Below are 144,179 nucleotides of genomic sequence, written 5' to 3'. Positions count from 1 at the left end.
GCGTACTAAGCGGAATTTCACTGCGATGCGATGAAATTTACCGAGCAAACAACTCGGAATGAGGGCCATGGATACAAATGGGAATAAGTCAATAGGGTGATTCTCTGTGTGAAGCATGAGACATTTACATACATCGAAGTAAGTGAACTGTTTCCATACCACAAATATTTTTTGTGTTACTGGTGTCCAAGTCTTACTTTGTTGGTAGAAAACATACACCAGAAAAAAAAGCACTACAGCCATTGTAATGAACAGATCGGATTACCTTAAATCTGAACCAGCCTGAAATTCTAGTAAATGAGTCAATCCAAGCCCTGGCCAAGGTTTTCCCACCAGACTAAGATTCCAAATTGAGGCAAAACATCAGCCTCCCTATGTCGGATTCTGGTGGGTTTTGGATTCTATATAAGGACCCTGCTGTGGTGACTCGGCGTCATTTCACTCTGTTCTCAGGCATGCTGGTTAAATTGGCTGTGCTGTGTCCATACTCATAACAAACAAGTGACTGTGCTGTGTATAGTGTATAGACAGCACACTGCTGTGTTTTGCGCTGTACTCTGCTGGTTAAAATGGCTGAGCTGTGTCCAGAACAAGTTGTTGTGCTGTCTATAGTATATACAAGACACACTGATGAGTGTTGCGCTGTACTCCACTGGTTAAATTGGCTGTGCTAGGTCCATACTCATAACAAACAAGTGACTGTGCTGTGTATAGTGTATACAAGGCACGCTGCTGTGTGCTGTGCTGTGTCCCTCTAAAGTGGCTGTGCATTCACAAGCAGCATTACAGTACATTTATTATTCACATACATAATATAATAAAAGCCATTTGAAATGCTGTAGTGTGAGTTGAGCTGCAAATTTAAAAATAATATACTATATTGTTCTATTGTTTGTACTGTTATGGTGCACTGTACCCATGTGTTTATTATTCATGTACATAATGTAATAACAGCCCTTTGAAATGCTGCAGTATGAGTTGAGCTACGAATTTAAAAATAATATAATATATTGTTCTATTGTTTGTACTGTTCTGGCGCACTGTACCCTAGTGCATTTATTATTCACATACATAATAAAATAATAAAATCCCTTTGAACTGATGCAGTGTAAGCTGAGTTGCGAAGTTAAAAATAAATATATTGTACTATTGTTTGTACTGTTCTGGCGCACTGTACTGTGTGCATTTATTATTCACGTACATATGAAAGCCCTTTGATTTGCTGCAGTGTGAGATGAGCTGCAAAGTGAAAAAAAATATATATTGGTCCTTATTCAGCTTTGAACGCTGCTGAAATGCGATCGCATTTTGCTAATTACCAGGCTAGTGTGCACGTGCAGGGCGAATTCTGTGCATGCATGGCCCTGGAGATGCGATTGCATTGCAGTGATGTGTATAAGGCAGCGGTGTTCACGGGGTGGTCAGGGGCGGCAATGCAGTGTTGCTGGGGTGTGGTGATGAAAATGCGGGTGGGTCCAGGCTGTTTTCAGGGTGGCCGCATGACATCACATGCGATGGGTAAGATGTTGCTGGTGCGCCTGCATATACAGCCTGGCTGGGTATGCAGGAAGCTACCAGTAATTCCCGATGCCTGCATTGCATTTGCATTTATAAAAGCAAACGCCATGTGGGGCGGCCCCCAGCATGCTGGGTGGCCTTCAGCATATGAGTGCTACCAGTTGCAGTTTTGCTATTTTAGCAAAACTGCAACTGAAGCTCAATAATGTTCATTGTTCTATTGTTTGTACTGTTCTGGTGTACTGTAATCCATCTAATATTGTCACCAACCAAAGAATATTGGAAAGTTATTTTAATGACAGTATACAAACAGGTATGTCACTGAGTCCATTTGACTACTGAAAGGGAAAAAAAGGACAATTTGGAGGCCCTTGTACAAACAGACTGTGCATTACTTAACCTGCCTATCTTCCAGTGTGTTGAAAGAGTTTTCAGCATAGCAGGGAACCTTGTCAGTGATTGGCGTAGGAGGTTACTTCCTCAAAATGTGGAAAAGATGATGTTCATCAAAATAAACTAAAAATTCCATGAGGAAGACCTATACTGGCAATTACATCAAAGTACAGAGACTTCCATAATGGTGGATTTCAGTGAGGATGAATTGATATTGTGTGAGGATGATGTACACACTGATAAGTGTGAGGATGAAGATGGTAAAGATTACGACATTTTGAAACTGCAAAGCTGTTAGCTTAGCTACCTTAAGCCTATTGGTAGCTTGTTTTGTGGGGACCCAAACAAACCAAGCACTTCAGTCACAAAAGTGCCAGTCCCTATTGCTGAAGTGCAAGGTTTGTTAAACTCTGCATGTCCTTTTTAATATCCAACATATTTCCACACAAAGTCCTTTCCATATTGCTCCACTATTCATTTCTGCCACTGTTGTGTGGCAGTGTTTCATAGATGTGTTATAAATTGCTGTGTGTTTGTACCACTGCTCATAGTTAGTAATCAGCCAGCCCACCGCAGCCAGCTCACTGCAGGCTTTGGCCTAAACTGGTGGAAAACAATATTGTGAGCTGTGAGGTGGTCAGAATTGACTGAAAATACCTGGAAATTAATGTTATTGAGGTTTATACTGTATGAACAAAACAGGACAAGGCTCAAATTATTTGACTTTAGCTTATTTTGACGACTTTTGAAAAAAAATATAAAACTAAAACCAGTCACAGCATTTTTTCAAAACCAGACAACGAATAGAAGGTAAAATTCAATTCTCTGAGTCCTGTGCATCACGCAGAGTTTTTATTAATTCCAGAAGGAATGGTATATTGTTGTGATTTTATTAGAGTATTTTTTCTACCAAGGAAGTATTTATGATTTGGACATCAGAAGACAAAAAAATATTTGCGGCATATAAACAGTTCATGTACTTAAATGTATGTAAATGTCCCGTGCGTCACACAGAGAATCGCCCAATATGTGAATAACAATAATGTGCAAGGTAATTAAATTCAGTTGAACTCTGATGCAAATCTATTTACATCAGATTGCAAAATCTACCAAATTGCAAATCTACTAAGCCATTTTGTGGTTGACTTTCTAACAGTGCAGAATGTTGAAAACTCTGACCATGGAGCTCCAGAAATGGGACATCAAACATAATGAGGCTTTCCTTTAAATTTCCAAGTCAATCACGATGGGAGGCTGGTGTGTTTCTGGAATCCATAAAACTGGGTATATTTGCCTTGAATCTTGATTAGCTTGAGTTCCCTAACAGGCATGGTCCCAACTGATCCCACATCCAGCCTTCAGAGGAGAGAATGGTAGCAAATGGTCAATCTCTCCAAGTGATCACCAGAAACTTCTGTGACTGCTCCAAGTATTGACATTACCTGAACTTGACCAATCTCCAGTGTTCTTTGTCTATTTTTGTTTTCCTTTCAATTGACTTTATTCTTTTTACACGTTCATTGTCTACCTTCCCTATATCAAGATAGTAGACTTTTTGGCCTCTTCCCCTTAATCCTGGACTTGGCTGAACTTGACACCACATTGAGGAATTCCCTAAACTGTGGTGACTGCCCATCTATATGTGCCTTATGTTTATGGCCATGTCTACCGCCCTCTGCACTGCTTCTGTTTTCCCCTAAGTAGATTTTTTAAATGATACTACTATTTTCTCTGTGTAGGTTTTCATGTCATTGTACTATATTCTGTTTGTTCTATTTACTTGTTTATAATACAGTAACTTCCCCACAAATGGTTTATTTATTCCCATTACCATATGTGACTCCATTTGTTTGCCCCTCACCACATTTATTATCACCCGGGTTGGAGGTGTCTCCCCTTTTTTTTCTCCACTTTCATGGTATGCCTTATTTTTCTTGTTATTTTGTATTATGTTGTACCTTATTAAAGTTGTACTCCCTCCTCCCACCCCCTACCATGCCTTCTACCCTTTGGTACTTCAGCGCCTATCCTATGTCTCTGCAGTCCTGTTCCACTGCAGCCTCTTACTATGACCTCAGAGTCTCCTCCCTGACCTCTTGATTATCTACTTTGCCTTGAGCTCTTTGTGCTTTGTCTCTATAAATGGTAGATGACTGAACTATGGGCCTTTTGTTAAGACTCACTATGTCATGAGTCATTACGGATTACCTTTGCAAGTGTGTACTGTATTTCAAAAGAGGTAATGCACAAGTAGAATAAAACAGTAGCTGGCTTATACACTCTTGTGGCTGAGACAGATACCAGGGTTTACCCAGGATATACTTGACTTGCAGTGCAGGATAACAGGATCTCAAACTTGGCTTGCATTACAATATAACAAGATGTCTGTTTTGGCTTAAAGTGCAGTAGTACAATGGACTGTAGCAGGCTTAGCTGGCAGTGCAGTATAACAGGATAGCAGGTTTGGCTTGCATGGCAGCAGAACAGGGTAGCAAACTTAGCCTGCAGTACAATACGCCAAGATAACAGGCAGTGGAACAAGGTAGCAGGACTGGCTGACAGTGCACTATGACAGGATAGCTGACTTGCAAACTTACTCCACTTTCCTTATGAGCAAAGATCAGTCTCAGATATACCTGACTTGCAGTGCAGGATAAGAGGATATCAAACTTGGCTTGCAGTAAAATATGAAAAGATGACATACTTGGCTTACAGTGCAGTAGAGCAAGGTACTGTAGCAGTATGACAGGAAAGTAAGCTTGGCTCGAAGGGCAGAATAGCAGGATTGCATACTTACTCCACTTATGCTTGAGCTAAGATCAGTCTCAGGCAGCATGAACTGATGATCTGGCACTAAGTGCTCAGGGAAGCTGGGTAAATACACAGGAGTCACAGGTGCAGCTCATTAGCAATTGCCTCCAGCTGCAGAGAAATAAACATGGAGTGCATGGAGTACCAGCAGAAGTGATACTTCAGGAGTCAAGACTGAGATAGCACCACCACTGGAGGAACTGCCACAGATCATAACACCTTTGTTATCTAAAGGCAACTAAAGCAGACATAGCGTTAATCCAGGAAACCCATTTTCAACAGTCTGACACCCCCCCCCCCATGTTTTAAGAACTTTTATTTCCCCACAGTGTATATCTGTAATAATCCTTGCAGTTAATTCAAAGGGGTGGCAATTTTATTTGCTAACAACTAACTCTTTCAAAGGTCAGTGTGTGTAGATTGGAAGATGGGAGGTGTCTGCTTAAGAAATGTACCATTTTTAATGAACTATTTACTACTGTCAATGTCTATGCTCCAAACCATGGTCAGTCTAGTTTATGTGCATTCCCCTCTTGGTATCCATTGTGAGTGGGTTGTCCTAGCCCGATCTTTTAAAGCCTTCACAATAATAAGCTTAATTAGGCAAAGGAAATTATTTAACTGAGAAAATAAATACCACCAGGACACACATCACCACCTTCCTCAACCTACCAGAGTCATTAAGACTCCATATCAAAGAAACCATCAGCCAATGCACACTCTTTCTTTTACTGTGCGTCAATGACTGTGAGAGAACTCCTTCCACTTTTTCCCAGTTATACTATAACCAAAATGTGCCAGGAGCCTACAAGCTTCCAGCTAAGCCCTCCATGTTGGCTAGATCACCTACCACACATAAGATGGGCAAAGCTCAACTAACTCATTAGCTTCTGGATACCTAAATCTAGACCACTGGAAGTTAGATAAGGCAACAGCCACTACATTCTACACTCCTGTCATGTCTGGCCCTAAACGTCTCATTGCATTGCAGACATTGAAGCACCAGCTGTGCAAGCAATTAAACTATTGGCAAAGATGAAGCCCTCTGCTGCTTAATGGCATGTACATTGCTGAGGTTACCACACCACACCACAACACTATACTACAATTGCACAGCTGTATGCTCCAAAACTCCAATTCTACAAAAATGGGGAAGAGCACAAGAAGAAGGCGGTCTCTGTTCGGTCTCCTGAAGACCAGACATCCAGGCAAGGCGCCACACACCAGGAGCTTCTGTAGTAACAGCCGAAACCTGTGGAAGCAGTACATTAATATATTCAATTGGGAGTTACCCACTGTAAGGACAATCCACAGTAGAACACCATTAAAATCCTCAAGAATGCTATCAAAATTTTTAGATCACATATGAACTCAAATGACATCATAATTACCGTACTGTTTTAGACCAACAATTATCTTTTTTATCCTGACCAAATAGCATTTGGAAAGCAAAAGCATGAGGGAGAGATATCCACATTCTGATATGGGCTTTTCACATCTTGTGCAGCTATTTTGCACAGCTATAGATAGAACTGAACATATTAGCCATAAAGTTATTCCTGCAAGGGATATTATGTTTTTAAAGAGTGCTTGTTGAGCACTGTTCTCAGCTACTGACTATGTGACTGCCAATTATGTTCCCCCTACATATCTCAATCTTTGCTAATATTTATTGATGTTGAAAGCATAAAGTAGGGCAATATGCATCTCCTTTAAACAAATATAATAAAAATGTACTATTAAGCAAGTGCTTACTTTAAAATAATACAAGGAAATACAATTAGCATCATTTGTCCTCACTGATTTCAAAACAGATTTCTAGCAGGTGTGAGAGCTTTGAAAGTACGGTATTTGAAATCAGCATGCACTTCAAAAGGAAATGTACAGTGAAGGTTCATTAAGATGAGTAGTATGTATCAGCTACAAAAAATTTCAGTGAGATTGCATCAAAGTGCTTTAGATTATTTATTTCCCAGAAATGTTGTATTTAGATGAAAAAGCTGCAAATCCACCTTAAATCCCAAGTGTAAAGAATGTTTTTAAAAAGTGTAGGAAGCAGAAAGTAGAGGTAAACTGTGCTTAAAATTATGGTTATTAGCTTCATATTGTTAAAAAAAAATACCACCACAATTGTTCTCTATTTTGCAATCACAAAACAAGTTTTAAACTTAAAGTGGTAGGATATATATATATATATATATATATATATATGCCAAGAAAGTAGAAATGAAGGGGGCGCCAATAGTGCATTAAAAGTGTTTAACAGTTTTATTCAAAACTTCCACATCGATACTTCCACATCGATATCAGTGGGCCCACTGACGAAGTCTGATGACGAAACGCGTATGGGCGTGGTCTGATGCAAGGACTCCGAACTAAGCGCTGATTTCACTGTGGGGTAATTCTCGTGTCTATTATACAAGCGGTGGTTTAACTGCCCTTTACGGTATGGTTTTTCACTGGCTGTATCGATGTGGAAGTTTTGAATAAAATTGTTAAACACTTTTAATGCCCTATTGGTGCCCCCTGCATTTCTACTTTCTTGGCAGGATCATTACCCGTTTTGAATCGGGTGTCATTGGGGAAGCGACAGCTGGAAGACCCAGATGTGCACATTGACAAATTTCATCTGCCAGTAATACTCGGTGTCAGTGACTGTGAGGAACAATTTTCCGTCTAATCTTGGACTTGTAGTTCCACAGGATTTTACTATATCTTGTTCATGTGCTCATACTTTCTCTGTTAATATATATATATATATATATAAATAAAATGCAGGCTGAAATTATCTCAATTTTTATACTTTTAATTTTAAAATGACACTGAATAATAAAAAACAAAAACATTTTAACAATAAAGAAATGATTTTGTTGCAAAAGATATATATTGAAACTGTAATTTTATTTTATTTTTTTTAATACTTTTTAGTAATCCAATATTCTGTAGTAGATGAGAAAAGAAAGAGAGAAAATTATTATGAGAGGAAGGAGTAGAGGACATTGCTTCCATAAACTCTGGATTCAAACAAAAAATAGACAAGCGAACAAATAAGCAAATAAACTCAGTCTAAATAATAATCCGCCATATTCTGTCCTGTCTCCACCATACATGCAGAGTGAGAGCTGGGGCACACGTTCCAACAGCTCCAACTGCTAGGGAGATAGGACAGATACTATCCTATCAGGAGAGAAGAAGTGCAAGGATATTAGCTGCTGGAAACACAGTAAGTATGGAGGCAGGTATGAAATGGAACGGAAGTTAGGAGTGAGCGGGACAGAGGAGCAGGTAGATAGGGGGGTGGGTTGGGACAAAGTGGGGCAGTGCTGCAGAGATCAGCAGGCACAGAGGGGAGCGTGGTGGGGCATAACAGGGAGCGATGGAACAGAAAATAAAGAGGGGGCATGGTGGAGCAACTTTACTCCTTTTACTACTGTAGATTTAACTAATATTACCAACTGTTTACCTATGGCAGTCATTTGTCTAGATGAAAGAAAGCAAATAATGCCTGCCAGATAAGATTCCTTTTATATCCACACCCTCCAGTTGATAAGTGATTTTCTTTAGTTAAAGGTACTGCAAACTAATAAAAAAACCTTCTGAAGAAGCTGTAGGTGAGTCTTTCCAATGCTTTGTCAGCACAGATTTAGAATAATCAAAATGTGAAAGTCCAGTTTATAGAAATGTATATACAATTTTTAATACGCACATGAGTGCTGAGCAGACTGAATTTAAAAATTCTTCTACATCTTTGCTACACTTTTAGGGGCTGTTTATGTGGACTATCTGTTACCTCTACTTTTATAGAACTACAATTCAGACAGATGTTTCCAATTTGTGTTCTCGGTATGTAGAGTTATACGCTTATTTGCAGCTGGACCACTCCCCTCCCCTTTAAAATCCATCATTATCATAAGGGTGCACGTGGACAATCTTATACTGTGTATGGTGCTAAAGATGTGCCTGGAAACATGCATATTTGCTGTTACGTCCAACTCTGCATAGCTCGCACGTACTCTTTGTACTTTGTGTATGTTAATTTACAGCCCAGTTCCATCTACGCAGTAACAAACAAAATTACCAATGGAATGCATGTGACTGTATATTGCTCGTACCTTTGTATGCTTGATTGCAGAGCATGCACAATACAAAAACATGCAGCCTACTAAAGAGTGGAGAAGTGAACAAAGAATTTTCCCATAGCAACTATGGGTTGTTGATCCCTCACTTGTCTTATGTTCAATTCTGCATCAGATGTCTGGGCATAGAGGGTTATTCAGAAATGAGCACAGATGGCTGCATACGCAGCCAGATCTGCGCTAATTTCTGCAAATGCTGGGGCCACCCAGGACAGAGCAAGACCGCCCAGCATGTGTGAGTTCACCCCCCGATATGTCCGCAGTTAGATTGCGGAGGCATCGATCCATAGTTAACCCCTGGCAGCGCAGCTTGGCTGCCCTGTCAGGCAGTCAGCAGCCATTTTTTTCTCGGAGCGGCTATGTGTGATGTCACGCAGCCGCCCTGAAAATGGTCATGGCCTGCTCCAGTTTACCTAGTGCCTCCCCTGCAATGCCGTAACTCCGCCCCCGTAATGCCTGCATCTGTCAATCACATTGCCGGTGCACGTACGCAGACCACCTGAATGCGGCCATTGTGAGCGACCACATGGCTGTGTCCAGGTCTGAATTGGGCCAATATTCCTGTATCTAGTTGGTGGCTGCAGTGGTTTTTTCCCTTAGACAAAATTGCTTTATTTTGAGCATTTTTGGTTTGGCAGAGATTAGGAACTAAAGTTGATTATGTAACTATATCCTATGTTTTGACAGAATTATAGCTCCAAAGATATTGCTCTTTACAAAACATGTTATATGCATGTTACCTCACCCTATTTATTACTAGAGATGTGCACGGGACACTTTTTGTGCTTTGTGCTTTGGTTTTGGATCTGGATCTCCGCTCATGTTTTGGATCTTGATTGGTTTTGCTAAAACCTCCCTTTTGTGTTTTGGTTTTGGATCTGGATGATTTAAAAGACAACAACATAAAAACAGCTAAAATCACAGCATTTGGGGCTATTTTTGCTCCTACAGTATTATTAACCTCAATAACATTAATTTCCACTCATTTCAAGTCAATTTTGACCATCTCACAATATTGTTCACCAACATAGGCCAAAGCCTGGCTCGCTAAACTAAGCAACAGAGCAGCGGCACAAACACACGGCAGTTATTTCTGTTTAAAAATGTTTTACAAATTAGTACGGTATTAGCAATAACCAATTAAAACAACTCACAAGTACTATCAATATAAAACAATCCAAAACAGAAATTTCCTGAGAATCGTGTGTACAATATCATTGCTCTGAAGTAGTTACCAAACAGCAAAGAAAAAAACCCGAAACCATGTGTAAAATAGCAACAGTAGACATTGATGCCCTCTACACAAGTGCACATGCCCCCAGCCCATGTCTATTCTCAGTGCCCAGTCTGTACCTCTCTCTTGGGGCCCCTGGGTCACTGATGACTGGCACTCTGTTCCCATGTAATGCCCCGATCAATAAGCCATTTTGTCGAGCAGCTCCCAAAATTCTCCCCAATCACAAAAACAGCATTCGTGCCTGCGTAGTACAGTGCAGGATACTTTGGGACACATAGTTAAATATTGACCATGTTACAGTGCTGGTCGGAAGCAGTGCGGGTCAGACACAGTGCAGGTTACAGTGCAGGTTGGATACAAAGTGGGTCGGATACAATGCAGGTTACAGTGTGGGTCAGATACAGTGCATGTGGATACAAGGCAGGTTGGACACAGTGTAGATGGAATTCACTGCATGTTGTATATAGTGCAGATTGCACACAATGCGGGTCGGATACAGTGCAGGTTGGAGTGCGGGTTAGATATAGTGTGCGTTAGTTACAGAGCAATGTCGGATACAGTGCAGGTTGGATACAGTGTGGGATACAGTTCGGGTCAGCTACAGTGCAGGTCAGAGAGTGGGTTGGATACAGTGTAGGCTACAGTGCAGGTTGGACACAGTGTGTGTCGCATACAGTGAGGGTTGGCTACAGTGCAAGGTCAGATACAGTGCGCGTCGGATACGGTGCGAGATAAAGTGCAGGTCAGATACAGTATGAGTTGCATACACTGTGAGTTGTATATATTGTGGGTCAGATACAGCATGGGCCGGATAAAGTGAAGGTTACAGTGCGGATCAAATACAGTGTGGGTTGGATACAGCACAGGTCGGACACAGTGTGAGTTGGATACAGCGCAGATCGCATACAATGTGGGTTGGATACAGTGTGGGTTGGATAGAGCGCAGGTCAAATACAGTGTGGGGTGCATACAGTGCGGGTCAAATACAATGCGGGTCGGGTGCAGTGTAGGTCAGATACAGCATGGGTTTCAGTGCAGGTCAAATATAATGTGGGTCGGATACAGTGTGGGTCAGATACAGCATGGGTTACAATGCAGGTCGGATACAATGCAGGTTAGATACACCAATAGTGCACTTACTGTGACAGAGGGTCCTCAGTGCGGGGTTGTCAGCGGTGTCTTCAGTGTGGTGGTGCCAGCAGTGTCGGCAGTGCAGTGGTGCCAGCAGTGTCCTTAGAGCTTCAGTGTTGGCAGTGAGGGGGTGTCGGCAATGTCCTCTGTGCGGTGATGCCAGCAGTGTAGGCAGTGCAGGGGTGCCCGCAGTGCAGCAATTACGGGAGTGTCGGAGGTGTCCTCAGTGCAGGAGCGCCGGGGTGCAGGGGTGCCAGCAGGGTTGGCAATGTGGGAGTGCCGGAGGTGTCCTCAGTGCAGGGGTGTCGGCAGTGTCGGCAATTGCGGGAGTGCTGGAGGTGTCCTCAGTGCAGGAGTGCCGTAGGTGTCCTCAATGCAGGAGTGCCAGCTGTGTCGTCAAAGTGGGAGTGCCGGAAGTGTCCTCTGGGCAGGGGTGCCGGCAGTGTTGGCAATTTGGGAGTGTCGGAGGTGTCCTCAGTGCAGGAGTGCTGGCAGTGTCCTTAGTGCAGGAGTGCCGGCAGTGTCGGCAATGCAGGAGTGTCATAGGTGTCCTCAGTGCAGGAGTGCCGGCAGTGTCCTCAGTAAAGGGTGCTGTCGGTGTCGGCAATGCAGGAGTGCCGTAGGTGTCCTCAGTGCAGGAGTGCTGGCAGAGTCCTCAGTGCAGGGGTGCCGCCAGCAGGGCCATAACTACATGTGCGCGGAGTATGCATTGCACACAGGCACTTTAGGTGAGAGCGCAATGTGCGCTATGACCCCGATTGGCCGTCCTGTCTGTGTTACAGTGCTGTCTGCTGTAGGCAGCGGCGCAGCACTGAAGAGGTTCCTTATCTCCTCTGCACTCATAGATGGATTCTGGGAGAGAGAGAAAATGTGCCCTGTCGTTTAGGATAGTCAGCAAGACATCCGCCTAGCGCCCGCTGACAGGCATGGATTTACCGATAGGCTGGTCCTATAGTCCCCTCGGCTGGCCGTTCACACAGCCAGCCGGGCCGGCTCTCACACTGCCGGCTGCTGGGAACCAGTGCAGCAGTTGCTAGGCTCCGGCACAGGCTGCAGTGGACTCAGCAGGGGGCGGGGCTACACGGGACTCAGGCTTAGCATTGCTGCTGCTGCTGTGCTGTCAGGGAGGGAATGCCGGAGAGGAGAAACTTGCTGATCCAGGGCCAGCCCGGCCAGTGAGAGTGCACTCTGCTATTTTTAAGGTACTGTAAGATGGCGTGGAGGGAAATGTGTGTTTCTATGTCTGTGTGTGTGATTTGCATGTGTACTTCTGTGTGTGTGACTTTCAAGTGTGGTGTGTGTGTGTGACTTCCATGTGAGCTTGTGTGTGTGTGTGTGTCTGTGTGTGTGTGTGTGAGTTGCATGTGAACTTCGGTGTGTGTGTGTGTGTCTTACTTGTGAACTGTGTGTGTCTTACATGTGAACGTGTGTGTGTGTGTGTGTGTGTGTGTGTGTGTGTGTGTGTGTGTGTGTGTGTGTGTGTGAGACTTTCATGTGTGGTGTGGGGTGTGTGTGACGTCCATATGAGCTTCTGTGTGTGTGACTTGCATGTGAACTTGTGTGTGTGTGTGTGTGTGTGTGTGTGTATGTGGGTGTGTGTGTGTCTTACATGTGAGCTTCTGTGTATGTGAGACTTGCATGAGTGTGTGGTGTTTTTGTGTGTGTGTGTGTGTATGTGTGTGTGTGTTTGTGAGACTTGCATGTGGGATTCTGTGTGTGTGAGACTTGCATGAGTGTGAGTGTGCGTGTGAGACTTGCATGTGGACTTCTGTGTGTGTGATACTTGTATATGTGTGTTTGAGACTTGCATGTGGGTTTCTGTGTGTGTGTGTGTGTGTGTGTGTGTGTGTGTGTGTGTGTGTGTGTGTCATCCCCACTACACTGCAAATTAGACTACAGCTCCTGGATTCCCACTGCTCCCTCCGGCCCCCATGACAGACAGTTTCATTGCTGATGGTGCTGCCGGAAGTGCTGGTGTAGTCCCCAAGTATGGAGGAGCATTATCAGTGCTGCTGCTTGAACTGCTGGTGATGATCTGTTCTGGACATGGAGCAGCTCAGCCTCCCAGAACTAGACATAGGGGGTCATTCCGACCTGATCACACGTTAGGATTTTTCGCTGTGCTGCGATCAGGTCAGAACTGCGCATGTGTATGCACTGCAATGTGCAGGCATATCGTACGGGTACAAAGAGGTTCGTTGCTGAGCAATGGATTTTATAAAGACTCCATTCGCACAGCCGATCGCAAGGAGATTGACAGGAAGAGGGCATTTGTGGTAGAGATGAGCGCCTGAAATTTTTCGGGTTTTGTGTTTTGGTTTTGGGTTCGGTTCCGCGGCCGTGTTTTGGGTTCGACCGCGTTTTGGCAAAACCTCACCGAATTTTTTTTGTCGGATTCGGGTGTGTTTTGGATTCGGGTGTTTTTTTTCAAAAAACCCTAAAAAACAGCTTAAATCATAGAATTTGGGGGTCATTTTGATCCCAAAGTATTATTAACCTCAAAAACCATAATTTCCACTCATTTTCAGTCTATTCTGAATACCTCACACCTCACAATATTATTTTTAGTCCTAAAATTTGCACCTAGGTCGCTGGATGACTAAGCTAAGCGACCCTAGTGGCCGACACAAACACCGTGCCCATCTAGGAGTGGCACTGCAGTGTCACGCAGGACGGCCCTTCCAAAAAACCCTCCCCAAACAGCACATGACGCAAAGAAAAAAAGAGGCGCAATGAGGTAGCTGTGTGAGTAAGATAAGCGACCCTAGTGGCCGACACAAACACCGTGCCCATCTAGGAGTGGCACTGCAGTGTCACGCAGGATGGCCCTTCCAAAAAACCCTCCCCAAACAGCACATGACGCAAAGAAAAAAAGAGGCTCAATGAGGTAGCTGTGTGAGTAAGATAAGCGACCCTAGTGGCCGACACAAACACCGGGCCCATCTAGGAGTGGCACTGCAGTGTCACGCAGGATGTCCCTTCCAAAAAACCCTCCCCAAACAGCACATGACGCAAAGAAAAAAAGAGGCGCAATGAGGTAGCTGACTGTGTGAGTAAGATAAGCGACCCTAGTGGCCGACACAAACACCGGGCCCATCTAGGAGTGGCACTGCAGTGTCACGCAGGATGTCCCTTCCAAAAAACCCTCCCCAAACAGCACATGACGCAAAGAAAAAAAGAGGCGCAATGAGGTAGCTGACTGTGTGAGTAAGATAAGCGACCCTAGTGGCCGACACAAACACCGGGCCCATCTAGGAGTGGCACTGCAGTGTCACGCAGGATGGCCCTTCCAAAAAACCCTCCCCAAACAGCACATGACGCAAAGAAATAAAGAGGCGCAATGAGGTAGCTGACTGTGTGAGTAAGATAAGCGACCCTAGTGGCCGACACAAACACCGGGCCCATCTAGGAGTGGCACTGCAGTGTCACGCAGGATGTCCCTTCCAAAAAACCCTCCCCAAACAGCACATGACGCAAAGAAAAAAAGAGGCGCAATGAGGTAGCTGACTGTGTGAGTAAGATAAGCGACCCTAGTGGCCGACACAAACACCGGGCCCATCTAGGAGTGGCACTGCAGTGTCACGCAGGATGTCCCTTCCAAAAAACCCTCCCCAAACAGCACATGACGCAAAGAAAAAAAGAGGCGCAATGAGGTAGCTGACTGTGTGAGTAAGATAAGCGACCCTAGTGGCCGACACAAACACCGGGCCCATCTAGGAGTGGCACTGCAGTGTCACGCAGGATGTCCCTTCCAAAAAACCCTCCCCAAACAGCACATGACGCAAAGAAAAAAAGAGGCGCAATGAGGTAGCTGACTGTGTGAGTAAGATAAGCGACCCTAGTGGCCGACACAAACACCGGGCCCATCTAGGAGTGGCACTGCAGTGTCACGCAGGATGGCCCTTCCAAAAAACCCTCCCCAAACAGCACATGACGCAAAGAAAAAGAAAAGAAAAAAGAGGTGCAAGATGGAATTGTCCTTGGGCCCTCCCACCCACCCTTATGTTGTATAAACAGGACATGCACACTTTAACCAACCCATCATTTCAGTGACAGGGTCTGCCACACGACTGTGACTGATATGACGGGTTGGTTTGGACCCCCCCCCCAAAAAAGAAGCAATTAATCTCTCCTTGCACAAACTGGCTCTACAGAGGCAAGATGTCCACCTCATCATCATCCTCCGATATATCACCGTGTACATCCCCCTCCTCACAGATTATCAATTCGTCCCCACTGGAATCCACCATCTCAGCACCCTGTGTACTTTGTGGAGGCAATTGCTGCTGGTGAATGTCTCCACGGAGGAATTGATTATAATTCATTTTAATGAACATCATCTTCTCCACATTTTCTGGATGTAACCTCGTACGCCGATTGCTGACAAGGTGAGCGGCGGCACTAAACACTCTTTCGGAGTACACACTTGTGGGAGGGCAACTTAGGTAGAATAAAGCCAGTTTGTGCAAGGGCCTCCAAATTTCCTCTTTTTCCTGCCAGTATAAGTACGGACTGTGTGACGTGCCTACTTGGATGCGGTCACTCATATAATCCTCCACCATTCTTTCAATGGTGAGAGAATCATATGCAGTGACAGTAGACGACATGTCCGTAATCGTTGTCAGGTCCTTCAGTCCGGACCAGATGTCAGCATCAGCAGTTGCTCCAGACTGCCCTGCATCACCGCCAGCGGGTGGGCTCGGAATTCTGAGCCTTTTCCTCGCACCCCCAGTTGCGGGAGAATGTGAAGGAGGAGATGTTGTTGACAGGTCGCGTTCCGCTTGACTTGACAATTTTCTCACCAGCAGGTCTTTCAACCCCAGCAGACTTGTGTCTGCCGGAAAGAGAGATCCAAGGTAGGCTTTAAATCTAGGATCGAGCACGGTGGCCAAAATGTAGTGCTCTGATTTCAACAGATTGACCACCCGTGAATCCTTGTTAAGCGAATTAAGGGCTCCATCCACAAGTCCCACATGCCTAGCGGAATCGCTCCGTGTTAGCTCCTCCTTCAATGTCTCCAGCTTCTTCTGCAAAAGCCTGATGAGGGGAATGACCTGACTCAGGCTGGCAGTGTCTGAACTGACTTCACGTGTGGCAAGTTCAAAGGGCATCAGAACCTTGCACAACGTTGAAATCATTCTCCACTGCGCTTGAGACAGGTGCATTCCACCTCCTATATCGTGCTCAATTGTATAGGCTTGAATGGCCTTTTGCTGCTCCTCCAACCTCTGAAGCATATAGAGGGTTGAATTCCACCTCGTTACCACTTCTTGCTTCAGATGATGGCAGGGCAGGTTCAGTAGTTTTTGGTGGTGCTCCAGTTTTCTGTACGTGGTGCCTGTACGCCGAAAGTGTCCCGCAATTCTTCTGGCCACCGACAGCATCTCTTGCACGCCCCTGTCGTTTTTTAAAAAATTCTGCACCACCAAATTCAAGGTATGTGCAAAACATGGGACGTGCTGGAATTTGCCCAGATTTAATGCACACACAATATTGCTGGCGTTGTCCGATGCCACAAATCCACAGGAGAGTCCAATTGGGGTAAGCCATTCCGCGATGATCTTCCTCAGTTGCCGTAAGAGGTTTTCAGCTGTGTGCGTATTCTGGAAACCGGTGATACAAAGCGTAGCCTGCCTAGGAAAGAGTTGGCGTTTGCGAGATGCTGCTACTGGTGCCGCCGCTGCTGTTCTTGCGGCGGGAGTCCATACATCTATCCAGTGGGCTGTCACAGTCATATAGTCCTGACCCTGCCCTGCTCCACTTGTCCACATGTCCGTGGTTAAGTGGACATTGGGTACAGCTGCATTTTTTAGGACACTGGTGACTCTTTTTCTGAGGTCTGTGTACATTTTCGGTATCGCCTGCCTAGAGAAATGGAACCTAGATGGTATTTGGTACCGGGGACACAGTACCTCCAACAAGTCTCTAGTTGGCTCTGCAGTAATGATGGATACCGGAACCACGTTTCTCACCACCCAGGATGTCAAGGCCTCAGTTATCCGCTTTGCAGTAGGATGACTGCTGTGATATTTCATCTTCCTCGCAAAGGACTGTTGGACAGTCAATTGCTTGGTGGAAGTAGTACAAGTGGTCTTACGACTTCCCCTCTGGGATGACCATCGACTCCCAGCAGCAACAACAGCAGCGCCAGCAGCAGTAGGCGTTACACGCAAGGATGCATCGGAGGAATCCCAGGCAGGAGAGGAATCATCAGAATTGCCAGTGACATGGCCTGCAGGACTATTGGCATTCCTGGGGAAGGAGGAAATTGACACTGAGGGAGTTGGTGGGGTGGTTTGCGTGAGCTTGGTTACAAGAGGAAGGGATTTACTGGTCAGTGGACTGCTTCCGCTGTCGGCCCAAGTTTTTGAACTTGTCACTGACTTATTATGAATGCGCTGCAGGTGACGTATAAGGGAGGATGTTCCGAGGTGGTTAACGTCCTTACCCCTACTTATTACAGCTTGACAAAGGGAACACACGGCTTGACACCTGTTGTCCGCATTTCTGGTGAAATACTTCCACACCGAAGAGCTGATTTTTTTGGTATTTTCACCAGGCAAGTCAACGGCCATATTCCTCCCACGGACAACAGGTGTCTCCCCGGGTGCCTGACTTAAACAAACCACCTCACCATCAGAATCCTCCTGGTCAATTTCCTCCCCAGCGCCAGCAACACCCATATCCTCCTCATCCTGGTGTACTTCAACACTGACATCTTCAATCTGACTATCAGGAACTGGACTGCGGGTGCTCCTTCCATCACTTGCAGGGGGCGTGCAAATGGTGGAAGGCGCATGCTCTTCACGTCCAGTGTTGGGAAGGTCAGGCATCGCAACCGACACAATTGGAGTCGGACTCTCCTTGTGGATTTGGGATTTCGAAGAACGCACAGTTCTTTGCGGTGCTACTGCTTTTGCCAGCTTGAGTCTTTTCATTTTTCTAGCGAGAGGCTGAGTGCTTCCATCCTCATGTGAAGCTGAACCACTAGCCATGAACATAGGCCAGGGCCTCAGCCGTTCCTTGCCACTCCGTGTGGTAAATGGCATATTGGCAAGTTTACGCTTCTCCTCCGACAATTTTATTTTAGGTTTTGGAGTCCTTTTTTTACTGATATTTGGTGTTTTGGATTTGACATGCTCTGTACTATGACATTGGGCATCGGCCTTGGCAGACGACGTTGCTGGCATTTCATCGTCTCGGCCATGACTAGTGGCAGCAGCTTCAGCACGAGGTGGAAGTGGATCTTGATCTTTCCCTAATTTTGGAACCTCAACATTTTTGTTCTCCATATTTTAATAGGCACAACTAAAAGGCACCTCAGGTAAACAATGGAGATGGATGGATACTAGTATACAATTATGGATGGACTGCCGAGTGCCGACACAGAGGTAGCTACAGCCGTGGACTATTGTACTGTGTCTGCTGCTAATATAGACTGGTTGATAAAGAGATGTAGTATGTATGTATAAAGAAGAAAGAAAAAAAAAACACGGGTAGGTGGTATACAATTATGGACGGACTGCCGAGTGCCGACACAGAGGTAGCTACAGCCGTGGACTACTGTACTGTGTCTGCTGCTAATATAGACTGGTTGATAAAGAGATGTAGTATGTATGTATAAAGAAGAAAGATAAAAAAACCACGGGTAGGTGGTATACAATTATGGATGGACTGCCGAGTGCCGACGCAGAGGTAGCTACAGCCGTGGACTACTGTACTGTGTCTGCTGCTAATATAGACTGGTTGATAAAGAGATGTAGTATGCACGTATAAAGAAGAAAGAAAAAAAAAACACGGGTAGGTGGTATACAATTATGGACGGACTGCCGAGTGCCGACACAGAGGTAGCTACAGCCGTGGACTACCGTACTGTACTGTGTCTGCTGCTAATATAGACTGGTTGATAATGAGATGTAGTATGTATGTATAAAGAAGAAAGAAAAAAAAACCACGGGTAGGTGGTATACAATTATGGATGGACTGCCGAGTGCCGACACAGAGGTAGCTACAGCCGTGGACTACTGTACTGTGTCTGCTGCTAATATAGACTGGTTGATAAAGAGATGTAGTATGTATGTATAAAGAAGAAAGAAAAAAAAACCACGGGTAGGTGGTATACAATTATGGACGGACTGCCGAGTGCCGACACAGAGGTAGCTACAGCCGTGGACTACTGTACTGTGTCTGCTGCTAATATAGACTGGTTGATAATGAGATGTAGTATGTATGTATAAAGAAGAAAGAAAAAAAACCACGGGTAGGTGGTATACAATTATGGATGGACTGCCGAGTGCCGACACAGAGGTAGCTACAGCCGTGAACTACCGTACTGTGTCTGCTGCGACTGGATGATAAATAATGATATAAAAAATATATATATATCACTACTGCAGCCGGACAGGTATATATTATATAATGACGGACCTGCTGGACACTGTCTGTCAGCAGAATGAGTTTTTTATAGAATAATAAAAAATACACCACACAAGTCACACGACGAGTGTTTAACTTTTTCAGGCAATCACAATATAGTATACTACTAACTATACTGGTGGTCAGTGTGGTCAGGTTACTGGTCAGTCACACTGGCAGTGGCACTCCTGCAGCAAAAGTGTGCACTGTTTAATTTTAATAATATGTACTCCTGGCTCCTGCTATAACCTATAACTGGCACTGCTCCCCAGTCTCCCCCACAATTATAAGCTGTGTGAGCACAGTCAGATATATACATAGATGATGCAGCACACTGGGCTGAGCAGTGCACACAGATATGGTATGTGACTGAGTCACTGTGTATCGTTTTTTTCAGGCAGAGAACGGATTATATTAAATAAAACTGCACTGTCTGGTGGTCACTGTGGTCAGTCACTACTAAACTCTGCACTCTCTACAGTACTCCTAAGCTCCAGTAAATCAAGTGTCTCTGTTTAAAATCAATCTCACTCTCTCTCTTCTAATCTAAATGGAGAGGACGCCAACCACGTCCTCTCCCTATGAATCTCAATGCACGTGTGAAAATGGCGGCGACGCGCGGCTCCTTATATAGAATCCGAGTCTCGCGATAGAATCAGAGCCTCGCGAGAATCCGACAGCGTCATGATGACGTTCGGGCGCGCTCGGGTTAACCGAGCAAGGCGGGAAGATCCGAGTCGCTCGGACCCGTGAAAAAAAACATGAAGTTCGGGCGGGTTCGGATTCCGAGGAACCGAACCCGCTCATCTCTAATTTGTGGGTGTCAACTGACCGTTTTCTGGGTGTGGTTGGAAAAACACAGGCGTGTCCAAGTGCTTGCAGGGCAGGTGTCTGACGTCAATTCCGGGCAAGAACAGGCTGAAGTGATCGCAGCGGCTGAGTAAGTTCTGAGCTACTCAGAAACTGCACAAAACTTTTTTGTACTGCTTGGCTGCACATGCGATGGCACACTTGCAAAGCAAACATACACTCCCCTATAGGCGGTGACTATCTTTTCGCAGCGCTGCAAAAAATAGCTAGCGAGCGATCAACTCGGAATGACCACCATGATTTGGCGATACGGCAGAAACTTGCCAAGCAGGTAGGGGAGACCCAGGCGGCACCTACCTATCCCCTCTGAGGGATGGCACAGGCATCAGGGTTATCCCTGTAGCATAACTGGCTGTCGGCACTGGGCCCGGAGAGAGGAGACCCCAGGCTCCAAGTAATTACTCCGCGATACATGCTCTGCTTTTTACCTTTCATTAATTGCTCATCTCCTCCTCTCTTGCCCACTGTCCACAGTGACTCGAACACTTATCCGCACAGTGAGTGCATACAAATAGTAATAGAGCCAGAGGCTGAACTACTAGCGGTGCAGCCAGTGCATTGCACCTGGGCCCACTGCCATAAAGGGGCCCACAGCCGACGGCATTACAATGAGTCAGTCTGACTCATTAAATGCTGCCACTGCACTGCAGGCTGCCAGTCCCCCAGTACCTTTAGCTGCTACTGAGTTCAGCTGTCTACCACGTGCCGGCACTGCGGTCCGGACCTGTCCGGAAGGGGAGGATGGGCTTCCTCTGTCTGTTCCCGAGCTTGTCCTCTGGTAATTGGAGGAGCAGTAGTGTGTAGATGGAGTGGGAGCTGCAGAAACTATTGGCTGCCGGGCATGATTGAGTAGATGCTTCTGGCCTTCCACTGTGCCTGAGAGGTAGACAGGCACCGGTGCCGTGACTCACCTGAGCCGCACAGTGGGGTAAGGGTGATGCAACAGGCTGCTGTACCCTTGCCGCTCACTGACTAGTGGCAGGAGACCCTTGCGCTAGATGACCTAGCCAACACATCACAGACTAAAGGGACACTGAAGAGGCCACAGCTGTTGCTGGGCTGTTACAGGTAAACATAAAATGTGGGAATTTAAGCCTAAGTTCAGGGGTGACGGCAGTGTGGGAGTGCCGGAAGTGTCCTCAGTGCAGGGGTGCCAGCAGTGTCGGCAGTGTGAGAGGTGTCCTCAGTGCAGGAGTGCTGACAGTATCCCCAGTGCTGGGTGCTAGCAGTGTCGGCAGTGCGGGGGTGCCGGCAGTGAGGGAGTGTCGGCAGTGCAGGCGGCGATGTCGGAAGTGTGGGCGGCGGTGTCGACAGTGTGGGAGTGGCAGTGCTATGAGTGCTGTGGGGGCATCCATCTTGCGGCCATTGTAGCTTACGGGGACACGCTGATTGGCTGAGAGCTGTGACAGACAGCTCTCTCAGCCAATCAGCAGTCTTCCATAGGATACTACGGAGGATGGCGTCCGAGGCAAAACCTCAGGATCCGACAGCGAGATCCTGAGGTTTTGCCTCAATTGGGAATCCGGGGTAGGCAGGGAGAGCCGAGCTGTGGCTTGGATCACACCGGATCCCCTAGGTTCGGGGGGGGGGGGGGTTTGGTTCTCTGAGAACTGAGCCCGCTCATCTCTATTTATTACCAACTGAAATACATATTATTGTTATTATCCTTTATTTATATGTCAACACAAAGTTCAAGACTATATAGGACAAGTTCAGGGTATATAAACATATCTGCATCAGCAGGCAACACTGAAATAAGTATTAGGGTGGCAAAATTCTGAGGGATTTGGTGTCGTCGAAGGGAGTGTGGAGTAGAAGATGTTTTAACTAAGAGAAGGAAGGTACATGAGGGAAAAGGGCCCCGCTTGTGAGAGCTTACATTGTAAAGGGGAGGGGCAGACAGACAGGCAGGGGTGACATAAATGGGTTAGTCAATGAGCATGGAACAGAGGGATAGGATGAGTGTTGGCTGGGTTTGGCGAATAAGAGAGCTGGAAAGTCTGATAGGGAGAGGTAGAGAATTCCAGAGATAGGAGCAGTATGTGAAAATATTAGTGGTAGGAGTTTTGAGGAAGTTATCAGTGGGCAGGAGAGGCAGCGTGCATTAGTGGAGCAAAGAGGATGGCTAGGAGTGTAAAGGGAGATAAGGTCAGATATGTACTGTAAATGGGAGAGAAGTGGGTGAGGGTTTGGATTGGATTCTGAAAGAGAAGGGGAGCCAGTAAAGGGCTTGTAAGAGAGTGGAGGTGGATGTAGTACATTTGGTGAGAAAGATGAGCCAGGCTGCAGCATTGAGGATAGATTGGAGTGGAGAGAGGCATTTGCCAGGGATGCCACATACAGTAGGAGGTAATTGCAGTAGTCCAGTCTGTAGATGACCAGTGAGTGTATAAGGGTCTTATTAGCATCTTAGGTGACAAAGGGTCTGATCCTGGAAATATTATTGATATGAAAATGACAGGTTTGTGAGAGGTGCTGAATGTGTGGTTTGAAGGAGAGGGAATAGTCAAGCATTACTCCAAGACAGTACACTTGGGGGCTAGAGTAGATAGATAATTCAATTGTGGCGTGATCAGCTCAGTCTTAGACATGTTAAGTTTAAGAAAGCACTGGGATGTCCAAGAAGAGATAGCAGACAGACAGTTGGAGATACAAGTAAGGAGAGCGGGGAAGAAGTCAGGGCAGGAAAGGTAGATTTGAGTGTCATCAGCATAGAGAAGATATTGTAAGTCAAAAGAGCGAATGAGCTCACTTACAGAGGATGTATTGAGAGAAAAAAGGAGAGGTCCAAGAACAGAACCTTAAAGGACACCTACTGTTAGTGGAAGTGGGGGGGAGGTGGAGTCATGAAAGGAGACAGAGAAGGAATGGTCAGAGAGGTAGGAGGACAGCCAGGGGAGGGCAGTATCACACAGACCAAGGGAGTGAAGGATTTGCAGAAGGAGAGGGTGGATGCATTATATAGAAAAGTAGCTTGTTCAGGGCATGAAAGAGAGAGAGAGATAAAAGGAGAAAGATGTGAGTCAAACCGGGAGGATAGGAAAGTGGTCTCAATAGCCTCAATGTTACGCTTAGTGTTGGTAACCTTAGGAGATAGAGATGGAGAATCAGAGAGAGATAGGTTAAAAGAGAGCAGGTGGTGGTTGAAAGGGGAAATGGGGAGAAATAAAAAAAAAAACAGATCAAGTAAGTTCCCATACACATGGGAGAGTGAGGAGGTCCACTGGGAGAGACAAAGTAAAGATGTGAGGTTAAGGAGTTTAGAGGCATGGGATTATGGCCCTCATTCAATAAGCAATGTAAAGCCACTTGTGCATCATTTGCATTGCACGTGTGTAGGCATCTCAGTGTGATCACATCCCATCATGATGTGATCACTCTATGATTGATAGGGACAGGCATCAGGAGTCAGCAATGTGGCACTAAGGGGTGTGTGTCTGGACCATTTTAGGGGTGGCCATGTGACATCACACATGGCTGCTGCAGGGGAAAACATGGCACCAATTTGCCTGCATATGCTACCGGTTAGCACAAGGGTCATGATGCCTGCATTGCATTTGCATTTTTAAATGTGATTGCAGCTCTGGGCAGCACTTCTCATACTGGGCCACCTTGTCCTGTGCTGGGTGAACCCCAGCATGAGATTTTTTCAGTTGCAGATTTTGGGATTTAGCAGAATCTGCTACTGAAGCTGAATGAAGGTCATTGTGGCGATATCAATTTGGATGTTGAAAATGCCTAAGATAATGGAGGGCATGTCAGAAGAGAGGAAGTAAGGAAGCCAGGAAGCAAAGTTGTCAAGGAATTTGGTGGGAATGCCAGGGGGACAGTAAATGACAGCTACTCAAAGATGAACAGGTTTCAAGAGGTGTATAGCATGGGCCTAAAATTTAGATAACGTACGGGGTGGTTCTGGGATTGAGTTGGTAAGAGAGAGTAGCTAGATGGTAAAAATGCCCCAACACCACCACCATGGTTACACCTGGGTGAAAATGTGAGGCCTCCAGCAGAAAGACCAGCAAGAGAAGTGGTGTCAGAGGGGGTAATCCAGGTTTCAGTAATGGCTAGAAGATACAGGGAGTTAGAGATGAAAAGGTCATGGGTGGGGACCAGTTTGTTACAATCAGATCTGGCATTCCTGGGGGCTCAGGATAAGGGGTATGAGTTTGTGGGAGAGATTTGAATGAGATTATCAAGGCTGCTGTACCATTGAGGAGAGATAAATTTGGAAGGCAAGGATACAGAGGGTGTAGTGATGGTGCTGCCTCTTCAGCTAGGAAGGGAAACTGCAGGAGCTGGGCATGGAGGGAGAACAGTGTGATACTTATGAAGGTGAGGTGACAGGTACAGGTGGGAGGGAGCAGGCCTGAGTGGTGGGGTAAAGGGCCTATGGTGGGGAATAAGTAAATGACAGTGGGGTAACAGGAGAGGAGGGGAAGGGAAGCAGAGAGGAGGATGGGAGACAGAGGAGAGGAGAGAGGAGCAGATGTAGGAGACTAGGAGAGAAGGATAGATGTGGTACTAGGGGGCAAAATAAAGGATTAGGTAGACAAAGAGTGTGGATTAGGTAGACATTGTGTGGATGAGGTAAATAGGCGTGGGAAATTGAAAATAGGAATGGTGGCTGAATGAGAGACAGAGCAGTAGAATTGCAGAAATTAAAGTGGTAGTACAGTGGGGGTCATTCCGAGTTGATCGTTTGCTAGCTACTTTTAGCAGCCATGCAAACAAATAGTCGCCGCCCACGGGGGAGTGTATTTTCGCTTTGCAAGTGTGCGATCGAATGTGCAGCCGAGCGGTACAAAAAGCATTTTGGGCAAAACAAGACCAGCCCTGTAGTTACTTCTCCTGTGTGATGATTCCAGCAACAGAATTCCTCTGTGGAGAGAGGAAAACCTTCCAGAAAAACAACTATCTCTGCAGCAATACACCAATCAGGCCTGTATGGTAGAGTGAGAAAAAAAGGCATTTGTTTCCCCCAGCACCCTGAATGATAACCGTAACCAGATATAAATTCCACATAATAATAGAATTCAGAGATCTTCGTTACACATATTTGCGCAAATGTGTGAATAAGCCCCAAAGCCACATCAAGGCGTCTCTGTATCTTTGGGGTCCCTAGCGCTATATCTAGGTGCAGGGTGTGGCACCCCAAAACACCAGCATAAGCCAGAAAGCCCAGCGTAGCATACCAGTGAAAAAACTACAGTGTTAATAAATTAGTATTTAGGAAGCCGAAGCTATAGAGAAAGTGATACAAAAATGAAATGCAATTAAAATAGAGAAATAGTGTTAAAAAATTAATAAGTGAAAAGTGTTAGTAGAATGTAAAGGTATGCCACACTAAGGCCATCCAGCTCAGCCAGTCCAGAGGCACCACACCTCACACCTCCATTACCCCAATCTGGGTCTAAGATTAACCAGCAATGTCTTTTTTTCTTGCTTAGAAATACCCCTCCCTTTCGAGCACCTGAATGATATCACTAAGCTAATTGAGTATCTACCAATATATATGTCTGTATGGTAGAGTGGCCAGACGGAAGCCACTGCTTAGTAAAAAGCACATGGCAGCCCGCCTGGAGTTTTCCAAAATGCACCTGAAAGACCTCAGACCATGAGATACAAAATTCTCTGGTCTGATGAGACAAAGATTGAACTCTATTGCGTGAATGCCAGGCATCATGTTTGGAGGAAACCAGGCACTGCTCATCACCAGGCCAATACCATAACTACAGTGAAGCATGGTGGTGGCAGTATCATGCTGTGGGGATGTTTTTCAGCGACAGGAACTGGGAGACTAGTCAGGTTAGAGGGAAAGATAAATGCAGCAATGTACAGAGGCATTCTGGATGAAAACCTGCTCCAGAGCGCTCTTGACCTCAGACTGGGGCGACGGTTCATTTTTTAGCAGGACAACGACCCTAAGCACACAGCCAAGATATCAAAGCAGTGGCTTCAGGACAACTCTGTGAATGTCCTTGAGTGGCCTATCCAGAGCCCAGACTTGAATCCGATTGAACATCTCCGGAGAGATAAAAAAATGGCTGTTCACCAACCTGATGGAGCTTGAGAGGTGCTGCAAAGAGAAATGGCGTAACTGCCGAAAGATACAGATGGAGCCACGCTCATCTGATGCGGCTCCATCGCATACCAGCGTTCCCGGCGTGACTAAGCTATCCGTCTGCCTAGTCACGCCGGGAGCACACAGAGATGCTCCATTCAAGTTAATGGGGTGCGTACGTGCGTGCCCCAGACTTGGCGGTACACCGAGGCACAGATGGTGCCACAATTAGCGTGTCTCCATCTGTAGGTGTGCCAAGCTTGTGGCATCATATTCACAAAGACTTGAGGCTGTAATTGCTGCCAATGGTGCATCAACAGAGTATTGAGCAAAGGATGTGAATACTTATGTACATGTGATTTCTTAGTTTTTTTATTTTTAATAAATTTGCAAAAATCGAAAAAACTTTTTTCACATTGTCATTATGGGGTATTGTGTGCAGAATTTGAAGGGAATAAATGAATTTATTCCAATTTGGAATAAGACTAACATAACAAAATGTGGAAAAAGTGAAACGCTGTGAATACTTTCCGGATGCACTGTAAACAAGCAAATTACTCAATGGTATAAAGTAAGTTCTCTTAAAATGTTACTTGAGATTGATTTTGAGTAGAGATGAGCGGGTTCGGTTCGTCAAGATCTGAAACCCCCCGAACTTCACCTATTTTTCACGGGTCCGAGGCAGCCTCGGATCTTCCCGCCTTGCTCGGTTAACTCGAACGAGGATGAACGTCATCATCCCGCTGTCGGATTCTCGCGAGATTCGTATTCCATATAAAGAGCCGCGCATCGCCGCCATTTTCACTCGTGCATTGGAGATTGAATGGAGAGGACGTGGCTACGTTCTCTGCCTGAAAAGCTCCATATCTGTGCTCAGTGTGCTGCAAATATCTGTGCTCAGTGTGCTGCAAATATCTGTACTCAGTGTGCTGCAAATATCTACGTTCTCTGCCTGAAAAGCTCCATATCTGTGCTCAGTGTGCTGCAAATATCTACGTTCTCTGCCTGAAAAGCTCCATATCTGTGCTCAGTGTGCTGCAAATATCTACGTTCTCTGCCTGAAAAGCTCCATATCTGTGCTCAGTGTGCTGGAAATATCTGTGCTCAGTGCGCTGCATTATGGGAACCACCAGTATATAATTATAGTAGTACAGTACAGTAGGCCATTGCTGTATCTTGCAGATCCGTGTCAGACTCAGTTCTAGACAGTATCCTGATCATCAGTGCTCAATATCTGCTGCATTGTTGTGTGACCAGTATATACTATATATATTATATATAGTAGTACAGTGCAGCATTTTGGTGACCACCAGTATACTAGTACAGTACAGTAGTCCATTGCTGTATCTTGTAGCTCGGTGTCACTTCAAGTATCCATATCTGTGCTGCATTGTTTGTGAGCAGTATAGTAGTACAGTGCAGCATTTTGGGGACCACCAGTATATATATAGTAGTACAGTACAGTAGGCCATTTCTGTATCTTGTAGCTCTGTGTCACTGCAAGTATCCATATCTGTGCTGCATTGTTTGTGAGCAGTATAGTAGTACAGTGCAGCATTTTGGGGACCAACAGTATATAGTTGTACAGTACAGTAGTCCATTGCTGTATCTTGCAGCTCCGTGTCACTTTAAGTATCCATATCTGTGCTGCATTGTTTGTGAGCAGTATAGTAGTACAGTGCGGCATTTTGGGGACCAACAGTATTTATATAGTAGTACAGTACAGTAGGCCTGTTAGGTGCTCGGAACAAGGGAGATGTTGCGTAGTGAGTCCTGAGCACCAGAACGTGATGCTGAAACGAGGTGTGGTGTGGAAATAGCCGCTAGCACCCTACCTCCGTTGTTTCACCCATGTGGTCCATTCACGCCTGAGTGACTATGGTTTCTTGGGCCCACGGCAGCCGCGTTTGAAGGGCGGATTAGGTCTGCCCAACTCCGATGCCCCCAGGTCTTAGATTGAGACAAGGCGTGAACCGAGACAGGATAATAACAAGGGGACCTCTAGCTAAAACAAACAGAAGGCTAGGGGCTACTAACAACCCTAAACCTAAATATATGTGCAACACGCCGCCAAAGGAAAAGAACAACAAAGGAAATGCTGTCCACTCGCCGACACAATACCGTTGTGTACCGGCGGTGACAGCACAAACAGAACCTTCTGCAAAACACCAGAAACAAATTATAACCAAAGAATACTGCGGCCTAAGCCGACGGACGCGGCAAAGCCGCTACTCACGGAACCGGTACAAATACTGGCAAACGGACAGGAACCCCCAATGTAGCCGACACAGACTCTCAGAACTGAAGGACAGGCAGAACCCCAAACGACAGCCCGGTGGACACCAAGAAGCCAGATATTCGACCAGGCACAGACAAAGCCACAGGACTCCTGGACAGGAACGCTTCACGGCAGGACACAGGATCAGACACTGGAATCGACACTGGAATCGACACAGGAACCGACACTCAAAGCAGCTAGACAGACACTGCTAGACAGGAGCTCAGGAACTGTCAGGGACTAGCTCAGAACTCAAGAACTCTGGAACCCAGGAAACCTGGAAATCTGGAAATATCACCAGCGTCTGTGAATTGCACTGAGCCAGCATATAACAGAGAGTCTTAATTAATTATGTCGTGCAGCTGCCCTGTTGCACAACTGAGAGGTGCAATCAACAGACAGGTGAGGCTGAACACATGGGAACAAGATGCAATCACACAGACTCACCACTGGCAGCAAACAAGAATCTTCTTAAACCAGAGCAACGGGAAATCCTGGCCTGCAAGACTACTTATAAACATAAAATAGGAATGAACCACTACCTGTGGCTCATAACAGTACCCTCTCTTTAAGGGTGGGCTTCGAACACCCCATGACACCCACGGGGAACAGAAACAGAAGTATAACATAAAATACATAACCAAAAATGCAAAACAGGAATGAGCCACAGCCGTGGCTCATAACATTACCCCCCCCCCTTGAGGAGGGGTCAAAGGACCCCAAAATTTAGGTTATCCAAAACAAGGTATACGTTAATAAACCTGACACTGGAATAAACAGACAAAGACAAATAACAGAAACAAGCTGTGGCAACAGCTTGTAACAGTGCCCCCCCCCCCCCTTGACAGTGGCCACTGGACACAAGACAAGGAAAAGAAACTTTTTTTTTTATATCAAGGCAAGAGTCAATAATATGTCTTTTTCTTCTTTTTACCCTGTGCTTGCTTGGCGACACCAGGAAAGGAAGAAACCTCTGGCTCAAAAAATTATTCAAAACATATAGGTCGAGCAATCAGATGCTTCTTCTGTCTCCTACCAGAGTGCCCCGGCATATAAGAAACCTCATCAGTTTCGGAATCTGAGAACAGACCATAGATTGGTTCCATTCCCCTAGGTACCGAAACTTTAGAAGATTTCCTGTAGGGAGAAGACAGGAAAGCACATCCAGTAGCAATGGTAATAGGCTGTGATCTTTGTGCCGAGTTTACAGCATACGGTGGACTCTCAGCATATAAGACGGTTGACCTAGAGGAACCTGAACCAATTTCTTTGGAACCATATCTCTTAATAACTGCATCACTGAATGCCGGGGGATCCTGAAGAATGGGATCTTCAGCTTTCATTAGGCTGGTCGCCCACTCAAAAGGCTCTCCTCTAAAGGAATATATCAGATAGAGCACAAGGTTCTCTGAAGTGATGCCCAGAAATGGTCTAGACAACAAAATGGTGTAATAGTGTTTGTAAAGCGCCAGAAATTGGACTAAGTCCCCATCAAAGATTATAGATGTTGAGATATCAACAGAGTCAGGATCTGCTTCCTTCCCATCTGACTGACTAGAGTGCTTTGCTAGGACCTGGTCACTATTGACCTTACTCGAGGCTGAGACTTTCTGAACCCCACCTTGGGCAGTGACTTTCTGAACCCCACCTGGGGCAGTGGCCCTCGGAACCCCACCTGGGGCAGTGGCCCTCGGAACCCCACCCGGGGCAGTGACTTTCTGAACCCCACCCGGGGCAATGACTTTCTGAACCCCACCCGGGGCAGAGACTTTCTGAACCCCACCCGGGGCAGTGACTTTCTGAACCCCACCCGGGGCAGTGACTTTCTGAACCCCACCCGGGGCAGTGGCCTTCGGGAACCCCGCTGGGGCAGTGGCCCTCGGGAACCCCGCTGGGGCAGTGGCCCTCGGGAACCCTGCAGGGGTCAGCACCTCGGATTCTTTTACTGGGACCGGGCCGTTGGCCTCCCTTTCTGGGGCCGGGCCGTCGGCCTCCCTCTCCGAGTCGATAATTATCAAAACTTCTCCCGGGACTATGACTTCCGGAACTTTTGCTGAAGCTTTAACCTTCAGAACCTCCACTAACGCTATGCCTCTTAAGTTCTTTCCTGGGGAAGCGACCTCTAGACCCTTCTTTGGGGCTGCGTCTCTCGAGACCCCACTTGGGGATATTACTTCAAAGATCCCTTCTGGGGTTTTGCTTCTCGAGTTCCTTCTAGAACTATGGTTTTAGACACCTTCTCTGGAGTTGCGCTTTTCAAGTCTTTACCTGGGGTAACAGCTTCTGAGACCCCTTCTGGTATTGACACCTGAGCTATAATATTCGATGTCCCTCTATAACCTAGAGCATCGGGTACCGCTCCAGGACTCTGGGCATCGGGTACCGCTCCAGCACAATGGGCATCGGGTACCGCTCCAGCACTCTGGGCATCGGGTACCGCTCCAGGACTCTGGGCATCGGGTACCGCTCCAGGACTCTGGGCATCGGGTACCGCTCCAGGACTCTGGGCATCGGGTACCGCTCCAGGACTCTGGGCATCGGGTAACGCTCCAGGACTCTGGGCATCGGGCACTGCTCCAAAACCCTGGGCATCGGGCACCGCTCCAGGACCCTGGGCATCGGGCACCACTCCAGGACCCTGGGCATCGGGCACCACTCCAGGACCCCGGGCATCGGGCACCGCTCCAGGGGTTTGCAACGCTGCTTCAACAGGAAAATCAAGAGAGGAGAGAAACATTCTCCTTTGGTTCCTGAATCTATAATGGGGCTCCCTAGCCCAAGGACCCCAATTATAGGACAGAGTGCTTTTTAGTGTGGGTTGTGTGACAAGTACCTCTGCCACAGTAGAGACAGGAGTAGGTCTTGTATCCTGACTCAACTTGGCCAGAGGGCAGGACTTGTCGCCACACTTTGGCTTGCGCAACTCACAGGTCTGCAGATAGTTGCCTAAACCCCCACAATATAGGCATAAATCTAAGTTTCTGCGACGCAGACGCTCCTCTTCTGAGAGCCTGGGCCGCAGAAAACTTTCAAACTTTTTCTCTCTAATTAAACCTGAGGATTCACTTGTCACCATACTGTGAACAAGAGTCTCTTTAGAGAATGAACTCTCAAGAACTTCTGGCAAAATAAGCAAAATTTTGGTCAGAAGGTTTTGCAGTTGCTTTAAGGATTGCTGCAAAACTTCCAGCCGCTCAGGTTTCAAAGCACTGAAAGCAGAGTTCAGGGCTGAGAGAGATGCTTGCAGGGCTTGCATAGTAGGCATAGGAGGATTTCAAACTAGACAAGACTAGACTAGACACGATTCTAGACACGATTCTAAGACAAGATTCTAGACAAGATTCTAGACAAGATTCTTAGACAAGATTCTTAGACAAGATTCTTAGACAAGATTCTAGACATGATTCTAAGACAAGATTCTAAGACAAGATTCTAAGACAATATTCTAGACAAGATTCTAAGACAAGATTCTAAGACAAGATTCTAGACAAGATTCTTAGACAAGATTCTAGACAAGACAAGACTGGACTGGATTTTTAAACTAGACAAGACAAGACTGGACTGGATTTTTAAACACCGGACTGGATTCTGCACACTGAGTTCTAAACAGGACTGGATTCTAAACACCGGACTGGATTCTGCACACTGAGTTCTAGACAGGACTGGATTCTTAACAGGACTGGATTCTGCACACTGAATTCTAGACAGGACTGGGCCAAAAAAGAAAAAGCTTTATTTCTTTTTTGTTGTAGGTCTGGGGATAATGTTAGGTTCCTGGTGCTCAGAACAAGGGAGATGTTGCGTAGTGAGTCCTGAGCACCAGAACGTGACGCTGAAACGAGGTGTGGTGTGGAAATAGCCCCTAGCACCCTACCTCCGTTGTTTCACCCGTGTGGTCTGTTCACGCCTGAGTGACTATGGTTTCTTGGGCCCACGGCAGCCGCATTTGAAGGGCGGATTAGGTCTGCCCAACTCCGATGCCCCCAGGTCTTAGATTGAGACAAGACGTGAACCGAGACAGGATAATAACAAGGGGACCTCTAGCTAAATCAAACAGAAGGCTAGGGGCTACTAACAACCCTAAACCTAAATATATGTGCGGCACGCCGCCAAAGGAAAAGAACAACAAAGGAAATGCTGTCCACTCGCCGACACAATACCGTTGTGTACCGGCGGTGACAGCACAAGCAGAACCCTCTGCAAAACACCAGAAACAAATTATAACCAAAGAATACTGCGGCCTGAGCCGACGGACGCGGCAAAGCCGCTACTCACGGAACCGGTACAAATACTGGCAAACGGACAGGAACCCCCAATGTAGCCGACACAGACTCTCAGAACTGGAGGACAGGCAGAATCCCAAACGACAGACCGGTGGACACCAAGAAGCCAGATATTCGACCAGGCACAGACAAAGCCACAGGACTCCTGGACAGGAACGCTTCACGGCAGGACACAGGATCAGACACTGGAAACGACACTGGAATCGACACAGGAACCGACACTCAAAGCAGCTAGACAGACACTGCTAGACAGGAGCTCAGGAACTGGCAGGGACTAGCTCAGAACTCAAGAACTCTGGAACCCAGGAAACCTGGAAATCTGGAAATATCACCAGCGTCTGTGAATTGCACTGAGCCAGCATATAACAGAGAGTCTTAATTAATTATGTCGTGCAGCTGCCCTGTTGCACAACTGAGAGGTGCAATCAACAGTCAGGTGAGGCTGAACACATGGGAACAAGCTGCAATCACACAAAACTCACCACTGGCAGCAAACAAGAATCTTCTTAAACCAGAGCAACAGGAAATCCTGGCCTGCAAGACTACTTATAAACATAAAATAGGAATGAACCACTACCTGTGGTTCATAACAAGGCCATTGCATTATCTTGCAGATCCGTGTCACTTCAAGTATCCATATCTGTGCTGCATTGTTTGTGAGCAGTATAGTGGTACAGTGCAGCATTTTGGGGACCAACAGTATATAGTTGTACAGTACAGTAGTCCATTGCTGTATCTTGCATCTCCGTGTCACTTCAAGTATCCATATCTTTGCTGCATTGTTTGTGAGCAGTATAGTAGTACAGTGCAGCATTTTGGGGACCACCAGTATATATATATATATATATATAGTAGTACAGTACAGTAGGCCATTGCTGTATCTTTCTGCTCTGTGTCACTTCTAGTATTCTGATCAGTGCTTAATATCTGTGCTCAGTGTCAGTGCTGCATTGTGGTGACCAGTATACTACAGTACAATAGTCCAGTGCTGTTCTCGGTGCTCAGTGTCAGTTCTCCGTAGTATCATCAGTGCTCAGTAAAATCAGTGCTCAGTAAAATCAGTGCTCAGTATAATCAGTGCTCAGTATAATCAGTGCGCTGTTAGACGTGCGCCCGTTTTCTGCCATCAGTGCATTGGGATTTAGACAATTGATTAAGTTATTGTGTCGCCGGTACAAAATCCCATCTAGATTCCACTTCACTAGGCAGGCGATAGCGAGATTTTACTAATTAATATCAGTGATTTATAAGTAATTACAGTGATCTTGCCAAATGATTCCAGTGATTTTGTCATTTTCTTCCAGTGATTTGGACCAATAATACCATTGATTAGAACGAATAATTCCAGTGATTTTGTCATTTTCTTCCAGTGATTTGGACCAATAATACCATTGATTAGATCAAATAATTCCTGTGATTTTGTCATTTTCTTCCAGTGATTTAGACCAATAATACCATTGATTAGAACAAATAATTCCAGTGATTTTGTCATTTTCTTCCAGTGATTTGGACCAATAATACCATTGATTAGAACGAATAATTCCAGTGATTTTGTCATTTTCTTCCAGTGATTTGGACCAATAATACCATTGATTAGAACAAATAATTCCTGTAATATTGAGGTGTTTGTGTCGCTTAGCTTAGCAATCCAGCGACCACAGTGCACCTCTTTTTCTCTTTTCTTTGCATCATTTGCTGTTTGGGGACTATTTTTTTAAGTGCCATCCTGTCTGACACTTCCGTATATGTCCATTGGTACTGCCATTTGATATAACTCCCGACATTACTGCCATTTCATTCCAGTGATTTTGTCATTTTCTTCCAGTGATTTGGACCAATAATACCATTGATTAGAACGAATAATTCCTGTGATATTGAGGTGTTTGTGTCGCTTAGCTTACCCATCCAGTGACCACAGTGCACCTCTTTTTCTCTTTTCTTTGCATCATGTGCTGTTTGGGGCCAATTTTTTTTAAGTACCATCCTGTCTGCCACTGCAGTGCCACTCCTAGATGGGCCAGGTGTTTGTGCCGCCCTCTTGGGTCGCTTAGCTTAGTCATACAGCGACCTTGGTGCAAATTTTAGGACTAAAAATAATATTGTGAGGTGTGAGGTGTTCAGAATAGACTGGAAATGAGTGGAAATTATGGTTATTGAGGTTAATAATACTATGGGATCAAAATGACCCCCAAATTCTATGATTTAAGCTGTTTTTGAGGGGTTTTTGAAAAAAAAACACCCGAATCCAAAACACACCCGAATCCGAAAAAAAAAATTCTGGGAGGTTTTGACAAAACGCGTCCGAATTAAAAGACGGCAGCGCAGCGGAACCGAATCCAAAACCAAAACACAAAACCCGAAAAATGTCCGGTACACATCTCTAATTTTGAGACAAACATGGCACTTCCTTGTCACCTGCAACACTTGTTCTGCATACCATTATGCCCCTAGTTTGACACCATTTACTCATAAATCTCTCTAAAAATCAGTGGACTTTTTACTTTTGCAAGCAATCTGATATGAGACATTAATCCTGCAAATGGTTATCTAATGTGCACACATGCACTTCCAAAAATCTGATAGTAAGTCTGCACCTACTATATATTTCATCAGACTACCAAAGAGGTTTGTTGACTGAAAATGAATGCACATCCAAACAGTTTTCAGCTAATCCCTTTATGTTTCATAAAGGGAAGGAAGAAACCATTTAACTCTTTTATCAGTTACACACTGTTTGAAAACCTTCGCTGTGTGCTCCCTCAATGATATGCTAAAATAGGCTGCCATTAGGGATCAAGATATCAAGTGTTCCCTTATCACTTGATGTATTAAATAGAATATATTGTGGTATCTCCCTGGTGCTTTTTGTGAGTTAATTTACTGCAGATACTTAGGTGATTCAAATATAAACACACAATGCTCATATACCTCAGCACTAATGTACATTCAGCTGCGTTTCTAGAGAGGAGAGGACCCGTGTGCAGACTCCGTGTGTGGGCCCCCTCCTCTCCTGTAGCCGCCACCGCCGCTGCTAGCGCTCTCAGCGCTGAGACTCTGGCACAGTGCCAAAGTCTACAGCGCATGCGCAGGACTCTGAAAAATTGCCGCCGCGCCATTTTTCCGGAGTCCTGCGCATGCGCTGTAGACTCTGGCACTGTGCTAGAGTCTCTAACACATGCGCTGTAGACTCTGGCACTGTGCTAGAGTCTCTAACACTGAAAAATGGCCGCCGTGCCATTTTTCCGGAGTCCTGCGCATGCGCTGTAGACTCTGGCACTGTGCTAGAGTCTCTAGCGCTCAGTGCGCTAGCAGTGGCGGTGACGACTACGGGAGAGAAGGGGGCCCACACACAGTCACCGATGGACGCCGGAAAGAAAAGTATAGAAGAAATGGGTGCAGTGTGTGCAGTGTGGGCCCCCTCTGGACCCAGGGGCCCCTGTGCACCGCACACATTGCACCCATTATAGATACGCCAGTGTGTACATCTTCATCTTAAAGATTTATCAGTGGCTCTTTTTAACACATGCTAAAAGCAATATTAAATGGGGTGATATCCAGTTATCCGTGGTAATTTACTATTGCTAATTATCCTACCTGGGTCTATCCTATTAGCCTCGACCGCCAGCACTTATCAGGGGCTTGGTTCACCTGCCTAAGGCAGGCAAGACCAAATACCCGATAAGTGTTCTTCAAAGCCGTGATCACTGCCACTTAAATACATGTACCTGTAGGTCTGCAGCTTTTTGCAGAACCTATGTGTTTCCATGCGGTATAGGGTAATTTACTGCATGGTAAAGAAGGGCTATAATTGGATAGCCCAATAATGATCATAGGACAAGTATCATGTTAAATGCCTATTTTTGCCATGCAGTAAATTGCCACAGGTAATAGGGGGTGTGGATCATTAGATCGACAGTGTCTAGGTCGACAATATTTAGCTCGACCAACATAGGTCGACAGTCACTAGGTCGACAGGGTCAGAAGGTTGACAGGGTCAGAAGGTCGACATGTTCTAGGTCAAAAGGTCGACATGAGTTTTTATGTTTTTTTGGTGTCGTTTTCTTCGCAGAGTGACCGGGAACCCAAATTAGTGCACCGTGTCCCCTTGCATGGCTCACTTCGCTCGCCATGCTTCGGGCAAGATTACCGTTCCAATCGTAGTCCGCGTGGATCGTTAAGTATGAAAAAGTAAAAAATAAAAATAAAATTTTAAACCCATGTTGACCTTTTGACTTGTCGACCTAGAACATGTCGACCTTCTGACCCTGTCGACCTAGTGACTGTCGACCTTTAGTGGTTGCCCTAAACATTGTCAACCTAGACACTGTCGATCTTCAGACCGGATCCGGGTAATAGGATACCCCCCCAAAGACTTTTCTGGCTGTTCATACCAGGTCATTTTTAAACATACAGTAGGACTGGATTATTAGATGTATTTTAAAGGTATCCGGACTCTGGATCGACACCCATTAGGTCGACAATCATTGGTCGACAGTAACTAGGTCAACACTAGAAATAGGTCGATACGACCATTAGGTTGACCTGAACAAGGTTGACATGCAAAAAGGTTGACATGAGTTTTTCAATTTTTTTTTTCTTTTTTTAAACTTTTTCATACTTTATGATCCACGTGGACTATGATTGGGAATGGTAACCTGCCCGAAGCATGGCGAGTAAAGCGAGCCATGCGATGGGACATGGTGCACTAATTGGGGTTCCTGGTCTTTTTATGAAGAAAATTACACCAAAAAACATGAAAAACTCATGTCGACCTTTTTTCATGTCGACCTTGTTCATGTCGGCATAATGGCCATGTTGACCTATTTCTAGTGTCAACCTAGCCACTGTCGACCAATAGGTGTCAACCTAATCGGTGTCGATCTAGACACTGTCGGCCCTGAGTCCCATACAGAGCAAGATATTTCTCTTCTGATATACAGTACATTTGAAAGACAAATCGTTTAATATGCTGCATTGGCATACTGTATATGTACATTTGGTGGACAAATTATTCTTCCAACAACCCCATGAGGTGGCTGCCCAGTGTTATTTTTGTTTTTGGGGTGTCGCCAGTAGCTCTGATCCCCAGCTTTTCTTTCAGTTTTATAATCACTTTTTCATTGCAAGATGGGTTTAAAGTTTTCCTTCATTTATCAATGTTGCTGTTCCAAGGCTTTTGGGTACACAGAATTATTTATCACCCCACCTCAATTTCTGTCAGTTATTTTAGTTCATTGGTTTATGGTTATTTCTGTTAGTTATTACAGTTCATTAAAGTTTTCATCCAAATCTATCCAGAGGAATGCCCAGAACAGACTCCCTGTGTCAAAATTCTGCCAAGCGTACACCAATAGGAGGTCCAACGGGGACCCCAACCTGCTAGTATGTCTTCTGGGTTGCAATGTTACCACTCTGCAAAGTTTTCCTCAAAATCCATCCAGTGGAAAGCCCAGAACAGACTCTCCGAGTAAACGTTCTGGCCAGCATACACCAACAGGAGGTCCAACTGGGACCTCAACCCCCCTAGTATGTCTTCCGAGATACAATGTTACCACTCTGTAACATTTTACTCCAAATCCATCCAGTGGAAAGCCCAGAACAGGCTCCCTCTGTCAAAGTTCTGCCCAGTGTACACCAAATGGAGGTCTGTGGAACCCCAACTCCCTATTATGTCTTCTGGGAGCCAAGGTTACCACTCTGTGGATTTTTATCCAAATCATCCAGTGGCAGTCCCAGCACAGGCTCCCTGGTACAAAGTTCTGGCCAGCATACACCAAAGGGAGGTCCAACTGGGACCCAACCCCCTAGTATGTCATCTGGGATCCAATGTTACCACTCTCAGGGGAAAATGCAGGATTTCTAGAGGGGGTTTCCAAATGAAGTTCACAATCTTCCATTCTGCAGACATTAGAGAAAGGGCTGGAGTCTAGGGGAGTTGTATAAGAACCCAGTAACGACCCAGGACATTAATGTAAACAATGTTCTTTTATACAATATACATGGGGGGTAATTCCAAGTTGATCGCAGCAGGATTTTTTTTAGCAGTTGGGCAAAACTATGTGCACTGCAGGGGAGGCAGATATAACATGTGCAGATAGAGTTAGATTTGGGTGGGTTATTTTATTTCTGTGCAGGGTAAATACTGGCTGCTTTATTTTTACACTGCAAATTAGATTGCAGATTGAACACACCACACTCAAATCTAACTCTCTCTGCACATGTTATATCTGCCTCCCCTGCAGTGCACATGGTTTTGCCCAACTGCTAAAAAAAATCCTGCTGTGATCAACTTGGAATTACCCCCATGGTCTCTAGTATAGGCAGTATCAAACATTTAAATAATATAAATTAGTGGCAGGAAAAGTTTAAACATTCCATAATTAATAAATAAATACACAAACATAATAGAACCAGTACTGCACTTTCTAAGCACACACTCTCCCACCTCATGGTAAGGCTCCTGTCTCTTCTTCCTGGTAACTACTGAACTCTCTGGTAAAGTGCACTGATTGAGGAGTCATATACACACACACAGCAAACTTGGTAGAAGAAGTTGCTAAAACTGGGCATGTGCAGCAGCTCTGCTCTGTCCCATACACTACATGATGTGGCGGCAGCTCTAGTGATTGTATTATATACCATTGCTATTGTCAGAATTTTAGTCACTTGCCAAGAGAAGAGGGGTTTCCAGGCAAGTGGAAACCCCCCCTGCATTTGCCTATGACTCTGTGAATCCAATGTTACCACTCTGTGAAGTTTTCATCCAAATCCACTCAGTGGCAGGCCCAGAATAGGCTCCCCGGGTCAAAGTTCTGGTCAGCGTACACCAACAGGAGATACAACTGGGACCTTACCCCCTAGTATGTGTTCTGGGATCCAATGTTTCACTCTGTGAAGTTATCTTCCAAATACTTGCAGTGGAAGGCCCAGAACAGGCTCCCTGGTCAAACTTCTGCCCGGCGCATTCCGCCGTAGGATCTGACCGAGACTCTAACCCCTAACACTGGGTCAGGAATCAACTGAACCACCTCATGTTGATTTCTTCCCAATTGGTGCAGGGGTATCCAAAAGAATAACCAGACAAACAAACAGGTCTAAATCATTAATATATAGCTCAGACATATGGCCCTGAAATGGGTGAATTATTGTAGTTTAAAAACTGCCAGTATATCAAGTAGAGATGAGCGGGTTCGGTTCCCTGAGATCCGAATCACACCGAACTTCACTACCCGAGCCCGGATCCGAGTCAGGCTCGGGTTGTCCTGCCTGATTCAGAAACCAGAATGAGGCAAAACGTCATCATCCCGCTGTCGGATTCTCGCTGGGTTTGGATTCCATATAAGGAGCCGCGCTTCGCCGTCATATTCACTCCGGCAATGGAGAGTGTAGAGAGAGGATTTGTCTCCATCCTCAGTGTCCTGCATCAGTTTATTGGTAGTGTCTTGTGCTGCACCAGTCCAGTCACAGTGGTGGTGTCCTCTGCTGCCAAATGTCCAGTGCTTCTGTATAAGTCCAGTCCAGTGGTGCTGTGTTGTGCTGCATCAGACCAGTGGTGGTGTCTTGTGCTGCATCAGTCCAGTCACAATGGTGGTGTCCTCTGCTGCCATATGTCCAGTGCTGCTGTAGAAGTCCAGTACATTGCAGTGGTGCTGTGCTGTCCTGCATCAGTACAGTGGTAGTGTCTTTTGCTGTATCAGTCCAGTCACAGTGGTGGTGTCCTCTGCTGCCATATGTCCAGTGCTGCTGTATAAGTTCAGTGCATTGCAGTGGTGCTGTGTTATACTGCATCAGTCCAGTGGTGGTGTCCCTGTGCTGCTGTATATGTCCAGTGGTACTGCCGAATATGTCCAGTGATACTGCCGTATATGTCCAGTGATACTGCCGTATATGTCCAGCGGTACTGCCGTATAAATCCAGTGATACTGTTGTATATGTCCAGTGGTACTGCCATATAATTCCAGTGGTACTGACGTGTAAATCCAGTCCAGTGATACTGCCGTATATGTCCAGTGATACTGCTGTATATGTCCAGTGTTAGTGCCGTATAATTCCAGTGGTACTGCCGTATAATTCCAGTGATACTGCCGTATAATTCCAGTGGTACTGCTGTATAATTCCAGTAGTACTGGTGTATAAATCCAGTCCAGTGATACTGTTGTATATGTCCAGTGGTACTGCCGTATAAGTCCAGTGGTACTGGCATATAAATCCAGTGATACTGGTGTATAAATCCAGTCCAGTGGTACTGCTGTATAAGTCCTGTGGCACTGCCGTATAAATCCAGTGATACTGCCACGTGATTCCAGTGATACTGCTGTATAATTCCAGTGGTACTGGCGTGTAAATCCAGTCCAGTGATACTGCCGTATATGTCCAGTGATACTGCCGTATATGTCCAGTGTTACTGCAGGCATAATTCCAGTGGTACTGCCGTATAATTCCAGTGATACTGCCGTATAATTCCAGTGGCACTGCTGTATAATTCCAGTAGTACTGGTGTATAAATCCAGTCCAGTAATACTGTTGTATATGTCCAGTGGAACTGCCGTATAATTCCAGTGGTACTGGCATATAACTCCAGTGATACTGCTGTATAAATCCAGTCCAGTGGTACTGCTGTATAAGTCCAGTGGCACTGCCGTATAATTCCAGTGATACTGCCGTATAATTCCAGTGGTACTGCCATATAAGTCCAGTGATACTGCCATATAAATCCAGTATAGTGGTACTGCCATTTAAGTCCAGTCGTACTGCTGTATAATTCTAGTGATACTGCCGTATAATTCCAGTAATACTGCTGTATAATTCCAGTGGTACTGGTGTATAAATCGAGTGATACTGCCGTATAAATCCAGTACAGTGGTAATGCCGTATAAGTCCAGTGGTACTGCTGTATAATTCCAGTGATACTGCCGTATAATTCCAGTGGTACTGCCGTATAAATCCAGTCCAGCGGTGCTGCCATATAAATTCAGTGGTGCTGTCCTGTGCTTTATATTATTTACTCCAAATAAAGGGGTTATTAATATATAATCCAAATAATTTTCACAGGGTTTGCCCTGTGTCCTGTAGAGGTACGCTGTCCTGTACTGCATATTGTTATATAGCTCCAGAAAAATAATGGAGAACAAAAATTTGGAGAATAAAATAGGGAAAGATCAAGAACCACTCCCTCCTAGTGCTGAAGCTACTGCCACTAGTCATGACATAGACGATGAAATGCCATCAACATCGTCTGCCAAGGCCAATGCCCAATGTAATAGTAGAGGGCATGTAAAATCCAAAAAGCCAAAAGTCAGTAAAAAGACCAAAAAATAAATAAATTGAAATGGTCTGAGGAGAAACATAAACTTGCCAATATGCCATTTATGACACAGAGTGGCAAGGAACGGCTAAGGCCCTGGCCTATTTTCATGACTAGTGGTTCAGCTTCACATGACGCAGTAAGCCCTCATCCTCCCGCTAAAAAAATTATAAGAATTAAGCTGGCAAAAGCACAGCAAAGTACTGTGCATTCTAAGATGGTATCACAAATCCCCAAGGAGAGTCCAAGTGTGTCAGTGGTTGCAATGCCTGACCTTCCGAACACTGGATGGGAAAAAGTGGCTCCTTCCACCATTAGCACGCCCTCTGCAAGTGCTGGAAGTAGCAACCACAGTCCAGTTTCTGATATTGAAATTGAAGATGTCACTGTTGAAGTACACCAGGATGAGGATATGGGTTTTGCTGGCGCTGAGGAGGAAGTGACGATGAGGATTCTGATGGTGATGTGGTTTGTTTAAATCAGGCACCGGGGGAGACACCTGTTGTCCGTGGGATGAATAAGCCCATTGTGATGCCTGCGCAAAATACCAAAAAAGCAACCACTTCGGTGTGGAATTATTTCTCCACAAATCCGGACAACAGGTGTCAAGCCGTGTGTTGCCTCTGTCAATATGTAATAAGTAGGGGTAAGTACATTAACCACCTAGGAACATCCTCCCTTATACGTCACCTGCTGCGCATTCATCAGAAGTCAGTGTCAAGTTGTGAAACTTTGGGTAAGAGCATAAGCAGTCCACTGACACATAAATCCCTTCTTCCTCTTGTACCCAAGCTCCTGCAAGCCACACCACCAACTCCCTCAATGTCAACTTCCTCCTCAGTCAGGAACGTCAGTAGTCCTGCAGGCCATGTCACTGGCAAAACTGAGGCGTCCTCTCCTAATCGGGATTCCTCCGTAGGATCCTTGAGTGGTACGACTACTGCTGCTGTTGCTGCCGCTGCTGTTGTTGCTGCTGGGAGTCGATCGTCATCCCAGAGGGGAAGTCGGAAGACCACTTGTACTACTTCCAGTAAGCAATTGACTATCCAACAGTCCTTTTTGAGGAAGATGAAATATGACAGCAGTCATCCTGTTGCAAAGTGGATAACTGAGTCCTTGACAGCTATGTTGGTGTTAGACGTGCATCCAGTATCCGCCATTAGCTCAGTGGGACTTAGAGAATTGATGGAGGTAGTGTCCCCCCTGTACCAAATCCCATCTAGGTTCCACTTCACTAGGCAAGCGATACTGAGAATGTACAGAGACGTCAGAAAAAGTGTCCTCAGTGTCCTAAAAGATGCAATTGTACCCACTGTCCACTTAACCATGGACATGTCGACAAGTGGAACAGTGCAAACTTAGGACTATATGACTGTGACAGCCCACTGGGTAGATGTATTGCCTCCCGCAGTAACAACAGCAGCGACACCAGTAGCAGCAACTCGCAAATGCCAACTCGTTCCTAGGCAGGCTACGCTATGTACCACCGCTTTCTGTAAGAGGCACACTGCTGACAACCCCTTTCGGAAACTGAGGGACATCATCGCACAATGGCTTACCCCAATTAGACTCTTCTGGGGATTTGTGATATTGGACAACGCCACCAATATCGTGTGTGCATTACATCTGGGCAAATTCCAGCACGTCCCATGTTTTGCATATACAATTAATTTGGTGGTGCAAAATTTTTTGAAAAATTACAGTGGCGTACAGGTGATGCTGTCGGTGGCCCGAAAAATTGCGGACCACTTTTGACATTCAGCCACCGAAAACTGGAGCGCCAGCAAACACTCCTGAACCTGCCCTGCCATCACCTGAAGCAAGAGGTGGTAATGAGGTGGAATTCAACACTCTATATGCTTCAGAGGATGGAGGAGCAGCAAAAGGCCATTCAAGCCTATACATCCACCTACAATATAGCCAAAGGAGTGGTAATGCACCTGACTCAAGCACAGTGGAGAATGATTTCCGTGTTGTGCAAGGTTCTCCAACCCTTCAAACTTGCCACACGTGAAGTCAGTTCAGACACTGCCAGCTTAAATCAGGTCATTCCCCTCATTAGGCTTTAGCAGAAGCAGCTGGAGAAATTGAAGGAGGAGCTAAGATGGAGCAATTCCGCAAAGTATGTGGGACTTGTGGATGCATCCCTTCATTCGCTTTGCCAGAATTCAAGAGTGGTCAATCTGTTGAAATCAGAGAACTACATTTTGGCCACCATGCTCGATCCTAGGTTTAAAGCCTACGTTGTATCTCTCTTTCCAGCAGACACAAGTTTGCAGGGGTTCAAAGACCTGCTGGTGAGAAAATTGTCAACTCAAGCGGAACATGACCTGTCAACAGCTCCTCCTTCATTTTTTCCCACAACTGGGGCTGCAAGGTAAAAGATAAGATTTCCTAGCCCACCCGCTGGTGGTGATGCATGTAGTCAGGAGTGAGTGCTGACATCTGGTCCGGACTGAAGGACCTGCCAACGATTACTGACATGTGTACTGTCACTGCATATGATTCTGTCCCCATTGAAAGAATGGTGGAGGATTATATGAGTGACAGCATCCAAGTAGGCATGTCAGACAGTTTGTACGTATACTGGCAGGAAAAAGAGGCAATTTGGATGCCCTTGCAGAAACTGGCTTTATTTTACCTATTTCCCCCCCCCCCCCCCCCCCCCACTCCAGTGTGTACTCCGAAAGAGTGTTTAGTGCAGCCAGTAACTTTGTCAGCGATTGGCGTAGGAGGTTACTTCCACAAAAAGATGATGTTCATTAAAATTAATTATAAATTCCTCCGGGAAGACCTTTACCAGCAATTGCCTCCAGAAAGTACACAGGGACCTGTGATGGGGGATTCCAGTGGGGACGAATTAATACTCTGCGAGGAGGAGATGTACACAGTGAAAGGGGTGAGGAATCGGAGGATGAGGATGAGGATGAGGTGGACATCTTGCCTCTGTAGAGCCAGTTTGTGCAAGGAGAGATTGATTGCTTCTTTTTTGGTGGGTGCCCAAACAAACCAGTAATTTCAGCAACAGTTGTGTGGCAGACTGTCACTGAAATGATTGGTTTGTTAAAGTGTGCATGTCCTGTTTATACAACATAAGGGTGGGTGGGAGGACCCAAGGACAATTCCATCTTGCACCTCTTTTTCTTCTTTGCATCATGTGCTGTTTGGGGACTAGTTTTTGAAAGTGCCATCCTGTCTGATTCTGCCGTATAAGTCCAGTCCAGTGGTGCTGTCTTGTTCTGTATCAGTCCACTGGTGGTGTCTGTTGCTGCCATAAGTACAGTGGTGGTGTCCTGTGCTGTATATTATCTACTCCAAATAAAAGGGTTATATACATTACTTATATTATTATCCAAATAATTTTTACAGGGTTTGCCCTGTGTGATGTAGGGGTACGCTCGCCTGTGCAGCATATTATTATAATATCTCCAAATAAAAGGGTGATTATCCAAATTAATTTTACAGGCTTTGCTGTGTGTGTGTGTGTGTGTGTGTGTGTGTGTGTGTGTGTGTGTGTGTGTGTGTGTGTGTGTGTGGTTTAGGGCTGCACTCTCCTGTGCCACCAATATTGTGTGTGTATTACATCTGGGTAAATTCCAGCACGTCCCATGCTGTTTGTGCCACACACTTGTGTCGCTTAGCTTAGTCATACAGCTACCTCATTGCACCTCTTTTTCTTCTTTGCATGATGTGCTGTTTGGAGCCTAGTTTTTTTTAAGTGCCATCCTTTCTGCCATTGCAGTGCCACTCCTAGATGGGCCAGGTGTTTGTGCAGCACACTTGTATCGCTTAGCTTAGTCATCCAGCCACCTCGGTGCAACCTTTTGGACTAAAAACAATATTGTGAGGTGTGAGGTGTGAGGAATAGACTGGAAATGAGTGGAAATAAATGTTATTGAGGTTAATAATACAGTAGGATCAATATTACCCCCAAATTCTATGATTTTTGCTGTTTTTTATGTTTTTTTCAAAAATCATCCAGATCCAAAACCAAAACCCGAAAGGGTGGTTTTGGCAAAACCAATCCAGATCCAAAACACGAGCATGGAACTAGAACCAGAACCAAAATACAAAACAAGAAATGTGCCCGCCGTACATCTCTAATTTTAAGATGGATAACGAAGGGTACATGTACCAAGTTCTGTCCAAATCCATCAAGCCATGTAGGAGGAGCCTATGAAGAACATATATATATATATATATATATATATATATATATGTGTGTGTGTGTGTATATATGCATATGTATATATACATATGTATATATTTAGATAGATAGATAGATAGATAGATAGATAGATAGATAGATAGATAGATAGATAGATAGATAGATATGTAAAAAGTAAATACCTAACATTTTAATTTTATTATTAACTGAATACATATTTCCTTTTCTATGAATTCAGACTTTCCTAGATTATATGGAATAGTTTATATCAACCACAATTGCTGGCTTTTAGTACAGAAAACATACAGTGTATACACAGGATAAATCATTTTCAAACAATAAAATTGTCAAATCCCTTATGATAGAAATAATGTATGTTGGTTTGAAACCATGTAGTGCAACTATATTTATATTGCTTTAGTACGTCTGTTCCCACTTTGAAACCTGAAAATTATGTACTTAAGTCAATGAGCAACAATTACCCAAAACTGTGGGGTTGTTAGATGGAAATAAGAGTTGTGTGAAAAAGTTCATATTGTGCGGCGCTCAGCTTGATAACACTTGCTGAAACTTGTGTCTTTTCTCACCAATTTGATTCACTGCTGTGAGTCCTGATATGTGTGATCCTTCAAACCATAAGAGCAAATATCTAAATGGATGAAGCATACAATTGTTACATTTTCATATATCCACAGCAAAAATGTTCCAAAACACATTTTCTTTGGAAAATAAAAAAATATTTTCTATGTTAAGTTTTAACACTTTACCAAATTATCCTTACAATATCCATCTTAAATCCTCCTTTTAATGTGCAGTATTTACATTACAGCCTACTTATGTTTATTTTTGTTCTTTTGCTGTTAAAGTAAGCATACTGTACATTAATTGCCATTAGTTGTACCAGTAATAAAATAAAGTGTTCCTACAGGTATGCTCGTTTAGCTGCTGTCCACAAGCAGGAATGGATGAGACATTGGGCCAAATGTAATGGGATGCGAGTTGTAAGTAAAAATCCAACTCGCACCTTCTCTCTTGAGTGCAGTTTTGTGATTTCAGCATTTCAGCCTGAACCCTAGAGGACGAGAAGAAGGAGGTATTTGTGAGTGAGGTAGTGAGTTGAGGAAGATGATGGAGGTAGTGAGGAGCAGGAGGTTGAGGTGATTTCAGAGGAGGAGGAAGAGGCTACTGGCCCTATGCCTGGGAAGACTTGCACTGGCACTACTTATGAGTTTAATTGTGCATTACTGCATGCTTTGGTGTGAGTTTTCTATAGTCTCTTAGGAGACCGGGCACTCCACACTTCCATGGATAGGAAGAAGAAGATGTAGGCAGGCATCAGGGGCGTGGCCAGAAATTTATGGGCCCCATAGTAACATTTTAAAGGGGCCCCTGACCCAATACTTCTAGAGAGACACCTCTCCGCAACAGTTGTTATTCTTTGTGCCCCATAATAGTGCGGTAGTTCATTTACTGAGTCATAGTAGTGCCTTAGTTAATGTCATGCAACATAGTAGTTCCCTACTTCAGATTATGTCACATTGTAGATCTGTCAGCACACACTATGGAACACAGTACCCCCAATTCACATTATGCCATACAGAGCCTCAGTTCATAATATGTAACATTATAATGTCCTCTAGTTCATTTTATACCACATTACAATGAGAAGGTCCTAGATTTTTGTAGGACCCACAGCAAAGGTTTGTAAGGATGTAAGGGCCCTTATGTATCACCCAATAGTTTAAAATATATATAACACATGTAACTGTGACAGGGAAGTAAGGGCACCTCTCAGCTCTGGGCCCCATAGCAGCTGCACTCCCTGCACTACTGGTAGCTACACCCTTTGCAGACATCACTAATACGATTAATGCCATCAGTTCATGTCGGCGTGATGTTGCAAAAAGTTTCAATGATATTAAACGAATATTGAAACAAAAAGTAGCAGACAGGATAGGGGATGGACGTTGAGTAACTGTACAAAAAGGAAATAAGAGCGTCTAAAGTAGAAACTGAAAAACTAGTAGCAAAGGAAAGCAAAGCGAATCCCAAAAAAATCTTTAAATACATTAATAGCAAGAGATTAAAGAAGGAGAGTATAGGCCCTTTAAAAGACAAGTTGGGAGTCTTAAGCAAAAATGATAATGTCATAGCAGACACACTAAATGAGTTTTTTTCAACAGTATTTACTGGAGAGGACCCAATTCAGGGACTAACATATAATCTCAATAATGAGAATATCCCACTGATAGGTACTTGTTTAAGCGAGGAAGTAGTCTGCGACCGATTAAAACATTTAAAGATTAATAAGTCACCAGGTCCCGATGGTATTCACACAAGGGTTCTAATGGAGCTTCATTCTGAACTTGCAAAACCGCTATTTTTGATCTTTAAGGATTCAGTAATATCAGGTATATATATATATATATATATATATATGGTTCCCAAAGACTGGTGTATATCGGAAGTAGTGACTATATTCAAAAAGGGAAGTAAAGCTGAACCAGGTAATTATAGGCCAGTTAGTCTTACATCTATAGTGGGGAAAGTATTGGAAGGAATTCTAAGAGATAGTATTCAGAAGTTCCTTGAAGTTAATAAGGTCATTAAATGGAATCAACATGGGTTTATGAAGGACAGATCCTGTCAAACCAACTTACTTGGCTTTTATGAAACAGTAAGCGCAAACCTAGATCAGGGTAAAGAGGTGGATGTAATCTTTTTAGATTTTGCCAAAGCGTTCGATACTGTACCACACATGAGACTTATCTACAAGCTACAAGAATCAGGGCTAGGAAGCACAATATGCACTTGGGTCAAAAACTGATTAGATAATAGGGAGCAGCGCGTTGTGGTTAATGGATCTTTTTCAACTTGGACTGAAGTGCTAAGTGGTGTGCCGCAAGGCTCAGTATTAGGACCGCTATTGTTCAATATTTTCATTAATGACCTAACAGAAGGTCTAGAGAGCATGGTGTCAATTTTTGCAGATGATACCAAATTGTGTAAAGTTATAAATGCGGAGGGGGATGCTGAGTCGCTTCAGAATGACTTAGTTAAATTAGAAGCTTGGGCAGCGAAATGGAGAATGCGCTTCAATACAGACAAGTGTAAGGTAATGCACTGTGGTAACAAGAACAAAAATAACACCTACCTACTAAATGGGGTAAAATTACGGGATTCTGTACAGGAAAAGGACTTAGGTGTCCTCATAGATAGCAAACTAAGCAGTAGTACCCAAAGTAGGACTGCAGCAAAGAAGGCTAATAAGATATTAGCATGCATAAAACAGGGAATTGATGCTAGGATGAGAATATTATACTCCCGTTATATAAATCACTTGTGAGGCCACACCTTGAATACTGTGTACAATTCTGGGCACCTTACTACAGAAAGGATATCCTGGAGCTAGAAAAGGTTCAAAGGCGGGCGACCAAACTAATTAAGGGTATGGAGACGCTGGAATACGAAGAAAGGCTTGCAAGACTAGGCATGTTTACACTGGAAAAGAGGAGATTAAGAGGGGACATGATCAACATTTACAAATATATAAGGGGACACTATACAGATCTTGCGCAGGACCTGTTTTTGGTTAGATCAACACAGAGAACTCGTGGACACTCGCTCAGGTTAGAGGAGAGGAGATTCCACACAATACGGCGTAAAGGCTTTTTTACGGTAAGGACGATACGTGTTTGGAATTCCCTGCCTGAGGGAGTTGTAATGGCCAACTCAGTCAACACCTTTAAGAATGGGTTAGATAAATTCCTAATGGATAAGGATATCCAGGGTTACGGGGCATAGTCACGCACTATGGTTATTATAAAAAAGAGGGGTTAATCGGAACGGCAGTCAGCTACTTCAGTCAAAATTTTATACAAAATAATCGTGCATAGGAGACCACAAATAGGTTGAACCCGATGGACAATTGTCTTTTTTCAAACTTAGATACTATGTTACCTCTTATGAAGAGGGCTTAAACAGGTAATTCTGCCCAAATTCTTGCCAGGAGTCCACATAGGGGGTACTTCCAAGTTGATCGCAGCAGGAATTTTGGTAGCAGTTGGGCAAAACCATGTGCACTGTAGGGGAGGCAGATATAACATGTGCAGAGAGAGTTAGATTTGGGTGTGGTGAGTTCAATCTGCAATCTAAATTGCAGTGTAAAAATAAAGCAGCCAGTATTTACCCTGCACAGAAACAATATAACTAGTGATGTGCACCGGAAATTTTTCGGATTTTGTGTTTTGGTTTTGGATTCGGTTCCGCGGCCGTGTTTTGGATTCGGACGCGTTTTGGCAAAATCTCCCTGAAATTTTTTTGTCGGATTCGGGTGTGTTTTGGATTCGGGTGTTTTTTTACAAAAAACCCTCAAAAACAGCTTAAATCATAGAATTTGGGGGTCGTTTTGATCCCATAGTATTATTAACCTCAATAACCATAATTTAAACTTATTTTCAGTCTATTCTGAACACCTCACACCTCACAATATTATTTTTAGTCCTAAAATTTGCACCAAGGTCGCTGGATGGCTAAGCTAAGCGACACAAGTGGCCGACACAAACACCTGGCCCATCTTGGAGTGGCACTGCAGTGTTAGGCAGGGTGGCACTTCAAAAAAATTGTCCCCAAACAGCACATGATGCAAAGAGAAAAAGAGGCACACCAAGGTCGCTGTGTGACTAAGCTAAGCAACACAAGTGGCCGATACAAACACCTGGCCCATCTAGGAGTGGCACTGCAGTGTCAGACAGGATGGCACTTCCAAAAAATTGTCCCCAAACAGCACATGATGCAAAGAAAAAAAGAGGCGCACCAAGGTCGCTGTGTGACTAAGCTAAGCAACACAAGTGGCCGACACAAACACCTGGCCCATCTAGGAGTGGCACTGCAGTGTCAGGCAGGATGGCACTTCAAAAAAATTGTCCCCAAACAGCACATGATGCAAAGAAAAATGAAAGAAAAAAGAGGTGCAAGATGGAATTGTCCTTGGGCCCTCCCACCCACCCTTATGTTGTATAAACAGGACATGCACACTTTAACGAACCCATCATTTCAGCGACAGGGTCTGCCACACGACTGTGACTGAAATGACTGGTTGGTTTGGGCCCCCACCAAAAAAGAAGCAATCAATTTCTCCTTGCACAAACTGGCTCTACAGAGGCAAGATGTCCACCTCATCATCATCCTCCGATTCCTCACCCCTTTCACTGTGTACATCCCCCTCCTCACAGATTATTAATTCGTCCCCACTGGAATCCACCATCTCAGGTCCCTGTGTACTTTCTGGAGGCAATTGCTGGTGAATGTCTCCACGGAGGAATTGATTAGAATTAATTTTGATGAACATCATCTTCTCCACATTTTCTGGAAGTAACCTCGTACGCCGATTGCTGACAAGGTGAGCGGCTGCACTAAACACTCTTTTGGAGTACACACTGGAGGGTGGGCAACTTAGGTAAAATACAGCCAGTTTGTGCAAGAGCCTCCAAATTGCCTCTTTTTCCTGACAGTATACGTACGGACTGTCTGACGTGCCTACTTGGATGCTGTCACTCATATAATCCTCCACCATTCTTTCAATGGTGAGAGAATCATATGCAGTGACAGTAGACGACATGTCAGTAATCGTTGGCAGGTCCTTCAGTCCGGACCAGATGTCAGCACTCGCTCCAGACTGCCCTGCATCACCGCCAGTGGGTGGGCTAGGAATTCTTAGCCTTTTCCTCGCACCCCCAGTTGCGGGAGAATGTGAAGTAGGAGCTGTTGATGGGTCAAGTTCCGCTTGACTTGACAATTTTCTCACCAGCAGGTCTTTGAACCTCTGCAGACTTGTGTCTGCCGGATTGAGAGATACAATGTAGGTTTTAAATCTAGGATCGAGCACGGTGGCCAAAATGTAGTGCTCTGATTTCAACAGATTGACCACCCGTGAATCCTTGTTAAGCGAATTAAGGGCTCCATCCACAAGTCCCACATGCCTAGCGGAATCGCTCTGTTTTAGCTCCTCATTCAATGTCTCCCACTTCTTCTGCAAAAGCCTGATGAGGGGAATGACCTGACTCAGGCTGGCAGTGTCTGAACTGACTTCACGTGTGGCAAGTTCAAAGGGTTGCAGAACCTTGCACAACGTTGAAATCATTCTCCACTGCGCTTGAGTCAGGTGCATTCCCCCTCCTTTGCCTATATCGTGGGCAGATGTATAGGCTTGAATGGCCTTTTGCTGCTCCTCCATCCTCTGAAGCATATAGAGGGTTGAATTCCACCTCGTTACCACCTCTTGCTTCAGATGATGGCAGGACAGGTTCAGGAGTGTTTGGTGGTGCTCCAGTCTTCGGCACGCGGTGGCTAAATGCCGAAAGTGGCCCGCAATTCTTTGGGCCACCGACAGCATCTCTTGCACGCCCCTGTTGTTTTTTAAATAATTCTGCACCACCAAATTCAATGTATGTGCAAAACATGGGACGTGCTGGAATTTGCCCAGATGTAATGCACGCACAATATTGCTGGCGTTGTCCGATGTCACAAATCCCCAGGAGAGTCCATTTTGGTTAAGCCATTCTGCGATGATGTTCCTCAGTTTCCGTAAGAGGTTGTCAGCTGTGTGCCTCTTCTGGAAAGCGGTGATACAAAGCGTAGCCTGCCTAGGAACGAGTTGGCGTTTGAGAGATGCTGCTACTGGTGCCCCCGCTGCTGTTCTTGCTGCGGGAGGCAATACATCTACCCAGTGGGCTGTCACAGTCATATAGTCCTGAGTCTGCCCTGCTCCACTTGTCCACATGTCTGTGGTTAAGTGGACATTGGGTACAACTGCATTTTTTAGGACACTGGTGACACTTTTTCTGAGGTCTGTGTACATTTTCGGTATCGCCTGCCTAGAGAAATGGAACCTAGATGGTATTTGGTACCGGGGACACAGTACCTCAATCAAGTCTCTAGTTGCCTCTGAATTAACGGTGGATACCGGAACCATGTTTCTCATCACCCAGGCTGACAAGACCTGAGTTATCCGCTTTGCAGCAGGATGACTGCTGTGATATTTCATCTTCCTCGCAAAAGACTGTTGGACAGTCAATTGCTTACTGGAAGTAGTACAAGTGGTCTTCCGACTTCCCCTCTGGGATGACGATCGACTCCCAGCAGCAACAACAGCAGCGCCAGCAGCAGTAGGCGTTACACTCAAGGATGCATCGGAGGAATCCCAGGCAGGAGAGGACTCGTCAGACATGCCAGTGACATGGCCTGCAGGACTATTGGCTTTCCTGTGTAAGGTGGAAATTGACACTGAGGGAGTTGGTGGTGTGGTTTGCAGGAGCTTGGTTACAAGAGGAAGGGATTTAGTGGTCAGTGGACTACTTCCGCTGTCATCCAAAGTTTTTGAACTTGTCACTGACTACTGATGAATGCGGACCAGGTGACGTATAAGGGAGGATGTTCCTAGGTGGTTAACGTCCTTACCCCTATTTATTACAGCTTGACAAAGGCAACACACGGCTTGACACCTGTTGTCCGCATTTGTGTTGAAATAATTCCACACCGAAGAGGTGATTTTTTTTTTGTATTTTGACCAGGCATGTCAATGGCTATATTCGTCCCACGGACAACAGGTGTCTCCCGGGTGCCTGACTTAAACAAACCACCTCACCATCAGAATCCTCCTTGTCAATTTCCTCCCCAGCGCCAGCAACACCCATATCCTCATCCTGGTGTACTTCAACACTGACATCTTCAATTTGACTATCAGGAACTGGACTGCGGGTGCTCCTTCCAGCACTTGCAGGGGGCGTGCAAATGGTGGAAGGCGCAAGCTCTTCCCGTCCAGTGTTGGGAAGGTCAGGCATCGCAACTGACACAATTGGACTCACCTTGGGGATTTGTGATTTAGAAGAACGCACAGTTCTTTGCTGTGTTTTTGCCAGCTTAAGTCTTTTCATTTTTCTAGTGAGAGGATGAGTGCTTCCATCCTCATGTGAATCAGTACCACTAGCCATGAACATAGGCCAGGGCCTCAGCCGTTCCTTGCCACTCCGTGTCGTAAATGGCATATTGGCAAGTTTACGCTTCTCATCAGACGCTTTCAATTTTGATTTTTGGGTCATTTTACTGAACTTTTGTTTTTTTGATTTTACATGCTCTCTACTATGACATTGGGCATCGCCTTGGCAGACGACGTTGATGGCATTTCATCATCTCGGCCATGACTAGTGACAGCAGCTTCAGCACGAGGTGGAAGTGGATCTTGATCTTTCCCTATTTTAACCTCCACATTTTTGTTCTCCATTTTTTAATGTGTGGAATTATATGCCAGTATCAATAGCAATGGCCTACTACTATATATACTGCGCACAACTGAAATGCACCACAGGTATGGATGGATAGTATACTTGACGACACAGAGGTAGGTAGAGCAGTGGCCTTCCGTACCGTACTGCTATATATACTGGTGGTCACTGTCAGCAAAACTCTGCACTGTACTCCTCCTATATAATATACTGGTGGTCCCCAGTGCCCACAATAAAGCAGTGTGAGCACAGATATATGCAGCACACTGAGCACAGATATGGAGTGTTTTTCAGGCAGACAACGTATACTGGTGGTCACTGGTCAGCAAAACTCTGCACTGTACTCCTCCTATATAATATACTGGTGGTCCCCAGTGCCCACAATAAAGCAGTGTGAGCACAGATATATGCAGCACACTGAGCACAGATATGGAGTGTTTTTCAGGCAGACAACGTATACTGGTGGTCACTGTCAGCAAAACTCTGCACTGTACTCCTCCTATATAATACAGCTGCTCCCCAGTCCCCACAATTAAGCAGTGTGAGCACAGATATATGCAGCACACTGAGCACAGATATGGAGTGTTTTTCAGGCAGACAACGTATACTGGTGGTCACTGTCAGCAAAACTCTGCACTGTACTCCTCCTATATAATACAGCTGCTCCCCAGTCCCCACAATTAAGCAGTGTGAGCACAGATATATGCAGCACACTGAGCACAGATATGGAGCGTTTTTCAGGCAGACAACGTATACTGGTGGTCACTGGTCAGCAAAACTCTGCACTGTACTCCTCCTATATAATACTGCTGGTCCCCAGTCCCCACAATAAAGCAGTGTGAGCACAAATATATGCAGCACACTGAGCACAGATATGGAGCGTTTTTCAGGCAGACGACGTATACTGGTGGTCACTAGTCAGCAAAACTCTGCACTGTACTCCTCCTATATAATATACTGGTGGTCCCCAGTGCCCACAATAAAGCAGTGTGAGCACAGATATATGCAGCACACTGAGCACAGATATGGAGTGTTTTTCAGGCAGACAACGTATACTGGTGGTCACTGTCAGCAAAACTCTGCACTGTACTCCTCCTATATGATACAGCTGCTCCCCAGTCCCCACAATTAAGCAGTGTGAGCACAGATATATGCAGCACACTGAGCACAGATATGGAGTGTTTTTCAGGCAGACAACGTATACTGGTGGTCACTGGTCAGCAAAACTTTGCACTGTACTCCTCCTATATAATATACTGGTGGTCCCCAGTGCCCACAATAAAGCAGTGTGAGCACAGATATATGCAGCACACTGAGCACAGATATGGAGTGTTTTTCAGGCAGACAACGTATACTGGTGGTCACTGTCAGCAAAACTCTGCACTGTACTCCTCCTATATAATACAGCTGCTCCCCAGTCCCCACAATTAAGCAATAAGCACAAATATTATTAATAAACGGAGAGGACGCCAGCCACGTCCTCTCCCTAACATTTCCAATGCACGAGTGAAAATGGCGGCGATGCGCGGCTGCTTATATAGAATCCGAATCTCGCGAGAATCCGACAGCGGGATGATGACGTTCGGGTGCGCTCGGGTTAACCGAGACATACGGGAGAATCCGAGTATGCCTCAGACCCATGTGAAATGGGTGAAGTTCGGGGGGGTTTGGTTTCCGACGAACCGAACCCGCTCATCACTAAATATAACCCACCCAAATCTAACTCTCTCTGCACATGTTATATCTGCCTCCCCTGCAGTGCACATGGGCCCTCATTCCGAGTTGTTCGCTCGCAAGTGAATTTTAGCAGATTTGCTCATGCTAAGCCGCCGCCTACTGGGAGTGAATCTTAGCATCTTAAAATTGCGAACGATGTATTCGCAATATTGCGATTACACACCTCGTAGCAGTTTCAGAGTAGCTCCAGACTTACTCGGCATCTGCGATCAGTTCAGTGCTTGTCGTTCCTGGTTTGACATCACAAACACACCCAGCGTTCGCCCAGACACTCCCCCGTTTCTCCAGCCACTCCTGCGTTTTTTCCGGAAACGGTAGCGTTTTTTCCCACACGCCCATAAAACGGCCTGTTTCCGCCCAGTAACACCCATTTCCTGTCAATCACATTACGATCGCCAGAACGATGAAAAAGCCGTGAGTAAAATTCCTAACTGCATAGCAAATTTACTTGGCGCAGTCGCAGTGCGGACATTGCGCATGCGCATTAAGCGGAAAATCGCTGCGATGCGAAGATTTTTACCGAGCGAACAACTCGGAATGAGTGCCATGGTTTTGCCCAACTGCTAAAAAATTTCCTGCTGCGATCAACTTGGAATTACCCCCATCGAGGACACAGATGGACCTCCAGCCAGGGCACCCTTTGGTGACTAAACAAGCATTAATTCCCCTTTTAGAATCTTTCACAAACTAATTTTTATTTTATTTTTCTTAATTGCTCCTCCTACTGTTGTGGAACAACATATCCCAGCATACCCTGATACACTTTCAAGAATGACTGAATTCTATATTGTAATTCTGGGAGCTCTTGTTCCACAGTACATGGAGGGCTACTTATTATACACCCCTGTGTGTTTAAATCTGAAAGTACATTAAACAGTCCCATGAGTAAAAACCATTCAGGATACTAAACACATGTAAAGTTTTGTGTTTTTCCCTAGCCCAAAATATATAATTGTAATGTGTGTATAGTGTAAATGTAAAATAATCATAATGTGTAATAATTCAAACATACATTTATAAATGATGTTTGTTGGTTTGCTTTATATTAACATTGTGTATTCTGCATTAAATGTTTATTCAGTACATGCAAATTGGCCACTAAAACTTTTTTTTTTTTAATTCATCTGCAGCTGTCAGGCAGAAGGCACTTTTAAATGGGCATCAGGACGGGATGTAGTTATGTAACTGGCGGTCAGGAGACCGCCGGTCACAATACCGACGGCTCAATCCTGCCCCCTCTAAATCCCGACAGTCGGCATGCCGACTAGCAGGGACTATTCCCACTCGTGGGTGTCCACGCCCCCCTACCAGTGGGTGGTTCCGGTATGAATGGTCGACAATGTTAAGGTTGACAATCATTAGGTCGACCACTATTGGTCAACATTGACATGGTCGACATGGACTAATGGTCGACACATGAAATGTTCGACACATGAAAGGTCGACACATGAAAAGGTCGACATGAGTTTTTTTTTTTACTTTTTTGTGTCGTTTTCGGCGTAAAGTGATGGGGAACCCCAATTAGTGCACCGCGTCCCCTCGCATGGCTCGCTTCGCTTGCCATGCTTTGGTCAGGTTACCATTCCCAATCGTAGTCCACGTGGATCATAAAGTATGAAAAAGTTCCAAAAAAGAAAAAAAATGTGAAAAACTCATGTTGAACGTTTTGTGTGTTGACCTTTCATATGTCGAACATTTTCATGTGTCGACCATTTGTCCACGTCGGCCATGTCAATGTCGGCCAATAGTGGTCAACCTAATGAGTGTCAACTTTAACATTGTCGACCATCTGACCGGATACGCCAGTAGGTATAACAATAAAAGCATGGCTGTATCTGCTTTATCTGCATTAAAACTACTCCACTAGTTAAGTAATTGGGCTGTTTGCGAGTGAAAGAAATCCTCTGGTATGTACAGAAACTCTGATACATCCTCAAGTCTGCACATGCATTTTTTTAACATTAACACTTAGGGATGTGTGCCGGCCTTTTTCTCGGGTTTCGGATTGGTTTGGGATCTGTATTTTTTAACAGAAATAATTAAAATAATTAGAGTAACAGAATTTTGGACTGTTTTGTTCCTACAGTATTATTAACCTCAATAACATGAATTTCCAGTCATATCCAGTCAATTTTGCCCCTTTAAAGCTCACAATATTGTTCTCATCTAGTTTAGTCCTAAAGGTTGCACTGAGGTAGCTGGATAACTAAGCTAAGCAACAACAATGGGCAGCACAAACAGGGCCGGATTCAGGCATGTTCCAATAGAGTGACCGAACAGGGAACCACACTTAATGGACGCCGCTAGCTCTCGCCGCCATACTGGAGCCTGGAGCCGTACCTACAGCAGCAGCATCCGCCTCCTAGCAGAGAGACGTGTGCACATTGTGACTGCATTGCATTCCACAGCCCTAAGTAAACCCCCTCCCCGCTAACCGGCGCTGGCCCATGAACCAATTAGAGCTTGCGGTCCGGCAGCTGAAGCTCCTGATTGGCTGCCGGACCGTGAGCTTTGATTGGCTCGTGGACCAGCGCCTAATTGGAGCTAGACAACGCCACGGTCGCCGGAGAGTGCAGGGCAGGAGAGGCGCATGCTGCGCTCTCCTCACCACCCACAACTTAAGAACAGCAGCAGCCTCCCCACCCTCAAGAACAGCAGCAGCCTCCCCACCCTCAAGAACAGCAGCAGCACAGTGAGCAGACCTTGGGGGGGATATCATGTGTATCTGGTATTGGGGGCATATCCGGCACTGTGGGACATGTGTATCTGGCACTGGGGGCATATCTGGCACTGTGGGGACATGTGTATCTGGCACTGGAGGCATATATGTATCTGGAAAAAAGAAGGAAAAAGAAGCATTTTTTTGGACGCACTAAACCACTGTTAATTTTTTTTTTAAAAATATCTTTAATGGGTATGCATTAGAATTGTAATCTCAAGGAATTGGTGAAATATTAAAATATAGTGTGAGTAAGAAAAACAGAATGTGATAATAAAAACTACTAATTTCCGAATGGTGATCCCTCAAAGTATCTATTGAAATAAAGGCTATATTGCCTATGATAAAGTATCTGTGTCTTCTTTTAGTATTGTCCTATGATTTCCTACTATAAATATAACAAGCCAGCAGTGTTGTTGTATAACCTTTTTGCTACATTTGAATGCAAGCTTTTAAATTGTAGCTATTTGTCTGCTCTTAGAGAATGTAGCAAGTTGTATATTCTCAGCTTAATTCCAAGGATGTGCCACTGTTAGCCCTTTATACAGGGGAAATAATTCCTCCACTGGTTATCTTGGACTAATATCACATTTGCGCAAATGCTCTTATATAATATGACTGCTTGGTATTAGCTTTCTTCTTGTAATGTGTTGCCCAATTATTGACACATCATCTTTTGAATGTTAATTCACAAAAGGAATTTTATTCCACCTTATTTAGTGTATTTTGTTTGGAACTTTAAGCAATCTGCCAGTTTGTATATAGTGTCATCATAATTCCATCCCATCAGTAATATTTCAGGCAATCATATTTAGTACTGCTATTTCATTATTTTCTCCCAGTATCAGTAATGTTTTATTATTTGATCATAATACTTATTATCAACCTGTGTCTTAATACTTTAAGATCACAGCACCATGTGGCTTTAGATGCTGTGATCACTATGCAGGAGAGCACTGAATAATCGCCGCCCGTCTAATTACCGCTGGCCGCACTGAGCTCAGCATGTATGCGGGCTGACGCTGGGGCTCCCCGCTCTCTCTCTCCTCTCTCCGTCTGGCAGTCCTGCACATCAGGCTGCTGCTGGTAACGGAGATCGTGAGAGGGAGCGGTGCTAGTAGCTGTGCTGCCTGTATTAAGTGCGAGGACAATGAGCTAAAGACACATTATTAACATTCTTTCAACTTTGAGTTATTTCCACCATTCGGAAGCAGCCCACGGCCGTTCCACCTTAGGCTTCCTCTGGCACTGTGGGGCATATATGTATCTGGCACTGGGGGCATATATGCATCTGGCACTGTGGGGCATATATGTATCTGGCACTGTGGGGACATGTGTATCTGGCACTGGGGACATATATGTATCTGGCACTGTGGGGGCATGTGTATCTGGCACTGGGGACATATATGTATCTGGCACTGGGGGCAAATATGTATCTGGCACTAGGGGCATATATGCATCTGGCACTGTGGGGCACATATGTATCTGGCACTGTGGGGACATGTGTATCTGGCACTGGGGACATATATGTATCTGGCACTGTGGGGGCATGTGTATCTGGCACTGGGGACATATATGTATCTGGCACTGTGGGGCATATATGTATCTGGCACTGGGGGCATACATGCATCTGGCACTGTGGGGCATATATGTATCTGGCACTGTGGGGACATGTGTATCTGGCACTGCTGGGGGGCATATCATGTGTATCTGGCACTGCTGCAGGGCATATCATGTGCATCTGGCACTGCTGTGGGGCATATCATGTGTATCTGGCACTGCTGGGGGCATGTCATATGTATCTGGCACTGCTGGTGGGCATATCATGTCTATCTGGCACTGGTGGGGGGCATATCATGTCTATCTGCAACTGCCCTACTGGGGACATTATGTTTATCTGACACTATACTGGAGACAATGGGGGTCATTCCGAGTTGTTCGCTCGCTGCCGTTTTTAGCAGAATTGCGATCAGGCTAAAACCCAGCAGTTCTGCGCATGCGTATGGGCCGCAGGGCACACGCGCTAAGTACTTTCACACAAAACTATGCAATTTTACACAGGGCCAAGTGACGCTTTTCAGTCGCTCTGCTGATCGGTGAGTGATTGACAGGAAGTGGGTGTTTCTGGGCGGAAACTGAGCGTTTTCCGGGAGTGTGCTAAAAAACGCAGGCGTGTCAGGTAAAAACGCAGGTGTGCCTGGGGAAACGGGGGAGTGGCTGGCCGAATGCAGGGTGTGTATGTGACGTCAAACCAGGAACCAAACAGTCTGCAGTGTTTGCAATCTAGGACTAGGTCTGGAGCTACTCAGAAACTGCAGGGAAAAATTTAATAGCAGAACTGCTAACCTTTCGTTAGCAATTCTGCTAAGCTAAGATACACTCCCAGAGGGCGGCGGCCTAGCGTGTGCATTGCTGCTAAAAGCAGCTAGCGATCGAACAACTCGGAATGAGGGCCATTATGTGTAAAGAACACTACTGTGGCTGTTATGTGTAAGGCTGCTAATTGTGTGTGTAGAGGGTGTGTGAAAATATATTAATTTATAGTTTGATAATATGAAGTTGCGAGACGACACCCACTTTACCCGGCATGCGCATATGGGGGGTGGGGGGCGCTTCCAAATTTTCTTTCTTAGGCTGCTAGTAGGCCTGGAGCCGGCCCTGTGCACAAACATGGGGCGCTTAAATTTCAAGCATGGCACACCTAGGATTGGCACTACAGTGGCAGACAGGATTGCAGTTTAATAAACTATGAAAAAACAGGTTAGCAATGCTCCAAACTGCACATAATGCAAATATGGAATTAGTGATGAGCGGGTTCGGATCGTCGGAATCCGAACCCCCCCGAACTTCACCCATTTTACACGGTTCCGAGGCAGATTCGAATCTTCCCGCCTTGCTCAGTTAACCCGAGCGCGCCCGAACGTCATCATCCCGCTGTCGGATTCTCGCGAGATTCGGATTCTATATTAGGAGCCGCACGTCGCTGCCATTTTTCACTCGTGCATTGGAAATGATAGTGAGAGGACGTGGCTGGCGTCCTCTCAGTTTTATTCAGGTGGCTGCAAATATCTGTGCTCACTGCTTTTTTGTGGGGACTGGGGACCAGCAGTATTATATAGGAGGAGTACAGTGCAGAGTTTTGCTGACCAGTGACCACCAGTATTATACGTTCTCTGCCTGAAAAATGCTCCATATCTGTGCTCAGTGTGCTGCATATATCTGTGCTCACACTGCTTTATTGTGGGGACTGGGGACCAGCAGTATTATATAGGAGGAGTACAGTGCAGAGTTTTGCTGACCAGTGACCACCAGTATTATACGTTCTCTGCCTGAAAAACGCTCCATATCTGTGCTCAGTGTGCTACATATATCTGTGCTCACACTGCTTTATTGTGGGGACTGGGGACCACCAGTATTATATAGGAGGAGTAGAGTGCAGAGTTTTGCTGACCAGTGACCACCCGTATTATACGTTCTCTGCCTGAAAAACGCTCCATATCTGTGCTGCATTATAGTATATAGTAGGAGTACAGTGCATAATTTTGCTGACCACCAGTATATAATATATAGCAGTACGGTACAGTAGGCCACTGCTCTACCTACCTCTGTGTCGTCAAGTATACTATCCATCCATACCTGTGGTGCATTTCAGTTTTGCATAGTTTGCTGACCACCAGTATATAATATATAGCAGTACGGTACAGTAGGCCACTGCTCTACCTACCTCTGTGTCGTCAAGTATACTATCCATCCATACCTGTGGTGCATTTCAGTTTTGCACAGTTTGCTGACCACCAGTATATAATATATAGCAGTACGGTACAGAAGGCCACTGCTCTACCTACCTCTGTGTCGTCAAGTATACTATCCATCCATACCTGTGGTGCATTTCAGTTTTGCACAGTTTGATGACCCCCAGTATATAATATATAGCAGTACGGTACAGCAGGCCACTGCTGTACCTACCTCTGTGTCGTCAAGTATACTATCCATCCATACCTGTGGTGCATTTCAGTTTTGCACAGTTTGCTGACCACCAGTATATAATATATAGCAGTACGATACAGAAGGCCACTGCTCTACCTACCTCTGTGTCGTCAAGTATACTATCCATCCATACCTGTGGTGCATTTCAGTTTTGCACAGTTTGCTGACCACCAGTATATAATATATAGCAGTACGGTACAGTAGGCCACTGCTCTACCTACCTCTGTGTCGTCAAGTATACTATCCATCCATACCTGTGGTGCATTTCAGTTTTGCACAGTTTGCTGACCACCAGTATATAATATATAGCAGTACGGTACAGAAGGCCACTGCTCTACCTACCTCTGTGTCGTCAAGTATACTATCCATCCATACCTGGGGTGCATTTCAGTTTTGCACAGTTTGCTGACCACCAGTATATAATATATAGCAGTATGGTACAGTAGGCCACTGATCTACCCACCTCTGTGTCGTCAAGTATACTATCCATCCATACCTGTGGTGCATTTCAGTTGTGCGTAGTATATATAGTAGTAGGCCATTGCTATTGATACTGGCATATAATTCCACACATTAAAAAATGGAGAACAAAAATGTGGAGGGTAAAATAGGGAAAGATCAAGATCCACTTCCACCTCGTGCTGAAGCTGCTGCCACTAGTCATGGCCGAGACAATGAAATGCCATCAACGTCGTCTGCCAAGGCCGATGCCCAATGTCATAGTAGAGAGCATGTAAGATCCAAAAGACAAAAGTTCAGTAAAATGACCCAAAAATCAAAATTAAAAGCGTCTGAGGAGAAGCGTAAACTTGCCAATATGCCATTTACGACACGGAGTGGCAAGGAACGGCTGAGGCCCTGGCCTATGTTCATGGCTAGTGGTTCAGCTTCACGAGGATGGAAGCACTCATCCTCTCGCTAGAAAACTGCAGTGCCACTAATATATAGCAGTACGGTACAGAAGGCCACTGCTCTACCTACCTCTGTGTCGTCAAGTATACTATCCATCCATACCTGTGGTGCATTTCAGTTTTGCATAGTTTGCTGACCACCAGTATATAATATATAGCAGTACGGTACAGTAGGCCACTGTTCTACCTACCTCTGTGTCGTCAAGTATACTATCCATCCATACCTGTGGTGCATTTCAGTTTTGCACAGTTTGCTGACCACCAGTATATAATATTTAGCAGTACGGTACAGAAGGCCACTGCTCTACCTACCTCTGTGTCGTCAAGTATACTATCCATCCATACCTGGGGTGCATTTCAGTTTTGCACAGTTTGCTGACCACCAGTATATAATATATAGCAGTACGGTACAGTAGGCCACTGCTCTACCCACCTCTGTGTCGTCAAGTATACTATACATCCATACCTATGGTGCATTTCAGTTGTGCGTAGTATATATAGTTGTAGGCCATTGCTATTGATACTGGCATATAATTCCACACATTAAAAAATGGAGAACAAAAATGTGGAGGGTAAAATAGGGAAAGATCAAGATCCACTTCCACCTCGTGCTGAAGCTGCTGCCACTAGTCATGGCCGAGACGATGAAATGCCATCAACGTCGTCTGCCAAGGCCGATGCCCAATGTCATAGTAGAGAGCATGTAAAATCCAAAAAACAAAAGTTCAGTAAAATGGCCCAAAAATAAAAATTAAAAGCGTCTGAGGAGAAGCGTAAACTTGCCAATATGCCATTTACGACACGGAGTGGCAAGGAACGGCTGAGGCCCTGGCCTATGTACATGGCTAGTGGTTCAGCTTCACATGAGGATGGAAGCACTCATCCTCTCGCTAGAAAACTGCAGTGCCACTCCTAGATGGGCCAGGTGTTTGTGTCGGCCACTTGGGTCGCTTAGCTTAGTCACACAGCTACCTCATTGCGCCTCTTTTTTTCTTTGCTTCATGTGCTGTTTGGGGACTATTTTTTTGAAGTGCCATGCTGTCTGACACTGCAGTGCCACTCCTATATGGGCCAGGTGCTTGTGTCGGCCACTTAGGTCGCTTAGTTTAGTCACACAGCTACCTCATTGCGCCTCTTTTTTTCTTTGCTTCATGTGCTGTTTGGGGACTATTTTTTTGAAGTGCCATCCTTTCTGACACTGCAGTGCCACTCCTAGATGGGCCAGGTGTTTGTGTCGGCCACTTGGGTCGCTTAGCTTAGTCACACAGCTACCTCATTGTGCCTCTTTTTTTCTTTGCATCATGTGCTGTTTGGGGACTATTTTTTTGAAGTGCCATCCTGTCTGACACTGCAGTGCCACTCCTATATGGGCCAGGTGTTTGTGTCGGCCACTTGGGTCGCTTAGCTTAGTCACACAGCTACCTCATTGCGCCTCTTTTTTCTTTGCATCATGTGCTTTTTGGGGACTATTTTTTTGATGTGCCATCCTGTCTGACACTGCAGTGCCACTCCTAGATGGGCCAGGTGCTTGTGTCGGCCACTTGGGTCGCTTAGCTTAGTCATCCAGCGACCTCGGTGCAAATTTTAGGACTAAAAATAATATTGTGAGGTGTGAGGTGTTCAGAATAGACTGGAAATGAGTGGAAATTATGGTTATTGAGGTTAATAATACTATGGGATCAAAATGACCCCCAAATTCTATGATTTAAGCTGTTTTTGAGGGGTTTTGTAAAAAAACACCCAAATCCAAAACACACCCGAATCCGACATAAAAATTTCAGGGAGGTTTTGCCAAAACGCGCCAGAATCCAAAACACGGCCACGGAACCGAATCCAAAACCAAAACACAAAACCCGAAAAATGTCCGGTGTACATCACTATATGGAATTGTCCTTGGGCCCTCCAACCCACTCCTATGTTGTATATATTAAACAGGACATGCACAGTTTAACTAACCAACCACTTCAGCGACAGGGACTGCCATTTGTGGCATTGTGTGGGTACATGTGTATCTGGCATTGGGGGCATATCTGGCACTGTGTGGGGACATGTTTATCTGGCACTAAGCGCATATCTGGCACTGTGGGGGCATGTTTATCTGGCACTGGGGGAATCTGGCACTGTGGGGACATGTGTATCTGGCACTGGGGGCATATCTGGCACTGTGGGGACATGTGTATCTGGCACTGGGGGCATATCTGGCACTGTGGGGACATGTGTATCTGGCAGTGGGGGCATATATGTATCTGCCACTGTGGGGCATATATGTAACTGGCACTGTGGGGGCATGTGTATCTGGTACTAGGGACATATATGTATCTGGCACTGTGGGGCATATATGTATCTGGCACTGTGGGGACATGTGTATCTGGCACTGGGGGCATATATGTATCTGGCACTGGGGGCATATATGCATCTGGCACTGTGGGGCATATACTGTTTGTATCTGGCACTGTGGGGACATGTGTATCTGGCACTGCTGGGGAGCATATCATGTGTATCTGGCACTGCTGGGGGGCATATCATGTGTATCTGGCACTGCTGCGGGGCATATCATGTGCATCTGGCACTGCTGCGGGGCATATCATGTGTATCTGGCACTGCTGTGGGGCATATCATGTGTATCTGTCACTGCTGGGGGCATATATGTATCTGGCACTGCTGGTGGGCATATCATGTCTATCTGGCACTGCTGGGGGGCATATCATGTCTATCTGCAACTGTCCTACTGAGGACATTATGTGTATCTGACACTATACTGGAGACATTATGTGTAAGGAACACTACTGTGGCTGTTATGTGTAAGGCTGATAATTCTGTGTGTAGAGGGGGTGTGAAAATATATAAATTTATAGTTTGATAATATGAAGTTGCGAGACAACACCCACTTTACCCGGCGTGCGCATATGGGGGGGCTTCAAAATTTTCTTTCTTAGGCTGCTAGTAGGCCTGGAGCCGGCCCTGAGCACAAACATGTGGCGCTTAAATTTCAGCAATGACGCACCTAGGATTGGCACTACAGTGGCAGACAGGATGGCAGTTTAATAAACTATGAAAAAACAAGTTAGCAATGCTCCAAACAGCACATAATGCAAATATGGAATTGTCCTTTGGCCCTCCAACCCACTCCTATGTTGCATATATTAAACAGGACATGCACAGTTTAACTAACCAATCACTTCAGCGACAGGGACTGCCATTTTGTGGCAGAAACAATTGGTTTGTTTAGGCCCCCACAAAACAAGTTGCCAATAGTCTCTGTGTACACAAACTGGCTCTACATAGGCAAGATGACATCATCGTCACCATAATCCGATTCCTCATCCCGATCAGTGTGGTCATCTTCTTCACACAATATTAATTCTTTCCCCGCTGGAATACACTGTATTAGGTGCATTTGTATTTTGTGGACATAATTGTCGGTAAATGTCTTCTTTGTGGAATTGGTCATTCATTTTGATGAACATTATCTTTTCCACATTTTGGGTAAGTAACCTCCTACGCTGATCACTGACAAGGTTCCTGGGTGCGCTAAAAACTCTTTCTGAGTACACACTGGAAGGTGAGCAACTTAAGTAAAGCAAAGCCAGTTTGTGCAAGTGCCTCTGAATTGCCTCTTTTTTTTTCCTGCCAGTATTGAAACAGACTGTCTGACATGACTATTTGGATGCTATCACTGAATGGGCCGTTTCTTGGAGCAGGCGAGCAGTGCAACCGCACTGGGCGCCCGCCGTGGCACTAACTGTGGCTCCCTGCTTCCCCCTCCTATTTCTCCCCGAGTAACCCGCTTGGGGGGCGGAGTTTCACGGAATGACGCGGTTGCGCCGTTACGTCACGACGCAACCCCGTCACTCCGCGAAACCCCCCCCCCCCCCGAGCGGAGTACAGAGGGGGATTTAAGTTAGGAAGAGGGAAAGGCCGGCGCGAGGAGCGACTGGTGAGGCGGGCCGTAGAGCGGTAATCGCCTCTGTAAGTATATTCTCTCACTCTCTCAAATGGGGACACCTGCCGTAATGTGTGAAATGGAGACTCTTGCCTGCCATAGTGTGGGGATTTAATATATCAAGGGCATTGCGGTGTGTGGCATAATATGGTGCAGGGGGCATTACTGTGTGGGGCTTAATATGGTAGAATTTTTTCTTCATGTGTTGGTCGTGATCTGTTGGAGCAGGGTCAAAAACTGGATTGTGAGGTAGTCTTTTCAGATGAGGCCATGCCCATTTAGATGAGGCCACGCCCCCTTGCCGAGTGCACGCGCAAGTTTTTTTTTTATCTAGGTGTGGGGGGACGGACGGACATTTTTTTATGTCATGGGGGGCGCATTTTTAAATCTCGCACTGGGAGCCAAATTGGCTAGAAACAGCCCTGCACTGAAATAATTATCAACCATTCTTTGAATGGTGATCGTATCATATGCAATGACAGTAGATATGTCAGTAATTGTAGGCAGCTCCGTCAGTCCGGACAAGATGTCAAATGTTTTTTTTTCACAGATCTGCATCACCGCCAACGGGTCTCTTAGGAAAATTTAGTTTTTTCCTCACAACCTCAGTTGCTGGAGAAACTGAAGGAGGAGATGTTGCCCTGTCATGTGCCGCTTGAGCTGACAATTTTCTCACTAACAGCTCTTTGCATCTCTGCAGATTTGTGCCCATTGGAAAGAAAGACACAATGGGGTACATTTGCTAAGATGGGAGTTCTATTTAAGATGAGATGTTGCCCATAGCAACCAATAAGATTCCAGGTATTTTCTTCAAGAAGGTGCTAGATAATGAAAAGTAGAATCTTAATGGTTGCTATGGGCAACATCTCATCTTACATAGAACTCCCATCTTAGTAAATTTACCCCAATGTATGACTTAAAGCTAGGATCAAGTATGGTCACCAAAATATAGTGATCTGATTTCTAGAGATTGACGAGCCTTGGATCCTGGCAAAGTGAATAAACGCTTGATCTACATGTCCAATATACTTAGCAGAATAACTCTGTTTTAGCTCCTCCATCACTTTTTCCAGCTGCTTTTGCAAAAGTCTGATTAGCTTAATGACCTGACTCAAACTGGCAGTGTCTGAACAAACTTCACATGTGGAAACTTCAAAGGTTTTGAGAACCTTGCACAACATTGAAATTATTCTCCACTGTACTTGACTGAGCTCCTTTCCCTATGTCATAGGTTGATGTGTAGCTTTGGATGGCCTTTTGCTGCTCCTCCATCCGCTGAAGCATATAGTGTTTAATTCCACCTCGTTACTACCTCTTGTTTCAGCTAATGGAAGAGCTCAACAGTTCTTGCAAGTGCTGCAATCTTCTACATGCACTTGCAGAATGGGGAAAATGTCCCAATATTTTCTGGGCTATGGACAGCATCTCCTGCACACCCCTGTCATTTTAAAAAACAATGGCCCTCATTCCGAGTTGATCGGTCGCAAGGCGAATTTAGCAGAGTTACACACGCTTAGTCTACGCCTACTGGGAGTGTATCTTAGCATCTTAAAAGTGCGAACGAAGTTTACGCAATATTGCGAACAAAAAAAACTTAGCAGTTTTAGAGTAGCTCCAGACTTACTCTGCCTGTGCGATCAGTTCAGTGCTTGTCGTTCCTGGTTTGACGTCACAAACACTCCCAGCGTTCGCCCAGACACTCCCCCGTTTCTCCGGCCACTCCTGCGTTTTTTCCGGAAACGGTAGCGTTTTCAGCCACACGCCCATAAAACGCCGTGTTTCCGCCCAGTAACACCCATTTCCTGTCAATCACACTACGTTCGCCGGTGCGAACAAAAAGCCGTGAGTAAAAATCCTTTCTTCATAGCAGAATTACTTAGCGCAGTCGCAGTGCGAACATTGCGCATGCGCTCTAAGCTGATTTTCACTGCGATGCGAAAAAAAAGAACGAGCGAACGACTCGGAATGAGGGCCAATGTTGCACCACTAAGTTAATTGTGTGAGCAAAACTTGGGACGTGTTGGAATTCGCTCAGATGTAATGCTCTCACAATATTGGTGGCATTGTCAAATATCATAAATCCTGTGGAGATTTAGTGGGGTAAGCCATTTTGCAATGATTTCCCTGAGTTTTTCAGGGACTCTTCTCCACCAAATCTCGCATGGAGGTTACTTGGTTACCTGAGACTGCTAAGGTTATCTACCCACAGTGCCTGGGACTGAGGTATCATACCTTGCTGTACTTACATCTGGCTGCAGAGGGTCTCCAGGCCCCTGGATTGGTGAGACATTGGGTTGGAAACACCATTGTTTGGTGATATACACTTTTAATGTTTTTATTTATGTGAGTGCAAATTGTATATTAAATATGTATTTTTAAGAAGCTGTGTTGCACTATATATATATATATATATATATCTTTTCAAGGTTCCAGTCTTTGGCCGAAGTCTTTTGAAGTACAAGACCGGATACCTATGTGGATGATATTTACTATCTATTTGTATCTATGTGAGTGGAACCAATAAAAAACTCAAGATTTGATTACCATCTTGTATTGCACTATTGTTTTCCCATTTTAAATTTCAGATTTTGGGGGAATTCCTTTATGAAAGGACTCTATGAGCTACCAATACTGATCATTATGTGTGAGCATCTCTCCTATACAAATTAGAGGTGTATTTCTGTCACAGTAGTACGACATGTTGTCACGTTCTGGTTTGGTTATTAAGTCTGTGGAGTCTGGGTGAAGGCTTTACTTTTGTGATTACACAGGCAGCCACTGTGTGGTAAGCACGTCTTGGATTATTTGTATTGCTTTATCTATATAGTATAGTCAGTAATCTGCTGTGCAACTCGGTGACTGCTGTCATACTTAATCCCCATTGCAAAGGATTGTTTAACAGTCAATTATTATTAAACTGCTACAAGTAGTCTTCCTAGTCCCCTTCTGGACAGCAGTATTAGCAGCATCAGGCGTAGCACTCAAGGATGCTTCTGAGGAATCCCGAATAGAAAAGGAGTCAATCATGCTTATGAAATTGGATGCAGGACTACTTCCGATCATGACTGAGGTTGTTGATGATGCAGGTGTTGGAGGTGGAGATTGCAGGCCCTTGGATCTTGGCTCTAACAGAGAGAAGGGAACAGCTAGGTAATGCTGAACTGGCTGTTATGTTTTTAGCCAAAGTTTCTGAATTCTTCAAAAACTTTTGATGAATGCGCTGCAAGTAATGTAACAGGGAGGATGTTTCTAGGTGGTTAAGGTCTCTACCTCTACTTACTAGGGCTTTACAAAGGCTACAGATAGCTTGACACTTGTTTTAGGAATTGGGTAGAAATAGTTCCACACGGAAGAGGGGGATTTTTTTAGTCTTTTGCCGAGACATGGCAATGGACTTTTTCATATCATGGGCAACAACTGTTTGCACTGGTGCCTGATTTACACAAACAACATCCTCATCAACATCCTCATCAACATCCTTATTAGCACCAACTACACAAATATACTCCTCATCCTGGTGCACTTCTACAGAAGCATCCTCAATTTCTATGTCCACATGTTCTTAGAGTACAGTATTGGTAATGGTCAGGCTTACACTTGGCACCTGCAGACACATTTAGACTTTCTTGAGTGATTTGTGATTTTTCTGAGTACACAGTTGGTTCCTGTGCCTTAAAGAGTTAATTTTTTCTGACACTTCTACAGAGAAGGGCTTACATCATCATAAGAGGCATAACCACCAATCATAAATAAAGGCCAAGGCCTTAGCCTTTCCTTACCACTTTGTGTGGTGAATGACATATTGCCAATTTTATCTTTTTATGTAGCTAACTTTATTTTTGATATTTTTTTCTTTGCTACTGTAAAATTATATTGCTTATTTGATTTAACATGCCCTGACTTAAGCAGTCTATGCCTTTGGGCATCTGCCTTAGTAGATTACTTTGACAGACTTGTATCGTCAATTAGTGTGGTTCCTGCTCTCCTCTCAATTGCTCATCTCCCATATCTATCCATAAACATGAATGAAGTGGCGTACAGTACACACCACATTTTGTACAAAAAATGTATCACCTACAGTGTCACAATATGTCTATGAGTCAGAAATAGTAATCTAAAAATGTGGTTTAATTTCACCAACAGTGTTGCACAATACATGTATGACTATGAAATAACAATATACTGTGGTCTGACTGGCAGTGTCACAGTACTTATGAAAATAAAATAAAAATTGTATAGTACACTGGGGTACAGCACAAACCAAAAAATATATATTTTTCAATGATATTTTAGACTTTTTAGCTTTTATTATTTTAATGTAATATTGGGGCGTAGCAGTGGGATGGATAGACTGAGCACCCCTGTACAGACACAGCATACCCCTATATGTATTCTGGGGTACAGCACTAAAATATATATATATATATATATATATATATTTAAAATTAATAAAATATTAGTTTTGTTTTTTTTTAAGTAGGGCAGAGCCCCTGAATGGACAGACAGAGCAGCCCTGTACAGAACCAGCAGCACCTCGAAGTATACTGGGGTACAGCACAAACAAATATACTGTATGTATTTTTTATTTGAAAGTAGAATATTATATTAGTTTTGTTTTTTTAACACTAGGGGAAGAGCCCCTGGATGAATGAACAGAGCACCCCTGGAGGACACAGTAGGACCCCCTGGATGGATAACACTTAACCTCTTATGGACAACACAGCACCGCTGGACGGACACAGCAGACAAGTCTGCACTGTACAAGCTCCACAGCTGGAGTGAAATGGTGTTGATCACCGGGGACCTTTATAGAATTCAAAACCTGCAAGAATCCAACAGCGGGATGATGACGTTTTGTCTCATTTTGGGATCCAAGTCAGATTGGAAACCTGAGCCGAACTCGGAACCTGGCTCGGATCGCCAAGTTCGAGTGGGTCCAGTTCTCGGAGAACCGGACCCGCTCATCTCTACTAACACTATAGACAGGGATGTAACCAGTGCCATGTGAGTGGTGCTGTTGCACAGGATATTGCTGTCACACAGGGCCTGGAACAGCACCCTGCAGCCAGTATGGCTGCCCCATCCCCTCACTGCAACATCATGTGCAACTGCAGTATGGATTTTCTGATGGTTAGCATTACTGCCTCACATCGCTGAGGTCATGAGTTTGATTCCCCCCATGGTCTTAACTGTTTGAAGATTGTATATTCTCCCCAGGCTTGTGTGTGGTTTTTTTTCCGGCTACTCTGGTTCTTCCCAAAATCCAACGATATACTGGAAGGTTAATTGGCTCCCAACAAAAATTAACCTGTTTGTGTAAGTGTGTGCGTATGCATGTGGTACGGAATTTAGACTGTTAGCTCCGCTGGGGCAGGGACTGATGTGAATTATATATAGATATAGAAAGAAAAAAGTGAAAGTACAGTTTGTACTGTATATTTGTTCTTCATAGGCTCCTACAGATGTAGCCATGCTCATCTTAGTGCGATGGGGCATGTTGCATCACTGCATGCTGCACGGTGTGCCAGGCTGCGAATAGCTGTAGCTTGGTGCACCATGCAACAAAGCTTGCTGCAGCATGCTGCATTGCAGCAAACATGAGCATGGATACATCTGTAGGAGCCTATGAAGAACAAATATACAATCTGTATTTCTATTTTTATTTATATAGATATATTAGATCAATGTATACTTTTTTTTTTTTTACAACCACCCTACCTACCTAATTTACTGAATTATAGATGAAACAATCTGTACATGGCTTGATGGATCTGGACCAAACTGAATACACATATAAAAAAATCTGGACCAAACTGAATACACATATAAAAAAAAAGACAACAAGGTATACTATATACTATATATAGCAGTACGGAAGGCCACTGCTGTACCTACCTCTGTGTCGTCATTAATTAAGTATACTATCCATCTACATTCTATACCTGTGGTGCATTTTAGTTTTGCAGTTTGCTGACACAGTGACCACCAGTATACTATATATAGCAGTACGGAAGGCCACTGCTGTACTTATCTCTGTGTCATCATTAAGTATACTATCCATCTACATTCTATACCTGTGGTGCGCCTCTTTTTTCTTTGCATCATGTGCTGTTTGGGGACAATTTTTTTGAAGTGCCATCCTGCCTTACACTGCAGTGCCACTCCTAGATGGGCCAGGTGTTTGTGTCGGCCACTTGTGTCGCTTAACTTAGTCACACAGCGACCTTGGTGCGCCTCTTTTTTTCTTTGCATCATGTGCTGTTTGGGGACTATTTTTTTGAAGTGCCATCCTGTCTGACACTGCAGTGCCACTCCTATATGGGCCAGGTGTTTATGTCGGCCACTTGTGTCGCTTAGCTTAGTCACACAGCGACCTCATTGCGCCTCTTTTTTTCTTTGCATCATGTGCTGTTTGGGGACTATTTTTTTGAAGTGCCATCCTGCCTGACACTGCAGTGCCACTCCTAGATGGGCCAGGTGTTTGTGTCAGCCACTTGTGTCGCTTAGCTTAGTCACACAGCGACCTTGGTGCGCCTCTTTTTTTCTTTGCATCATGTGCTGTTTGGGGACAATTTTTTTGAAGTGCCATCCTGCCTGACACTACAGTGCCACTCCTAGATGGGCCAGGTGTTTGTGTCGGCCACTTGTGTCGCTTAGCTTAGTCACACAGCGACCTTGGTGCGCCTCTTTTTTTCTTTGCATCATGTGCTGTTTGGGGACTATTTTTTTGAAGTGCCATGCTGCCTGACACTGCAGTGCCACTCCTAGATGGGCCAGGTGTTTGTGTCGGCCACTTGTGTCGCTTAGCTTAGTCACACAGCGACCTTGGTGCGCCTCTTTTTTTCTTTGCATCATGTGCTGTTTGTGGACTATTATTTTGAAGTGCCATCCTGCCTGACACTGCAGTGCCACTCCTAGATGGGCCAGGTGTTTGTGTCGGCCACTTGTGTCGCTTAGCTTAGTCACACAGCGACCTTGGTGCACCTCTTTTTTTCTTTGCATCATGTGCTGTTTGGGGACAATTTTTTTGAAGTGCCATCCTGCCTGACACTGCAGTGCCACTCCTAGATGGGCCAGGTGTTTGTGTCGGCCACTTGTGTCGCTTAGCTTAGTCACACAGCGACCTTGGTGCGCCTCTTTTTTTCTTTGCATCATGTGCTTTTTGGGGACAATTTTTTTGAAGTGCCATCCTGCCTGACACTGCAGTGCCACTACTAGATGGGCCAGGTGTTTGTGTCGGCCACTTGTGTCGCTTAGCTTAGCCATCCAGCGACCTCGGTGCAAATTTTAGGACTAAAAATAATATTGTGAGGTGTGAGGTGTTCAGAATAGACTGGAAATGAGTGGAAATTATGGTTATTGAGGTTAATAAAACTATGGGATCAAAATGACCCCCAAATTCTATGATTTAAACTGTTTTTTAGGGTTTTTTGTAAAAAACACCCGAATCCAAAACACACCCGAATCCGACAAAAAAATTTCGGTGAGGTTTTGCCAAAACGCGTCCGAATCCAAAACACGGCCGCGGAACCGAATCCAAAACCAAAACACAAAACCCGAAAAATGTCCGGTGCACATCACTAGTATTAACCTGGAGAAGGATAAGGAAGTGATACACCAGTGATATATGCAAAGTGATAAATGCACCAGCCAATCAGCTCATAACTGTTAATTTACATATTGGAGCTGATTGGCCATTGCATTTATCACCTTGCACTTATCATTGGTTTATAACTCACTTATGCCTTCTCCAGGTTAATACATCTGCCCCTAAGTACCTCCTGGCGCCAATTAAGCTCAGTGTTTAGTAATAGTTTGCCTGCAGCTCTCCAGTACAAAAGAGACTACTCTGCCCTTCAAAGCAAAAAAATAAAAAATTCTAGATACTGTAGCACTGGCTCAACTATATTTAAAATTATTTTTTTCTTTTATTTTTACATAAATATATCTGCTATAAACTTTTGTAGCTGGTTATTTTATATACACATACACAAATAATACAGATACAGATAAAACACAGCAATCCTATTACACCATTTTACTATGGCCATGCAAAAGAAAAGATACTTTATATCTTCATAAGGGTAATTGCCCAAGGTTAGATATTAGTAAAACTATTGCAACAAATAGCTTCTATAGCAGCAAGAAGATAGGTGCCAGATGTTAAAGATCAATGTAGGCAGAAACCAATGATCTTTATTTGCTTATTGCTCACCTTATTTATATGGTATTAGCATGCATCTACAGAAGAACAAAGGATATCTATCTTGAACTACAGTATATGACACCTAAAACCAAATATGTTTTTATTTGTTGTAAATAACATATTTTAACTGTATAGGTTTTTTCAACAGTACATTGCTCTATATTTATAATTTGTCACCACAACCTTTAATTTGATTTCCTGCTGAGAGTTGTTATGACAATATAAGTGTTACTACAAAATTTCTTTGTCAATTGATTTTTTTATTAGCAGTTTTTAACTACACAGACACTGGTTGCAATGTTTGCTGCCAGACGCTCTCATTATTAGATTTAGAAATGAAAACGAGCTAAGCTTTTATTACTTAAATCAATAGGTGTCACGTGAAATCTGCTAACATTATATTTTCTACAGCAATTGCATATATTAGCAGTAGTAATTGTAGATGGCGGTTAAGAACTAGATATCATGTAACAGATCACAATCACATGTGGAAAAAAAGAACTGAGATGCAAATGGTACAATAATGTAGCAAAAAACACTGTAAGCAAAACATACTCACTTTGAGACATACTGTAACATAGTTACATACTGTAGTTACATACAGCAGTTGGTGAGGTTGAAAAAATAAAAAATGTCCATCAAGTTCAACCTGTAGTATATAATTTAGATCAGAGGTGGCCAAAAGGTAGTTCGCAATCTACCGGTAGCTCGCGGAGCATCCGCAGGTAGATCGCAATCTACCGGTAGCTCGCGGAGCATCTGCAGGTAGATCGCAAAAGAGTTAAAAGAAAATAACTTTGTGGAGCCTGCTGCCATTGCTTCTCTTCTCAGTTCCCAGGGATGCAGTGTGCAGGTGTGCAGGTGATGTAATGACGTCACCCGCGAAGTGAGGAGCCTGGGTGCTAGTTGGATCCTGTTTGATCCAGCCGGCAGTGGCGACGACAGAAGAAGCAGCCTGCGGGAGGCCATGTAGCGTGAAAGCAGAGCCATGACTGCGGGGAGAGAGAGGACTGAAGCTAGACAGCATGACAACTTGTCAGGTAAGTTATGCAAAGGGGGGTTTCTTCACAAGGGAAGGGACGATCTGCAAAGGGGGGGATCTGCGCAGAGCGTGGTATCTTCAAAAAGGGTTTTATTGTTTTGTTTTTTACACAAGGGGGGAATCTGCAAAGGGTGGACTATCTGCACAGGGGAATATTATACAGGGGGCTATGATGCAGGGCACTGGAAGGGGGGGTATCTGCAAAGTGGGGGACTTGCACAGAGGAGGGTATTGTACAGGGGGCTATTATGCAGGCGAGTGGAAGGGGGTATCTGCACAAGGGGGGGATCTGCAAAGGGGGATTTGCACAGAGGGGGAGTTATTTGATGTCATTCTTAATGCTATTTTTAAATGTGCGCATTATTATTGGTGCTGTTATTTGATTGCATCATTATTAATGCTATTTTTAAATGTGAACGTTATTATTGGTGTTATTTGACGCTGGTAGATCACCAGTAAGTGAACAAAAAGTAGATGCCAGGTCCCAAAAGTCCGGCCACCCCTGATTTAGATGCTGTAACCTTGGTTATTTCTAGCAGTTAGGAATTTATCTAAACCATTTTCTCTTACGTCCTAGAGGATGCTGGGGTCCACATTAGTTCCATGGGGTATAGACGGGTCCACTAGGAGCCACTGGTACTTTAAGAGTTTGAGTGTGTGGGCTGGCTCCTCCCTCTATGCCCCTCCTACCAGACTCAGTTTAGAAAATGTGCCCGGAGGAGCCGGTCACAGCAAGTTTTATTTTATTTAGTTTTATTTTTTCTAAGAGTTATGGGCCCTACACACTGGCCGACATGACTGCATGATATGAACGATCTCGTTCATTAATGAACGAGATAATGTTCATATCGTGCAGTGTGCAGGCTCCAGCGATGAACGATGCGCGGCCCCATGCTCGTTCATCGCTGGTCCCCCGTCGGCTGTACATGCAGGCCAATATGGACGATCTCGTCCATATTTGCCTGCACTTCAATGCAGCCGGGTGACGGGGGGAGTGAAGAAACTTCACTCCCCCCGTCACTGCCCCCCCGCCGCTGGGTCACCTGTCGGCCAATCTGCCGTCGGGCAGCTCGGCGGCGGATCGGCCAGTGTGTAGGGCCTATTAGTTTAGGCACAGGGAGGTTGCTGGCAATAGCCTCCCTGCTTCGTGGGACTAAGGGGGGGAGTAGTGTCCACCCTGAGGGGTCTGAGACACTATCTCCGCTGACAGGACACTAAGCTCCTGAGGGTGCTGATCGTTAGCCGCTCCAGGCGACCGCTCACTCCCGCAGCATGCCACCACCCCCATACAGAGCCAGAAGACTTCGGTGGCAAGTGAGTCACCGGCCCCCCTGGCAAGCTGGGAGCCGGTGTAAAGATGGTGGCAACAGGGTAGGTAGCGCAGTACTAACTGCGCTCCGGGGCTCAGTGGTCCATAGTGCGGCGCTGTGAGGGGCGCCCTGAGCCAGCACCTATACCCTACACTGGCCAGCAAGCCTGTCAGGGTCCCCGGATCACTGCCAGCAGACATCCTCAGGCAAGTATAATAAAATGAAGAGCGGGAAGCAGCGTCATGTTCGGGGGGGGGGGTGGAGCTTCTCGTCAGAGCAGACCCAGCAGCATTCAGTGCCATTTTCCTGCCTGAAGTTCCGGTACAACAGACACTGACAGGGAGAGCTGTCCCTCCAAGCAACTCCAGCTATCCTGTGCGGTACCAAGGGTATTGTAGAAGGAGGGAAAAGCTGTGTAAAGTCTGTGTAGTCTATTAAGGTACACAGACAGCGCTGGTAGTTTTATTAGTTCTACCTCAGAAAGCGCTGTGTGAGGGTTGGCTCCAATCTCTGTCTCTCTCTGTGGCATACTTGGGGGGAAACTGTGTCTTACATTTCCGTGTTTGTGTGTGTATGTGTGTGTGTGTGTGTGTGTGTGTGTGTGTGTGTGTGTGTTTAATATCTCCCATAGCCATGTCTAGGGACTCTGTGTCATATGCTGCATGTTGCCGAAGATGTTTCCCCTCAGGAAGGATCCATTCCATGTACACAGGATTGTACTGCTTTGTCCCAGATCCCTATTGTTGAGCCTGAGTGGTTAACCTCTATCAAAGGAATGATCTCTCAGATCTCTACTAGGGTAGCTAATACTGAGACTGGAACTCAGGGGTTGAAGAAGTCTATGGCAATTTGGTCAGGCTCTGTTCCTATTCCTGCAAAATCCCCAAGCATGTTCCCACAGAAACGTGCACTTGCCCAAATTATGCAAGATGACACGGATACCGATTCTGATACTGCAGACGGTGATGGGGATGTGCTGAGGGGGACGGCATCCCTTGCTAAGGGCGTGCAGCTCATGATTGAGGCCATTAGAGATGTGTTAAATATTACTGACGCAACACCTGAGCAGGTTGAGGAGGCTTACTTCACTGACAATAAGAAAGCCTCGCTAACCTTCCCTGTGTCTAAAGAATTAAACGCTATATTTGAAAAATCCTGGGAAAACCCGTAGAAAAAATTCCAGATCCCAAAAAGGGTTCTGATTGCTTTTCCCTTCCCTGAGAAGGATAGGAAAAAATGGGAAAACCCACCCATTGTTGACGCATCTGTCTCCAGACTGTCTAAAAAGGTGGTTTTACCTGTCTCTGGATCCACCGCTTTAAAAGAACAGGCTGATCATAAGATTGACACTACGCTCAAATCCATTTACACTGCTTCAGGGTGGCGTTAAGGCCCACTATTGCCTGTGCATGGATTTCTAAAGCCATAGTAAAGTGGTCAGGCACATTACTAGAGGATTTGGATACAATGGATAGAAGTGACATTGAATTGTTTTTACGTAACATACAGGATTCTGCGGGGTTCATGGTGGAATCCATGAAGGACCTGGGTACGCTGACTGCACGGATATCTTCCATGTCGGTCTCAGCCCGCACGGGACTCTGACTACGCCAATGGTCTGCAGACGCAGAATCCAGGAGAAGTGTGGAGAACCTACCCTACACAGGTCAGGCTCTATTTGGGGAAGCGTTGGATGCGTGGATTTTAGAGATGAGCGCCTGAAATTTTTCGGGTTTTGTGTTTTGGTTTTGGGTTCGGTTCCGCGGCCGTGTTTTGGGTTCGACCGCGTTTTGGCAAAACCTCACCGAATTTTTTTTGTCGGATTCGGGTGTGTTTTGGATTCGGGTGTTTTTTTCAAAAAACACTAAAAAACAGCTTAAATCATAGAATTTGGGGGTCATTTTGATCCCAAAGTATTATTAACCTCAAAAACCATAATTTACACTCATTTTCAGTCTATTCTGAATACCTCACACCTCACAATATTATTTTTAGTCCTAAAATTTGCACCGAGGTCGCTGTGTGAGTAAGATAAGCGACCCTAGTGGCCGACACAAACACCGGGCCCATCTAGGAGTGGCACTGCAGTGTCACGCAGGATGTCCCTTCCAAAAAACCCTCCCCAAACAGCACATGACGCAAAGAAAAAAAGAGGCGCAATGAGGTAGCTGTGTGAGTAAGATTAGCGACCCTAGTGGCCGACACAAACACCGGGCCCATCTAGGAGTGGCACTGCAGTGTCACGCAGGATGGCCCTTCCAAAAAACCCTCCCCAAACAGCACATGACGCAAAGAAAAAAAGAGGCGCAATGAGGTAGCTGTGTGAGTAAGATTAGCGACCCTAGTGGCCGACACAAACACCGGGCCCATCTAGGAGTGGCACTGCAGTGTCACGCAGGATGGCCCTTCCAAAAAACCCTCCCCAAACAGCACATGACGCAAAGAAAAAAAGAGGCGCAATGAGGTAGCTGTGTGAGTAAGATTAGCGACCCTAGTGGCCGACACAAACACCGGGCCCATCTAGGAGTGGCACTGCAGTGTCACGCAGGATGTCCCTTCCAAAAAACCCTCCCCAAACAGCACATGACGCAAAGAAAAAAAGAGGCGCAATGAGGTAGCTGACTGTGTGAGTAAGATAAGCGACCCTAGTGGCCGACACAAACACCGGGCCCATCTAGGAGTGGCACTGCAGTGTCACGCAGGATGTCCCTTCCAAAAAACCCTCCCCAAACAGCACATGACGCAAAGAAAAAAAGAGGCGCAATGAGGTAGCTGACTGTGTGAGTAAGATTAGCGACCCTAGTGGCCGACACAAACACCGGGCCCATCTAGGAGTGGCACTGCAGTGTCACGCAGGATGTCCCTTCCAAAAAACCCTCCCCAAACAGCACATGACGCAAAGAAAAAAAGAGGCGCAATGAGGTAGCTGACTGTGTGAGTAAGATTAGCGACCCTAGTGGCCGACACAAACACCGGGCCCATCTAGGAGTGGCACTGCAGTGTCACGCAGGATGTCCCTTCCAAAAAACCCTCCCCAATCAGCACATGATGCAAAGAAAAAGAAAAGAAAAAAGAGGTGCAAGATGGAATTGTCCTTGGGCCCTCCCACCCACCCTTATGTTGTGTAAACAAAACAGGACATGCACACTTTAACCAACCCATCATTTCAGTGACAGGGTCTGCCACACGACTGTGACTGATATGACGGGTTGGTTTGGACCCCCCCCAAAAAAGAAGCAATTAATCTCTCCTTGCACAAACTGGCTCTACAGAGGCAAGATGTCCACCTCATCTTCACCCTCCGATATATCACCGTGTACATCCCCCTCCTCACAGATTATCAATTCGTCCCCACTGGAATCCACCATCTCAGCTCCCTGTGTACTTTGTGGAGGCAATTGCTGCTGGTCAATGTCTCCGCGGAGGAATTGATTATAATTCATTTTAATGAACATCATCTTCTCCACATTTTCTGGATGTAACCTCGTACGCCGATTGCTGACAAGGTGAGCGGCGGCACTAAACACTCTTTCGGAGTACACACTTGTGGGAGGGCAACTTAGGTAGAATAAAGCCAGTTTGTGCAAGGGCCTCCAAATTGCCTCTTTTTCCTGCCAGTATAAGTACGGACTGTGTGACGTGCCTACTTGGATGCGGTCACTCATATAATCCTCCACCATTCTATCAATGTTGAGAGAATCATATGCAGTGACAGTAGACGACATGTCCGTAATCGTTGTCAGGTCCTTCAGTCCGGACCAGATGTCAGCATCAGCAGTCGCTCCAGACTGCCCTGCATCACCGCCAGCGGGTGGGCTCGGAATTCTGAGCCTTTTCCTCGCACCCCCAGTTGCGGGAGAATGTGAAGGAGGAGATGTTGACAGGTCGCGTTCCGCTTGACTTGACAATTTTGTCACCAGCAGGTCTTTCAACCCCAGCAGACCTGTGTCTGCCGGAAAGAGAGATCCAAGGTAGGCTTTAAATCTAGGATCGAGCACGGTGGCCAAAATGTAGTGCTCTGATTTCAACAGATTGACCACCCGTGAATCCTTGTTAAGCGAATTAAGGGCTGCATCCACAAGTCCCACATGCCTAGCGGAATCGCTCCCTTTTAGCTCCTTCTTCAATGCCTCCAGCTTCTTCTGCAAAAGCCTGATGAGGGGAATGACCTGACTCAGGCTGGCAGTGTCTGAACTGACTTCACGTGTGGCAAGTTCAAAGGGCATCAGAACCTTGCACAACGTTGAAATCATTCTCCACTGCACTTGAGACAGGTGCATTCCACCTACTATATCGTGCTCAATTGTATAGGCTTGAATGGCCTTTTGCTGCTCCTCCAACCTCTGAAGCATATAGAGGGTTGAATTCCACCTCGTTACCACTTCTTGCTTCAGATGATGGCAGGGCAGGTTCAGTAGTTTTTGGTGGTGCTCCAGTCTTCTGTACGTGGTGCCTGTACGCCGAAAGTGTCCCGCAATTTTTCTGGCCACCGACAGCATCTCTTGCACGCCCCTGTCGTTTTTTAAAAAATTCTGCACCACCAAATTCAAGGTATGTGCAAAACATGGGACGTGCTGGAATTTGCCCATATTTAATGCACACACAATATTGCTGGCGTTGTCCGATGCCACAAATCCACAGGAGAGTCCAATTGGGGTAAGCCATTCCGCGATGATCTTCCTCAGTTGCCGTAAGAGGTTTTCAGCTGTGTGCGTATTCTGGAAAGCGGTGATACAAAGCGTAGCCTGCCTAGGAAAGAGTTGGCGTTTGCGAGATGCTGCTACTGGTGCCGCCGCTGCTGTTCTTGCGGCGGGAGTCCATACATCTACCCAGTGGGCTGTCACAGTCATATAGTCCTGACCCTGCCCTGCTCCACTTGTCCACATGTCCGTGGTTAAGTGGACATTGGGTACAACTGCATTTTTTAGGACACTGGTGAGTCTTTTTCTGACGTCCGTGTACATTCTCGGTATCGCCTGCCTAGAGAAGTGGAACCTAGATGGTATTTGGTAACGGGGGCACACTGCCTCAATAAATTGTCTAGTTCCCTGTGAACTAACGGCGGATACCGGACGCACGTCTAACACCAACATAGTTGTCAAGGACTCAGTTATCCGCTTTGCAGTAGGATGACTGCTGTGATATTTCATCTTCCTCGCAAAGGACTGTTGAACAGTCAATTGCTTACTGGAAGTAGTACAAGTGGGCTTACGACTTCCCCTCTGGGATGACCATCGACTCCCAGCGGCAACAACAGCAGCGCCAGCAGCAGTAGGCGTTACACGCAAGGATGCATCGGAGGAATCCCAGGCAGGAGAGGACTCGTCAGAATTGCCAGTGACATGGCCTGCAGGACTATTGGCATTCCTGGGGAAGGAGGAAATTGACACTGAGGGAGTTGGTGGGGTGGTTTGCGTGAGCTTGGTTACAAGAGGAAGGGATTTACTGGTCAGTGGACTGCTTCCGCTGTCACCCAAAGTTTTTGAACTTGTCACTGACTTATTATGAATGCGCTGCAGGTGACGTATAAGGGAGGATGTTCCGAGGTGGTTAACGTCCTTACCCCTACTTATTACAGCTTGACAAAGGGAACACACGGCTTGACACCTGTTGTCCGCATTTCTGGTGAAATACCTCCACACCGAAGAGCTGATTTTTTTGGTATTTTCACCTGGCATGTCAACGGCCATATTCCTCCCACGGACAACAGGTGTCTCCCCGGGTGCCTGACTTAAACAAACCACCTCACCATCAGAATCCTCCTGGTCAATTTCCTCCCCAGCGCCAGCAACACCCATATCCTCCTCATCCTGGTGTACTTCAACACTGACATCTTCAATCTGACTATCAGGAACTGGACTGCGGGTGCTCCTTCCAGCACTTGCAGGGGGCGTGCAAATGGTGGAAGGCGCATGCTCTTCACGTCCAGTGTTGGGAAGGTCAGGCATCGCAACCGACACAATTGGACTCTCCTTGTGGATTTGGGATTTCAAAGAACGCACAGTTCTTTGCGGTGCTTTTGCCAGCTTGAGTCTTTTCAGTTTTCTAGCGAGAGGCTGAGTGCTTCCATCCTCATGTGAAGCTGAACCACTAGCCATGAACATAGGCCAGGGCCTCAGCCGTTCCTTGCCACTCCGTGTGGTAAATGGCATATTGGCAAGTTTACGCTTCTCCTCCGACAATTTTATTTTAGGTTTTGGAGTCCTTTTTTTACTGATATTTGGTGTTTTGGTTTTGACATGCTCTGTACTATGCCATTGGGCATCGGCCTTGGCAGACGACGTTGCTGGCATTTCATCGTCTCGGCCATGACTAGTGGCAGCAGCTTCAGCACGAGGTGGAAGTGGATCTTGATCTTTCCCTAATTTTGGAACCTCAACATTTTTGTTCTCCATATTTTAATAGGCACAACTAAAAGGCACCTCAGGTAAACAATGGAGATGGATGGATTGGATACTAGTATACAATTATGGACGGGCTGCCGAGTGCCGACACAGAGGTAGCCACAGCCGTGAACTACCGCACTGTACTGTGTCTGCTGCTAATATATAGACTGGTTGATAAAGAGATAGTATACTCGTAACTAGTATGTATGTATAAAGAAAGAAAAAAAAACCACGGTTAGGTGGTATATACAATTATGGACGGGCTGCCGAGTGCCGACACAGAGGTAGCCACAGCCGTGAACTACCGCACTGTACTGTGTCTGCTGCTAATTTATAGACTGGTTGATAAAGAGATAGTATACTCGTAACTAGTATGTATGTATAAAGAAAGAAAAAAAAACCACGGTTAGGTGGTATATACAATTATGGACGGGCTGCCGAGTGCCGACACAGAGGTAGCCACAGCCGTGAACTACCGCACTGTACTGTGTCTGCTGCTAATATATAGACTGGTTGATAAAGAGATAGTATACTCGTAACTAGTATGTATGTATAAAGAAAGAAAAAAAAACCACGGTTAGGTGGTATATACAATTATGGACGGGCTGCCGAGTGCCGACACAGAGGTAGCCACAGCCGTGAACTACCGCACTGTACTGTGTCTGCTGCTAATATATAGACTGGTTGATAAAGAGATAGTATACTCGTAACTAGTATGTATGTATAAAGAAAGAAAAAAAAACCACGGTTAGGTGGTATATACAATTATGGACGGGCTGCCGAGTGCCGACACAGAGGTAGCCACAGCCGTGAACTACCGCACTGTACTGTGTCTGCTGCTAATATATAGACTGGTTGATAAAGAGATAGTATACTCGTAACTAGTATGTATGTATAAAGAAAGAAAAAAAAACCGCGGTTAGGTGGTATATACAATTATGGACGGGCTGCCGAGTGCCGACACAGAGGTAGCCACAGCCGTGAACTACCGCACTGTACTGTGTCTGCTGCTAATATAGACTGGTTGATAAAGAGATAGTATACTACTAATATTATATATACTGGTGGTCAGGTCACTGGTCACTAGTCACACTGGCAGTGGCACTCCTGCAGCAAAAGTGTGCACTGTTTAATTTTAATATAATATTATGTACTCCTGGCTCCAGCTATAACCTATAACTGGCACTGCAGTAGTGCTCCCCAGTCTCCCCCACAATTATAAGCTGTGTGAGCTGAGCAGTCAGACAGATATATAATATATATAGATGATGCAGCACACTGGCCTGAGCCTGAGCAGTGCACACAGATATGGTATGTGACTGACTGAGTCACTGTGTGTATCGCTTTTTTCAGGCAGAGAACGGATATATTAAATAAACTGCACTGTGTGTCTGGTGGTCACTCACTATATAATATATTATGTACTCCTGGCTCCTGCTATAACCTATAACTGGCACTGCAGTAGTGCTCCCCAGTCTCCCCCACAATTATAAGCTGTGTGAGCTGAGCAGTCAGACAGATATATATAATATTATATATAGATAATAGATGATGCAGCACACTGGCCTGAGCCTGAGCAGTGCACACAGATATGGTATGTGACTGAGTCACTGTGTGCTGTGTATCGCTTTTTTCAGGCAGAGAACGGATTATAAATAAAACTGGTGGTCACTGGTCACTATCAGCAAAACTCTGCACTGTACACTACTGAGTACTCCTAATGCTCCCCAAAATTAGTAAATCAAGTGTCTCTCTAATCTATTCTAAACGGAGAGGACACCAGCCACGTCCTCTCCCTATCAATCTCAATGCACGTGTGAAAATGGCGGCGACGCGCGGCTCCTTATATAGAATCCGAGTCTCGCGATAGAATCCGAGCCTCGCGAGAATCCGACAGCGTCATGATGACGTTCGGGCGCGCTCGGGTTAACCGAGCAAGGCGGGAAGATCCGAGTCGCTCGGACCCGTGAAAAAAAACATGAAGTTCTGGCGGGTTCGGATTCAGAGAAACCGAACCCGCTCATCTCTAGTGGATTTCCACAGAAACTGTGGGTAAGTCACCTTTCCTTCCCTCTGCTACACCTTCTACGAAGAAACTATTTTCTTCAGCTGTGCTGCAGTCCTTTCGGATCACTAAGGCAAAAAAGTCTAAACCTCCTACCACTTTCTTTAGAGGTGGTCATGCAAAATCCAAAAAGCCTACACCCGCAGTCTCCCAGGACCAGACGCCTGCTTCTGGTTGCTCAAAATCCTCAGCACGATGGTGGACCGCAAAACCTGGAGGACGGGCTGGTGGGTGCGAGACTCAGACGTTTCAGACATGTCTGGGTGTCGTCCGGCCTGGATCCCTGTGTACAGGATATTGTGTCCCAGGGGTACAGACTGGCATTTCAAGAACTCCCGCCTCACCGATTCTTCAAATCAGGCTTGCCAGCCTTGCTGACAGACAGGGCTATCCTACAGGAAGCCATACTAAAATTAGAAAAGTCACAGGTCATTGTCCCAGTTCCACCTCATATGCAAAACAAGGGTTATTATTCAAACCTTTTCGTGGTACCGAAACCGGATGGTTCGGTCAGACCAATTTTGAACTTGAAATAGTTGAACCTTTACCTGAGGGTGTTCAAATTCAAAATGGAGTCTCTCAGAGCAGTGATTTCATGTCTGGGGGAGGGAGAGTTTCTGGTATCCCTGGATATCAAGGATGCATACCTCCACATTCCGATTTGGCTGCCGCACCAGGCTTATCTCAGATTTGCACTGTTAGACAGTCACTATCAATTTCAGGCCCTTCCATTCGGCCTCTCCACAGCACCGAGGGTGTTCACCAAGGTGATGGCAGAGATGATGATTCTCCTCCGCAGAAAGGGGGTGAACATAATCCCATATTTGGATGATCTGCTGATAAAGGCATCATCCAGGGAGACGTTGTTGCAGTCCATTGTTTTCACGACTCATCTGCTAAGGGAACATGGTTGGATCCTGAACCTTCCAAAATCACATTGGGAGCCGACAAGGAGGTTGTCTTTTCTGGGAATGATCCTCGACACGGAAGCGCAGAGGGTGTTTCTGCCAGAGGAGAAAGCATTGGTGATTCAAACAATGGTCCGGGATGGAAGGTTTCACGCTTGGTCCTTCCAACTGGATCTCCTGGACAAGTGGTCGGGATCTCACCTACACATGTGCCAGAGAATACGTCTATCGCCGAAAGCCAGGATTTCACACCTCTGGTGGCTGCAACTACCTCACCTTCTGGAGGGACGCAGGTTCGGGATTCAGGACCGGATCCTTCTGACCACGGTTGCAAGTCTCCGGGGTTGGGGCGCAGTCACTCAGGGGGAAACCTTCCAAGGAAGGTGGTCATGTCTGGAATCCAGGCTTCCAATAAACATTCTGGAACTAAGAGACGTCTACAACGGTCTTCTGCAAGCGACCCATCTTCTGCGAGATCGAGCCATTCAAGTGCAGTCAGACAATGTAACGATGGTGGACTACATAAACCAACAGGGCGGAATGAAGAACAGAGCTGCAATGTCAGAGGTAACAAGAATCATCCTCTGGGCAGAAATGCACGGGTTGGCGATGTCAACAATCTTCATTCCGGGAGTAGACAACTGGGAAGCGAACTTCCTCAGCAGACACGATCTCCATCCAGGAGAGTGGGGACTCCATCCGGAGGTGTTCTTGAAAGGGGTTCTGCACATCCAGCCTCCCTTTGTGCCGCCTACGACGCCCTGGGATCTTAACGTGGTGTTACAGTTCCTCCAATCGGATTGGTTCGAACCTCTAACAGAGGTTGAGGTCAAGTTTCTTATGTGGAAGGTGGTCACTTTGTTGGCCTTAGCTTCTGCTAGACGTGTGTCGGAGTTGGGGGCTTTGTCTTGTAAGAGCCCCTACTTGATCTTCCATGAAGATAGAGCTGAGCTCCAGACATGTCAGAAGTTCCTTCCGAAGGTTGTGTCGGCATTTCATATCAATCAACTTATTGTGGTGTCAGTTGCTACTGACTCCTCAATTTCATAAAAGTCCTTAGATGTTGTAAGGGCTGTGAAAATCTATGTGAAGAGGACTGCTCGTCACAGAAAATCAGATTCTCTGTTTGTCCTATATGATCCCAAGAAACTTGGGTGTCCTGCTTCTAAGCAGATGATCTCTCGCTGGATCAGGCACACTATCCAGCATGCGTATTCTACAGCAGGCTTGCCGTGTCCTACGTCTGTTAAGGCCCGCTCTACTCGTAAGGTGGGTTCTTCCTGGGCGGCTGCCCGAGTTGTCTCGGCTTTACAACTTTGCCTAGCGGCGCCGGCTACATGGTCTGGGTCGAACACGTTTGCAAAGTTCTACAAGTTCGATACTTTGGCCTCTGAGGACCTGAAGTTTGGTCAATCAGTTCTGCAGGAGCCTCTGCGCTCCCCCTCCCATTCTGGGAGCTTTGGTACATCCCCATGGTACTAATGTGGACCCCAGCATCCTCTAGGAAGTAAGAGAAAATAGGATTTTAATTACCTGCCGGTAAATCCTTTTCTCGTAGTCCGTAGAGGATGCTGGGCGCCGCCCAGCGCTTCATGATCCTGCAGTGGTTACTTAGTTCAGTACTGCTTAGTTCTTGGCTAAGTATTGTTTTGTTACTTGGTTAAGTAATATTGGCCCTCATTCCAAGCTGTTCGCTCGCTAGCTGCTTTTAGCAGCATTGCACACCCTAGGCCGCCGCCCTCTTGGAGTGTATCTTAGCTTAGCAGAATAGCGAACGAAAGATTAGCAGAATTGCTACTAAATAATTATTTGCAGTTTCTGAGTAGCTCCAGACCTACTCACAGATTGCGATCAGCTCAATCTGTTTAGTTCCTGGTTTCACATCACAAACACGCCCTGCGTTTGGCCAGCCACTCCCCCGTTTCTCCAGACACTCCCGCGTTTTTCCCTGACACGCCTGCATTTTTTAGCACACTCCGGGAAAACGCTCAGTTACAGTACCTCCCAAAAACGCCCCATTTCTGTCAATCATTCACCAATCAGCAGTGCGACTGAAAAGTGCCGCAGGATCCACAGCAAAACTGCTAAGTTTTTAGTTAAATAACTAAGTGCATGCGCCCTGCGTGCCTTGCGCATGCGCAATTTGCAACAAATCGCTGCATAGCAAAAATCGGCAACGAGCTAACAACTTGGAATGACCCCCATTGTTCAGTTGTTGCTGATTTTTCAAGATGGTTAGCTTGGTTTGCCTCGTATGTGTGAGCTGGTGTGAATCTCGCCACTATCTGTGTAATATCCTTCTCTCGAAGTTGTCAGTCTCCTCGGGCACAGTTTCTAGACTGAGTCTGGTAGGAGGGGCATAGAGGGAGGAGCCAGCCCACACTCTCAAACTCTTAAAGTGCCAGTGGCTTCTAGTGGACCCGTCTATACCCCATGGTACTAATGTGTACCCCAGCATCCTCTACGGACTACGAGAAAAGGATTTACCGGTAGGTCATTAAAATCTTATTTTTAAACTTATTTAGTGAGTCCATCATTACTACCTCCTCTGGTATAGAATTCCAAATCCTCACTGCTCTTACTGTGAAGAACCCTTTCCTCCGTTGTGTATAAAATTGTTTTATGAAATGATATGCATTTTTAATAATACACTACATGTTATAAACTAACACAAAACTTGCCTATTATAACTCAAAAGAAACAAAAAAACTAAGGTATTAACCTGGAGTATTGGTCACTATTTCATCTCACAGCTCATAGCTGCTCATCACCACCCAACATAGGGGGTGATTCCGAGTTGTTTGCTCGCTAGCAGATTTTAGCAGCATTGCACACGCTAGGCCGCCGCCCTCTGGGAGTGTATCTTATTTTAGCAGAATAGCGAACGAAAGATTAGCAGAATTGCAAATAGAAAATTCTTAGCAGTTTCTGAGTAGCTCCAGACCTACTCACAGATTGCGATCAGCTCAATCTGTTTCGTTCCTGTTTTGACGTCACACACACGCCCTGCGTTCGGCCAGCCACTCCCCCGTTTTTCCAGACACTCCCGCGTTTTTCCCTGACACGCCTGCGTTTTTCTGCACACTCCCTGAAAACGGTCAGTTACCACCCAGAAACACCCACTTCTGTCAATCACACTCCGATCACTTCAACGATGGAAATTCTTCGTTCGGACGTGAGTAAATCTACTAAATTTTGTGCTAAAATACTTAGCGCATGCGCAATGCGTACCATGCGCATGCGCATTTTTGCCTTAATCGCTCCGTTGCGAAAATCAGCAACGAGCGAACAACTCGGAATGACCCCCATAGGGAATTTAGGAAATAAGGAACATGTCGGTGACAAATGATGAATAGCAGTGACCGGCAGCAAAGGCTGTTTTAAGAGAGGAGGGGCCTATGTGCAGCCTGCATTGTGGACCCCTCCTCTTCGGCAGCAAGTAGACAGGCATAATGTTAGGGTCTACTGCGCATGTGCAGGACATCTCCAGTGCACATGCATAAATCACTCGGAAATGGCCGTGGTGGCCATTTTCCAAGTGATTTTTGTTCGCACTGCAGGGCCACCCCCACGGGACTCCGAAAGGGTAAGTATAATATATGGGTACAGGGTGTGCCATGTGCACACACTGCACCCATTATAGAAAGGCCTATGACCAGCATAAAGTTTAAGTTAGACCATGCTAGTATGCATACTTATGATCAGGATGCCAATAGTCAGGACTCTAGCACAGGCATTGTGATCTATGTCGGGAACCCGGCGTTGGTCTTTTGACCAGTGTTAGGATTCCGGCATCGATATTCTGACTGCTGGCATGCCGAATGCCTGTATGCTGACTGGACACCATATATCCAAGGGTGGTTCATTAAATAAGGTAGCAAGACCTCCCATGTGTAATGTTCTTTATTTCATTCTAATTTCCCACCAGAGTAGGTAGACTGCTGCTTTCCCTTATGGCTGTTAGACTGTGCCTCATATCAGCCATACTGTCCCAACATCAGCCATGTTGGGTGCACTATGAAGGTTGTGCTGTGGGAAATAAGCCATTTATGGACCCGAGGCATATATGGGAGGATTGACATGTGTGTAATAATTAGTGATGAGCGGGTTCGGTTCCTCGGAAACCGAAACCCCCCGAACTTCACCCATTTTACACGGGTCCGAGGCATACTCGGATTCTCCCGTTTGGCTCGGTTAATCCGAGTGCGCCCGAACGTCATCCCGCTGTCGGATTCTCGCGAGATTCGGATTCTATATAAGGAGCCGCGCGTCGCAGCCATTTTCACTCGTGCATTGGAAATGTTAGGGAGAGGACGTGGCTGGCGTCCTCTCCGTTTATTAATGTTGCTGCAAATATTTGTGCTTATTGCTTAATTGTGGGGACTGGGGAGCAGCTGTATTATATAGGAGGAGTACAGTGCAGAGTTTTGCTGATCAGTGACCACCAGTATACGTTGTCTGCCTGAAAAACACTCCATATCTGTGCTCAGTGTGCTGCATATATCTGTGCTCACACTGCTTTATTGTGGGGACTGGGGACCACCAGTATTATATAAGAGGAGTACAGTGCAGAGTTTTGCTGACCAGTGACCACCAGTATACGTTGTCTGCCTGAAAAACGCTCCATATCTGTGCTCAGTGTGCTGCATATATCTGTGCTCACACTGCTTTATTGTGGGGACTGGGGACCAGCAGTATTATATAGGAGGAGTACAGTGCAGAGTTTTGCTGACCAGTGACCACCAGTATACGTTGTCTGCCTGAAAAACGCTCCATATCTGTGCTCAGTGTGCTGCATATATCTGTGCTCACACTGCTTTATTGTGGGGACTGGGGACCAGCAGTATTATATAGGAGGAGTACAGTGCAGAGTTTTGCTGAGAGTGACCACCAGTATATATAGCAGTACGGTACGGAAGGCCACTGCTCTACAAACCTCTGTGTCATCAAGTATACTATCCATCTAGATTCTATACCTGTGGTGCATTTTAGTTTTGCAGTTTGCTGACAGTGACCACCAGTATATATAGTAGTACGGTACGGAAGGCCACTGCTCTACCTACCTCTGTGTCGTCAAGTATACTATCCATCTAGATTCTATACCTGTGGTGCATTTTAGTTTTGCAGTTTGCTGACAGTGACCACCAGTATATATAGCAGTACGGTACGGAAGGCCACTGCTCTACCTACCTCTGTGTCGTCAAGTATACTATCCATCTAGATTCTATACCTGTGGTGCATTTTAGTTTTGCAGTTTGCTGACAGTGACCACCAGTATATATAGCAGTACGGTACGGAAGGCCACTGCTCTACCTACCTCTGTGTCGTCAAGTATACTATCCATCTAGATTCTATACCTGTGGTGCATTTTAGTTTTGCAGTTTGCTGACAGTGACCACCAGTATATATAGCAGTACGGTACGGAAGGCCACTGCTCTACCTACCTCTGTGTTGTCAAGTATACTATCCATCTAGATTCTATACCTGTGGTGCATTTTAGTTTTGCAGTTTGCTGACAGTGACCACCAGTATATATAGCAGTACGGTACGGAAGGCCACTGCTCTACCTACCTCTGTGTTGTCAAGTATACTATCCATCTAGATTCTATACCTGTGGTGCATTTTAGTTTTGCAGTTTGCTGACAGTGACCACCAGTATATATAGCAGTACGGTACGGAAGGCCACTGCTCTACCTACCTCTGTGTCGTCAAGTATACTATCCATCTAGATTCTATACCTGTGGTGCATTTTAGTTTTGCAGTTTGCTGACAGTGACCACCAGTATATATAGCAGTACGGTACGGAAGGCCACTGCTCTACCTACCTCTGTGTCGTCAAGTATACTATCCATCTAGATTCTATACCTGTGGTGCATTTTAGTTTTGCAGTTTGCTGACAGTGACCACCAGTATATATAGCAGTACGGTACGGAAGGCCACTGCTCTACCTACCTCTGTGTTGTCAAGTATACTATCCATCTAGATTCTATACCTGTGGTGCATTTTAGTTTTGCAGTTTGCTGACAGTGACCACCAGTATATATAGCAGTACGGTACGGAAGGCCACTGCTCTACCTACCTCTGTGTTGTCAAGTATACTATCCATCTAGATTCTATACCTGTGGTGCATTTTAGTTTTGCAGTTTGCTGACAGTGACCACCAGTATATATAGCAGTACGGTACGGAAGGCCACTGCTCTACCTACCTCTGTGTCGTCAAGTATACTATCCATCTAGATTCTATACCTGTGGTGCATTTTAGTTTTGCAGTTTGCTGACAGTGACCACCAGTATATATAGCAGTACGGTACGGAAGGCCACTGCTCTACCTACCTCTGTGTCGTCAAGTATACTATCCATCTAGATTCTATACCTGTGGTGCATTTTAGTTTTGCAGTTTGCTGACAGTGACCACCAGTATATATAGCAGTACGGTACGGAAGGCCACTGCTCTACCTACCTCTGTGTCGTCAAGTATACTATCCATCTAGATTCTATACCTGTGGTGCATTTTAGTTTTGCAGTTTGCTGACAGTGACCACCAGTATATATAGCAGTACGGTACGGAAGGCCACTGCTCTACCTACCTCTGTGTCATCAAGTATACTATCCATCTAGATTCTATACCTGTGGTGCATTTTAGTTTTGCAGTTTGCTGACAGTGACCACCAGTATATATAGTAGTACGGTACGGAAGGCCACTGCTCTACCTACCTCTGTGTCGTCAAGTATACTATCCATCTAGATTCTATACCTGTGGTGCATTTTAGTTTTGCAGTTTGCTGACAGTGACCACCAGTATATATAGCAGTACGGTACGGAAGGCCACTGCTCTACCTACCTCTGTGTCGTCAAGTATACTATCCATCTAGATTCTATACCTGTGGTGCATTTTAGTTTTGCAGTTTGCTGACAGTGACCACAAGTATATATAGCAGTACGGTACGGAAGGCCACTGCTCTACCTACCTCTGTGTCGTCAAGTATACTATCCATCTAGATTCTATACCTGTGGTGCATTTTAGTTTTGCAGTTTGCTGACAGTGACCACCAGTATATATAGCAGTACGGTACGGAAGGCCACTGCTCTACCTACCTCTGTGTCGTCAAGTATACTATCCATCCATACCTGTGGTGCATTTCAGTTGTGCGCAGTATATATAGTAGTAGGCCATTGCTATTGATACTGGCATATAATTCCACACATTAAAAAATGGAGAACAAAAATGTGGAGGTTAAAATAGGGAAAGATCAAGATCCACTTCCACCTCGTGCTGAAGCTGCTGCCACTAGTCATGGCCGAGACGATGAAATGCCATCAACGTCGTCTGCCAAGGCCGATGCCCAATGTCATAGTAGAGAGCATGTAAAATCCAAAAAACAAAAGTTCAGTAAAATGGCCCAAAAATCAAAATCGAAAGCGTCTGATGAGAAGCGTAAACTTGAAAATATGCCATTTACGACACGGAGTGGCAAGGAACGGCTGAGGCCCTGGCCTATGTTCACGGCTAGTGGTTCAGCTTCACATGAGGATGGAAGCACTCAACCTCTCGCTAGAAAACTGCAGTGCCACTCCTAGATGGGCCAGGTGTTTGTGTTGGCACTTGGGTCGCTTAGCTTAGTCACACAGCTACCTCATTGCGCCTCTTTTTTTCTTTGCATCATGTGCTGTTTGGGGACTATTTTTTTGAAGTGCCATCCTATCTGACACTGCAGTGCCACTCCTAGATGGGCCAGGTGTTTGTGTCGGCCACTTGGGTCACTTAGCTTAGTCACACAGCTACCTCATTGCGCCTCTTTTTTTCTCTGCATCATGTGCTGTTTGGGGACTATTTTTTTGAAGTGCCATCCTGCCTGACACTGCAGTGCCACTCCTAGATGGGCCAGGTGTTTGTGTCGGCCACTTGTGTCGCTTAGCTTAGCCATCCAGCGACCTCGGTGCAAATTGTAGGACTAAAAATAATATTGTGAGGTGTGAGGTGTTCAGAATATACTGAAAATTAGTGTAAATTATGGTTATTGAGGTTAATAATACTATGGGATCAAAATGACCCCCAAATTCTATGATTTAAGCTGTTTTTGAGGGTTTTTTGTAAAAAAAACACCCGAATCCAAAACTCACCCGAATCCGACAAAAAATGTTCAGGGATGTTTTGGCAAAACGCGTCCGAATCCAAAACACGGCCGCGGAACCGAATCCAAAACCGAAACACAAAACCCGAAAAATTTCCGGTGCACATCTCTATAATATGATATACCCTGCATGAGTAGATCCACATATAGTTCATACAGTACTGCCCATGGAGGAACCATCCTAGGCAACCATTTGGGGCACACTGCTAGTGATGAGCGGGTTCGGATCCTCGGAATCCGATCCGCCCGAACTTCACCTTTTTTTTACACGGGTCCGAGCGACTCGGATCCTCCCGCCTTGCTCGGTTAACCCGAGCACGCCCGAAAGTCATCATCCCGCTGTCGGATTCTCGCGAGACTCGGATTCTATATAAGGAGCCGCGCGTCGCCGCCATTTTCACACGTGCATTGAGATTGATAGGGAGAGGACGTGGCTGGCGTCCTCTCCGTTATAGAAGAACACAGAGTGACTTAGTTAGTTATAATTGTGGGGAGGATTGGGGACGGGGAGCAGCTGTTAGGGAGTACAGTGCAGGGTTTTGATTATACCACCAGTGAGTTTAATCCTTTGTTTCTCTGCCTGAAAAAAACGCTCCGACCACCATATCTGTGCTCACTCAGTGTGCTGCACTGCTGCATGATATATCTGTGCTGAGTGCACTGCTCTGCTCACACTGCCTAATTGTGGGGACTGGGGAGCAGTTATAGCAGGAGTATAGTGCACAGTTTTGCTGACAGTGACCACCAGTCCAGTATACGTTTGTCTGCCTGAAAAACACTCCTGTGTTTTTTTTTCTTTTCTTCATACTAGTTTAGCAGTCTGCTCACAGTGTCCACCAGGTCCGTTATACAGTATATTATATATATATAAGCAGCAGTACGGTAGGCCACGGCTGTACCTACCTCTATGTCGTCAGTGCACTCGTCGTCCATAAGTAATATAATACTATACTATCCATCCATCTACATTGTATACCTGTGGTGTTTTTTTTCTTTCTTCATACTAGTTTAGCAGTCTGCTGACAGTGTCCACCAGGTCCGTTATACAGTATATTATATATATAAGCAGCAGTACGGTAGGCCACGGCTGTAACTACCTCTGTGTCGTCAGTGCACTCGTCGTCCATAAGTAATATAATACTATACTATCCATCCATCTACATTGTATACCTGTGGTGTTGTTTTTTTCTTCATACTAGTTTAGCAGTCTGCTGACAGTGTCCACCAGGTCCGTTATACAGTATATTATATATATAAGCAGCAGTACGGTAGGCCACGGCTGTACCTACCTCTGTGTCGTCACTCGTCGTCCATATGTAATATAATACTATACTATCCATCCATCTACATTGTGTACCTGTGGTGTTTTTTTTTCCTTCATCCTAGTTTAGCAGTCTGCTGACAGTGTCCACCAGGTCCGTTATACAGTATATTATATATATAAGCAGCAGTACGGTAGGCCACGGCTGTACCTACCTCTGTGTCGTCAGTCACTCGTCGTCCATAAGTAATATAATACTATACTATCCATCCATCTACATTGTATACCTGTGGTGTTTTTTTTTTCTTCATACTAGTTTAGCAGTCTGCTGACAGTGTCCACCAGGTCCGTTATACAGTATATTATATATATAAGCAGCAGTACGGTAGGCCACGGCTGTACCTACCTCTGTGTCGTCAGTGCACTCGTCGTCCATAAGTAATATAATACTATACTATCCATCCATCTACATTGTATACCTGTGTTGTTGTTTTTTTTCTTCATACTAGTTTAGCAGTCTGCTGACAGTGTCCACCAGGTCCGTTATACAGTATATTATATATATAAGCAGCAGTACGGTAGGCCACGGCTGTACCTACCTCTGTGTCGTCACTCGTCGTCCATAAGTAATATAATACTATACTATCCACCCATCTACATTGTATACCTGTGGTGGCTTTTAGTTGTGCGCAAAATATGGAGAACAAAAATGTGGAGGTTAAAAAAATAGGGAAAGATCAATATCCACTTCCACCTCGTGCTGAAGCTGCTGCCACTAGTCATGGCCGAGACGATGAAATGCCATCAACGTCATCTGCCAAGGCCGATGCCCAATGTCATAGTACAGAGCATGTAAAATCCAAAACACAAAAGATCAGTAAAAAAATGACCCAAAAATCAAAATTAAAAGCGTCTGAGGAGAAGCGTAAACTTGCCAATATGCCATTTACGACACGGAGTGGCAAGGAACGGCTGAGGCCCTGGCCTATGTTCATGGCTAGTGGTTCAGCTTCACATGAGGATGGAAGCACTCATCCTCTCGCTAGAAAAAAGAAAAGACTTGCGGCAAAAGCACAGCAAAGAACTGTGCGTTCTTCGAAATCACAAATCCCAAAGGAGAGTCCAATTGTGTCGGTTGCGATGCCTGACCTTCCCAACACTGGACGGGAAGAGCTTGCGCCTTCCACCATTTGCACGCCCCCTGCAAGTGTTGAAAGTAGCACCCGCAGTCCAGTTCCTGATAGTGAAATTGAAGATGTCAGTGTTGAAGTACACCAGGATGAGGATATGGGTGTTGCTGGCGCTGGGGAGGAAATTGACAAGGAGGATTCTGATGGTGAGGTGGTTTGTTTAAGTCAGGCACCCGGGGAGACACCTGTTGTCCGTGGGAGGAATATGGCCATTGACATGCCTGGTGACAATACCAAAAAAATCAGCTCTTCAGTTTGGAAGTATTTCAACAGAAATGCGGACAACAGGTGTCAAGCCGTGTGTTGCCTTTGTCAAGCTGTAATAAGTAGGGGTAAGGACGTTAACCACCTCGGAACATCCTCCCTTATACGTCACCTGCAGCGCATTCATAATAAGTCAGTGACAAGTTCAAAAACTTTGGGCGACAGCGGAAGCAGTCCACTGACCAGTAAATCCCTTCCTCTTGTAACCAAGCTCGCGCAAACCACCCCACCAACTCCCTCAGTGTCAATTTTCTCCTTACCCAGGAAAGCCAATAGTCCTGCAGGCCATGTCACTGGCAAGTCTGACGAGTCCTCTCCTGCCTGGGATTCCTCCGATGCATCCTTGAGTGTAATGCCTACTGCTGCTGGCGCTGCTGGGAGTCGATCGTCATCCCAGAGGGGAAGTCGGAAGACCAGTTGTACTACTTCCAGTAAGCAATTGACTGTCCAACAGTCCTTTGCGAGGAAGATGAAATATCACAGCAGTCATCCTGTTGCAAAGCGGATAACTGAGGCCTTGACAACTATGTTGGTGTTAGACGTGCGTCCGGTATCCGCCGTTAGTTCACTGGGAACTAGACAATTTCTTGAGGTAGTGTGCCCCCGTTACCAAATACCATCTAGGTTCCACTTCTCTAGGCAGGCGATACCGAGAATGTACACGGACGTCAGAAAAAGACTCACCAGTGTCCTAAAAAATGCAGTTGTACCCAATGTCCACTTAACCACGGACATGTGGACAAGTGGAGCAGGGCAGACTCAGGACTACATGACTGTGACAGCCCACTGGGTAGATGTATTGCCTCCCGCTGCAAGAACAGCAGCGGCGGCACCAGTAGCAGCATCTCGCAAACGCCAACTCGTTCCTAGGCAGTCTACGCTTTGTATCACCGCTTTCCAGAATAGGCACACAGCTGAAAACCTCTTATGGCAACTGAGGAAGATCATCGCAGAATGGCTTACCCCAATTGGACTCTCCTGGGGATTTGTGACATCGGACAACGCCAGCAATATTGTGAGTGCATTACATCTGGGCAAATTCCAGCACGTCCCATGTTTTGCACATACCTTGAATTTGGTGGTGCAGAATTATTTAAAAAACGACAGGGGCATGCAAGAGATGCTGTCGGTGGCCAGAAGAATTGCGGGCCACTTTCGGCGTACAGAAGACTGGAGCACCACCAAAAACACCTGAACCTGCCCTGCCATCATCTGAAGCAAGAGGTGGTAACGAGGTGGAATTCAACCCTCTATATGCTTCAGAGGATGGAGGAGCAGCCAAAGGCCATTCAAGCCTATACAATTGAGCACGATATAGGAGGTGGAATGCACCTGTCTCAAGCGCAGTGGAGAATGATTTCAACGTTGTGCAAGGTTCTGCAACCTTTTGAACTTGCCACACGTGAAGTCAGTTCAGACACTGCCAGCCTGAGTCAGGTCATTCCCCTCATCAGGCTTTTGCAGAAGAAGCTGGAGGCATTGAAGGAGGAGCTAAAACAGAGCGATTCCGCTAGGCATGTGGGACTTGTGGATGGAGCCCTTCATTCGCTTAACCAGGATTCACGTGTGGTCAATCTGTTGAAATCAGAGCACTACATTTTGGCCACCGTGCTCGATCATAGATTTAAAACCTACCTTGGATCTCTCTTTACGGCAGACACAAGTCTGCAGAGGTTCAAAGACCTGCCGGTGCCAAAATTGTCAAGTCAAGCGGAACGCGACCCGTCAACATCTCCTCCTTCACATTCTCCCGCAACTGGGGGTGCGAGGAAAAGGCTACGAATTCCGAGCCCACCCGCTGGCGGTGATGCAGGGCAGTCTGGAGCGACTGCTGATGCTGACATCTGGTCCAGACTGAAGGACCTGCCAACGATTACTGACAAGTCGTCTACTGTCACTGCATATGATTCTCTCACCATTGAAAGAATGGTGGAGGATTATATGAGTGACCGCATCCAAGTAGGCACGTCAGACAGTCCGTACGTATACTGGCAGGAAAAAGAGGCAATTTGGAGGCCCTTGCACAAACTGGCTTTATTCTACCTAAGTTGCCCTCCCTCCAGTGTGTACTCCGAAAGAGTGTTTAGTGACTCCGCTCACCTTGTCAGCAATCGGCGTACGAGGTTACTTCCAGAAAATGTGGAGAAGATGATGTTCATTAAAATGAATAATAATCAATTCCTCCATGGAGACATTCACCAGCAGCAATTGCCTCCAGAAAGTACACGGGGACCTGAGATGGTGGATTCCAGTGGGGACGAATTAATAATCTGTGAGGAGGGGGATGTACACAGTGAAAGGGGTGATGAATCGGACGATGATGATGAGGTGGACATCTTGCCTCTGTAGAGCCAGTTTGTGCAAGGAGAGATTGATTGCTTCTTTTTTGGTGGGGGCCCAAACCAACCAGTCATTTCAGTCACAGTCGTGTGGCAGACCCTGTCGCTGAAATGATGGGTTGGTTAAAGTGTGCATGTCCTGTTTATACAACATAAGGGTGGTTGGGAGGGCCCAAGGACAATTCCATCTTGCACCTCTTTTTTCTTTCATTTTTCTTTGCGTCATGTGCTGTTTTTGGAGTATTTTTTGGAAGGGCCATCCTGCGTGACACTGCAGTGCCACTCCTAGATGGGCCAGGTGTTTGTGTCGGCCACTAGGGTCGCTTAGCTTACTCACACAGCTACCTCATTGCGCCTCTTTTTTTCTTTGCGTCATGTGCTGTTTGGGGAGTATTTTTTGGAAGGGCCATCCTGCCTGACACTGCAGTGCCACTCCTAGATGGGCCAGGTGTTTGTGTCGGCCACTAGGGTCGCTTAGCTTACTCACACAGCTACCTCATTGCGCCTCTTTTTTTCTTTGCGTCATGTGCTGTTTGGGGAGTTTTTTTTGGAAGGGCCATCCTGCCTGACACTGCAGTGCCACTCCTAGATGGGCCAGGTGTTTGTGTCGGCCACTTGTGTCGCTTAGCTTAGCCATCCAGCGACCTCGGTGCAAATTTTAGGACTAAAAATAATATTGTCAGGTGTGAGGTGTTCAGAATAGACTGGAAATGAGTGTAAATTATGGTTATTGAGGTTAATAATACTATGGGATCAAAATGACCACCAAATTCAATGATTTAAGCTGTTTTTTAGGGTTTTTTTTTTAAAAAACACCCGAATCCAAAACACACCCGAATCCGACAAAAAAAATCGGTGAGGTTTTGCCAAAACGCCTTCGAACCCAAAACACGGCCGCGGAACCGAACCCAAAACCAAAACACAAAACCCGAAAAATTTCCGGTGCACATCACTACACACTGCATAGGTTTCTGCTGGCAGGGTGTACAACCAGCGGAGGTAAAGCATACTGGCATAGAATACAGTGGGGACAGAAGTACAAGGTAAAATAACATGATGAAGAAAAAAAAAAAAAACACACGTTGAGTGGGACTAAGTCCAAATCCAGTCCAAACTCCAATCAGAACTCCATGCTCCAATCAGAACTCCATGCTCCAATCATATCTCCATGCTTAAGATGCAGGCTGTAAGATGGCAGGCAAGCTTGTGCAGGCTTCCAAATCATTCACTTTTATGGGAGGAGATGTTGGATCAGCTGGTACAGGGGAAGGGGTGTTTGAATGGGAAGCAGTTACAATACTGCTTGTTAGGATCCCGAAGGTCACAATGCCGATGCCAAAATCCCAACTAGCATTGAAATGCCACCGCAGGAATACCAGCGCCACAGGCTTTTCTCCCTTTGGGGATGTCCAAGAAGGAACGAGAAGATGCAATGCCATGCGCGAGGTCCGCCACATTCTACTTTGTCACAAACAAAAGAATATATATATTTTTTATTATTATTATAATTTTAGGGTTTTTGTTTTTAGCTTTTATTCTTTTAATTTAACACAGGGGCTACCCCTGGACTGAGACGGCAAACTTAGCAGCACCCCTGGACTTATACAACAGACACGGCCCCTCTAGACTGATATGGCAGACCTAGCAGCACCCCTGGACTGATACGGCAGACATGGCACCCCTGGACTGATACGGCAGACATAGCAGCACCTCTGGACTGTTACAGCAGACAGGGCACCCCTGGACTTATACAGCAGACAGAGCACCCCTAGATTTAGACAGCAGACAGGGCATGCCTGGCTGAAACAGCAGACAGGGTACCCAGGACTGATACAGCAGACAGGGCACCACTGGACTAATAGAGCAGACAGGGCACCCCTGGACTTATACAGCAGACAGGGTACCCTTGGACTGATACAACAGACAGGGCACCCCTGGACTTATACAGCAGACAGAGCACCCCTGGATTAATACAGGAGACAAGCCACCCCTGGATTTATACTGCAGACAGGGCACCCCTAGATTGATACAGCAGACAGGGTACCCCTGGACTTATACAGAAGACAGGGCACCCCTGGATTTATACAGCAGACAGGGCACCCCTGGCTGATACAGCAGACAGGGTACCCCTGGACTGATACAGCAGACAGGGCACCCATGGACTTATACAGCAGACAGGGCACCCCTGGCTGATACAGCAGAATGGGTACCCCGGGACTGATACAGCAGACAGGGCACCCCTGGATTAATACAGGAGACAAGACGCCCCTGGATTTATACAGCAGACAGGGCACCCCTGGACTTACTCAGCAGACAGGGCACCCCTGGACTAATACAAGAGACAAGCCACCCCTGGACTTATGCAGCAGACAGGGCACCCCTGGATTGATACAGCAGACAGGGTACTCTGGACTGATACAGCAGACAGGGCACACCTGGACTTATACAGCAGACAGGGCACCCCTGGACTAATACAGAAGACAAGCCACCCCATGACTTATACAGCAGAAGGGGCACCCCTAGATTGATACAGCAGACAGGGCACCCCTGGACTTATACAGCAGACAGGGCACCCCTGAACTTAAACAGCAGACAGGGCACCCCTGGCTGATACAGCAGACAGGGTACCCCTGGACTGATACAGCAGACAGGGCATCCCTGGACTTAGACAGCAGACAGGGCACCCCTGGCTGAAACAGCAGACAGGGTACCCAGGACTGATACAGCAGACAGGGCACCCCTAGACTTATACAGCAGACAGGGTGCCCCTGGACTTAGACAGCAGGCAGGGCACCCCTGGCTGAAACAGCAGACAGGGTACCCAGGACTGATACAGCAGACAGGGCACCCCTGGACTAATACAGCAGACAGGGCACCCCTGGACTTATACAGCAGACAGGGCACCCCTGGACTTATACAGCAGACAGGGTACCCCTGGACTGATACAGCAGACAGGGCACCCCTGGACTGATACAGCAGACAGGGCACCCCTGGACTAATACAGGAGACAAGCCACCATTGGATTTATACAGCCGACAGGGCACCCCTGGATTGATACAGCAGACAGGGTACCCCTGGACTAATACAGCAGACAGGGCACCCCTGGACTGATACAGCAGACAGGGCACCCCTGGACTGATACAGAAGACAAGCCACCCCTGGACTTATACAGCAGACAGGGTACCCCTAGATCGATACAGCAGACAGGGCACCCCTGGACTTATACAGCAGACAGGGCACCCTTGAACTTATACAGCAGACAGGGCACCCCTGGCTGATACAGCAGACAGGGTACCCCAGGACTGATACAGCAGGCAGGGCACCCCTGGAATAATACAGGAGACAAGCCACCCCTGGACTTATACAGCAGACAGGGCACCCCTGGACTTATACAGCAGACAGGGCACCCCTGGACTTATACAGCAGACAGGGCACCCCTGGACTAATACAGGAGACAAGCCACCCCTGGACTTATACAGCAGACATGGCACCCCTGGATTGATACAGCAGACAGGGCACCCCTGGACTTATACAGCAGACAGGGTAACCCTAGATTGATACAGCAGACAGGCGACCCCTGGACTGATACAGCAGACAGGGCACCCCTGGACTGATACAGCAGGCAGGGCACCCCTGGAATAATACAGGAGACAAGCCACCCCTGGACTTATACAGCAGACAGGGTACCCCTGGACTTATACAGCAGACAGGGCACCCCTGGACTTATACAGCAGACAGGGCACCCCTGGCTGATACAGCAGACAGGGTACCCCGGGACTGATACAGCAGACAGGGTACCCCTGGACTGATACAGCAGACAGGGCATCCCTGGACTTAGACAGCAGACAGGGCACCCCTTGCTGAAACAGCAGACAGGGTACCCAGGACTGATACAGCAGACAGGGCACCCCTAGATTTATACAGCAGACAGGGTGCCCCTGGACTTAGACAGCAGACAGGGCACCCCTGGCTGAAACAGCAGACAGGGTACCCAGGACTGATACAGCAGACAGGGCACCCCTGGACTAATACAGCAGACAGGGCACCCCTGGACTTATACAGCAGACAGGGCACCCCAAGACTTATACAGCAGACAGGGTACCCCTGGACTGATACAGCAGACAGGGCACCCCTGGACTGATACAGCAGACAGGGCACCCCTGGACTAATACAGGAGACAAGCCACCCCTGGATTTATACAGCAGACAGGGCACCCCTGGATTGATACAGCAGACAGGGTACCCCTTGACTGATACAGCAGACAGGGCACCCCTGGACTGATACAGCAGACAGGGCACCCCTGGACTAATACAGGAGACAAGCCACCCCTGGACTTATACAGCAGACAGGGTACCCCTAGATCGATATAGCAGACAGGGCACCCCTGGACTTATACAGCAGACAGGGCATCCTTGAACTTATACAGCAGACAGGGCACCCCTGGCTGATACAGCAGACAGGGTACCCCAGGACTGACACAGCAGGCAGGGCACCCCTGGAATAATACAGGAGACAAGCCACCCCTGGACTTATACAGCAGACCGGGCACCCCTGGACTTATACAGCAGACAGGACACCCCAGGACTTATACAGCAGACAGGGCACCCCTGGACTAATACAGGAGACAAGCCACCCCTGGACTTATACAGCAGACATGGCACCCCTGGATTGATACAGCAGACAGGGCACCCCTGGACTTATACAGCAGACAGGGTACCCCTGGGATTGATACAGCAGACAGGCGACCCCTGGACTGATACAGCAGACAGGGCACCCCTGGACTTATACAGCAGACAGGGCACCCCTGGACTAATACAGGAGACAAGCCACCCCTGGACTTATACAGCAGACAGGGCACCCCTAGATTGATACAGCAGACAGGGCACCCCTGGACTTATACAGCAGACAGGGCACCCTTGAACGTATACAGCAGACAGGACAACCCTGGCTGATACAGCAGACAGGGTACCCCAGGACTGATACAGCAGGCAGGGCACCCCTGGAATAAAGACAAGCCACCCCTGGACTTATACAGCAGACAGGGTACCCCTGGACTTATACAGCAGACAGGGCACCCCTGGCTGATACAGCAGACAGGGTACCCTGGGACTGATACAGCAGACAGGGCACCCCTGGACTAATACAGGAGACAAGCCACCCCTGGACTGATACAGCAGACAGGGTACCCCTGGACTTATACAGCAGACAGGGCACCCCTGGCTGATACAGCAGACAGGGTACCCAGGACAGATACAGCAGACAGGGCACCCCTGGACTAATACAGCAGACAGGGCACCCCTGGACTTATACAGCAGACAGGGTACCCTTGGACTGATACAACAGACAGGGCACGCCTGGACTTATACAGCAGACAGAACACCCCTGGATTAATACAGGAGACAAGCCACCCCTGGATTTATACTGCAGACAGGGCACCCCTAGATTTATACAGCAGACAGGGTACCCCTGGACTTATACAGAAGACAGGGCACCCCTGGACTTATACAGCAGACAGGGCACCCCTGGCTGATACAGCAGACAGGGTACCCCTGGACAGATACAGCAGACAGGGCACCCCTAGACTTATACAGCCGACAGGGCACCCCTGGCTGATACAGCAGAATGGGTACCCCGGGACTGATACAGCAGACAGGACACCCCTGGATTAATACAGGAGACAAGACGCCCCTGGATTTATACAGCAGACAGGGCACCCCTGGACTTATTCAGCAGACAGGGCACCCCTGGACTAATACAAGAGACAAGCCACCCCTGGACTTAAGCAGCAGACAGGGCACCCCTGGATTGATACAGCAGACAGGGTACCCTGGACTGATACAGCAGACAGGGCACCCCTGGACTTATACAGCAGACAGGGCACCCCTGGACTAATACAGAAGACAAGCCACCCCTGGACTTATACAGCAGACAGGGCACCCCTATATTGATACAGCAGACAGGGCACCCCTGGACTTATACAGCAGACAGGGCACCCCTGAAATTATACAGCAGACAGGGCACCCCTGGCTGATACAGCAGACAGGGTACCCCTGGACTGATACAGCAGACAGGGCATCCCTAGACTTAGACAGCAGACAGGGCACCCCTGGCTGAAACAGCAGACAGGGTACCCAGGACTGATACAGCAGACAGGGCACCCCTGGACTAATACAGCAGACAGGGCACCCCTGGACTTATACAGCAAACAGGGCACCCCTGGACTTATACAGCAGACAGGGTACCCCTGGACTGATACAGCAGACCGGGCACCCCTGGACTGATACAGCAGACAGGGCACCCCTGGAGTAATACAGGAGACAAGCCACCCCTGGATTTATACAGCAGACAGGGCACCCCTGGATTGATACAGCAGACAGGGTACCCATGGACTGATACAGTAGACAGGGCACCCCTGGACTGATACAGCAGACAGGGCACCCCTGGACTTATACAGCATACAGGGCACCCTTGAACTTATACAGCAGACAGGGCACCCCTGGCTGATACAGCAGACAGGGTACCCCAGGACTGATACAGCAGGTAAGGCACCCCTGGAATAATACAGGAGACAAGCCACCCCTGGACTTATACAGCAGACAGGGCACCCCTGGACGTATACAGCAGACAGGGCACCCCTGGACTTATACAGCAGACAGGGCACCCCTGGCTGATACAGCAGACAGGGTACCCCTGGACTGATACAGCAGACAGGGCATCCCTGGACTTATACAGCAGACAGGGCACCCGTGGCTGAAACAGCAGACAGGGTACCCAGGACTGATACAGCAGACAGGGCACCCCTAGACTTATACAGCAGACAGATTGCCCCTGGACTTAGACAGCAGACAGGGCACCCCTGGCTGAAACAGCAGACAGGGTACCCAGGACTGATACAGCAGACAGGGCACCCCTGGACTAATACAGCAGACAGGGCACCCCTGGACTTATACAGCAGACAGGGCACCCCTGGACATATACAGCAGACAGGGTACCCCTGGACTGATACAGCAGACAGGGCACCCCTGGACTAATACAGGAGACAAGCCACCCCTGGATTTATCTAGCAGACAGGGCACCCCTGGATTGATACAGCAGACAGGGCACCCCTGGACTAATACAGGAGACAAGCCACCCCTGGACTTATACAGCAGACAGGGCACCCCTGGACTTATACAGCAGACAGGGTACCCCTGGACTGATACAGCAGACAGGGCACCCCTGGACTGATACAGCAGACAGGGCACCCCTGGACTAATACAGGAGACAAGCCACCTCTGGATTTATCTAGCAGACAGGGCACCCCTGGACTGATACAGCAGACAGGGCACCCCTGGACTAATACAGGAGACAAGCCACCCCTGGACTTATACAGCAGACAGGGTACCCCTAGATCGATACAGCAGACAGGGCACCCCTGGACTTATACAGCAGACAGGGCACCCTTGAACTTATACAGCAGACAGGGCACCCCTGGCTGATACAGCAGACAGGGTACCCCAGGACTGATACAGCAGGCAAGGCACCCCTGGACTAATACAGGAGACAAGCCACCCCTGGAATTATACAGCAGACATGGCACCCCTGGATTGATACAGTAGACAGGGCACCCCTGGACTTATAGAGCAGACAGGGTACCCCTGGATTGATACAGCAGACAGGCGACCCCTGGACTGATACAGCAGACAGGGCACCCCTGGACTTATACAGCAGACAGGGCACTCATGGACTAATACAGGAGACAAGCCACCCCTGGACTTTTATTCAGCAGACAGGGCACCCCTAGATCGATACAGCAGACAGGGCACCCCTGGACTTATACAGCAGACAGGGCACCCTTGAACTTATATAGCAGACAGGGCACCCCTGGCTGATACAGCAGACAGGGTACCCCAGGACGGATACAGCAGGCAGGGCACCCCTGGAATAATACAGGAGACAAGCCACCCCTGGACTTATATAGCAGACAGGGTACCCCTGGACTTATACAGCAGACAGGGCACCCCTGGATTTATACAGCAGACAGGGCACCCCTGGCTGATACAGCAGACAGGGTACCCCTGGACTGATACAGCAGACAGGGCACCCCTGGACTAATACAGGAGACAAGCCACCCCTGGACTTATACAGCAGACAGGGCACCCCTGGCTGATACAGTAGACAGGGTACCCCGGGACTGATACAGCAGACAGGGTACCCCTGGACTAAGACAGCAGACAGGGCACCCCTGGCTGAAACAGCAGACAGGGTACCCAGGACTGATACAGCAGACAGGGCACCCCTAGACTTATACAGCAGACAGGGTGCCCCTGGACTTAGACAGCAGACAGGGCACCCCTGGCTGAAACAGCAGACAGGGTACCCAGGACTGATACAGCAGACAGGGCACCCCTGGACTAATACAGCAGACAGGGCACCCCTGGACTTATACAGCAGAGAGGGCACCCCATGACTTATACAGCAGACAGGGTACCCCTGGACTGATACAGCAGACAGGGCACCCCTGGACTTATACAGCAGACAGGGCACCCCTGGACTAATACAGGAGACAAGCCACCCCTGGATTTATACAGCAGACAGGGCACCCCTGGATTGATACAGCAGACAGGGTACCCCTGGACTGATACAGCAGACAGGGTACCCCTGGACTGATACAGCAGACAGGGCACCCCTGGACTGATACAGCAGACAGGGCACCCCTGGACTAATACAGGAGACAAGCCACCCCTGGACTTATACAGCAGACAGGGTACCCCTAGATCGATACAGCAGACAGGGCACCCCTGAATTATACAGCAGACAGGGCACCCCTGGCTGATACAGCAGACAGGGTACCCCAGGACTGATACAGCAGGCAGGGCACCCCTGGAATAATACAGGAGACAAGCCACCCCTGGACTTATACAGCAGACAGGGCACCCCTGGACTAATACAGCAGACAGGGCACCCCTGGACTTATACAGCAGACAGGGCACCCCTGGACTAATACAGGAGACAAGCCACCCCATGACTTATATAGCAGACATGGCACCCCTGGATTGATACAGCAGACAGGGCACCCCTGGACTTATACAGCAGACAGGGTACCCCTGGATTGATACAGCAGACAGGTGACCCCTGGACTGATACAGCAGACAGGGCACCCCTGGACTTATACAGCAGACAGGGCACTCCTGGACTAATACAGGAGACAAGCCACCCCTGGACTTATACAGCAGATAGGGCACCCCTAGATCGATACAGCAGACAGGGCACCCCTCGACTTATACAGCAGACAGGGCACCCTTGAACTTATACAGCAGACAGGGCACCCCTGGCTGATACAGCAGACAGGGTACCCCAGGACTGATACAGCAGGCAGTGCACCCCTGGAATAATACAGGAGACAAGCCACCCCTGGACTTATACAGCAGACAGGGTACCCCTGGACTTATACAGCAGACAGGGCACCCCTGAACTTATACAGCAGACAGGGCACCCCTGGCTGATACAGCAGACAGGGTACCCCGGGACTGATACAGCAGACAGGGCACCCCTGGACTAATACAGGAGATAAGCCACCCCTGGACTGATACAGCAGACAGGGTACCCCTGGACTTATACAGCAGACAGGGCACCCCTGGCTGATACAGCAGACAGGGCACCCCTGAACTGATACAGCAGACAGGGCACCCCTGGACTTATACAGCAGACAGGGCACCCCTGGACTAATACAGCAGACAGGGTACCCCTGGACTGATACAGCAGACAGGGCACCCCTGTACTTATACAGCAGACAGGGCACCCCTGGAATAATACAGGAGACAAGCCACCCCTGGACTTATACAGCAGACATGGCACCCCTGGATTGATACAGCAGACAGGGCACCCCTGAACTTATGCAGCAGACAGGGCACCCCTGGACTTATACAGCAGACAGGGCACCCCTGGCTGATACAGCAGACAGGGTACCCCTGGACTGATACAGCAGACAGGGCACCCCTGGACTAATACAGGAGACAAGCCACCCCTGGACTTATACAGCAGACAGGGCACCCCTGGACTAATACAGGAGACAAGCCACCCCTGGACTTATACAGCAGACAGGGTACCCCTGGACTAATACAGGAGACAAGCCACCACTGGACTTATACAGCAGACAGGGCACCCCTGGGATTGATACAGCAGACAGGGCACCCCTGGAATTATACAGCAGACAGGGTACCCCTGGACTGATACAGCAGACAGGGCACCCCTGGACTAATACAGGAGACAAGCCACCCCTGGACTTATACAGCAGACAGGGCACCCCTGGACTAATACAGGAGACAAGCCACCCCTGGACTTGTACAGCAGACAGGGCAGCCCTGGGATTGGTACAGCAGACAGGGCACCCCTGGACTTATACAGCAGACAGGGTACCCCTGGACTTATACAGCAGACAGGGCACCCCTGGCTGATACAGCAGACAGGGTACCCCTGGACTGATACAGCAGACAGGGCACCCCTGGCTGATACAGCAGACAGGGTACCCCAGGACTGATACAGCAGACCGGGCACCCCTTGACTTATACAGCAGACAGGGCACCCCTGGACTTATACAGCAGACAGGGTACCCCTGGACTGATACAGCAGACAGGGCACCCCTGGCTGATACAGCAGACAGGGTACCCCTGGACTGATACAGCAGACAGGGCACCCCTGGCTGATACAGCAGACAGGGTACCCCAGGACTGATACAGCAGACCGGGCACCCCTGGACTTATACAGTAGACAGGGCACACCAAGACTTATACAGCAGACAGGGCACCCCTGGACTTATACAGCAGACATGGCACCCCTGGCTGATACAGCAGACAGGGTACCCCTGGACTGATACAGCAGACAGGGTACCCCTGGACTGATACAGCAGACAGGGCACCCCTGGACTAATATAGGAGACAAGCCACCCCTGGACTTATACAGCAGACAGGGTACCCCTAGATCGATATAGCAGACAGGGCACCCCTGGACTTATACAGCAGACAGGGCACCCCTGGGATTGGTACAGCAGACAGGGCACCCCTGGACTTATACAGCAGACAGGGTACCCCTGGACTTATACAGCAGACAGGGCACCCCTGGACTTATACAGCAGACAGGGCACCCCTGGCTGATACAGCAGACAGGGTACTCCAGGACTGAAACAGCAGACAGGGCACCCCTGGACTTATACAGCAGACAGGGCACACCTGGACTTATGCAGCAGACAGGGCACCCCTGGACTTATACAGCAGACAGGGTACCCCTGGACTTATACAGCAGACAGGGCACCCCTGGCTGATACAGCAGACAGGGTACCCCAGGACTGATACAGCAGACAGGGCACCCCTGGACTTATACAGCAGACAGGGCACACCTGGACTTATACAGCAGACAGGGCACCCCCGGACTTATACAGCAGACAGGTCACCCCTGGACTTATACAGCAGACAGGGCACCCCTGGCTGATACAGCAGACAGGGTACCCCTGGACTGATACAGCAGACAGGGCACCCCTGGACTGATACAGCAGACAGGGCACCCCATGACTGATACAGCAGACAGGGCACCCCTGGACTTATACAGCAGACATGGTACCCCTTGACTGATACAGCAGACAGGGTACCCTTTGACTGATACAGCAGACAGAGCACCCCTTTCAGATACAGCAGACAGAGCACTCACACCATGCCACGCCACTCAGTACTGCAGATGGACACATCCATCCAGTAGACCCAGGGCCGGTTCTAAGACTTGTGGCGCCCCGGGCAAAATATGGGGGCATGGCTTCAATTGGGGGCGTGGTCACGACGCTGCAGGAAAATAAATAAATAAATAAAAAGAATACTTACCATCCCCGTTCCTGATCCAGACCCCCTCCGCCGGCGGCACCGCTCTTCTCCCCTCTCTCTTCTCTTCGATCTATGGGAGAGACGTTATTACGTCTCTCCCATAGAACAGCATAGACACTAGAGGTCAATTATGACCCCTAGTGTCTGTGCCACTATGCTGTGCGGTGCGCGATGACGTCATCGCGCATCGCACAGCAAAGGTCCTCTACACGAAGGGAAACTAGACCGTAGCGTCTAGTTTCCCTTCATGGAGAGGACCTTTGCTGTGCGGTGCGTGATGACGTCATCGCGCACCGCACAACTAAGGTCCTCTCAATGAAGGGAAACTAGACGCTACGGTTCTGGTTCCCTTCAAAGCGGGGGGGGCACAGCAGGTCACTGCGGGGGGCACAGTGGCGGATCTTGCCCTGGTGCGGCGCCCTCCGGATGGCGCCAGCGCCCTCCGGAAGGCGGCGCCCCGGGCAAAAGTACCGCTTGCCCGTGGCAAGAACCGCCACTGAGTAGACCCTCCAACGCTGGAGTGAAGATGGCGCCAATCACCAGGGACTTATATAGAATCCAAAACCCACGAGAATCCGACAGCAGAATGATGACATCTTGCCTCGTTTTGGGATCCAAGGAAGGCAGGAGGTACCGCGGTAAACTTGGATCCTGGCTCGTATTGCAAAATTTGCTCATCCCTACAGAATACCAAAAGCCCAATGGGAATCAGTGTCTAAAGATATTTAAAAAAGTTGGAGTTGGATGTAATTGAAAAGTCACATATTGAGTCCTGTTGTGCTTATTCTGAACCTGGTGGGAGTTTGTGCATCTGCAATGATTTCTATAAGTTGAATGTTTCTAAGGTCAATGCCTTTCCAATGCCTTGAGTGGATAAACTTATTGAAAGATTGGGAACAGCAAGATACTTAACCATTCTTCTAGGCTTCATCAAAGGGTATTGGCAAGTGCCATTAACAGAGAATGCCAAAGAAAAGACAGATTTTCCTGCACCAGAAGGGTTGTTCCAATACAAGATGTTGCCATGTGGGTTACATGGGCCACCCGCCACTTTTCAAAGGATGATGGATAGAATTCTAAGGCCTCATAGACAGTAGGCTGCTGCTTATCTAGATGATCTAGTCATCTATAGTCCTGATTGGCAATCTCACTTACCCAGGGTACAAGCAGTGTTGGACTCCATTTGTAAGGCAAGATTGACAGCCAACCTCAAAACATATTGTTTAGGGATGGAAAAAGTAAAGTATCTGGATGCATCATCAGCAGAGGTTTGAAAAATCCCAGCTTAATAAAACTGAACAATACAAATATGGCTATGACCCTTGAATAAGAAGCAGGTGAGAGCTTTCTTAGTAATCACTGCTATTATAAAAGGTTTATACCCAATTTTGCCACCATTGCTGTCCCACTGACAGACCTTACCAACAAAAAGTTATAGTTTAATGGAGTTCTGAAGCAGACAAAGCTTTTCAAGAGCAGAAAGTAGTAGTGTGTATCCAACCAGCTCTAATGATGCCTAATGTTCAAAAGGAATTTGTGGTGCAAACTGATGCATCGGATGTAGGGATATGTGCAGTCCTGTCACAAACCAAAGAGGGTGAAGAGCATCCTCTTATTTACCTAAGCAGAAAGATAAATGTGCATGACAGAAACTATGCCATGGTTGAGAAAGACGCATTGGCAATTAAGTGGGTATTAGAAACCTTCCGGTACTACCTGCTGGGAAGAAAATTTAGATTGATCACCGAACATGCCCCATAAAATAGATGTCTGAGAATAAAGAGAGCAGTGGGAAAATGCTGAGATGGTTCTTGGCATTGCAAAACTTAAAATTTTTAGTAGAGCACATGCCAGGATTCCAATTAGCCAATGCAGATGCTTTTTCTAGTGTTGCCCTCTCTCTCTGCTCACCAACCAACTGGACCTCTCTGTCAGACCTCCAGTCATTCGTGGCATCTCCTCCAGTACTCTGCTCTGCACTGCTCTCCGGGTGCTGCTGCTTCCTCTGTGGTCAGAACAGTGAAGCTTCCTGGTACAACACTCCTGTCCTCAGTGTCAGTCATGCTGCCAAGCGTCTGGCTCTGGGCAGATGTGTCCTCTCAGCCATACACGACTTACCCGCTCTCCTCCGGCACACTCTCTTAGCACGCTGGCTGCACTCTCCTCTCTCAGGCACAAGCTGGCTCCCAAGCAGTACTACACAGCTTGGCTTTCTCTCCTCACAGAGCTCTCTGCTGCCTCTCACCACGGGCTTCTCCCCCTCAAGTGCAAAGGTCATCCTGTTGCTGGGTCTCTGGATTTTTCTGCTTTTTGAGCGCCTCTGTTGAAATCCCCTGGGTCTTAATGCTTCCCTGGTAATTGCTGATATCACCAGGTAAGAGAGACAGTTAACCCCTGCAGTACTCAAGCTCTCTTGATCCAGGCAATGTTTACATCATAATGCAGACAGAAGTCTCTTGAATGACAATATCCTGGTCCAAATGATCCCTTTGTGGGGTACTACACATATGCCTTTGTTGTGGTGGGAGCACTAGGTCCTACCACTCTGAGAGTGGGAATCTGGGTGTTAGTTAGTGCCGAGAGGGTCTAGGATTTATTATATGTTTTTTTTCTCTGTACTGCACAATAAACCTAGTGGCGGCTAGATTGCTAGAAAAGCCTTGACTGGTGTGCTATTTTCCTGGCTGCTGCATATTTGGAGGTGCCCATCTACCCGAGGAGAGGACATTCCTACCTTGATCTCTCTTTTTCTCTGTCTCTCTCTATCTATAGATATAACATAGTAACATAGTCGGTGAGGTTGAAAAAAGACTAGTAGTCCATCGAGTTCAACCTGAATTATATTGCATTCCCTGTTCTATATAGGTCAAAAAGGCTATATCCTCGTATATCTTTTTCTGTTACAAATTTGTCTAACATATTTTTAAATTCATTGACTGAGTCCGCCATTACAACCTTCTCTGGCAGTGTATTCCATATTCGTATTGCCCTTAAAGTGAAGAATCCTTTCCTGTGCTGTGTACGAAATTTCCTCTCCTCAAGCCTTAGCGGGTGTCCGCGCGTTTTGTGTAGAGGTCTCTTAGTAAACAACTCACATTATACAGTAGCTCCGCATATTGCACCTTTATATATTTGTAAATATTAATCATATCTCCTCTTAGTCATCTAATTTCTAGCGTAAACATATCTAATCTAGAAAGCCTCTGCTCATAGTCCAGTGTCTCCAACCCCTTAATCAATTTGGTAGCTCACCTCTGAACCTTTTCAAGTTCTAATATGTTTCTTTTATAGTGTGGTGCCCAGAACTGTACTACTCAAGATGCGGCCGTACCAATGATTTGTACAATGGCAGGATTACGCTCTTATCCCTTGTCTCAATTCCCCTTTTAATGCATACTAACACCTTATTTGCCTTTGTTGCTACACTGTGACATTTTGTGTTGCTGCTAAATCTACTATCAATGAACACCCCCAAATCCTTTTCTAATACAGTTTCCCCTATTTTTTCCCCATTTAATTGGTAGGTTGCCTGTTTATTCTTAGTCCCAAAGTGCATAACTTTACATTTTTCCACATTAAACCTCGTACACCATTTCATTGCCCAAGCTTCCAGCTTAAATAAGTCACTCTGAAGAGTCTCCACATCCACATCTGACTTGGCACAGAACCCTACGGTATTCCACTAATTACTTTAGCCCAGGTGGAAAACATCCTATTAATCACCACACACTGTTCCCTGTTGTCAAGCCATGTATAAATAGTGTCTGCTATACCGAGCTCCCTTAATTTGAAAATCAGCCTCCTATGAGGTACTGTGTTGAAAGCTTTTGCAAGATCCAGATAAACCACATTTGTTGCATTACCCTGGTCTAGATTGTTGCTTACTATCTCATAGAAGCTAATCAAATTAGTTTGGCATGATCTATTTCTTACAAACCATGCTGGTTCTTATTAATAGCATGGGAGTTCTCCAAGTAGTCCTGTAGGCTGTCCCTTAGTATACTTTCCAATAGTTTCCCCACTATTTATGTCAGAGTAACCGGTCTATAGTTACCAGGATGAAGCTTAATACCCTTTTTAAATAATGGGACTATATCCGCTGTATGCCAGTTCTTTGGTACCATGCCTGATCTAAGTGACTCATTGAAAATCAGATACAGTGGCCTTGCTATTTCTGCATTTAGCGCCATCAGAACCCTAGGGCGTAGGCAATCTGGACCAGGAGATTTAGTAACCTTACATAGCAGACTTCTCTAGGGGACTGTTGGTGAGTGATCCCAATGTGGTATACTGCAGAGTGCAGCGTGGATGTGTTCGATCGAGTGGTGTGGATCAAATGAGATATGCCTTGACGCATTTCCCTGCCTCCTTTCGGTATCAGCGGCTACCTCAGAAGTGCACCAGCAACCGGGGAGGACCATTGCTATACAGCTGAATTATGTGGAGGGTGACTAATGATCAATAGTCCCCCAGAGAAGTCTGCATACATAAGGTTAAAAGCACCAGTAGCCGGAGAGGACAATTGCTCTGCAGTCGAAAAAGCTTGATGTGTGGTGAGACCACACTATATATTCCTATTAAGTCTGGCCAGACTAATTAATGTGTTGACTGAGTACATTGGATTCCTTTGTGGATACTGGATACGAAAGGTAATATTGGGTATTTATAAAAATGCACAAATTGCAGCTCATATTCTTTTTTGGATACTGAATTTAAAGGGAATCTTTTCTTGGTACCTATAATACTGTTAAATTGTGGTTTTTATACCAAGAGGAATAATTTTGTGTCTTAATATTGATTGTATCAGCTATAAGTTTTCACATAGCAATAAATGTAGCATTTAGAACAGCTCATGTGAAACTAGTTGATACAAAATTGACACATTTGCTGATACATAGCCAAGCTAGTCATAAAGTAGCAAAACAAACCAGAAAAGAGCTATTTTTGCTACATTCTCTGCTTCAGACCAATGATGTATAATCTATGTTACCAATTTTTTAGTGTGTAAAAAATTACCGGACAGTGGTTGTAACTTACTGTTTTATTTTGTATGTATATATATATATATATATATATATAAATATATATATATATATATATATAAACAAACAGGGGTCCCTGCACTCTCACAAACCACAGCCAGCTACTAGGGTGCCAATCAAAGTCAGAACCCCCTAAGGGGTATGACCAAAAGTACAATACAGTATTTTCCACATCCGTGGAAAGAATAGCACTCTCTAGATTTTAATCAACCAAGTGAACGATTTAATGTAAAGGTCAATCTCACAGTTCCATAAGGCGATTTCCTCCTCCAACGTTTCGGTCCACACCAGGACCTTTGTCAAGGAGTTAACAGCTCAGTCAGATGGGCAGCATAACATCACAGATCAACAGTGCAAAATAACTGGAACCAGAGATGCTGCCTCACCGGCCCCTGTTTTACACTAGCACTAATTGGTCTTTTGGTCACGCCCCCCCCCCCCTCATTGTGAAAGAGCTGTGGAACGCACCCATGGAGCGTAAATACGTCACTTCCGGTGTCCCCGGAAGTGTGTACGACAAGTATAATACATAAGAGGCAAATAAAATCAAATTTATGCACATGTGAAACATTACTTTTTTGGCCCAGAGATGGCTGCTGTGTATAGCGCTAGTACCAGTGTGTTTCACTGCCCACGGCGGAAGACCCCGGTATAAGCCAGAAGTGTCGCGTATCCATGGTGACCAAGTGACGCCAGAGTGTCACAATGCGCATGCGCCGCGCCGCTAACAGCACTGTGTCAGTCAACGGGGCAAGATTCACTCTGTACAGTGGAGGAAAAAAACAGCTCAATAAGTGTACATATGCAGCGGTGCTTAAGTTATCAAACGGCCAAACAATCAGATTGTTTAAATAGATAATGGTAAATGATGGATGTTATGAAAAGATCCATCACTGTTTATCTCCAGCGTCATGAGTGATTGATACGATGTGGCATATGAACTGTTATAAGTAAGCATATAGGATTACATGGGCTGGTATATAGGGGCCGATGAGGTCACAAGGCAGGGATCAATATACAGTGTGTAGGGAAAGAGGTATTTTCAAAACTAATCTACTGGACATAGATCAACAAGTACAAGCAGTATATGTTACATAGCAAAGAAAAAAACAAAACTTATTTCAAGAAGATGGACAACGGGTTATTTTCATTCATGCCCCTTGGGGCTATAGTGTCAAGTTTATATATCCATAAACTTTCCCTTTTCTTCAGTAATAGGGCACGGTCGCCCCCACGGGGCGGTGGTGGAATCCAGTCAATGAGCTTGGATCTCAAATCAGAGACTTGGTGTCTCAGTGTCATAAAGTGTCTGGCAACCGGTAGCACAGCAGTCCCAGAGGTGATAGCTTGGTGGATTGTGGTTCTATGATTCGCCATTCTGTCTCGGAACCGTCTGGTGGTCATTCCAACATAATATAGTCCGCATGGGCATGTTAGGATGTAAATTAGATGGTCCATAGAACAATGTAGTCGAAATTTTATGGTAATGGGTCTTCCTGAGTGGGGATGTGGAAATGTGGGGCCTGTTAGCATGCCCCTACACGTGGTACAGCCCGTACACCTGTAACATCCCGGGCGCCTCTCATGGAGCCATGTTGTGGTAATCGGTCCTTAGTTACCCGCCATCGGTCTCAGGAGAAGTTGCTTCAGGTTTGCTGCCTTCTGATAGGCCATCATCGGTGGAGGGTACTTCTTCAATTTAAGGTGATCGTCTGTAGTTAGGATGGGATAATTCCGCCGGATCGCCCCCCTGACCTTATTAGAGTGATTGTCATATGTGGTTGTAAAGACCATCCTATCCAATGCAGGAGCATCTTGTGTACCACTACTGGAAGATTCAAATTTCTTCCTCGCCTTAGTCAGACACCGCAGTACGTTTTTCCGCTCATACACCCGTTCCAGAAATCTGGAAGTCATCTCTGTGAGTTGTAGTTCCATGTGATCCTTGTTGGAATTATTCCGCATAACCCTCAGGAATTGGGAAATCGGCAAATTGCCCTTGAGGGCTGGTGGGTGTTGGCTACTTGGGAGGAGTAGAGTATTTCGGTCTGTCGGCTTCCTGTAAAGACTTGTGTTTATTCGACCTCCTTCCAGGGTGATTGTGGTGTCCAAAAAGTTTATTGTCCGTGAGTCAATCACATGGGTGAATTTCACTGGGTTGTCAAGGCTGTTGAGCGAAGTGACCATCTGGTTAAAGGTATCCATCGACCCTTTCCAAATCAGGAAGATGTCTATGAATCTCTTGTAAAACACTATCTGCGTGCCATACCGTGGTAGAATGTGTAGTTGCTCATACTCTGCCATGAAAGTGTTGGCATAAGCTGGCGCCAAATTCGATCCCATCGCTGTCCCTTCACGCTGCAGGTAATTCTTTCCTTGATAGGAGAAGTGGTTCTGTCTCAGGACCAGGTTTGCTAATTCAAGGAGAAAATCCACTGGTTTACCCATCGTGGGTAGTTCTTGCCAGGCTCTTGCCAATGCTTGTATACCTTGCTCATGGGGGATGATGGTGTATAGCGAGCAGACGTCCACCGTTGCCAGCAAGACCTCATCTAGGTTTTGGGGGAGGGCGAGCAGTTTCTGCAGGAAATCCGATGAGTCTCTTACGTAGCTATTCCCCTGTTGTACTATTGGCTGTAGAAAGGCATCTATATAGATGGCTAGTGGCTGGAGTAATGAGTTTCTGGCAGAGATGATGGGCCTACCTGGTGGGTGCATAAGGGTTTTATGGATTTTTGGGAGGGTTTACAGAATTGGGCAGACCGGATGTTCAACTGTAAGGAACTCGTGTGTGTTCTTATCAATGTGGTGTGCCCTGAGGCCGGTATCGAGTAGACGATCAACCATAACTTTAATCTCTGGGATTGGGTTATACTGTAGACAGGTGTACGTGGCTTCATCGGTTAACTGTCGTACATTTTCAGCATTTTAGTCAACCCAATCCTGCACAACTACTGCACCCCCCTTGTCAGCAGGTCTAACCACAAGGCTAGTGTCCTGTTTCAAAGAGGTGAGCGCCCTACGTTCAGCACCAGAGAGATTATCAAAACGTTTAGTGGGTGATGGTATGTGTACATCATGCTCAATAAGGTGAGTGAAGGTCTTTATGCTTGGGTTAGAGGAGATTGGATCGAATGTTGAGGGTTTACGGAATTGTATGTTGTCTTTGCCTGGGCTAGATGCAAAATGCTCACGTAATCTAAGTTTACGCCCAAATCGGTAAATGTCAACCATGGTATCAAACTGTTGGTGAGGTGATGTCGGAACAAATGAGAGGCCCCTCGAGAGGAGATTGGTAGTGGCTTCATCTAGTTTCTTCAGGTTGAAGATTAAGTTTTGCTCTTCTCTCTGCACCTGCGCCATGTATCTCCCCTTCCTTGGGTGCGGTCTCCGTGGCCTGCTAATGGGGGGAGGTTGGGGGTAATGGTATGATCTAAAAAAGGCCGGGATGGCGGACGACTATCTGATAGGTCAGTATCAGATGCTGAGGCTGAGGAGCCTGTATCGTTGAAGTATGGTTGTCTACGCCCCTGACGGCGGGTCCTGTAGGCCCTCTGGGGTCTGTTTGATCTAGTATCACCAACCAGCCACCTATATACCATGTGGTTCTGGTAATCCGATGTAACCGTGGAGAGTTTACTACGTTTAAAGGTGGTAATTTCCTTTCTATAGGTGTCTAGTTGGGTCTGTAACTTGTCAATGAGGTTAATAGTTTTGTCACTCTTAATGATGGCCAAATGTGCACTACCAAAAGCTTCTATTTGTGTTTTAATGTTCTTCAATTCGATACCAACCTCCACAATGACCAAGAGCATAAGATCAAGGGAGCATTTATTCAGGACTCCACACCAGCGACTACAGAAGGTGGGGTTGTTCCTACCTAATGTGGGGATGTTGCTTACTCTAAATCCACGTGGTATCTGTTTTTTTCTATAATATTCTGAAAGGAACTGCCCATGTAGGGTCAGGTCAACCTCTCTCCTTTTAAGTCTAAGAAGTTGATGATAAAGATCTGTCGGTGTCTCAGCGGGTAGTGTACTGAAATCTAACTGTTCAAATAGGACTTTGTCTGCATCATCGTCTGTGAGGGAAATAACACCATGTTCGGCTTGTGCTAACAGATTGTCAACAAGGAATCCCAATTGGCTCTGTGCCATCACACTGCCTATGCCCAGACAGTAAAGTAATATAATTCATACAGATACTTACCATACCTGGTATTCACCGTGGTCTCCCTACGGGTACTAGCCAGGCCCAGCACTGATTAGCTTCCAAGTTCGGACGGTATCAGGCTTGCCCAGTGCGGTATGACCGTAAGTATATCAGTGAATTAAGCCCGACCGTGTCCTAATTAGACAAAACAGTAACACTGCCACACAGTATTTAAATCCCTGAAAAGTGATAAATCTCAAGTCCAGTGTTTGCTAAACAATATTATATAATGCGGGGTGGGTGCAGGCAAAGAAACAATACAGTCAGACTGAAATGTTCCTAATTACAAAAACAAGGGTCCCTGCACTCTCACAAACCACAGCCAGCTACTAGGGTGCCAATCAAAGTCAGAACCCCCTAAGGGGTATGACCAAAAGTACAATACAGTATTTTCCACAGCCGTGGAAAGAATAGCACTCTCTAGATTTTAATCAACCAAGTGAATGATTTAATGTAAAGGTCAACCTCACAGTTCCATAAGGCGATTTCCTCCTCCAATGTTTCGGTCCACACCAGGACCTTTGTCAAGGAGTTAACAGCTCAGTCAGATGGGCAGCATAACATCACAGATCAACAGTGCAAAATAACTGGAACCAGAGATGCTGCCTCACCGGCCCCTGTTTTATACTAGCACTAATTGGTCTTTTGGTCACGCCCCCCTCATTGTGAAAGAGCTGTAGAACGCACCCGTGGAGCACAAATACGTCACTTCCGGTGTCCCCGGAAGTGTGTACGACAAGTATAATACATAAGAGGCAAATAAAATCAAATTTATGCACATGTGAAACATTACTTTTAAGGCCCAGAGATGGCCGCTGTGTATAGTGCTAGTACTAGTGTGTTTCACTGCCCACGGCGGGAGACCCCGGTATAAGCCGGAAGTGTCGCGTATCCATGGTGACCAAGTGACACTCGTCCGTGATTGGTTTGATTCGTGATGGAGGAGTGTCTGTGCACATTACTATAAAAACGCCCCAAACCATCCGAAACTCGTGGGTTTAGCTAGTGGAGAGGTGAGAGGAAGGTGTGTTAGGAGTTGGTGAGTTGTTTGGAGTTTTTGGCGGTTTTGAGGAGGTTCTTTGTGATTGTTGAGTGCTGTACTGTGTGTGTAAGTAGTCTTGTCATACTTGTTGTGTAGTTATTTAAAAGTCTGTCTAGTTTTTTGTCATTGTTTTTTATTTCACGTCTATTGTCATTGTTTGTGAGTGAGTGTGTGTGTGTTTGGTGTGTGGTGTGTGGTGTGTAGTGGTAGTGGAGGAGTGTGTTTACTGTTTTTTTTTCTCAGTGTTATTTGTTGTTTGTCCTGATTATGTCCCAGTCAGAGGTGAGTGTGGTGGAGGAGGTGAGTGAGAGGGAGGAGGTGAGTGAGGTGGAGGAGGTGAGTGAGGTGGAGGAGGTGGGTGAGGTGGAGGAGGTGAGTGAGAGGGAGGAGGTTAGTGAGGAGGAGGGGGAGGTTGTTGCTGCGGCCTCCAGTGATAGTGATGGTGTTGTGGCTCCGCAGCCACGCACCACTACAAAGACTGGCCGCAATGTAAAATTCAGCTATGCTGAAAATATGGCTTTGGTGCGGGAGCTGATGAGGCATCATCAGCAGTTGTTTGGCCATGATGCTGTAAAGGTGTCGTCACGCAGGAAGAGTGTTCTGTGGGGGAAGGTAGTTGCGGCTGTGAATTGTGAGGGTGTGGTGAGGCGGACCGAGGACACGTGTCGTAAGCGTTTCTACGACATAAAGCGACGTGTCAAGGCGAAGCTGGCCAAGGAGGCTAAATCAGCCCGCCAAACCGGGGGTGGATACCCCTTCCGTGCATCTTACCGTGATTGGGAGGAGCCTGTGCGTGCACTCATTCCGCCAGAAGTGGTTGGTGCCACTTATGTCCGGGATTCGGATCGGCCAAGGCAGGATGGTGAGGTTTTTTTTATTTTAAATAAACATCTGTGCTTTGTCCTTAGTTGTCTGAAATGTCTTCTAGCTAATTGTGGTTGTCAGTTTGTTCATTATTATAATGTGTTGGTGATGTAGTGCAGGCCTGGCCAACCTGTGGCTCTCCAGCTGTTGTAAAACTACAAGTCCCATCATGCCTTGCCACAATTTTGCTATTAGGGAATGCTAAAACTGTGGCAGGGCATGCTGGGATGTGTAGTTTCACTACATCTGGAGAGCCACAGGTTGGCCAGGCCTGATGTAGTGTTATTCTCAATTATGTATTTTTTAAACCTTTGTATAGTTGTTTTTTTGCGGTTGCCTTGTCCTTTTTCTGGTGTTTTATGCCAAAAGTAAATGTTTGTAGGTGTATTTTAAAGAAGTGTGATTTTTTTTTTTAGACATTTCATAGCATTTATGTTTATTGTGTGTTTTTCTGGGTTGTCCTTTGTGTGCTTCATGTGTTTTTTCATGCATATTTGGTTGTGATGTTTCCAAGTTTTCGCAGATATTTGTGGCTAGTGTTTTATTGCTAGCATCAAAAATTGGGAGCTTAGCGTGCAATATTGTGGTTGTGTCAAGCTACGACGTTTTGGTTTTAAGTAGTATTCTTTTTTAAATTATTTGCGTTAGTGTATGGATTATTTTGCAAATTTTTATCAAATTTAAATGATACACACCCAATGAAGTCAGGCAGAAAAGCATAAGCATCGTGTAGTTTACTTCTCATCAGGTACCACATATGTTTACAACATAATAAGGAATTTGCATAAACATATCAACAAAATAGTATGTTCATAAGTACATTCTTCATATTTCTACAGTACGCAAGAGAAGCAGCACAGCCAGGCCACATCCCACACTGCCAAGAGATGCAGATGGTGCCAATGCAGGTAAGATTTTACTGTAAACACATATTCTGCAAACACATAGAAACACAAAATGTTAATGTTTATCTTATCACATAGGTTCTTCTTCAGCAAATCCCCCTACACTAAGGAGCCCATCACAGGGCTCAGTTACTGTGGCTACGAGGCCACCCAAGAGACGCCGTCTTGAGGCAGAAGCTCCAGCACCAGCATCACCACCCCAACGGCGCATCTCCGCAGTGTCAGCCATGCCACCACTAGCTCTATTGGCCAGCCCACAAAGTGAGGATCCACAATCCCCTCAGTTGTCTGGTGAGTAAACATAACAATTACGTGTAAATAAGTTAAAAAACAGTGGGGTAGATTTATTAACCTGGAGAAGGCATAAGGAAGTGAAAAAACACTGATATGTGCAAGGTGATAAAGGCAGCAGTGCAAAATAAACACAACTGTGAATGTACATATTGAAGCTGTTTGCCTTGTGCCTTTATCACCTTGCACATATCACTGGTTTTTCACTTCCTTATGCTTTCTCCAGGTTTATACATCTGCACCACTGTTAGTGCAGAGCTAAAAATATTACACAAATGACCAGTCATCCTTGCAATAATCAACAACAACAACCACATGGTGTTAAGGTATTTTTTAGATGGTTAATTGTCAGATGTGATGTTGGCCATATCAACACATTTTGTTTGACATAAATTTTTGTGAAAAAACCTACATAAATGTTAAGTCTCATCCAATTGTTTGGCATGGCCAACATCACCAGTTCTAAACATAGGGCACCTTAATACTTTTTCACCCATTGTTAATGTGTACATTTTTGACCACTATATTTGTTAACGTTTTGGGCAGACCACTGACTGGCTTGAACAATGTATGAGTGTATTGGTCAACACATTTATTGTATTGTGTGTGTTGTTCCAAAGGAAGCTTCATACCCAATATGTAAATGTAGTAATTTGTATTTGTTAGAGTCCTTCGTGTTTAAACATTAATTATGGCTCAGAATCCAACTATTCCCACAAACTTTAAACAAATGAATAGTGAACGTTAGAAGGCACATATTTTTTAAAAAAGGTGAACAACATAGTTAAGTTGAGGCCACAATCTATTTAGCAATTACAACATTAATATTAAGAAGTAGTGCATGTTGACGTAAAACTATAGTAAGACCAATGCTACATATTTACTAAATAGTGGCTGTCTTCAACCCCATACAGACCCACCCATCATCACTGAGGATACCCAGCAGGAACGTGACCAGGAGACCTTCACACTCCACCTGCAGCCCATCGATCCGACCCAGCCAACCACGCCGCAGGACATACCCCAACCACCCCAAACATCACACAGCCCCCAATTGACCACAACACTAGTGGACACACAAATGGGCCCTGAGTTTTGGACCCGTTGTTCCACACAACAGGCGCAATACTGCGCAAGCCTCAACACCCACAGCCAATACCTGTCAAGTCTGCCCCATCATCTGCCTAGACTGAGTCGCAACTCAGGCAGACTTATAGTGCAGGTGGGCAGAATCGCTAACTCCATGGAGCAGATGAGGGCAGACAACAGCCAAATGCAATCAAACCTCCAATGCATCTTGGATGAACAACAGCTGCAGCAACAATCACTCATCCAGATCATCCAACATAACCAAATGATAAATGAGAACCTATCACGAATTATAGCAAACAACACTGCCGCTAATTCTCAGCTCACAGCAAGCTTGAACAATCTAAGTCAAAGCCTAAGTGTGTTGGCATCACACCATGTGACATCGAGCTCGGGGACAACTACACCAAGCCACACCCCAGTTCAATCCCCAGTTCGACGCTCAAGTCGAACCCACACCAACGAGCCAGCACAATCCTTGGCACCCAGCACACAAAAGAAAAACAAATAATAATGCGTGCACAGAATATGGTGACCATTAAAATGTTTATTTTTATTTTTTTTCATAAATTCGTGTGTTAAAATAAATAAATTGTTAACACGGAATATGTGTATTGTTTAATTCGCTCCACAAACCACCTCCACATTAGTGTCTTGGGCCAGATGTGTATTGGTATAAATATATTGGCTGCCCCTAGGTGTCCTCAGCTCAACGTGTGTCTAATCTATGGCACCCAGCACATTGGCCATGGCAGCAAGATCACAGAAAGCTACCCTGACTGCAGGCCACTGCGACTCCTGGGTAGGGAAGAAGAGAGAGGCATCTATGTGGCCATCCAAGACATCCAAAACCTGAGTGGACATTCCAAAATTAAAGGTGAGTGTCATGACCTGTAATCAATACAATACTGTGTTCTATTACATTACAGAAGCACCACTTAGACATAGACGTGTATGTATGTTTTAACTCACCTGAATTACATATTTCTAAAAGGTGGCCTGTGAGATACTAATGACATCACTAGTCACAGGCTGGAAGCTGCCAGTAGCCATAAAGTGCAACACAGGCAGGAGTTTGTGCAGGCCTGAGACAGAGCGAGAGCGTGCTGTCTCAGGGTCTAGGTTCAGTTTCACAAGGTCATACAGAGGGAAAATGTTATTTACATTTAGTCGGAGCATCTGTATAACATGTTCATCAGCAAATTTGTTATGGTTTAAACGCCCACTAAAACAACAAGCCATGGCCAGCCTACGCGGAACATGTACAACCTGCTGACCATGTTGATTTTGCTGGCCTGGGTTTATTGTAGCCTCATGGAGCAGTGTCAGGTATCCCCCAGCAAACAAGACAGCAGTACTACACACAGTACCAGCCATTTCAGATTGAGAGTGGTGAAAAATGTGTTGGGGCCCCTTTTAAAGGTCCAAAAAGTCAGGTGTGACTAATGTAGAATTGGCAACACATGTAAACACGCTTCTCAAAAGCAGGTCTACTTTTTTTAGGCTTTTTGTACGATTAGTATTTTTACACGGCCAAACATGCATTTTCTCGGAAGAGATTTAAAAAACGAATGGTTAGTAAATGACCGTGTTCAATACCTAAACAGCCGCATTTGACCGATGGTGTATTCATTCGTATTTTTACTACACAGCCGTAATAAAAATACGAATGCCCTCATCACTGCCATGATTTTAATTTATTAAATTCCCGAGATGACACTTTGAAGAAAAAACACCATCTCGGTCAAAATCTGGACCTTAGTAAATATACCCCATAGTGTTTTTCAAGAGATTCATAGACGACATCTTCCTGATTTGGAAAGGGTCGATGGATTCCTTTAATCAGATGGTTACTTCGCTCAACAGCCTTGACAACCCAGTGAAATTCACCCATGTGATTGACTCATGGACAATAAACTTTTTGGACACCACAATCACCCTGGAAGGAGGTCGAATAAACACAAGTCTGTACAGGAAGCCGACAGACCGAAATACTCTACTCCTCCCAAGTAGCCAACACCCACCAGCCCTCAAGGGCAATTTGCCGATTTCCCAATTCCTGAGGGTTATGCGGAATAATTCCAACAAGGATCACATGGAACTACAACTCACAGAGATGACTTCCAGATTTCTGGAACGGGGGTATGAGCGGAAAAACGTACTGCGGTGTCTGACTAAGGCGAGGAAGAAATTTGAATCTTCCAGTAGTGGTACACAAGATGCTCCTGCATTGGATAGGATGGTCTTTACAACCACATATGACAATCACTCTAATTAAGTCAGGGGGCGATACGGCGGAATTGGCCCATCCTTACTACAGACGATCACCTTAAATTGAAGAAGTGCCCTCCACCGATGATGGCCTATCGGAAGGCAGCAAACCTGAAGCAACTTCTCCTGAGACCAATGGCGGGTAACGCAGGACCGACTACCACAACATGGCTCCATGAGAGGCGCCCGGGATGTTACAGGTGTACGGGCTGTACCACGTGTAGGGGCATGCTAACAGGCCCCACATTTCAACATCCCCACTCAGGAAGACCCATTACCATTAAATTTCGACTACATTGTTCTATGGACCATCTAATTAACATCCTAACATGCCCATGCGGACTATATTATGTTGGAATGACCACCAGACGGTTCCGAGACAGAATGGCGAATCATAGAACCACAATCCACCAAGCTATCACCTTTGGGACTGCTGTGCTACCGGTTGCCAGACACTTTATGACACTGAGACACCAAGTCTCTGATTTGAGATCCAAGCTCATCGACTGGATTCCACCACCGCCCCGTGGGGGCAACCGTGCCCTATTACTGAAGAAAAGGGAAAGTTTATGGATATATAAACTTGACACTATAGCCCCAAGGGGCATGAATGAAAATAACCCGTTGTCCATCTTCTTGAAATAAGTTTTGTTTTTTTCTTTGCTATGTAACATATACTGCTTGTACTTGTTGATCTATGTCCAGTAGATTAGTTTTGAAAATACCTCTTTCCCTACACACTGTATATTGATCCCTGCCTTGTGACCTCATCGGCCCCTATATACCAGCCCATGTAATCCTATATGCTTACTTATAACAGTTCATATGCCACATCGTATCAATCACTCATGACGCTGGAGATAAACAGTGATGGATCTTTTCATAACATCCATCATTTACCATTATCTATTTAAACAATCTGATTGTTTGGCCGTTTGATAACTTAAGCACCGCTGCATATGTACACTTATTGAGCTGTTTCCCCCCCCCCACTGTATAGAGTGAATCTTGTCCCGTTGACTGACACAGTGCTGTTAGCGGCGCGGCGCATGCGCATTATGACACTCTGGCGTCACTTGGTCACCATGGATACGCGACACTTCTGGCTATATACCGGGGTCTCCCGCCGTGGGCATTGAAACACACTGGTACTAGCGCTATACAGAGCGGCCATCTCTGGGCCTTAAAAGTAATGTTTCACATGTGCATAAATTTGATTTTATTTGCCTCTTATGTATTATACTTGTCGTACACACTTCCAGGGACACCGGAAGTGACGTATTTGCGCTCCATGGGTGCGTTCCACAGCTCTTTCACAATGAGGGGGGCGTGACCAAAAGACCAATTAGTGCTAGTATAAAACAGGGGCCGGTGAGGCAGCATCTCTGGTTCCAGTTATTTTGCACTGTTGATCTGTGATGTTATGCTGCCCATCTGACTGAGCTGTTAACTCCTTGACAAAGGTCCTGGTGTGGACCGAAACGTTAGAGGAGGAAATCGACTTATGGAACTGTGAGATTGACCTTTACATTAAATCGTTCACTTGGTTGATTAAAATCTAGAGAGTGCTATTCTTTCCACGGCTGTGGAAAATACTGTAATATATATATATATATATATATATATATATATACACACACTGCTCAAAATAATAAAGGGAACACTAAAATAACACATCCTAGATCTGAATGAATGAAATATTCTTATTAAATACTTTGTTCTATACATAGCTGAATGTGCTGACAACAAAATCACACAAAAATTATCAATGGAAATCAAATTTATTAACCCATGGAGGTCTGGATTTGGAGTCACCCTCAAAATTAAAGTGGAAAAACATACTACAGGCTGATCCAACTTTGATGTAATGTCCTTAAAACAAGTCAAAATGAGGCTCAGTAGTGTGTGTGGCCTCCACGTGCCTGTATGACCTCCCTACAACGTCTGGGCATGCTCCTGATGAGGTGGCGGATGGTCTCCTGAGGGATCTCCTCCCAGACCTGGACTAACGCATTCGCCAACTTTGGACAGTCTGTGGTGCAACGTGGCATTGGTGGATGGAGCGAGACGTGATATCCCAGATGTGCTCAATTGGATTCAGGTCTGGGGAACGGGCGGGCCAGTCCATAGCATCAATGCCTTCGTCTTGCAGGAACTGCGGACACACTCCAGCCACATGAGGTCTAGCATTGTCTTGTATTAGGAGGAACCCAGGGCCAACCGCACCAGCATATGGTCTCACAAGGGGTCTGAGGAACTCATCTCGGTACCTAATGGCAGTCAGGCTACCTCTGGCGAGCACATGGAGGGCTGTGCGGCCCCCCAAAGAAATGCCACCCCACACCATTACTGACCCACTGCCAAGCCGGTCATGCTGGAGGATGTTGCAGGCAGCAGCATGTTCTCCTTGGCATCTCCAGACTCTGTCACGTCTGTCACATGTGCTCAGTGAGAACCTGATTTCATCTGTGAAGAGCACAGGGCGCCAGTGGCGAATTTGACAATCTTGGTGTTCTCTGGCAAATGCCAAATGTCCTGCACGGTGTTGGGCTGTTAGCACAACCCCCACCTGTGGATGTCGGACCCTCATACCACCCTCATGGAGTCTGTTTCTGATCGTTTGAGTAGACACATGCACATTTGTGGCTTGCTGGAGGTCATTTTGCAGGGCTCTGGCAGTGCTCCTCCTGTTCCTCCTTGCACAAAGGCAGAGGTAGCGGTCCTGCTGCTGAGTTGTTGCCCTCCTACGGCCTCCTCCACATCTCCTGATGTACTGGCCTGTCTCCTGATAGTGCCTCCATGCTCTGGACACTACGCTGACAGACACAGCAAACCTTCTTGCCACAGCTCGCATTGATGTGCCATCCTGGATGAGCTGCACTACCTGAGCCACTTGTGTGGGTTGTAGGGAGGTCATACAGGCACGTGGAGGCCACACACACTACTGAGCCTCATTTTGACTTGTTTTAAGGACATTACATCAAAGTTGGATCAGCCTGTAGTGTGTTTTTCAACTTTAATTTTGAGGGTGACTCCAAATCCAGACCTCCATGGGTTAATAAATTTGATTTCCATTGATAATTTTTGTGTGATTATGTTGTCAGCACATTCAACTATGTAAAGAATAAAGTATTTAATAAGAATATTTCATTCATTCAGATCTAGGATGTGTTATTTTAGTGTTCCCTTTATTTTTTGAGCAGTATATATATATATATATATATATAGAGAGAGAGAGAGAGAGAGAGAGAGAGAGAGAGAGAGAGGATAGTATAGAAGTGGCACTCTTGGTCCATGCAGCAATGCCGGGGTGCCCTCCACGGATATTTGTATACTGAACCTGTGTCCTCAAGGCAAAGGAGAGGCGGCACTCATCCGGTCTTTTTTCAAAAGGTGAAAAGATGCTGTTTAATCACAATGTTTCAAAGCATTAAGAGCTTTTTCATCAGGTGCATAATTTTTTTTTAATACTGTTGTGTTTTTGTTTCCTCTCTAGTAAACACTGATGAGAAAAATTTGTTCAATATTTCAGCTTTTTCATTGACTTCATTTATCAGGAATCCCAGTTCGCTTTTTAATGGTCTTATATTCTCTTTTTTTAGCCTCTTACCATTTATGGACTTAAAGAAATTTTTAGGGTTAGTTTAACTCTCCTTAGCGATTTGCTTTTAGTTTTCTATTTTAGCTGCTCTGATTTCCTTTTTGCATTTTTTGTTACAATCCTTGTAGTACTGGAATGACTCAACCTTCCCGTCTGATTTGAAAGCTTTGAATGCTCGCCTCTTTTTATCCATTACTTCCTTTGTTCTCGCGGGAGCACCGAAACAGGCTGTCAGGGTCATGATAATGGAGGAATGTCTCTCATGCTGTTCTGGATGTTGATCCTAGTGCATGTAATGTACAGTATACTTGTACTATGCACACTGAGCTACTTTATGTATAATGCACTGTATGTACTTTATGGAGTAAATAATCAAACTCTATGCAAATGGATGTGGGGATCTTTTGTCTCCTGTTGGCTCAATGCTGCTGAAGATAACTATGAATATGTGTTTTGTCAGATCCGGCACTCAATACATTGGATGTACTGTATGCACTTTATGGAGTAAATAATCAAACTCTATGCAAATGGTGTGGGGATCTTTTGTCTCCTGTTGGCTCAATGCTGCTGAAGATAACTATGAATATGTGTTTTGTCAGATCCGGCACTCAATACATTGGATGTACTGTATGCACTTTATGGAGTAAATAATCAAACTCTATGCAAATGGATGTGGGGATCTTTTGTCTCCTGTTGGCTCAATGCTGCTGAAGATAACAATGAATATGTGTTTTGTCAGATCCGGCACTCAATACATTGGATGGATCAGTGTGCTATTTCCTCTCAGCCTCTCTCTCTCTCTCTCTCTCTCTCTCTCTCTCTCTCTCGCTCTCTCTCTCTCTCTATATATATATATATATATATATATATATGCACACATAAAATATTCTATAGGGTGGTTTGGATGTTTTATGCTAAGCTCACATGATATGGCATTGGTAGGGGAAGTGTAATGAGAACAGAAGTGACTTGTTTTGAAAACATCAGTTTATATCAGGTATCATGCCTTTTTAAGCTTGTTGCTCATTGTAGATGTTACTTAACATGAAAAAATGAATAATGTCTCTTAGCCTACTGTAAATACAGACTAATATGCTATAATCTAAAGGAATCTATATTATGGCCCCATTACCCACAAAAAGGCAGTAGGGCCTTTATGATAACTATCGGTCTGTGAGTCGCCCCAGAGGTGGAACTAGAGGCAGTGCAGCCAGTGTATTGCATCTGGGCCCGCTGCAGTGAAGGGGCCTGCAGCATTACAATGAGTCATATTGATTCATTATACTGTATATCACCACTTGCCTACCCCCTAGTAACATAGAGCAGCTGACTGAAGCTGAACTGGCAGCTGCTTTCTGTGGTCCAGTTGGAGGGGGAGGAGGGATCACAATCCCGGGTCCTTTCCCAATTTTTCCGACCCCAGCTACAGTACCTTATTGAGTCTGTCCTTACCGCTGGTGCTGGGGATCTGACATCACAATCTCATGACCTTCCCCATCATTAACCCAAGGGGGATCCACTATCCATGTGCCGCAGTGCTTGGCACAGATACAAAAATTGTAATACTGCCTTTCTCCCAATGTTGTCACCATCTCACTGGCATCACCCTCTCCTCGTCAACCACTGCTGTCACCCTCTTATTTTCATCACCCTCTTCCTGTCACCCACCACTGTCACCCTCTCACTGTTACCCACTGCTGTCTCCCTTTACCTGGTATAACCCTCTCCATGTCACCCATGGCTGTGACCCTCTCCCTGACATCATCCTCTCCCTTTCATCCACTGCTGTCACGCTCTCTCTGGAATCACCTCCCTGTCACCCACTGCTGTCACCCGTAGCGTTCACGCTCTCTCTGTGAGCCACTGCTGTCACCCTTTATCTGGTATCACCCTCTCCATGTCACCCATGGCTGTCACCCTCTCACTGACATTACACTCCCTGTTACCCACTGTTGTCACCCTCTTCCTGGCATCACCCTCTCCCTGTCACCCACTGCTATCATCCTATCCCTGTTATCCCCCTCTCCCTGTCACCTACTGCTAACACCCTCTCCTTGGCATCAACCTCTCCCTGTCACCCACTGCTGTTACCCTCTGCTGTCAACCTCTACCTGGTATCACCCATGGTGTCACCCTCTGCCTGGTATCACCCTCTCCCTGGTGTCACCTTCTCCCTGTCACTCACTGCTCTCTCCCTCTTCTTGTAATCACCCAACATCTCTCCCTGGTATTACCCTCCCTGTCAACCTCTCCCTGTTCCCCACTGCCTGTTACACTCTTTTTGTCACCTCCCTCCCTAGTACCCACTGTTTGTCACCCTCTCCCTAGCGCCTACTACTAGCTGGTGTCACACACTCACTATCACCCACTACTGTCACCCTGTTACCCACTGCCTCTCCCTGGCACCACTCACTGCCTCTTCCTGGCATCACCCACTGCCTGTCTCCCTTTCTCCAGTGTCACCCACTGCCTTTCCCTGGCATCACCCACTTACTCTCCCTGGTATAACCCTCACTGTTAACCTCTCCCTGTTACCTCCTTCCTGTCACCCTCTCACTATAACCTGATCCATAGTTCCTATTGCCTGTCACCCTCTCCCTAGTGACCACTGCATCTCCCAGGTGTCAACCATTCACTGGCAACCACTAGTGTCATGCTCTCCCTGTCACCCATTGCTGTCACTCTCTCCTTGGCATTACCCTCTCCCTCTCACCCACTGCTGTCACCCTCTCCATAGCATCACCCTCCCCCTGACACCTACTGCTGACACCCTAACTCTGGCATCACCTTCCTATCACCACTGCTGTTTCTCCCTTCTTGGTATCACCCTCTCTGGGTGTCACCTTCTAGCTGTCACCCACTGCTGTCTTCTTCTCCTTGTAATAACCCACTGCCTCACCCTGGCATTACCCTCCCTGTCAAACTCTCTCTGTCACCCATTGCCTGTTACAATCTCTTTGTCACCCCCTCCCTAGTACCCACTGTCTGTCACCCTCTCCCTAGCACCTACTGGCCATAGCTGCTGTCACACACTCACTATCACCCACTACTGCCCCCTCTCCCTGTCACCCACTGCCTCTCCCTGGCACCACTCAATATCTCTCAATTTGACTCACTGCCTGTCACATTTTCCCTAGTGTCACCCATTATCTCTCACTGGCATCACCCACTGACTCTCCCTGGCATAACCCTCACTGTTAGTTTTTCCATGTCACCCACTGCCTGTTACCCTCTACCTATTACCTGCTCCCTAGTACCCACTGCCTGTCACCCTCTCCCTAGCACTCACTACCTTGCCCATGTGTCATACACCCACTGCCTTTCACCCTCTTCCTGGCATCACCCACTGCCTCTTCCTGCTGTCTCCCTCTCCATATCACCCACTGCCTCTTCCTGACACCATTCACTGCCTTTCCCCATCATTCACCACCTCTCCCTGAGGTCACCCTCCCTGTCACCAACTGCTTCTCCCTGGCACCACTCACTGCCTCTCCCTGTCACCCACTGCCTTCCTTTGTCACCATCTGCCTGTCACCCTCTTCCTGGCATGACACATTGCCTTTCCCTGGTGCCACCTTACTATCTACCTCTCCCTGTCACCCACTGCCTGTCACCCATTCCCTAGCACCCAATGCATCAATCTGGTGTCACCCTCTCTCTGTCACCCTCTGCCTCTCCCTGGCACCACTTACTACCTCTCCATAAAAAACTGGCTCTCCCTGACACCACTCACTGCCTACTCCTGTGACACCCACTGCCTGTCAGCCTCTCCGCCACCCACTGCCTCTCTCCATCTCCATCACCTTTTCTATCACCCACTGCCTGTCACCCACTCCATCACTCTATCTGTGTCACCAACTGTCTACCTGTTACCCTCTCCCTGTCACCCACTTCTGTCACCTTCTCCCTGTCAACCACTGCCTGCCACTCTTTGAATCATCCACTTCCTCTCCCTAGCATCACCTACTGCCTCTCCATGGTACCACTCAACGCCTCCTTCTGTCACCTGCTTCCTCTTCCTGTCACCACACTGCCTTGCACTATCACCCACTGACTGTCACCCTCTCCCTGGTATAACGCACTACTTATACCTCTCCCTGGTGTCACTCAGTGCCTCTCCCTGGCATCACCCTCCCTGTCAACCTCTCCCTTTCACCCAGTGCCTCATCCTGTCACCCACTGACTGTCACTCTCTCCCTGGCCCAACTCACTGCCTGTCCCTGCCTGTCACCCTCTCCCCCACTGCCAATCCCTTGTGTCACCCACTGCTTCTCCCTTGCACTACTCACTGCCTCTCCATGGCACACACTGCCTCATACTCTCTCTGTCACCCACTGCCTCTCCATGGCATCACCCACAGCCTCTCTTCATCAACATTTATATTACTAACTGCCTGCCAGTGCCACCCACTCCATCACCCTCTCTCTGTCATCAACTGCCTCAGACTGGTGTCACCAGTTCCCTGTCTCCCACTGCCTATGCCTGGCAGCACTCACTGCCTCACCCTGGTGTCACCCTCTCCCAGCCACCCACTGCCTATCACCCTCTTCATCACTCACTGCCTCTCCCTGGCATCACTCGCTGCCTCATTCCATCACCTTTTCCATCACCCACAGCCTGTCACTTGCTACATCACCCTTTCCCTTTCACCCACTGCCTGCCACAGTCGCCCTTTTACCCAATGGCTCCTTGTCCCTCAATGCAGGATACCATCTCCCTGTCACCCTTTCCTGGTCACCCACTGCCTCTTCCCGTCACCATCTTCCCATCACCCACTGCCTCTTCCCATCACCCACTATTCTTCCCATCACACACTGCCACTCCATGTGACCCACTGCCTTGCCCTGTTACCCAGCGACTGTGGCATAATGTGAACTTGGTGTGGGGCGGAGGAGGGGGGTGCACAATGCATATTTCTGCACCTGTGCCTACCACTCACAAATTCCACCATTGAGTTGCCCATATTAGTTATAGCTACATTAATGTAATCCATTTAACAAATGAGATTATATACTGTAGGCTATTTGGAACATTATCTATTTCCCTCTGGAAATGATTGCATCTGTTGATCTGCATGGACACTTGACATACTGTAATTATTTTCTTATATATTTGACATTAGTCATGAGCTCTCTGAAATGAACTTTATAATATGGAATCATTAACAACCTGGTTCAATTTTTTATACGTTCACTCATTATTGCATAAATCTGGTACCAGTGTTATATGTTTTTACTTTTTATGTGTTTGCATCTTATAATTTTATAATGTTTTAGGGAAACCATTATACACAGAGGAGGATTGAGAACACACAGGAAGATTTTTTCTTGATATTCCTGAATACTTTCAATGTAATTATCCCTGATAAATTTTAGAGAAAACTTTAATTAAAGTTATGTTTTAATATAAATTAATTTTAAAGAGTGCCCCCAAAAAGAGGTTTCACTTCTTTGTATCTCTGTGTTTATTTAAGTTAATTCGATATTTAAACCCTGGGGAGCACCACCAATGAAAATAATGCATGTGCTGTATTTTGTTATGTGAAAAAAAATATTTCAAAAAGTCTAGTGTAGGCTCAAACCCCAACCACCTGGTATAATTTTATATTGTGTTAGATTCAGAGCTGGTCCTAGGCATAGGCAAACTAGGCAAATGCCGCCCTAGGGCATTTGGAATGCCTAGGGGCACAAGCAGCTTCTGCTGATAAAAATTATATGCGGCATGCCTATATTCTGTGTGTGACTGCAGCTGTATCGGCATACGAAATGCTACATTACAGTGTATTCCTGGAAATCACTGTAATGTAGCATTTCATATGCAGATACAGCCACAGTCGCACACAGAATATAGGCATGCTGCATATAATTTTAATCAGCAGAAGCTGCTTGTGCATCATAGTCACATATCAATGCAAATTAGATGCATTTTCAGCAAAAGAGGTGCTGACGTTAGCAGAGCTGGCCTAGAGCTGCCAGCTGACTCACGCCAGGCATCTCCTGCTGCATGGCGTATTTGAGGCAAGATCTATGAGTACACATCTGTATCCAAGCAGAGGCAGAGGTAACATTGTTAGCGGGTGTGTGAGTGATGTGTACGGGTGGGTTGGTTGTGCAATAGTGTTCGGCATATGTGTAAGGCGCATCATTTTTATAAGGACATTAATAATGTGTGTCACATGTGTAAGGGGCATTACTGTGTGGTATTATATGTATAAAGGCATTACTAATGTGTGGCATTATGTGTATAAGGTGCTCCACTGTGTGGCATAACATATAGAAAGGGCACTACTGTGTGGTCTAATGCGAATAAAGAGCAATATGCCTATATAGTGGTTGCTGCTATTATTCAGGGTGCTGGGGGAAACAAAATGTGTGTTTTTTTTCCTACAAAGAGCAATATGGTTTAGTGTAATGAGAATAAGGAGCAATTCAGTGCAATGTAATGTGAATAAGAGCCACTACTGTGAGGAGTAACGTATATAAGGTAAAGTGGTACTACTGTGTGATGTAACGTGAATAAGGGACACTATCGCATGATATAATGTGAACAAAGTTGCACTACTGTGTGGCGTCATTTGAATTGGGGGTATTATTGTGTGGCCTTCCCAGCAAGAACATGCCCCTTTTAGGGTTGTGTGTTGAATGTGCGCACTGTTCCTATTTAAAAGATAGGGGGTAGGAGCACCAAAATGAGGACACTTATGGGTGAGGGTTGTTTGTGCTGGGAAAGGGGTGCAGGGTCAGAGGCGGAACTAGCGGCGGTGCTAGAGAGTACCAGCCAAAATCTTGCCTAGGGCATCATATTGGTTAGGGCCGGCTCTGGTTAGATTAATAAATATACTGGAAAGGCTTCACTAGATCTCAGTTGCATGCAATATGGACACTACTACTCATACCACATATTGATTGCTTAAGGGTTTCTCCCACAGAATCCAGGAGAGTAGGCAAGTACTGCATGTTCAACATGTGGTTAAAAAAAAAAAAGTATTTTTATGGTAAAATTACAGATCATTGATTACTATAGGGAATATTTCAAAGCAGATTGTTATTCCTTATATATTGGAGTGTGACCAATGACCTCTATTTTCACAGGTGACAAGGCTACATTCTCTTGGTCAAGACCAGAGAAAAAAGAATCTATGCTTTTCAAATTTGGACAATGAAACAAATTTGAAATATGAACTTTGTATCACATAGAGTTTTGTACTTGACAATAAAATCTTCCGACATCAGTTTGACGGGATTCTCTCAGTCCAATTACTACATTGTGAGTAGACCCTGCTCCTCTTTTTATGTTACGTTGTTGATTAGACATGCCCACACTGGGCAATTAGCCTGAAATCACAGAGGAGGTGATATATCAAGCAGTGAAAATAGTGGAAACGAGTCATGTTTGAAAATATGATAAAAAGTTGTTTGCTCGGGGGCGTGGCTTGGCTGCTGAAGGAGGCAGCAGCACTTCGGGAGAGCTCTGATGATTTGGGGCTTAAACACCCTCTAATAGCCCGTATTTCCAACCCTTTCCTCATCAAGGGGCTCCCCTGTCTGCCCCGGCCCCTCTGGTGTGCCCTGTAGGAGCCGTGGAATCGGGGAGCAGATCGTGGAGCTCCCGCGGATTGCGGCCTGCAGGTTGCCATCAGACCGGGGCCTGGATTAACTGCCCGGACCGGCGCTCACTTCCAGGGCCGCGGGAGTGCATCGCGGACTCACTTCTTACCCTCTACAGCCCTTATCATCGCGGGACCCGCCCGGAGGACATCTCCTGCTGCCCCGGCACTCGTAGGCTCTCCGGGATCGCCGGGGCCGGCGGCGGCAGAGGGAGCCGTGGGACGCCCGGCGGCCATCTTGGAGGAGGCATCCGCATTTCAGACCCGGAGGTGTACGGGGGGTACGACCCCTGGGATCCGTTGGAGGCTCTGGGGTAATATTGCAGTGCTGTGTCTCCAGTGGGGGGTAAGTGATCTGCCGCCCCGGGATCACAGTGGTGCCCCCTTATTACAACACAGTTTCTGCTCTTTTTGGAACCAGCACACCACCACTAGCATCTGTCTCCCCAAGCAATTAGTTACCTCGTGGACAGATTAATCCCTCGTGGTTACAGTGTTGGTGCCAATTTATGACACTACGTGCCAGTTAATACTGGCCTTACCTGGCTTTGCACCGGCACCTGTGGCAACTGCTCACACTTCCAGCACAACTGCTCCAGCCTCTGACTTGCCTTTCCTGCCTCCCCCCACACTCCAGTGCGCAATTACTTCAATTCTCTAGCTTCTAGCTGCCATATATATTTTATTCCTCTTATCTACGTTCCGTGGCTGCCCCCAGCGGAGGATTTCTCTGCAGCTATGTGAGCACTCTTCACCATTTCTTTGATGATGCTTCTGCTTACCTGATGTTCGCCTGAGGCCACGTGGGGGGCTATGGCACGGCGACGACCAGCGCATCTATACATTACCAGGGATATGTGTTAGCGGAACACTACACTACCTTCCCTTTCAGACCGATCTCATGGTGAGAGGCACGAGGAAGAAAAGGGCCAAAACCAAGCCAGACGAGACTCCAAAATCCGCGACACGTCATTCGTCAGTTCTTAACTCCGCCGACCACAGGCCCTACCGCCGCCTTAGCGGCTCCGGACTCCCCGATCCTTCATACTCTAGAGGGCGACATGTCGGACCCCAGGAACGCACAATCCCCGGAGGCCTCCTCTTTGTCTGCGGAAATTAGCGAAATTCTATCTCATGTCAAATCGCTTCCTACAAAACAAGATTTCTCGGCTTTAGAGACCCACTTACTTTCCACTATTAAACAGGAGGTGGCGGCGCTCCAACAGGACATGTCTCAAATTGCGGCCCGTGTTGATATATTGGAACGCCATGAGACTTCCAGCGTGGACACTCTAACTAAATTTCAAGAAGTGATTGTTCATCAGAGGAGTGATATTGCCTGTCTCAAGTCGCGCATTGAAGATATGGATAATCGCGGGAGGCGGAATAATGTTAGGGTCAGAGGCCTCCCTGAAAGTGTCCAGCAGGCTGACCTGATGACTGCTCTTACTGCAATATTTGGAGAGCTCATTGATCTGGATCCGAACGAGGCCATCGTGTTTGATAGAGCACACCGAGCTCTCCGTCCTCGTGGTATACCATCTGACGGGCCGCGGGATGTGATTTGCAGGCTCCACTATTATGCCCAAAAAGAGGAGATAATGAGAAAGGCCCGTCAGCTGACTGACATTGATTTCCAGGGGGAAAAGATTCAGCTATTTCCTGATCTCGCCTGGTCAACACTGCAACAGCGCCAAGCCTTAAAGCCTCTTACCGATTCCCTCTGTTAACAAGATCTGAAATATAGATGGGACTTCCCTTTCTCTCTCCAGGTTTCCCATAATGGTAGAGCAGTCACTCTCTCCAGACCTTCCTGACGGCCCTGGGTCTTCATCCAATACTGCTACCTGACTGGGACTCTTTTCACTACCAACCTGACATACCAGCCGTGACCCCTCCAGATGATATGTGGCGACAATTACGATCCCTGCGGCCACGAGGAACCCATCCTACTAGCTCACAATCTTCTGAGCCTCCATGACTGTGATGCCTCGCCTTGTTGTGGTGAAAATATTTCTGTCATTGCAGTTGCATAATTGGTTTCTCTTTCTCCTTCGTGCTACAACACGTTATTGATTTGCATGATCGGTTCTGTTATGGTTCTTCTTGAAAAGTAATATGTTTTCGTTAGAATGTGTTTCAAAAACGTTTAGGTTGAATTCTTACTGATGATGATAATATTCTCTTCATCCCCTGGTAATTCTTTTTACATTGAACAGCCTCTTGAATCGCGGGTGGTCGCTGTCCTTGGCCCCCCGTAGGACCCCCATTATTCTGCATCCCCTATCTCTTCGGATTGGGAGCTGGCAGGATTCCGCTCCTGTCCCTATTGCAGCAGTCCTTTTTCTTACACTACTGTTAGCTGTGTTTGGTATTGATGTATTTTGCGGTGTGGCTCTCCACACTACACTTTCTTTCTTTACTTTCCTTAGTCCTGTTTCAACGTTTTTCCTTTTCTTTGCTGTCCTGACCTCTCTTCCTCCTTTAATTACGGTAGGGATGACTAATACAAACCTGTTAGGACCTGAGCTATGATGGATCCAGGTGATTTACATGTTACTACCCTTAATGTGAAGGGCTTAAATATTCCTGAGAAAAGGTCTAAGCTTCTCAAGTGGCTTCGGGATGAGAATGTAGACGTTGCTTTCATTCAGGAAACTCATTTCAAGATTGGCCATGTGCAGTCCCTTAAATGTCATTATTACCCCCATGTCTTTATGACTAATAACCCTTCTGGAAAGACATTAGGTATAGCTATTCTATTCGCCCGTCACCTGCCTGTTTTAAATGTCACGTCCCACAGACTAGTTGAAGGTAGAGGGTTGCTGGTTAAATGTGATATCTATAATCAACGGTTTTCCTTTTTGACTGTCTATGCTCCCAATACTCAGCAACCTTCCTTTCTGTCCTCGGTTCTGGAACTCGCCGAGCCTCTTCTGGAGGGAGTGGTGGTGATGGGAGGCGACCTGAATTGGACACTCGACCCTCTCCATGACACCTCTAAAAAGGTTTCCTATAGGCCAGAGAAGGAGTATAGGAGAGTGAGACGCGCTCTGCTTGACCACCAGCTGATCGACACGTGGAGACTGGCACACCCTTCAGAGGTAGATTTTTCTTTTTTTTCACACCCCCATCAGACATATTCCAGAATTGATTACTTGTTTCTAAGTCACCGACACCTACACTTAATTTCTGAGACTTCTATAGGGCAAATTGTATGGTCTGATCATGCCCCTGTTAATCTTACGATACGTCTGCCGTCATGCCCATGACGCCAATGGTCCTGGCATTTCAACGATACTCTTTTGCAAGATGCAACGTGCCGCTCTCAAATTGAGTCTGCCATAGACTCCTATATTAATACTAACGACCTAGACGATATTTCTAAACTTTCGGTCTGGGAGGCACATAAATGTGTCTTAAGAGGGGTTTGTATTCAGATAGGTTCTCTTCGCAAAAAACAAAGGGAAAAGCTCAGGGATGATTTATTATTTAAGATAAAATCCTTAGAACTTCTACATAAGAAGTCTCAAACTCCGCAACATTATGCAGATCTTGAGGCGGCTAGGGCAGACTTGAATAAGCTACTCTCTGATAGAGTTAAGTTCTCATATCGGAAGTGTCGGAGTAGGTACTACCAATGGGGCAATAAACCTGGGAAATTGTTAGCCAGGGCTCTTCGTGAACAACGGGCAATTACTTTTATTCATTGCATTAAAGATGATCAGGGTAAGCCCCACCACGAGACACTCCACATAGCTAGAGCCTTTCAGGCCTATTACTCTGCTTTATACAACCTCTCTTGGCCGACTGGGAGGGCAGATATGGTATCACACCAAGCGGCCATATCCGATTACTTAAATAACATAGACTTCCCTACATTGTCCAGGGAGGATGCGGAGGGTTTGGACGCCCCCTTCTCCTCTGAGGAGGTTTTGAAAGTCATTGAATCCTCTCCCAATGGCAAAAGTCCGGGCCCCGACGGGTACACTATTGCTTATTATAAAGTCTTTAAGGAGAAATTAACCCCCCTTCTTACAAAAGCATTTAACACTATTTTCGGAAAAGACACAGTTCTCTTCACAATCCCTAGAGGCACATGTCACAGTCTTGCCTAAGG

At 46.2% G+C, this 144,179-nt stretch overlaps 1 long non-coding RNA gene across 1 annotated transcript; it reads right to left on the bottom strand.

The window, feature by feature from the left end:
* Positions 1 to 46,965: 46,965 nt before the first annotated feature.
* On the bottom strand, positions 46,966 to 140,413 carry LOC134905330 (uncharacterized). The gene is made up of 3 exons (XR_010175762.1): positions 140,170 to 140,413; positions 50,566 to 50,687; positions 46,966 to 47,254 (listed from the first exon to the last, which is right to left on the bottom strand). It is a non-coding gene; the product is annotated as an uncharacterized LOC134905330 (long non-coding RNA).
* Between the last annotated feature and the right edge of the window lie 3,766 nt (positions 140,414 to 144,179).

Source organism: Pseudophryne corroboree, chromosome 1, assembly GCF_028390025.1.
Source record: "Pseudophryne corroboree isolate aPseCor3 chromosome 1, aPseCor3.hap2, whole genome shotgun sequence".
In the NCBI taxonomy this organism is placed as follows: Eukaryota; Metazoa; Chordata; class Amphibia; order Anura; family Myobatrachidae; genus Pseudophryne; species Pseudophryne corroboree.
This window is presented reverse-complemented; position numbering and strand designations above follow the sequence as displayed.